Source organism: Cibotium barometz, chromosome 3 (genome assembly GCF_041138505.1).
Source record: "Cibotium barometz isolate CiBa-2024 chromosome 3, ASM4113850v1, whole genome shotgun sequence".
Taxonomy (NCBI): Eukaryota; Viridiplantae; Streptophyta; class Polypodiopsida; order Cyatheales; family Cibotiaceae; genus Cibotium; species Cibotium barometz.
The window spans coordinates 5,357,223-5,487,033 of NC_141048.1; the positions used below are offsets into that span (position 1 = coordinate 5,357,223).

The following is a 129,811-nucleotide window of genomic DNA, read 5'->3' on the forward strand; positions in this document are numbered from 1 at the left end:
TGTTTTGCCAGATTTGCATGTATTTCCACCATACATCAATGCTTTCAAGCTTTAATGGAAAGCTTCCAAAAACCAGAAATTTTCTTTGCTTTGAGTTGCCCTATTTTGCTTTGTTTTTGCCTGAATCACCTGCAATCTGCTCAAGGATGTTTAGAAAACCTTACCCGGTAGGCCAAGCTCTCAGATCTCATAGTAAGCTTCACAGCTTCTTCTCCCTCTTCTCTCACTCACTCATAAACCCTAATAGACAGCACAAGGTTCTGATACCACGTTGAAAAATAGGTAGAGGGAGAGGAGACACACACACAGGAGCAAACCCTAATGTATATTACAAACCCTAACCATAGAGGGAAGCCATCTCCCTTCCACACAATGCATTTAGCCATAATCCATAATACACACAACACACTATGAGTTGTGTCCACACACATCTAACCCTAGCTAATGTCCACACACTATGACCAGCTGGATGCGGTCATTTATGTCTCACACATGTTCCTACCTAACATGCCAGCACATAGCATAGCTGGCTCACACTGACATTAAGCTTGAATCTCAACAACTTTCACACAGGTGATTACATTCAGTTTACAATTCAGCTCCAAAGCAATCCACAAAACTAGCATATAACTGACTCCAAGATTCAGAGAAAACAAATACAGATATTCTCTTCGAAACCCCAAGCCATTCCCTCATTTTTTGTGCTTTTTGGCTTGCAGCCACCACACACCATCAACATGCTGAAACACGTCATCCGCCAACTCTGTGTAGTCACCTACCATGCAAAGGCTTCGAGTCCCTTTCACATGCACCACCTCATGCAATAGACCTCCTCTTCAGTCCCTGGAAGCCTCCACTCGCCATCTTCTCTCCACGGCAACTGTAGCAAGCCCACAGTCGTTCTCCTCTCCTATAGATGGCGCCCCTCCTATGGATTTCCCGACTTGCAGTAGCGACCTCTAAACCGGAGAGCTCTCCAAAAGCAACTGTCCAATAGTGAGAAGCGCTAGTAAAGGAATCTACGTCCAAGGCTTTAGTCTCCCAGCTAGCCTGTCGGATACTGCCTCCTCTCTCCCTCCTAGCCTGCAGCAGTCGACGCCACCTTCTCTCCACGGCAACTCTTTCCCAAGCTCCTCTCAGGGATTCTTTGCTCCTAATACAACAAGCTCACTCCTTTGAGGTCATGTGGTCCCTTCCAATTCTTTTGGCGCATGTGGTGAGGGTAGACTTGCCAAGATGCCTTTGGCGGCCGCCATTTTGATATTCTGGAAGCTTGAAGCTTCTAATTTCATATTAGATTTTTTATTATTTATGGCTGTTCATACTGCGCAGACCTTTCAGCCAAGTCCCCAAGCCACTTAAGCCTTCCCATTCCTTGTTCACATGCCATTAGCACCACCCTTTTTTGCCTCCTCATTAGCCTTAGGTCACACGCCACAAGTCATCCATGCTATATATATACAAAGGGCATGCTCAAATGCAAACAGTCAGCACTCATGCAGGCACTGACACACACACACACACATACCCGAAGACTTGCCAACAAAAACAACAAGATCACCACATCATGAGGATGCAAGGCCTGATGGTTATGCCTCTGCTCCTCCTGTACAACAGATTTAATCTCAACCAAAACTCAAAACTAACCCAAACTGATTACATATTTCCTGAAGCTCTTAGTACTCTACACAGTATGTACACATCATCGGTCTCTGTTTTTGTCCACACATATTTAGCAACCCCCTACTTTTGCTGAGACATTCATGTCTAGCAGAGCTGTACACACAGAGATGTAATATTCAGATCTTCCTCTGTACTCTTCACAACCTCCTGACATGCATCACAAGCTTCTCGATCTTTTTCTTTCAAGGCTAACATCAATTGAGCAAAATATTTCTTTAATCGCAGACCATTCACTCTTCTTTTATGCTTCTTTCCATTTAAACCAGTAAGCTGATAGCTTCCATTATCAAACTTTTTCTCAACTTTGTATGGACCTTCCCACTTTGTCTGGAATGCAGTATGAAATGTACTATCCAGCTTGCTATTATACCTGAGAACCAGATCACCTTCTTCGATTTCTTTTTGCTTCACCTCCTTATTCTCTTTCTCCTGTCTCTTCAATTGCATAGCGGCATAGTGATCAAAAGCTAGCTCTCTGTCTAATTGGACTGTTTGCAAGGCCAGCAATCTTTCTTTGTAACAATTGATAGGTTCATGTCCTTCTTCAATCAGAAACTTCAAAGCTGGAATTTCTACATCAATGGGCATGAGTGCTTCTTTCCCATAAACTAAATGAAATGATAAGAATTGTGTACCAACTTTCACCGCAACTCTGTATGCCCATAACACATGATTCATCTCTACATCCCAATTTTTGACATGACTTTCTGTCATTTTAGTCATCATCAGCTTAAATTCACCATTGAATTTTTCATTCAAACCATTGCATTGAGGGTGATAAGGAGTGGTATACTTGTGATTGATGTTTAGTCTTTTGCATAAGTGGTCAACTACCTCTCCTCGAAATTCAGGACCGTTATCTGACAATAACTCCAGAGGAATACCAAATCTACAGCATGTATGTTCATACACAAAATCAGCCACTTCCTTACTATCTACTCTCTTAACTGCCTTTACTTCTGCCCATTTTGATAGTTAATCCACTGCAGTAAGCATATAACACTTCCCTCTGGCCGTCCTGGGAAGTGGTCCAACTGCATCCACCCCCCACCTCTCAAAAATGTCATATACCATCCACTTCTCTTAACTTCCTTACTATCTACTCTCTTAATTGCCTTCACTTCTGCCCATTTTGATAGTTAATCCACTGCAGTAAGCATATAACACTTTCCTCTGGCCGTCCTGGGAAGTGGTCCAACTGCATCCACCCCCCCACCTCTCAAAAATGTCATATACCAGCATGATATTTCTCGGCTCCATTTTTTAAGATTCTCTTCCCCATTCTCTGGCACTCATGGCAAGACCTGCACCAGTGTTGAATATCCTTCTGGATGGAAGGCCATACATAACCCTCCAGAACCCTCCAGTAATATCTTCTGTAAGGTGATCTTAAATGCATAATGACCTCCACAAGCTCCCTCATGATTTGAAGATAGAATATGATATATTTCTTCCCTCTAGGGAATTCTTCTCAATACCTGATCAGCTCCTTACATGTACAATTCATCTCCAATCATGACATAATGCTTACTTTTCCTGATAAAATGATACTTTTGACCTTTTTTGAGCTCCTCAGGTAAGCGACCTGAGAGTAAGTAATCCACCACCTTAGATAGGTATTCTCTCCCTCTGTATAATGGCTCTTCAATTTTTGCAATTATTGGGTCCTGATCAATTACCTCCTGGGCTAACTCATGTGCAATATGATTGTCCTCCCGCTGCACATGTTGAATACTCCATGTTGTAAATTGATGCAGTAGCCTTCTAACATCAGCCAAATATCCTTTTAATCTCGGATTCTTCGCCCGCCAACTACCCAAGACCTGCTTTACTACTAACAGGGAATCTCCTTTTACAAATTAACTTCTGAATTTTCTGTTTTAGAGCAGCCTGCAGCCCCTTAAACAATGCTACATATTTAGCCTCATTATTTCTTTCGGCTTTCAGACGTATTCCATCTTTTAAAATCAGCCCGCCTTTTGAATCCTGGATTATATAACCCCCAGTGGCCTGATGTATACTCCTCTTATACGAACCATCAAAGAAAAAGACATGAGCTTCACTTTCTCAAGCACTTCCTCGCATTCTTCATTCCATTGCAATGGTTCTTTCTTCATGGCCTGTTGAAGAGGATAAAGCAATTGAGATACTAAATGAATAAATCTTGCCATATACTTTACCTTCTGGACAAAAGTCTGCAGAGCTGCCTGGATGTTGATGGTGCAGATAATAAGATAAGAGCTTTTATTTTCTCTGGATCAGGTTCAATTCCATTTTGAGATATCATATGGCCCAACAGCTTCACTTTTGAACATCCTAAATGACACTTTTTAGGATTCAACTATCCACCTACATCATCCATTTTAGAAAATACTTGCTCCAATTTATCGCCATGCTCCTTTTGAGAACTATATACACATATATCATCCAAAAAAGCTCTCACAAAAGAGGTGCAAGTACTCTATCAGTATTCCTCTGCTGATACCATGAGGGTGCAATTTTCAAACCAAAATGGTACTACTCGATAACAAAAGTAACCCCACGACATAATGATAGTGGTTTTAGTTTGGTCCTTCTCAGCAATTGAAATCTAAAAATACCCAGAGAAGCCATCGCATACACTATATCTCTTGTACCCAGCCACCCTATCTAAAATTTCATCAATGAATGGCAGAGGATAGTGATTACTTTTTGTTACAGCATTTAGAGGCTTGTAATCAATACAGACTCTCCACCCACCTGTATGCTTTGGAGTAATGACCATTGGATTTGCTCAATCTGAGTGATCTACTGGATAAATTAATCCTGCCTTTAACAATTTACCCAACTCTTCTCAATAGCTCTCTATTTATTCTTCTCAGCTTCTGAAACACTGGTTTCACACCCTCTTTCAATACTATAGGCATTGGTTCACATTTGAATCCTCGGATCTCTTCATATGAGGTAATGAACAAATCTGGAAATTTATGTCATACCTTCGTATATTCTTCTCTTTCCATTGGCTGCAAACTGGGATTCAACATACCCTGTAAAACAGTTTCTCTTTCTCTGCACTGGGTGATGGAGGCTGCATTAGACTGTCCATATCTTCAAGTCTACTCTCTTCTTCCTCCTTTAACATCTCTTCAGATTGCATTATATACTCATCTTTTTCTTTCACTAAAAATGATACCTGACCTTCATCTCATCAGAAGTAGAACTTTCTTCCTTAGTTTCACTATCTGTATATTCATCAACACTTGTTTCTTCAGGCTCACTCTTCATTTCCAGCTTGCTACTCATATTGAACTTCCTCGCTCTTGCTCTCTTATTATGTATAGTTATAGTACCCTCCTCCAATTTTGGATGGCACCCACCTGTGTCTGAGCCAAGGCGTACCTAAAATCAGCGGGATAAGCTCCCAAACCAGCCGACATAATATGGCAATTTATGGTGCAAATCACACCAAAAGCAGTCATCACTGGTACTCCTGTACATATACCCAGACACTTCACTTTTGCATGATTCGCTAATCGAAGTCTAAAATTTGAATTAGCATTCAGCTTTAACCCCAATCTCTCCATGCAGGACTGAGTCATTACACTAATTTGTGCACCGCCATCTACATATGCCTCTCCAACACTCACACCTCCACACCAAGCAGCATCAACCGATGGACAGATATCAGGAAGGTCTTCCACAGACATCAACTCCATTTCACCTTGCGTGGGCTCTTGCTCATTTGCTTTCCTCGGATTTACCATCCTCTTCCACTCTCTCTTGAGCTTCGGACACAATCCAAGCAATTGGGCGAAAGTTATATTGGCTACCCTTCCTTTCAAATCACCCATCAGGGTGTATTCTTCCTGACCTTGACCGATACGCAAATATGAAGTTTTATAGTGTCTTTTTGGCTTCCTTTTCTTCTTCTCGGGTTGAGGGCTGATGTCAAATTGGACATGTTTTCCTTTCTTAGAAGACGGTTCAGCTTCCACCATTGTACTTCTTGTCCTCTTGGCCACCAGAGGCACAGGCATGATCTTTGGAATGGTCTCCACTCCTATCAAGCTAAGAACCCCACTGGTAGAGGGCTGACTGGGATCTTTCACCTCAATACTGTGATCTCCTGATCTATCATTAGTTCTTTGCATCACGGGATACATTTTACCACCTACCTTGGGTGGTTTATCACATTGAGGGCTGATATGTCCCCGCTCCCCGCAATTCTAGCATTTGACATTGCTTAAATAATAGCCCCGTTCTCTCCCTAATCCCCCAATATTTCCTTCACATGGCATAATATCTCTCCTATTATTTAGAGTACCCTGGCTTCTTCCCCTTCCACCTTCTTCCACATCCAAAGACTTCATGAGTTCCACTGCATCATGAATGTCTCTCTTCAAAGTATCCTCTTGTTCAGGAACAACAGTAGCTTCTTTTTCAGGATGCATACTCTCAGTCTCTGGCATCTTCACAAACTTCTTTGGCTCTTCCTATATTCCCAACTACCTCAGTCGCTTCACCTTCCACTCCTTCTCTCGAGCAACTCTGACAGCTTCCTCAAAGCTATCCAGATTCTTCAGCTCCACCTTCAGACAGAGGGTTGGCTCCACCGGTCTCTCTTTATCATCTGTGGGGGTACTTCAGGAATCAAAGCCTCACACCATAGACTCCACAGTCTACCAAACTCAATCAAATATTGATCCACATCCTGTCCATCCTTCTGCTGAATTTTACACAACTCTTTCCACACATCATTCGGACTTCTTACACGGGCAAACTGTGCCAAAAATGCAGCTCTAGCTACACGGTACTCACGGTCCTGTTTTGATGAGCATTCTTGTGTGTAGTCACAAACATTTGTAGCCATGCTTTTGCATCACCCTGTAAAGCAATAAGTCAAAATCTGAGAGAGGATCTCTGGGGTTGCTCTGTCTTTCATCAAAGCTGTAAATTCCATCTTTTCCAGAAATTTGAACACACTTTCATGTGGTAATCCCCAATATTCTGGAAAGTCTTAAGCCATCTCTTCAATCCCCAATATTCTGGAAAGTCTTAAGCCATCTCTTCAATCTTTCTTCACACAAACCCTTGTCCTCTTAAGCCATCTCTTCAATCTTTCTTCACACAAACCCTTGTCCTCTTTCACAAACTGAAGGAAAGTGATGACACGGAAGCGGTATAGCTATATATGCCTTTATAGAGTGTCACACTTCCACACACTGATACAAACACACCGAGAACACCAAACCCAAGAGTATGAACCAAACTTTATTTCAATACACGTCTTCGTCTTTATAGAGTTGAACATCCATTACATCCTTAGAACCATCTTCATCTAACACCCATTCATTAATCAGCCCACTCCCCTTCATGGATATGAACTATGACTGACCAATACCCTGCATCACTCTCAGAATAAACAACCTCAAACATAGAACCATCTTCAAAGTATAGTTCTTCAATATCCGGACCAAACTCCAGGACAAGATACATATCTGAGGTGGGCTATCCTCAAGGCTTTTCTTCAAGTTTACAAAACTGTATTTTTCAGGACAGCAACTATTACAAGCATGCATACAAGAGCTCAGTTCCAGCTTTGACTCTTTACAGAAAACCTCATAGAAAACCCGTCTAGTATACTTTCACACAGGTGATTACTGTGAGAGCCATGTTCCCACCACACAACAGATTCGGGGTACTAGTAGCGGAAATAACACTTCTCGCGCGGGACAGGGGTCCCACATTCGGGGCCTCGCCCACGGATATCCGGACAAGAGACTAATCCGTCGGTTTGTCCAAAATCGAAACCGGAAAAACTCCCTTTACCCGGAAAGCACGGGCGATTCCACCAAGATAATTTTGTACTCTAACGTAGTCAAGATCATTACTGATCACGTTGATCGACTGCACCTATAAAGATACTCGATCGGATCAAGGAAGAAACTTGCACTTGGATCATTGGGATCAACGCTTTTTTCCCCATCAAGAGGCACAGCCGTTGATTCCTATCCATAGAACAAATTACTATCCGGGATTTACTTTATCTATCGTAATAACAGAATTTAAAATCTCGATTTACGGATCCATCAGTCCAGCCTAACCCCATCCGATCCCATGGGTTAGCCAACCGCCCAACCACTGTAGTGATGGGATCCAATTTGGAATTTGGTTAGGTTTTGTCCCGAGTACTAAGGAAAAGAGTTCCAAGGTCCCCTAGCCAGAAGTTCATGCAAACATAAAACTAGTCATACCACTTACACACCCAATATGAAATTGCCTTTTTCTTAGCATCAACTAGCTTTAAAACAATCCTTTAATAAAACCATTATGTCACTGATGACAATCCTCAAAGTCGCTGGTTGAATCCTTATTTCCAATCATTCTTTCATCGGTGTACTTATGGCATCATTGGCAACCAGAACGCTCACCACCTGTTCTCTCAGGGGCCTTTTCCATAGTTCCTAGCTCATAGTAACCGGCAATATATTCATATAATAGAATGGAATCTCCGTGGAAGATCAGCAAGATCAACCCACAAATCCATATAAAAGAGCCATGGACTCATCTGTTGAGGACCAGCAAGGTCAATCAACCAGATCCATGCCCGGTTTCAGAAAACAACTCTTACTCCTTGTTCCAATATCTTCCACGACGCACGTGTGGGTATCTTCGGCGACCCAGAGCCCGAGCACCGTATGGTCAGCACCCTCTAGGATCCTTCGCAGGTGACCTAGCGCTTCACTCATAGGCCGCTTCCTTGGTCCCTCATCCACCGTACCGGAAGCTCACCATTTAAATCGAACCGAGGCTGGTCAAGACCTCGGTCGACCTTGCTACGCGAGACGTCCTTGATTGACTCTCCGTCAGCAGTTGCAACTTTAACAGTTAGGTCTTCATGACCTTAATCCACAAGATGGTCAAAATGCTTCCCCAGCATTCTTGACATAAAACAGTCATTTACAAACAGTCATTTACAAACAGTCACAAAATACAGTTTCTAAATCGAACTCTCGTCTTTCCACATTATCTTTCCTTAGTCCACATTACTTATTCCACATTCCATTCATTCTCATCCATTTCCTCATATCGACGACACATTAATTCACATACACATTCACATTCACCTCCATACATCCACATTTACATGCATACATCCATTTTCACATCCTCATTTATACATCCACATCCCATATCCTCATTTATACATCCACATCCCATATCCTCATTCATACATACACATCCATATCCATATCCATACATCCACATCCACATCCACATTCACACCCATACATCCACATCTACATGCATACCTCCATTTTCACATCCTCATTTATACATCCACATCCCATATCTACATTCATACATACACATCCATATCCACATCCATACTTCCACATCCACATCCACATTCATATTCACATCCATATATCCACATCTACATGCATACATCCATTATCACGTCCTCATTCATACATCCACATCCACATACATACATACATCGACATCCACATTCCCATTCACATCTATACATCCACATCTACATCCACATACATATATACATCCACATCTACATCCACATACATATATACATCCACATCCACATTCATACAACCATATTACATTCATTCTCGTCCTAACACATCCCATATACATCTTAACACATCCTAACTCATCTTAACACATTCTATCACATCTCATACACATCTTATCACATCTTTTTACATCTCATACACCTCTTATCACATCCTATCACTTTCCATACGCATCTTATCAAATCTTATCACATCTCATACACCTCTTATCACATCTTATCACTTTCCATACGCATCTTATCAATTCTTATCACATCTCATACACCTCTTATCACATTCTATCACTTTCCATACGCATCTTATCAATTCTTATCACATCTCATACACCTCTTATCACATCCTATCACTTTCCATACGCATCTTATCAATTCTTATCACATCTCATACACCTCTTATCACATCCTATCACATTTCATATCTTTTTTTTAAAAGAGAATTCTTATATTTGATATAAGATTTCTCTACACATTTATTTATACATAAATTCCATTTAAGAATACTAACACTTTCGAAATTAAAATCAATCTTTTATGCATCTTCTTATGCATAAATTCAATTTGGTAGGAAATTACACTTTTAGAATAAAAGAATTTCTCTTATGCATCTAAGTTAAGCATAAAATCCATTTATGAGGAAAATCACACTTTTAGTATAAAAAGAATATCTTTTATGCATACCTATATGCATGAAATCCAATATGATAAAAGTAACACTCTTACAATAAAATAATCAACTTTTATGCATACCTCTATGCATGAAATTCAATTATGATAAAAGTCACACTTTTATAATAAAATAATCAACTTTTATGCATACCTCTATGCATGAAATCCAATATGATAAAAGTAACACTTTTGATATAAAAATTTTCTTTTATGCATACTTCTATGCATGAAAATTAAAAATGATAAAAGTAACACTTTTGATATAAAAAATTTTCCTTTATGCATACTTCTATGCATGAAAATTAAAAATGATAAAAATAACACTTTTGATATAAAAATTTATCCATTATGCATACTTCTATGCATGAAATAAAAATGGTAAAAATAACACTTTTGATATAAAAATTTATCCATTATGCATACTTCTATGCATGAAATAAAAATGGTAAAAATAACACTTTTGATATAAAAATTTATCCATTTATGCATACTTCTATGCATGAAATAAAAATGGTAAAAATAACACTTTTGATATAAAAACTTATCCTTTATGCATAATATTAAAATTCAATTTCTTTCATGATTGTAATGAAATTCTTTCAATTAATCTAGGATGATAATTCCTAGAATATGGTAGGAAGTCCTCTTGTTATGCTTTGAATGAGATTATTTTATGCATAATTTTTATAAAAATTTTGCCATAGCTCCGCTGCTGCTATGATTGATAAATCTCAATTTTTCTAAGGGATAATGCTTATCATTAAGGAAATAATTAAAATGATCTCTAATTGGATTATTAATCCATAATGGATTGAATCATCAATATACATAAACTAAAAGCATAGAAAAAAGCCATTAATTTGGCCTCAAGCGCATAGCTTAATCTTGGGTTAAGGAAAAGCTTTATGAAAAGCTTGATTTGGATTGAGAACGGGTCATGAGTATGACCATTTCTTGAGTGAGAGAGAGAATTTACATAAGAATCATTAGAATTTAAACATAAATGAAAATTAACTTCAATAGCATTTATTAAATTATGTAACTCTTCACTACTATTCAAACTTCAATAGCATTTAAAAAAAACCATACCAATTAAACTTCTCAAGCTTGAGAGGGGTTGAGAAGAGAGAAACCATACCAATTAAACTTCTCAAGCTTGAGAGGGGTTGAGAAGAGAGAAACATTGAGAAATTATAGAAAGATCAATATTCACTAATTACCTTACAACTTGCTTGATTCTTTGTTCACGGTAGAGGCCCTCAACCAATCAATTGGTTAAGTATGTTGATGGAGCCACTAATGGGGATTGAAGAAAGAGGGAAGCTCCAAAAACTAGTGAATTATTAAATGAATTCACAGTTCTTGGCTTAGGTGGAGTAGAGTAACGATGCATAAACACTATATATTTTTCAACAAGGGGGAGGCTTCTATTTATAGGAAAAATTGAGCTCCTAACCAAACAAACTGATTCTAGAATTTTCTAAATCAGTTTGGTCAATATTTATTTTAGGTCAGTTAAGCTAACTTTTTGGAACTAGACTTAAATGAGGAGAGAGGAGAGATGAAATATCTCAATTTTTATGAGTTTAAAACTCATTCAAGCATGTGAATTATGCACCTCCTTTAAAGAACTCCCTTTCCTTACATATGTGTCATAATGGAATCATTTTAATATTGCTCATAGTTTTTTTTTACTAATAAACCTTGTTCATTTTCAACTCTTCATCTTATGTGAAATATGCACCTCCTTTAAAGAACTCCCCTTCCTTACATATGTGTCATAATGGAATCATTTTAATATTGCTCATAGTTTTTTACTAATAAACCTTGTACATTTTCAACTCTTCATCTTATGTGAGCATTTACTCATTTTTGGATACCCAAAATATCTCATATTTTTAATATTGCTCATAGTTTTTTACTAATAAACCTTGTACATTTTCAACTCTTCATCTTATGTGAGCATTTACTCATTTTTGGGTATCTTCTTTTACAAATTGGATTTATCTCCTCCCTACACTTGGATTGATGCTATTGGCTCATAGGAACCTTAATTGGACCATAATCCAAAAATTTCTGAAAATCTAGACCCTTAGGCTAAGGTCCTTTATACCCATTTTCAATTAATTCCAATTGCACATTGGAAAATTCTTTTTGAATTTCTGTTTCAGGGGAATTTATCTTAATTATAAGAGATATTTTTCTATCCAAAAATATTCAAAATCTGAATATTCTCTCTCTAGAATATTTTCTCTCTCTAGGTTAAAACAGTTAGAAACAAGTCTTTATATTTCTGAAGAGGGATTGATTACAGGGGAAGATGCTGGACATTTTGAGACGCTGGGGAGGAATCTTACATTCTCTCCCACTTAAAAAACGCGAGATGCCCTCATCTCGCAAACTGGGGTAATTTCACAAGATGCACAAGTATGAGACTGAGAGAAAATTTTTTTAATTAAGATTAACCACCAATTAAAAAAATCTCAAGAGAGCAAGATTCAAGATAAGAACAAGATTTAAACTTTATTCATTCTCGAAACTTATACAGTAAAGATAGAAGAACTCTTTACACTTCCATAAGCCCGTCCATCATATGATCACAAAAGCAGCACTCACAAGCTGCACAAGTATAGGGTAACTCATCTATGGGAATGATTCTGCTGGTTATTGCCGCACCTATCTCAGTGGTATGAGGTGATCTAACAAAAGGACCTCTGAGAGGCAAGCCAAAAACGGGGTAAAGGCATATCTTCTCATGAGGAAGAAAACACGCCAGTAAGAAGACCCGCTCAGAAAACCCAGGATGCCTTGATCTCATGACGCAGTAGTATCGGGGACCCAAACCCAAAGCTTCAATAACCATGGCCAAGCGGACATTGTTACGGAAGTGCTGCTGACCCCAGGGTGTTACCCTAGTTATGTCTTGATAGGTCCGCCATTTTGTCTGCGCTACAGAAGTTCCCAAGTGAGGGAAAAGTGTCATATTGCTCTATAAAATCTTTCTTCACAGACTCCCTTGCGTCTTGAAGGTGAGAAATCATCATGGATAAAACTAATTCTTGTTGCCAAGCCATGAAGGAGATTAAGAAAGAAAGAAGATCGATGGAAGTAAGATTACTGTGAACGACAAGTAAAAGTTATGACTTATATAAAGGAAGGAGCTAGCGTAACTTAGAAGCCAACGGTAACTTGCCACTGAAGTTTTACCGTCTTTCCATGATTTGGGTTTGGCACATTTTTCTATAGAAGGCATTCAGAACTTTGAGATGAGGAGATAAAAGAAGTTCGTAAGCTAAATCGCCTACTTTCTTTGGTCCACAATATCTGGGAGATAACTTCTTATACTTCCCAAGAGATAAAGAACTTCTTTTGGGCCGTACTCGAGACCAAAACCTTGATATCCAAAACATCGATTCTCACTTCTGAACTCGTTGTGCTGAATCCTTAAAACAGGTGGGACTCTTAAGAAGTATTCAGGAAAAAGGTTCTTCCTTTTTTAAACAGAATCTTTCTTTTATTTTAGAGAGAGAATAATTATAAGATCAGAAAGGGACATTCTTACTCCTGTATACCTCTAAGGCTGGGGAAGGAATCTTACATTCTACCCCACTTAAAAGGTGCAAGATGTCCTCATCTCGCAAGTAGAGGACAACTCTTTTGCTTAAGATCCAATTTATTCTAGGGTTCCTTATATTCCGGTCAACCCAACAGAATATGGGGATAAATATCCCTTATAACAATTCATTCAGATCATATCATTCATATTTTTAACACGATAATGGTCCATTAGACCGAAAAATTTTCTTCTGAACATTCCTCCACAGGAATTTTAGTCAAGCAAGTTCTCAATTTGTCATCCCTTAACTTGATCCACCAAGTCAAGTATTAATAGTAGCAATCTGACAGCACAATCCACTAATCTCATAGTGATTTGCTGAAATCATTATCATCATTCCAGTTATGAATATCATCACAGGGACTCATCCCATTCATCCTCATTGAAGCTTATTACATTTCAACCAAATTTCAGGGATCATCATTTTTCAATCAGAATCCAATCAATTCATCAATTCTCAAACAAAATTAAAAATCATATCAACCACATTCGAAATCATCCTCGGGATAGCATTAACGCTTATAATTTCAAGTCTTAGATTTACTCGTATATACTGTCGGTAAAGAGCTGCAGTTATACCCTCGGTATATACGGATAGTCATGATACTCGAAACTATAAGGTAAATACCATCATGTCTAGGTCTCAAGCAAGTCAGGGTTCCATATAATTGCGGTACTTCCAATTGAAGACCCAATTACTAATTTACGAATTTCAATTTGAATTAACAATTTGTATGAATTATATCAAACAATTACAACCTTTTTGTGCGTCTTGATAAACTTTTGACATAATTTGCTCCTCAGTTGATCTTATTGGAGATCTATGACTTAAGTCTGATAAATAGATTTTTCTTTATCCGATCGTCCGTAAAAAAAACATTTGTATATTTATATACAAGTTGCAATAATTACATAGAGTGGCTCGGCTCCAAAATTCAAAATCTCTTCGAGAGACGCATAAGACGACGGTACTGGGCCATAGTCATGCCCTGTTACATAAGTTCTCTAACTGCGAAGGGAGTTATTATTTTCTCCTTAGGGATAAATCGACTAAGGAGTCTATAAATTCGACATGAAAGTCTAAAATTTCGAGGTGTCGAATGATATAGAATGACACCACGCACCATTTTCAGCTTTAACAGGATCATAGTCAATGAGAGATTCTGCCACAGCATTGTACGGCGGTTGCAATGGGCGTGGACATATTGCCCTGCAAACCACTTATGTTGTATTCTCTCCGCTGGGGTAGGAAAATATAAATCCGCGAAATGGCGTGTGAGTCTTGCTCGGCTTGTTTGAGTTGAAGCGGAAGAGATGAGATGCTCGAAGGCAAATGCAATCATATCTTGAGACTGGGTGAGGTCGGAAATACCAGATAAATGTGGAACTTCCATCTATAAAAACAATTTCTTTGATTAAAATTTCTCCATTAAAGAAGCTTATGGAATGAAAATACATTATGAAAATGCTGTTTTTGAATTCTTATTACCAATTTCAGATAAGAATTTAATTATCTTTATTAGCTTTCAAAACCGCTCTGATACCAACTGTGAGAGCCCTGTTCCCACCACGCAACAGATTCGGGGTACTAGCAGCGGAAATAACACTTCTCGCGCGGGACAGGGGTCCCACATTCGGGGCCTCGCCCACGGATATCCGGACAAGAGACTAATCCGTCGGTTTGTCCAAAATCGAAACCGGAAAAACTCCCTTTACCCGGAAAGCACGGGCGATTCCACCAAGATAATTTTGTACTCTAACGTAGTCAAGATCATTACTGATCACGCTGATCCGACTGCACCTATAAAGATACTCGGTCGGATCAAGGAAGAAACTTGCACTTGGATCATTGGGATCAACGCTTTTTTCCCCATCAAGAGGCACAGCCGTTGATTCCTATCCATAGAACAAATTACTATCCGAGATTTACTTTATCTATCGTAATAACAGAATTTAAAATCTCGATTTACGGATCCATCAGTCCAGCCTAACCCCATCCGATCCCATGGGTTAGCCAACCGCCCAACCACTGTAGTGATGGGATCCAATTTGGAATTTGGTTAGGTTTTGTCCCGGGTACCAAGGAAAAGAGTTCCAAGGCTCCCTAGCCGGAAGTTCATGCAAACATAAAACTAGTCATACCACTTACACACCCAATATGAAATTGCCTTTTTCTTAGCATCAACTAGCTTTAAAACAATCCTTTAATAAAACCATTATGTCACTGATGACAATCCTCAAAGTCACTGGTTGAATCCTTATTTCCAATCATTCTTTCATCGGTGTACTTATGGCATCATTGGCAACCAGAACGCTCACCACGTGTTCTCTCAGGGGCCTTTTCCATAGTTCCTAGCTCATAGTAACCGGCAATATATTCATATAATAGAATGGAATCTCCGTGGAAGATCAGCAAGATCAACCCACAGATCCATATAAAAGAGCCATGGACTCATCTGTTGAGGACCAGCAAGGTCAATCAACCAGATCCATGCCCGGTTTCAGAAAACAACTCTTACTCCTTGTTCCAATATCTTCCACGACGCACGTGTGGGTATCTTCGGCGACCCAGAGCCCGAGCACCGTATGGTCAGCACCCTCTAGGATCCTTCGCAGGTGACCTAGCGCTTCACTCATAGGCCGCTTCCTTGGTCCCTCATCCACCGTACCGGAAGCTCACCATTTAAATCGAACCTGGTCAAGACCTCGGTCGACCTTGCTACGCGAGACGTCCTCCATTGACTCTCCGTCAGTAGTTGCAACTTTAACAGTTAGGTCTTCATGACCTTAATCCACAAGACGGTCAAAATGCTTCCCCAGCATTCTTGACATAAAACAGTCATTTACAAACAGTCACAAAATACAGTTTCTAAATCGAACTCTCGTCTTTCCACATTATCTTTCCTTAGTCCACATTACTTATTCCACATTCCATTCATTCTCATCCATTTTCTCATATCGACGACACATTAATTCACATACACATTCACATTCACCTCCATACATCCACATTTACATGCATACATCCATTTTCACATCCTCATTTATACATCCACATCCCATATCCTCATTCATACATACACATCCATATCCATATCCATACATCCACATTCACATCCACATTCACACCCATACATCCACATCTACATGCATACCTCCATTTTCACATCCACATCCACATCCACATTCACACCCATACATCCACATCTACATGCATACCTCCATTTTCACATCCTCATTTATACATCCACATCCCATATCTACATTCATACATACACATCCATATCCACATCCATACTTCCACATCCACATCCACATTCATATTCACATCCATATATCCACATCTACATGCATACATCCATTATCACGTCCTCATTCATACATCCACATCCACATACATACATACATCCACATCCACATTCCCATTCACATCTATACATCCACATCTACATCCACATACATATATACATCCACATCCACATTCATACAACCATATTACATTCATTCTCGTCCTAACACATCCCATATACATCTTAACACATCCTAACTCATCTTAACACATTCTATCACATCTCATACACATCTTATCACATCTTTTTACATCTCATACACCTCTTATCACATCCTATCACTTTCCATACGCATCTTATCAAATCTTATCACATCTCATACACCTCTTATCACATCTTATCACTTTCCATACGCATCTTATCAATTCTTATCACATCTCATACACCTCTTATCACATCCTATCACTTTCCATACGCATCTTATCAATTCTTATCACATCTCATACACCTCTTATCACATCCTATCACTTTCCATACGCATCTTATCAATTCTTATCACATCTCATACACCTCTTATCACATCTTATCACATTTCATATCTTTTTTTTAAAAGTGAATTCTTATATTTGATATAAGATTTCTCTACACATTTATTTATACATAAATTCCATTTAAGAATACTAACACTTTCGAAATTAAAATCAATCTTTTATGCATCTTCTTATGCATAAATTCAATTTGGTAGGAAATTACACTTTTAGAATAAAAGAATTTCTCTTATGCATCTAAGTTAAGCATAAAATCCATTTATGAGGAAAATCACACTTTTAGTATAAAAAGAATATCTTTTATGCATACCTATATGCATGAAATCCAATATGATAAAAGTAACACTCTTACAATAAAATAATCAACTTTTATGCATACCTCTATGCATGAAATTCAATTATGATAAAAGTCACACTTTTATAATAAAATAATCAACTTTTATGCATACCTCTATGCATGAAATCCAATATGATAAAAGTAACACTTTTGATATAAAAATTTTCTTTTATGCATACTTCTATGCATGAAAATTAAAAATGATAAAAGTAACACTTTTGATATAAAAAATTTTCCTTTATGCATACTTCTATGCATGAAAATTAAAAATGATAAAAATAACACTTTTGATATAAAAATTTATCCATTATGCATACTTCTATGCATGAAATAAAAATGGTAAAAATAACACTTTTGATATAAAAATTTATCCATTATGCATACTTCTATGCATGAAATAAAAATGGTAAAAATAACACTTTTGATATAAAAGTTTATCCATTTATGCATACTTCTATGCATGAAATAAAAATGGTAAAAATAACACTTTTGATATAAAAACTTATCCTTTATGCATAATATTAAAATTCAATTTCTCCATGATTGTAATGAAATTCTTTCAATTAATCTAGGATGATAATTCCTAGAATATGGTAGGAAGTCCTCTTTTTATGCTTTGAATGAGATTATTTTATGCATAATTTTTATAAAAATTTTGCCATAGCTCCGCTGCTATGATTGATAAATCTCAATTTTTCTAAGGGATAATGCTTATCATTAAGGAAATAATTAAAATGATCTCTAATTGGATTATTAATCCATAATGGATTGAATCATCAATATACATAAACTAAAAGCATAGAAAAAAGCCATTAATTTGGCCTCAAGCATAGCTTAATCTTGGGTTAAGGAAAAGCTTTATGAAAAGCTTGATTTGGATTGAGAACGGGTCATGAGTATGACCATTTCTTGAGTGAGAGAGAGAATTTACATAAGAATCATTAGAATTTAAACATAAATGAAAATTAACTTCAATAGCATTTATTAAATTATGTAACTCTTCACTACTATTCAAACTTCAATAGCATTTAAAAAAAAACCATACCAATTAAACTTCTCAAGCTTGAGAGGGGTTGAGAAGAGAGAAACATTGAGAAATTATAGAAAGATCAATATTCACTAATTACCTTACAACTTGCTTGATTCTTTGTTCACGGTAGAGGCCCCCAACCAATCAATTGGTTAAGTATGTTGATGGAGCCACTAATGGGGATTGAAGAAAGAGGGAAGCTCCAAAAACTAGTGAATTATTAAATGAATTCACAGTTCTTGGCTTAGGTGGAGTAGAGTAACGATGCATAAACACTATATATTTTTCAACAAGGGGGAGGCTTCTATTTATAGGAAAAATTGAGCTCCTAACCAAACAAACTGATTCTAGAATTTTCTAAATCAGTTTGGTCAATATTTATTTTAGGTCAGTTAAGCTAACTTTTTGGAACTAGACTTAAATGAGGAGAGAGGAGAGATGAAATATCTCAATTTTTATGAGTTTAAAACTCATTCAAGCATGTGAATTATGCACCTCCTTTAAAGAACTCCCTTTCCTTACATATGTGTCATAATGGAATCATTTTAATATTGCTCATAGTTTTTTTTTACTAATAAACCTTGTACATTTTCAACTCTTCATCTTATGTGAAATATGCACCTCCTTTAAAGAACTCCCCTTCCTTACATATGTGTCATAATGGAATCATTTTAATATTGCTCATAGTTTTTTACTAATAAACCTTGTACATTTTCAACTCTTCATCTTATGTGAGCATTTACTCATTTTTGGATACCCAAAATATCTCATATTTTAAATATTGCTCATAGTTTTTTACTAATAAACCTTGTACATTTTCAACTCTTCATCTTATGTGAGCATTTACTCATTTTTGGGTATCTTCTTTTACAAATTGGATTTATCTCCTCCCTACACTTGGATTGATGCTATTGGCCCATAGGAACCTTAATTGGACCATAATCCAAAAATTTCTGAAAATCTAGACCCTTAGGCTAAGGTCCTTTATACCCATTTTCAATTAATTCCAATTGCACATTGGAAAATTCTTTTTGAATTTCTGTTTCAGGGGAATTTATCTTAATTATAAGAGATATTTTTCTATCCAAAAATATTCAAAATCTGAATATTCTCTCTCTAGGATATTTTCTCTCTCTAGGTTAAAACAGTTAGAAACAAGTCTTTATATTTCTGAAGAGGGATTGATTAAAGGGGAAGATGCTGGACATTTTGAGAGGCTGGGGAGGAATCTTACAATTACATTCAGTTTACGATTCAGCTCCAAAGCAATCCACAAAACTAGCATATAACTAACTCCAAGCTTCAAAGAAAACAAATATAGATGTTCTCTTCAAAACCCCAAGGCATTCCCTCATTTTTTGCGCTTTTTGGCTTGCAGCCGCCATCAACATGCTGAAACACGTCATCCGCCAACTCTGTGTAGTCACCTACCATGCAAAGGCTTCGAGTCCCTTTCACATGCACCACCTCATGCAATAGACCTCATCTTCAGTCCCTGGAAGCCTCCACTTGCCATCTTCTCTCCACGGCAACCGTAGCAAGCCCATAGTCGTTCTCCTCTCCTACAAATGGCGCCCCTCCTACGGATTTTCCGACTTGTAGTAGTGACCTCTGAACCCGAGAGCTCTCCAAAAGCAGTTGTCCACCAGTGTGAGAAGTGCCAGTAAAGGAAGCCTACGTCCAAGGCTTTAGTCTCCCAGCTAGCCCGTCGGATACTGCCTCCTCTCTCCCTCCTGGCCTACAGTCAATGCCACCTTCTCTCCATGGCGACTCTTTCCCAAGCTCCTCTGAGGGATTCTCTGCTCCTAATCTCTGCTCCCAATACAGCAAGCTCACTTCTTTGAGGCCATGTGGTCCCTTCCAATTCTTTTGGCACACGCGGTGAGGGTAGACCTACCAGGATGCCGTTGGCGGCCGCCATTTTGATTTTCTGGAAGCTTGAAGCTTCTAATTTCATATTAGATTTTTTAGTATTTATGGTTGTTCATACTGTGCAGCCCTTTCAACCAAGTCCCCAAGCCACTTAAGCCTTCCCATCCCTTCTTCACATGCCATTAGCACCACCCTTTTTTGCCTCCTCATTAGCCTAAGGTCACATGCCACAAGTCATCCATGCTATATATTTACAAAGGGCATGCTCAAATGCAAACAATCAGCACTCATGCAGGCACTAACACACACACACACACACACACCCGAAGACTTGCCAACAAAAACAACAATATCACCACATCATGAGGATGCAAGGCTTGATGGTTATGCCTCTGCTCCTCCTGTACAACAGAATTCTCTACCAAAACTTCCAGAAAACTGCCATACCCTACAGTGACGAAACGGGGCCTGTAACCCTCCTGAAACACGAATCTGGCTAAACAAAATTATGTTCAATAGGACAGTATACCTGCCTTGTAGCTCTTCTCCCAGTGACAGCTTCTCAATCAGAGGTGTGTAGCTCCCATAGCTACTGGAGGGGGTGCTATACCTAAGCCAAGAAGGGGAAAGAGATGATGGTTCTCTTACCCATGTAGTAACGCTTCCTTCTTACTTGTTCTTTCCTCTTGCTTGCCTCCTTAGCTCACACGAACTAGGCTCTGATACCATAAAGAGAATGTAGGGGAAAGGGAGAGCTTTAAACCCTAGCAAGCAAAAACACACACACAAGAGAGAGCAAGACACAAGAGAGATGGATATCTTAATTTTCTTCTATCTTCTTCTTCTCAGGCTCAACCAACATAACATAAAGATAAGAGTACACACTATATGGGTTAATACTTAACTATTACAACATACACAAGGGTTGGTCCATAATGTGAACCCGATTAAATGAGCTGGCACTATAACTATGCCAGTCTCTAGTAATCCAAAATGGGTGTCACACAGCCTATCATCCCACTGGCCGCATATCACCCATAATCTCACCACAACCATGCCAGTGGTGTAGATGCAGAAGCTATCATGCCAGGCGGATCATCAACGTCCGTCACATAGCACTAGTTGAGCTTGATATATCAACAAATGGTTGGATCTTTTATGGATCCACAATTGAGATGCACCCTCATAGTAGCCTTGTCCAGTGAAAAGTTTCTTTGGCACCTAGTGGCAAGAGAACTGACTTTGTGGACTTGTGTTTATATGGTTAGCAGTTTTACTGTGGTTAGTGTAGCAACTGTTATGGGCTACCACACCTCCAAGAGGGAACTCAATGCATTCACCTAAGGGAAGAGCAATAGAACACAACTGTCATAGGGCACTTACCTATGCTTCAAACTTGAGTCCCTTGAGGCCTCCAAGCTCAATTGTTAAGCTCCAAACCTCCAATTTCCACCTCCACGCTGTCACCGTAGAGTCGCTCGCACCATCACATAAGGCAATCACTCTCTCTCACTCTCCAACACCAGCATGCAACATACAAGCATAGAAGAGGCACAAGTGCTAGAATGCTCTCTGAAAGATCCGTGCCCCCTCCACGCAATGAATTTGGGGTTGCTAGCAGCGGAAGTAGCACTTCTTCCGCAGGGCATAGCCTCTCACTCGGGGCCTCTCACTCGGGGCCTCTCCCACGGATATCTAGACAAGAGACTAATCCCCCGCGGTTCTTGCAAAACCGAACCTAGAAAAACTTCCCTCACCTAGAAAGCACAGGCAATTCCTCCAGGGTATTTTTATTCTAACGTAGTCAAAGTCATCACTAACCAAACTGATTTGACCGAACCTGTAAGTCACATGGTCAGATCAAGAAAAAGACTTTCACTTGGATCATATAGAGACTAACTCTTTTTTCCTCATCGAGAGGCATAGCCGTTGATTCTTTTCTATAGAACAAGGACTGTGTGGGATTTACTTCATCTATCATACCATAACAGAATTGAGTCTCATTCTAGGGATCCATCAGTCCAGCCTAAGTCCCATGGGTTAGCCAACCGCCCGACCACTATAGTGATAGGATCCATTTAGGAATTTGGTTATGTTTTTTCTCAAGTGGTGCTAGGGAAAAGAGTTCCCAAGCCCCCTAGCCGGCGCTTCGTGCAAACTTCAAGATAGTCACACCACTTACACACCCAATATGAAGTTGCCTTTTTTAGAGATTCAGCTATCTTTAAAACAATCTTTTAATGAAACCATAGTATCACTGATCATAATCCTCCAAAATATTCGGTTGAATTCTAATTTCCAGTCATTCCTTCATCGGTGTACCTATGGCATCATTTGCAAGAACGCTCACACCACCTGTCCACTCAGGGGCCTTTTCAATAGTTCCTAGCTCATAGTACCCGGAAATATGTTCACTTATAAAAATCCAGATGGACTCTCCGTTGAAGATCAACAAGATCAACCAATAGATCCATATAAAAGATCCATGGACTCATTCGTTGAGAACCAGCACCAGCAAGGTCAATCAACCAGATCCATGCCCGAGTTCAGAAAACAACTCTAACACCTTGTTCCATTTTCTTTCTCGACACACGTGTGGGTATCTTCGACAACCCAGAGCCCAAGCACCGTATGGTCAACACCCTCTAGGATCCTTCGCAGGTCACCTAACACTTCACTCATAGGCCGCTTCCTTGGTCCCTCATCCACCGTACCGGGAAGCTCACCATTTAAATCGAACGGAGGCTGGTCGGCCGACCTTGCTACGCGAGACATCCTCCATTGACTCTTCGTCAACTACTGCAACTTTATCAGATAGGTCTCCACGACCTCATTCACAAGATGGTCAAAATGCTTCCCCAGCATTCTTGACATAAAACTGTCATTTAAAAACAGGTCATAAATACAGCTTCTATAACAAACTCTCGTCTTTCCACATTGTTTCACATCAATCTACATTTCTTAATCCACGTCCAATCATATGTATTCCCATCGTTGTGTGGACAAAAACAGAGACCGATGATGTGTACATACTGTGTAGAGTACTAAGAGCTTCAGGAAATATGTGATCAGTTTGGGTCAGTTTTGAGTTTTGGTTAAAGAAGAAAAGGCTTTAGGTGAGGATTCTTCTTCACAAAGCAAGAACACATCGGAAAAGGCCTTCTACTCTAATTCAGGTAGAGGCAGAGGTAGAGGCCGTGGACGAGGCCAAGGTGGTGGCCGGTAAGGAAATTAGAATTTTGGAAAACAACAGTCCAATGATTGACAGCAGCAATCATACACAGGTGGAAGAGGCCAGTCTAGAGGCAGGAGTCTAGAGGCAGGGGGAGCCAAAGAGGCCAAGGTGGTTGGCAAAGAAATCAAAATGTAAATAGCATAGAGTGCTATTACTGTGGCAAACCAAGACACATGGGAAAGGGCTGATATAAAAAGCACAATGACATTAAAAGTGGGAAGTTGCACAGCAAGGCAACTATGTATCATCTAGCAAACATGGAGTTGATGACAGAAGTGAGCAGTTGTTTGTGATGCAGCACATCTTAGTTCCATACCAGGGGATGTGTCAGGTGTTGAGATATCGAGCTCATCTAGTGAGGAAGTGGGCACTGATGACCCGCCTGGGGGATAGGCCCCACACTTACACCACTGGCATGGTTGGTGAGATCATGGTGGGTGATATGCAACCAGTGGGATGACCGGCTGTGTGTGACAGCCATTCTGGCATAGTTATAGCGCCAACTCATTTAGTTGGGTTCACACTATAGAGAACCCTAGTATGTATTTGGTTGAGTACCTTTTCATATGTGTGTACTCTTATCTTTGTATATGGTGTGTTGAGTGTTGTGTGAAGAAGAAGAAGATTTTCAGCCTCTCACCTTGTGTGTTCTCTTTTTTAGGGTTTTATGAGTGTGTTCTCTTTTTTAGGGTTTTATGAGTGTGTGTGTACTTGCAGGAGCTCAAGCTCTCTTCTCCCCTGCTTCTTTTCATGGTATCAGAGCCTGGTTCATGCAAAGGGTTGAGCTGCAAGCAAGAGAAGCACAGGAAGTGGTACGAGGGTAAGAGCTTCATCTACTCTTCCCTATTTGTGTTGGTGACTACACCCTTGTCGGGAGCTCTATGGGAGGAACTGGCAAACGATCTCTGATTGAGGAGCTTTCTTTGCGGGAGTAAAGCTATATTGGCATTTCAATAGATGATGATGATAAGGTGGAAGTCTGTCTATGTGGTCTCGGGCCACAATACAAGGCGTTCAAGATGTCTATTCAGACTCGGGAAAACATTCCCAATTTCACAGATTTGGTGTCTATGTTGATTATAGAAGAGAAGAGCTTGGGTGAAGACGCAGCCAAGGAGGTGGCCGAACAGGTAATCAGAATTATGGCCAGCAAAGCAGCACAACAACAACAGTCCCAACAACAACACGCAGGTGGAAGAGGCCAATTTAGAGGTAGGGGGAGTCAAAGAGGTCGTGGAAATTGGCAAAGGCAGTATAATGATACACGTGGATGCTTTTATTGTGGGGGGTAAGCTTGGACATGTGCAGGCAGATTGTTATAAGAAGTAGGCTGACATGCAAAATGGAAAATTGCAGCAAAACAACTATGTATCCTCGAGTAGAAACAATGAGGATAATGAAAGGTTGTATGCAGCATGTCGTTTATGCCATGTCTGAAAATGTTGAAGCAGCACATAAAGATGATGTATGGTACGTTGATTTAGGTGCTTCCAACCACATGACAAGTCATGGGGGGAGTGGTTCAAGGAGATGAAAAACCTTGAAAGACCAGGTTTTGTGGAAATAGGGGATGACACTGCTCATCCAATGGCCCATGTTGGAGATGTGCCATTGTCTATTCAGGATGACAAAGTGAAGTACCTTGCAGATGTACTTCATATTCCAAACATAACAAAGAATCTAGTTTCATTTGGCCAAATGATTGAGTAGGGTTTGCAGGCTCGGTTTAACCCTGATGGTTGTTATATTGAAGACTTCAAAGACAAGTGCAGGTTGGTTGCAAAAGGCAACAGAGTAGGCAGAATGTTTACATTGAATGTAAACATGTCTAAAGTGAGTGCTGCAATGTTTGCAAATGGTTCAGGAATTGTTGCAGACACAGACATTTGGCATAAAAAAATTGGACATGTGAATGTGTAGAGAATGAAGTCTATGCAGACTAAAGGAATTATGGCAGGGCTGCCAAAGTTTAAAGTTGAAGGTATGCAGAAAATATGTTAAGCATGCCAATTTGGAAAGCAAACAAAGCATGTATTTCCATGTGACAGAAATGTGAGCAAAAATGCACTAGATGTTGTGCATTCAGATGTATGGGGTCCTACGAAGACCATGTCTATGGGAGGCTGCAGGTATTATATGTGACATTTATTGATGACCACACAAGGAAAGTGTGGGTATACTTCGTGAAGGAGAAGAGTGAGGTGTTCATTCATTTTCAGAATTTCAGAGTTATGGTTGAAAAGCAAACAGGGAAACATGTAAAGTGCCTAAGGTCAAATGGAGGGAAACATGTAAAGTGCCTAAGGTCAAATGGAGGGGGAGAGTACTTCTCCAATGAGTTCTCTTAATTTTTGAAGAAGAATGGTATTCAAAGACAGTTTACATGCAGATACACTCCCCAGCAAAATGGAGTTGCTTAGTGGAAAAACAGGCACATTGCTGAAATTGCGCGAGCATTGATGGGAGAGAAGAATATGTCGCATAGCTATTGGGCTGAGGCTATTTTTATAGCAGTTTACATCATGAACATGAGTCCAACTGCAACCATACATGATGTAACTCCAGAGGAGAGGTTAACTGGCAGAAAACCTGATTTGTCTCATCTGAAAGTCTTTGCATGAATTGCATATGTGCATGTGCCAGATGAGCTGAGAACTAAGTTAGATCCTGTTGAAATTAGAGCATTGTGATGAGCTATGGTGGATCAAATACTAGAATCAACATCATTAATAAAGTAATTAATAAATAATTAAGACGTGATTAGTGAGTAATTAATAAAGTGATTAGTGAGTAATTAACAAATAGCTTAATGTAGGCATGGATAATCAAAAACTAGCAAATTCTCATTAGGCCAATGTCTCAATTCATAGAGTTTACATCCAAGCATCTAATCCCACTAATTTCTCATTAGGCCAATGCCTCAATTCATAGAGTTTACATCCAAGCATCTAATCCCACTAATTTCTCCTTGATTCACTCCACCTCTCCCAGAATATCTCCACCTCTTTTGCTTGATTCTCTCCACCTCTTCACTTTTCCCAGAATATCTCCACACTTCCTAAATCTTCTCATGCTACCCTTTATTCTCTCCCAATAGATTCTTCTCACCTTTTCACAAGTTCTTTCACATTTACTCATTCTCTTTTACAGCCTCTAACCAAGGGCTTGTTCAACCAAGGGCTTGTTCCTACACACACCCTATATATTTCAACACCTCCCCTCAAGTGAATACTCCTAGAACACCTAGACCCTATACCAAGTTTCCCTCCTCTTACTTGATAGTCCACGACCAGTGTCTAGCACTCCTCCCCTCAAGTTAACTTAGCACACCTGGACCCTGTACCAAGTTAACTTAGCACACCTGGACCCTATACCAAGTTTCTCTCTTACTTGATAGCCCGCAACCAGTGCCTCAAGTCCCTAAACTCATAGTCCTTGACACTCTCTCTCTCTCTCTCTATGTGTCCAAGGCTTACTATAGTTGCCCGCCGCGACCTTGACTAAAGTGCTCACACATACACTATCTACCACGTGGCCTACATCATCGGTGGCTCAGAGGTGGTTTTACTTTGTTGGGGCAGGTTACATTGGGTTGTGGGGTCTCTCCCTCTCTCTCTCTCAGAGATTTTCACATGGCTCCTCACTCTTTGGAGCCTCACATCTTCTCTTGTCTCTTCAATCTTCTTGTCATGGTGGCAGCTTCTCTTCACGCATCCATGTCTTCTTTCAATCTTCTTGGAGAAGCTTCTCTTCTCGTGTCCATGTCTTCCTTCAGCTTTTCTTCTTGGTGTGGATCTTCCTCTTGGAAGGAGATGTTCTTCTTCTTTCATGGTGGCTGGGGCCATGAGCTTGTCCGTCAGGTCTTCTCTTGCTCCATGTGAGCAACATGTTCAAATGTTTTGCTGACAGTTCCTTTGGTTTTTTGATGTTTATCTTGTATCATTATGCAATGCAAACCCAAATTTATGCGGGAGGTCTTACCTCTTGCCTTATTCTGGACAAGGGCAATGTCTGATCCCATATTTACACTGATGTAATGTGCCCAATACATAATGCGTATAGCATTCATTCTTATGCACATTCCCAAATACAACTCTAGCTGTGAATAATCTTGAATTTGAGTGAGATTTACAGGCATTAACCAATGGTTAAATGCAAAATAATGATTATCACAAATTTATCAGCACAATTTTACCAAAAATTACATTGAATCAAGGGTAACCAATTTGTACGGAATGGTTGGAGTATCAAACCAACTCCGAATTGCAATCTGAAGTTATAGGGGTCTGTATCAGATACCTAATGATTACTTTGACCCTCAATTGTACCAAAATATAGTGATTAGCACTGATTAGTAAATTAATCCACTATTTTGTGTGCAAAAAATAGAGTATGCGGGGAGTCCAGATCTGATGCCTTAGACTTCAAATGAGCTCAAATGCTTTCAAGGCCATCAATAGCAATGAGTCTAGTAGCGGATTAAGCCAAAAAACACAAGATTTGACCAAACATTGAGTGCTTAATCTTTGTTTTACCAAAGTCACCTGCAGATTTGATGAAGAGCTTGGATCTCACTGTAGACTTGATTAAATTGAATTCTGTCTTCACCAGCTTGTAGAGCATGCTTGAAAACCCATGGGGCTAAGAGGAATTAGGCTGATTTGATTTGAAGAAGTGAAGATCTCAATTTTTCTCAAAAAAAACCTGCGCTGGAAAAAATCGTAAATCCTCCTAGAGATGCGCCGACGGCGGTTTGCGCTTGTGATTGGCTTGGCTGGAGCTCCTATGCCATTAGCTATCTTGGGCTAGAAGGGTTTGGGAAATGGTTGAGTGTGCAAGGAGAGGGAGCTCCTCCGCTAGCTATGGGTACAGAGGTGAGTTGAAAAATAACTAAAATTTTGATTAATCTACTAATCCTAATTAGTTAGATAATGAGATTATAAACCTAATGGATTCTAGGCATGGCTCTGATACCATGTTGAAATTAGAGCATTGTGATGAGCTATGGTGGATCATTAATAAAGTGATTAGCAAATAATTAAGACATGATTAGTGAGTAAATAATAAATAGCTTAATGTAGGCATGGATAATCAAAAACCAGCAAATTCTCATTAGGCCAATGCCTCAATTTATAGAGTTTACATCCAAGCATCTAATCCCACTGATTTCTCCTTGATTCACTCCACCTCTCCCAAAATATCTCCACCTCTTTTGCTTGATTCTCTCCACCTCTTCACTTTTCCCAGAATATCTCCACACTTCCTAAATCTTTGCATGCTACCCTTTATTCTCTCCCAAGAAGAGATATTTAGAGAAATGACGCATTTTTGACACCTCATTGTAGGGGAATTCCCCTCATGAAGGAGGTGCCTATTTCACATGTGTGGTTGAGTTTTAAACTCACAAATAATGAGATATTTTCATCTCTCATGCTTCAACTAGATCCAAAAAGTAAGCTAAACTGACCTAAAAATGGTCAAAAATTGACCAAACTGATTTGGAAAATTCTAGAATCAATTTGCTTGGTTAGAGGCTCACTTTTTCCTATAAATGAAGCCTCCCCCTTTGTAAATGGATAATAGTGTTTTATGCATTGTCACTTTACTTCTCCCTAGAGCCAAAACCGTGAATTTATTAATAATTCATTAGTTTTTGACCATTCCCTCTTCTAAAGAATTGGTGGCCACTCTTATTGCAAACAAGAGTAGATCCCTCAAACCATCAAGCCAAAGGAGAGCTCCCAGACATTCATGTAAGTTAGAAATCCTACTTTTTCTTATTCCTTTTAATGGTTTTCTAATTTTTATTTTGTTTTGTTTTAAAATGTAAAATGATGCTATGCCTTGCTGGAAAGGCTTTCCTTCTCTCTTCTTCTTAAATTCAACCTTTCTTTATCCTAGATAAGTAATCTAATTGTTGGAATTAAACTTCTCATATTGTTTCTCTTTTAAAAGTGGAATTCGATTAGTTTAGAATTCTTTAAACCATTTGGGAATAATTTTTAAGTAGCTTAAGAATAGGAAAAATTGAAAAATGGTCAGCCATACAAAGGACGTTATGGCAAAATTTTCTTAAATTTTGTAAAATAAGTTTTATCTTTTATTATTCAAAAAGAGTAATCCCCATCGTTTGTGTATTCTAAAAGTGTTATTTTCATTCTACGCATAGAAAAATGCATAATAAAAATATTTTTATTATAAAAGTGTTATTTCTATTAAAACTAAATTCTATGCAAAGAAAGATGCATATTAAAAAAATTTTAATTATAAAAGCATTACTTTCATCAATTTTGATTTTATAAAGGAATTTCTTTTTATTTTACTTCGAAAGTGTTATTTTCCTTAAAATTGAATTTATGCATAAATAGATGTATAAAGGGATTTTTATAAAAGTGTTATTTCCACTGAATGTGATTTCTATAAAAGAATGAATGGATGGATAGATGTGATGTGAATCAGATAAATGTGAATGAATAGATGGATAGATGTGATGTGAATCACATAAATGTGAATGAATGGATGGATAGATGTGATGTGAATCAGATAAATGTGAATGAATGGATCAATGGATGTGGATGTATGTGAAGAATAGAAGTGGATGTATGTCAAAGGATAGATGTGGATGTGTATGTGATAAGTATGGATGTGGATGTATGTGAAGAATAGAAGTGGATGTATGTCAAAGGATAGATGTGGATGTGTATGTGATAAGTATGGATGTGGATGTATGTGAAAGGATAGATGTGTATGTGATAAGTATGGATGTGGATGTATGTGAAAGGATAGATGTGGATGTGGATGTGTATGTGATAACTTGTATGGATGTGGATGTATGTGGGAGAATACATGTGGATGTAAATGTGATGGATATAAACGAGAATTGAGGCGGTGAGATGTGATGTAAATTGGATAGATATGAATGATAAGGGATGTGAATGAATGTGATAGCATGTGAATCAAGATGTAAACATGTGAATCGGGATGTGAATGAATGATAATGGAAGTGAATGGATGTGATTGCATGTGAATCAAGATGTAAACATGTGAATCGGGATGTGAATGAAAGATATAGGATGTGAATGAATGTGTTAGCATGTGAATCGGGATGTGAATGAATGATATAGGATGTGAATGAATGTGTTAGTATGTGAATTGGGATGTGAATGAATGATAAGGGATGTGAATGGATGTGATGTGATGTAAATCGGGATGTGAATGAATGATAAGTGGTGAAGTGATGAGATGTATGGGTAGATGCAAGTGGATGAGACCTGATGAGGATAAATGAGGAAGTAAGTGATGAGATAGAAAAAGATGTGATTAGATGAGAATGGGAATACTTATGAAATGAATGTGGATTGATGTGGATTGATGTTGTGTGGGTAATGTGGATGGATGCATGGATTGATGTGGATGATGTGAATGGATGTGTGTGGATGATGTTGATGGATGTGTGGATAATGTGGATGGATGTGGATGGATGTATAGATGATGTGGATTGATGTGGATTGATGTGGATGGATGTATGGATGATGTGGATTGATGTATGGATGATGTGGATGGATGTATGGATGATGTGGATTGATGTGGTTAATGTGGATGGATGTATGGATGATGTGGATTGATGTGTGGATGATGGATGTGATTTGATGTGGGAATGATGTGATGTGGTAGGGATCGATGAAGAAAATAAAATTATGGAAAGATGAGAAAAGATGGGGACTAATGTGAGGGTGCGGAGTAATGAGAAAAGATGGAAATATTGTTGGAACTGTATTTGTATGTGAAATCTGTTTTTAAATGATTGTTTTATGTCAAGAATGCCGGGAAGGCATTTTGACCATCTTGTGATTGAGGTCGTGGTGGAGACCTATCTGTTAAAGTTGCAACTGCTATTGGAGAGTCAACGGAGGACGTCTCGCGTAGCAAGGTCAGCCTAGGTCTTGTTGACCAGCCTCGATTGATTTAAATGGTGAGCTTCCGGTACAGTGGATGAGCTTCTGGTATAGTGGATGAGGGACCAAGGAAGCGGCCTATGAGTGAAGCGCTAGGTGACTTGCAAAGGATCCTAGAGGGTGCTGACTATACAGTGAAAAGATGCAGGGGGGAAGAGAGCTTGAGCTCTTGCAAGCACACACACACACTCACAAAACCCTAATAGAGAACACACAAGGTGAGAGGCTGAAAATCTTCTTCTTCTCTAAACACCCAACACACCATATACAAGATAAGAGTACACATAATATGAAAGGTACTCAACCAATACATACACGGGTTCTCTATAGTGTGAACCCGACTAAATGAGCTGGCACTATAACTATGCCAGTCTCTAGAAAGGCTGTCTCACAGAGCCTGTCATCCCACTGGCCGCATATCACCCAAGATCTCACCAACCATGCCAGTGGTGTAAGTGTGGGGCCTATCCCCCAGGCGGGTCATTCATCAGTGGCCACCGCCTCACTAGACGAGCTCGATATCTCAACACTCCCCCTCGAGCTCAACTCCATCTCATGTACACCAAGCGAAGCCCTAAATCTGCGGAGCTTCTCTGTACCCAATGCTTTGGTGAAGATGTCAGCTACTTGATCCTCTGTGCTGACATAAACAAGGTCAAGGTCTCCAGCCAAGACCTTCTCTCTGACGAAGTGGTAGTGGACCTCTATGTGCTTCGTACGAGCATGAAAGACTGGGTTCCTGGCCAACTGTATACTGCTGCTAATGTTGTCACAGAAAATGACAACTTGTCTATCCACTGATAGACCCAAATCTGCAAGTAGCTTCCTCAACCAAGCTACCTCACATGCTGCCATAGCAGCGCCTCTATACTTGGCCTCTGTACTCGATAAAGCAACCGTAGGCTGCTTCTTGTGCTGCTCCAAGTCACAGCAGCACTCCCCAAAGAAAACATGAAGCCGCTGGTAGATCTTCTATCTGAGATACTACCAGCCCAATCAGCATCTGTGTACCCATGTACACATATCTCTGTTCCAGTCTCATAGAATAGTCCACAATGCAAAGTAGACCTCACATACCTCAGTATGCGTCTCACTGCATCCAAATGCGGTTTCCGTGGAACCTGCATAAAATGACTCACCAAATGCGGTTTCCGTGGAACCTGCATAAACTGACTCACCAACCCAACAGCATAGCTCAAATCTGGTCTGGTGATCGTCATGTAGATCAAGCTTCCTACTATGCTCCTATACATAGTAGGATCCTCCAAGATCTCTCCTGAATCTGCACTCAACTTGCCATTCTAATCTAATGGCACAGAAATAGGCTTACAGCCTGTCATACCATACTTGGACAACATGTCCAAGCCATACTGTCTCTGCAGTAATCCAATACCATGTGGTGACCTAATCACCTCAATGCCCAAGAAATATCTGAGCTCCCCCAGATCCTTCATCTCAAACTTCTATCTTAGCAAGATCTTTACATCAAAGATCTCTGCATCATGGTCCCCCGTAATGATCAAGTCATCTACATAGATGACAACAAGCACAACCCCTCTATCACCATGTCTCACATACAATGAGAAATCTGCATTGGCTACATGAAAGCCAATAGTGACAAGATATTCAGAAATCTTGTCACACCATGCTCTTGGTGCTTGCTTTAAGCCATACAAGGCTTTCTTCAACTTGCAAACATGCTCGGGGTGACTCACATCCTCATATCCAGGTGGCTGCAACATATACACCTCTTCTTGCAACTCCCCATGCAAGAATGCATTCTTTACATCCATCTGATGTAAAGACCATTGCTTTGATGCAGCCACTGCTATCACAACTCTCACCATTGCCATCTTGGCAACTGGGCTCAACTGGGCTGAAAGTTTCCTCATAATCAATCCCATATGTCTGCGCATATCCTTTGGCTACCAATCTAGCCTTGTACCTGTTTATGCTTCCATCACTGTTATGTTTAACTTTGTACACCCACTTGCATCCAATGGCTTTCTTGCCTTCAGGCAATTGCACTAAATCCCAAGTCTCATTTCCATATAGTGCATCCATCTCCTCATCCATAGCTTTCTCCCAACACACATTTCCCAACAGCCTCATCAATGCATGTGGGCTCTACAACCTGCACAACTTTTGCCATATATGCATAGTGATGTGCCACATAACCATCATATGTAAATCTCTGCACAGGGTTCTTCACTCTCCCTGATCTTCGCAGCTTTTCATTCATGGCTTCCAACCATAGCCTTCTTTACACCAGGTGTTCTCATAGCTGGGATCCCAAGCTCCTCATCAAGGCTCATATCTGAGCCACTAGACTCTTCATCAACGGGGGTGGTCAAAAAGCGAGCCAAGAGCAGCGAGCACAAAGCAATGAGTAGAGCTCATGTTCTTGTGAAAGTGAGCAAGTAGGGGCATGGTATGATGTTAAGCGAGCATGAAATGTTAAAGAGAAGAGTGGAACCACAGTGCAATTCTGTAGCAATCAAACAAAGAAGACATGAAATGTTCTAAAATGACCATTGCAATAAATTTTTTTTCGAACCAATGGTGCAGATACAAAAAATCACTATTAAACCCATATTGCTTGGCTCGCTAAAAAGATATTGAATCTATAGTATTCACAATGTTGGAGAGCCATTAGCAAACAAAAGACAATAGACAGGAAAATTTATAAATTAATCAAAACATTTCCAAAACAAGTACTACGGTTCAGCTGGTATGACATGACCCCCATACATATTTCAACTAAAGTGGGTTGCAGGTTCCTAAAGCTGTTGAGGATGACTTCTAATAGACTTAGTTAGCATGTCTTTTACAATTCTCTCAGAAATACAAACTTGATGAATATGCATATTGTTGTTCACATCCTGTCCAAGAATCATTAAGAACACAAAGTATATGTGCTTGCATGCAAGATATGGTCTTTTCTTGGCCACTCTATCTCTGAACTCCACACATGAACACATTGGATTCTTCTGAATAGTGACCTCTATCAGAGATGTGTCTTGGCTCCCATTGGTCAATGGATTAATACTAAATGTTTCCTTTACTCCTTCTATATGTATATGGCTGCCTACAACTTCTGCATGCATATCTAAGGCTGCAGTGATTTGACCAAATGCAGCCTTTGAAATTCCTCGTCGATATGGAAATTGTTTCACCTCCTTGTTTGTCTCGCTAGTGCCTTTTGCAAGCTCCTTTTCTAGAAAAAACTCAAGAGGAATACCAATGTCATATCCTGCTCTAATAAGCTTGCAGGCTTCTTTCACTTGTAACTTGGTACCTTTAGCAATGGGCCAAACACCAAGGACATCCTCTGGTGGATGTAATATTGTCTTTGTAATTTTCCAAGTGTGCCTAACATATGTATTACAAAAATAGCAATACTTCTCCTTTTTCCAGGAGGATAGTTGACAATCACTCCAAAAACAAGGACTGACATCACCCCCTCGCAACCTTGAGCTACACTTTTTCCCTGATGCCCAGTGGTTGCACTCAACTCGATTCACTGTTGGTATCCTCCGCAAGGCCCACTTTGTATCATGCACATCACTTTCAAGGCTCTCTAAAACTTTGCATTGCTCATCGACCTCTATTGCAGGCTCTAACCTCTCTCTTGTCACATAGTTAAACTCAGGCCTATGGCTAGAGTTGCCAAAGTTTTCTTCTGTCGAGTCGTGTAGTGGCCTTTTGGCTCGAATAGTTTTATTCTCACCCTTGAATTTTACCCTATTTGAAAACATAGGGGTCCCCGCCACTGCATCATCCACTGCTCGTGAGGTAGCTATTGGGGATGGACTTGCTTTCTGTCGAGAAAGAGCTCTCTCAACCAAAAGCTCCAATGTAGGCCCACAACCTGTGTATTTTCCTTCCAAGAAAGCCAGTTGTCTAGCACATTGGAAGTAAGCATTGATTAGATCTGTCACACAAGCATCATAAAGACTAATCTTTTGCCTATACCCCTCCCCTGCCAACCAGCTTGCATGCTTGGTCTCTGACATATTTGTCCTTGGGACAAGAGCATTGACAATAGGCTCTCCATCCTACAAGAGAGTGGTAGAAATTGATTAAAAACAATGCAGTGCACATAAGTAGGAGGCACACAATAATACAATGAATAATCTCTTACAAATATTACCTTTAAAATGAAATGACCCCATCGACTAACCCTATAGTGCCACCAACTCAACCAGCTAAGAAGCTTAGGGATGTTTCTATCAGCTGCCTTGCCAGTTGCCCACCATGCTCGTATCCTGCGAAATTGCTGAAGGGCACTTTCTTTGTTTGGGGCAGTCCTCCACTTCTCACACATCTCCCTGTGCTTTTCTTGATGTGGGCTATAGATGTACCTCTGCGTGTGGACACGAAGGTTGTCTTCCCAATGCCATAAACATGACCTTTCCCTTTCAATCATCTCCTTTCCGTCGTTGAAGACACGTCTCACTGCATTCCAGTTAGCGCCAGCCTCATCCGCCATAAACCCAAAAAAATTTGCTACCTTCCCTGTGTGCTCCACCATTACCAAATTCATATTTTCCCAAAACATGACTTGAGCATCCTCATCCTCTTCTCTAAATTCACAAGTTGCTATTGTCAATAGCTCACCAATCCTGCATGCCACAAATGGAAACAGAGTTATATTAAAGACACAAATTAAGCAATGCTCTCTACCGCTTGTAACTTACATGTGGTCATAAACATGTGCTCCCATTGTATGCCATCCAGTATCCACTCGATGCACATGATCAAAGCAGACCCATGCTTGATTAAGATCCCCATTACCATCCTTGTCCATTCGCCGAACAATGTCAATCCCAGAACCAGGTCCAGTAGTAGACATCTTAAAGATAAAGCAACGCTCAGTAGTAGTGGTGGCTTGCAATGGAAATCGAGAACCATGGAAGAACTCAAAATGGCATGTTCTTTTTAGATTAAGAATGGCTTCATATCCTTCACCCAGAGGCCGTGTTGTTTTTCGTGTTTGCATTACCATCTGCTTCACCCTGCATTCATAAAGCATACTTAGTGTATTAAAGATGATAATTGCATACTATTCTTTGCTAAATTGCACTTCCTACGTACTTTTTGACATTTATCAAACTTTGCAACTCTTGCGACATCTCCTGTAGCTCCCTCTCTGTCATGAATTCTCCCTGTGCCTTGTCATCATCAGTGAATGCTCTTAGAACCACCTCCCTTGCCACAATCATTTGTACCTTTCTGGGCCCAGCGTTGTGGTCGATGCCCACTGCACGTGCTACAAAGGCCTTGATATTTCGTATCGATGCTCGGCACATTCCCTTGGAAACCATGTGTGTATGTTTGCCATAATGAATAAATAGTCTGCTATGCATTGATTCTTTTGGCATAAAATAATAGACACAGGCAGGACATTCTTTAAGACACATTGGCACATGCTTGCAGAAAAAACACTCAAGGTTCCCGAAGCTCCCAATTGCTAAATTCCCATATTTTGGAGATTTTATCAGCTGCCCATTCCAATGGAGTTTGTTTGGTTGATTCATACGTGTCCTAAAGGAGCAGTGCTCATTCATGCACTTCCTAAGAACAAAAGTTTTATTGGCCCTAGTTTGCGTTTGTGGCTTTGTCCAAATGTTGCCCTCGTATTTTTGCTCCATCCCTTCCATACCTTTCCCACCTTCAAGCTCATATGTACTGAACTCTGGGTACACCTTGGGAAGCTCTTTTACCTTGCCTTTGTAATCACAATCATGGATTAAAGTGTGCAAGACATCAGTAGGAGGTAACATGCGGATTATTTGAAAGCAAGAGACCGCAATATCAAACTGAACATCTTCCTCTTCCAAATGTTGAAAGCACTTTTCCACAGGAGAGACCTCTATCTCCTCTTGCAATGACCCATGTGCTTGGACATTGATTTCTTCTATCTCTTCAGTGTCCAAGTCACTGTAAAGCACAATGCTCTCTAATTCAATGCGCAATGCAAAATAGAAAATGTCAAAGTCAAAGTTAATGCCACTTACATTGGAGTACTCTTTCGAGAACCGGGAGGAAATATAGTTGAGGGGCCTTGTTCTGGGGTCTCAAAATAATTCTCTGATTTGGCAATATATACAGAGGACAATGAATGCTCCAAGATAAAATATGCCTCGTCTCCAATCCCTGCATACAAGTGTAAAGGACAAATGGGCTCATACTCTCCTCCAATTTCAAGTAAGGCCTCCACATTTATCCCACCAATAGTTCCAAGCTTCCCCCGGATCATGTTGATTGACACAAGACATTTGCCATTCAAGAAGGGGACTCGGATGCATGCACCCATTGTAGAATGGAGGAAAACACGAGCCTCCCTGCATAATGCAATCACAACAACAATTAAGGAATTTACATTGAATATTAGCCAAAAATATTTTAATACTAGATGTTCTTGCTCTAATCAATAGCATATACTAGCCATAATACAATTTTACCAGGCTCATTTTAAGACTATGGGTAGAAGTAAATAAAAATATGTATTGCAAAAATAGTCATAATGAAGGGTATATCATCATCCATGAATTTGTGCTATTTTGCCTGAATGAATTTGTGCGCTCAGCGCACAAAATAATAGGATGTTTTGCTGCCGCCACACTCCACACACAGTAGTATGAGATGTGCAGCGTTACTTCTTGCTATTTTTCTTGAATGAATTTGTGCGCTCAGCGCACAAAATAATAGGATGTTTTGCTGCTGCCACACTCCACACACAGTATGAGATGTGCGGCGTTACCTCTTGCTATTTTTCTTGAATTAATTTGTGCGCTCAGCGCACAAAATAATAGGATGTTTTGCTGCCGAGCATTGACAAAATCATCACGATTTTGAGTTCGTTTCAAGCTTCGGGGGCGCTGCCGCCGGCCCCCCTTGGATCCCCCCGGCGGCAGAAATTTGGAGAGAGGAGTGTAAGAACATGCTATCTATATGGTGCTGTCTCAAACACATTGCATAGACTGTCTCTCTTACTACTGTCTATATTATGCAGACTTTGTGTATACAAGAAGCTCAAAAAACTCACATTTGATGTCTTCTTGGTTGAGAAACGGCTCACACAGTCGAGAGAGGAGACCAGCAAACATGTGCATCTAAAGAACAATAGCACAAAAAGAAAAAAGTTTGTCCTTTTAAAAGTGTTGGATTGCGAAATATCACTTCTAAAGTTTATTAGTACTCAATATTGAATGCCTTCAGATTTGGGCTACCGAATCTTTATATATTTTCCAATAAATTTGAATGCCTTGAATTGAACACCTGAAAAGGGCTCCGTAAATATTTTCCAATGGAGATTTTTTTAATATATTCAATACGGCTTTGAATGCCTTGGAATTTGGGCCAAAGCACTCCATATGATAATCTCAAAGATCTTTTGTTCATTATAATGAGTTGGCCGTTTTGTTGGATAGTGAATGTGCCACCTTTGTTTGATGATTGTGTTGCAGTACTGAATTTAATCTCTTTAGTGAATGTGCCACCTTTTCTTTAAGTTTGTGTCGTATTACTGAATTTGCTGTTAAAATAATCAATTAATTATACAATACGAGTACAATCCTATTTGAAGATTTGTTCTTGTATTTTTGCATGGCTATCTGGTTTTCAAATGAGTTCGAGTCATTTCACTAGAGCATCTTGCTTGAAAGGTTCTTGTTGTGCAAAAATGGATGAGTTACCTCTTGCTAAGCGGAAAAAGAGTGTGCAGGTTGGCCCAGGTGAGAGCTCATCGAGACACACAAGGAGGCAAGCTGATTTTTCTAGCACTTTGGAGCAAGCCGCCTCCTCAAACCCTACTACTACAGAGCATGCGGTACATATCATAGATGACACTAACCTGGAGGTGGATATGGATAGGCAGCATCTACATAGTGATGAGAGGAATGAGGAGGATGGACAAAATGTAGTGGGGGCAATTGAGGAAAATGAAGGTGATCAAAATGAGGGTGAGAATACTCAAGGTGGTGATAATGAGGATGAAGGTGAGAATACTGAGGATACTGGGAGAGAGATAGAGGGGGAAGAGAACACACATCCACTAGAGGATCAAGAAGAAACAGTTGTCACAACCCAAACTGAAGGAAGCAAGCAGAAAAAAAATAAGGTTGATATTTTTGGGAAGATTCTAGAGACATCTACTCCACAAGCCTTTTTAGATAGGATAGGAGTCAAATTTAGGTCTCCACCTCCACGTGTTCCTCTCTGTAGGATGATCCAGACGGAGGCAATCCGAAAGGTTTCTCCCTCAACAGATAAATCTCTTACTCGAAGCTTCAAAAAACTAGGTGGGTACATTGAGAGCATGGGAGCTTTCATAGTATCAATTATGGACTTGGAAGGGGAGGAGACACCATTGACACAAGAGAGGGAGGAATCTTGGGATGAGCATTGGAGGACTGTGAATCAACAATTTGAGGAAACTCTTGCACTTGACCCGGAGTTGGGTCCGTACTTGAGCCGAAAAATGGTGCATATTCTTGATGGTAATAATCGACACAATGCTTGGATGGACTGCATTTCTACAGGTGAGTTCTCATTGGGATGTTATAGTTTCTTATGCTTCTTTGTCCTTCCTAATTTTGTGTTTTATTACAGGATTTCAAGGGGATTTGTCCATGCATTGTTGTGTTCTCTGTAAATTTTATGTGTTCGAGCGGAGGGATGTGGGTGAGCTTTTGTTTTCATTGTCCAGGTTGAACAAGTAAGTTAATTTGTTATCAGAGTCTCCTTCTATGTCAAGTAAGTTGTTTGTACTCAAGAATATTAACATATTTCTTCTTTGTTTTGTAGGACGCATGATTATGCATTTGTGCCAACCACATTTGGTGATCGTCTATTTCAACTAAGAAGATTGGGAGAGTCCGACCTAACAACTCTCATGGCACATTTGGACAATGAGGACAAGCTATGGGTTGAGAGAGAGATGCAGAGTGCATCTGCCAGAGGAAGGCCTAGTTGGCTTCATTTGCCAATCCAGATTATGACTTGGCTCTTGTTCAAGGATGAGATGGAGCAAAAAATTGATGAGGCATCAAATGGACCACTTGCCGAGTCTGCTAGGGAGAATGTGACTCGAAAGGTAGAAGTTCTCTACAGAGGAAAAACATCAAAATATGCAAGGATTGCTGATCCCTCCAACGGTGAGGCCTTTTGGTGTGCAGTGCTCTCCCTCCCATGGCACGCGTCAAGCAATCATGTGGCCACAGAGGAAAAGCTCAATATGATAGGTTCTGCTTGCATCAGAGATACAGATAAGGCTCACATTGTCAAGCTATTGGACAACTCTCAGGCTGCAGTGCGATCACTTGAGGGTATGCCAAATGATAAGACAAAGGTTAGGGAATGGCTGCACATGTACTCCTACTGGCTTCAGATCACTGAGATGGGTTTGAGAATCCAAAATGATATTAAAAATGCCGATCGAGTCAGGTTGCCAGGTGAGAGCCGATTCACCTCTTTTGTTGTTCTATGCAGAAGAAAGTACTTCAAAAGGGCTTTCAAAGTGCACGAAGGAGGCATAAAATTTAGCCATGATATTGACCATCAACCAGGCCTACAGAGTGCTGCACGGCGAGTCGTTTATAGGTTTTCCTCCAACATAACCCAGATATTCCTTGTTAAAAAACATGCATGCTTCTTTCTGTGTGTTGTTTTATCATTTGTGCTTTGGCTTGCAGATGGTTGCTTTCTGAAATTGAGGAACACCAATTGGATATTTTACCCCCTCTCGCTAGTGTGTGGCTTTGTGTTGACAATCAATCTTATATGTATGCCGATTTGAAGCTTGGAAGAGTAAGTGATTGAATTTGTCATTTTGAATCCATGATTGAGAAACATGTTCATATTGAGGGTGAGTTGTGTTTACCCATGTTTGTCATTGAACAGGCCATGTCAAGCATAGAGTCTCGTTTCTGCCCGTGGTGGTTGGACCTTGAAAGAAACCATGTGCCTGAGGAGGAGCTTGATCTGTATCGCCAACATAAGTCTATATTGGAGCTTCGTAGCCAGCAAATTGATCATAATGAGGCCACATCCACATCACATGCAACATCAATTGCATCGGCTTCTTTTCATAAGTCATTGCCAGTGAATTTAGGGAGGGAAATAGTGAATCGTGCATTGGAGGTGAATCGAGCAATGGAAGCAAATAGGGAGCAGAGTCAACAACAGACATCCAATAGTAGTGCAGGCGGGATACAACCAACTGACATCATAACCAAGACATTGCAAGCTCCAGGTATGTGAGCTTCCTACCTCATCTCTATCGTGATCCGATTGTTTTGACTTGAGACTATGTGTGTTAAATGTCAAAAACCTGTCTATAGGAACCATTTATGCCTTCAATGTCAGTATTAAGGACCTTGCAGCTACGTTTGTGAACATGGAGGATGCATCCTCATTGGGAAAGCAAGTGCTTGATGCCATGAATGTTATTTGCACAGTAGGGAATGTCAAGAGTAGAGGGTCCGATTACTGTGTGGAGTTGATATTTGCAGACTTCCCCTCAAATATCATCATTGGAGGTTGTGTTGCAAACAAGGTTCCATATTGGAATAAGATTGGGGATGGCATGTATGACTCTACTTTTAAAGTTGTTGATTCTTGTCTCTCGGATCGAGGCTTCTTTACATGCCTTTACACTATGGAAGAAGGAGTGACCATTGAGCAGGTTGCACAGAGCGTTGGGTTTGGCATTTATCATAGACAGGTTGTGAGGTGTACTCCACCTATTGGGAAGAAGATGGGGCAAATGATTACTACCCAGGTATTGGTGTTGTTCTCTTTGGGGCTGTCATTTGTGCAAATCTTCTTTGTCCCATTTAAGGTGAAAATGCATGAACAACCAATGTGTCTTTGCTTGTAGGTCACTTGTCTAATATTGGCTGTTTTTGTTCGCTCAACATCTCCTGCTACAAGCTTTGTGATGCATGGGGATCAACTAAGGGATTTGGCACTAGGTGATGATCTTGATGTAGGGCAAGATCTTATCTTTGACATGTATGTATGCATTCAAATCAAGATAGAATTTAAAATGATTTTCGGTGATCTTTATGGCATATGGTTAATGGTTTGTGTGCGTTTTCAAGAGTGCCATCGGAGGATCTGGTGAAGAGAAAGGGTAGACCATGGCGGGGCGGTTGTCAGAGAGGTCAGCGGCTTAGCAAATACATCGTCTCCGTCTTCAGTCGTCCTGGGGACACGATTTTGGATTTGTTTGCTGGCACTGGAACTCTTGGGCTAGTGGCAGCATTTATGGATCGCAATGTCATAATGTTAGACAAGGATGAGCGGATCTACGATCACCTGTTAGAACCATACTCAGCAAAGGTATGCATGTTGAAAAGATAAATATGTTAGTAGAGAATAATTTTGTATTGATAAAGCTTATTTTCTTTTCTTTGTGTCTCTTGCAGTTATGAGGATCACATGTCTACATCAGAATGCCATTAGAGATAGTCTTTTTTTTAATTGAGACAATCATTTTTTTGGGACTATTGGAAGTAATGTTTTGATGGATGTTATGCTTCTGAATGTTTTTTACAATAGCATGTAGCTGATTGTTGGACAATTTTTATTTGGATTATAAAATTTTTAAATCCTATGGTTATGGTTTCTAAAGAGTATTATATTGTTGTGTCAGTGGTATGGCTATTAAAATTGATGTGCATCTTAATGGCTTGATTTCTATGCTCTCTGGTTTGCTGTGGTTTCCATGTGGTTGCAAACAATAGTTTGTTTCTATTAGTAGCTCAATGACCAATTCAACGTCTTTTTAGCGAGCCAAGTAGTATGAGTTTTGTAGTGATTTTTTATATCCGCACCATTCATTTGAAAATGCTTTATTTGCAATAGTCATTTTTAAACTTTTTTAGTCTTCTTTGTTCTATTCATTATAGTTGCACTATGGTTTCACTCTTCTCTTTAACATTATATGCTCGCTTAACATCATACCATGCCCCTACTTGCTCACTTTCACAAGGACTTTATTTCTACTCACTGCTCTGTGCTCACTGCTCTTGGCTCGCTAAATAGACGCACCCTTCATCAACATGAGAATGCCCTGCAGAGATGTCAGGCATACCAAGGGGCTCAACCACTTTCTCTTTTCCTTTACGTGATGTAGTAATCACATTTGCAGGACTGGTATTATGACGCAGCCTGCCACTCCATGGTCTATCAACAGACCCACTAGATGAGGACTCTCCTCGTTCACTCAAAGACTGTGATTGCTGACCTGCATTCTGTGCAACCACACTTCCAGTCACATCAGCCCCAACAGCTTCTTTTTCAGCAACATACCAGCACTCATCTCATCAAAGACAACATCCCTGCTTACCCTCAACTCACGTGTAGTAGGGTTATAACACTTGTATCCCTTTTTCTCAAGGGAGTATCCAATAAACACACATTTTTCAGCTTTTGGATCCAGCTTAGTTCTCAGCTCATCTGGCACATGCACATATGCAATGCATCCCCAAAAACTTTCAGATGAGACAAATCTGGTTTTCTGCCAGTAAACCTCTCCTCTGGAGTTATATCATGTATGGCTGCAGTTGGAGTCCTGTTCATGATGTATACTGCTGTAGAAACAGCCTCAGCCCAATAGTAATGCGGCATATTCTTCTCTTCCATCAATGCTCTCGCAATCTCAGCAATGTGCCTGTTTTTTCGCTCAGCAACTCCATTTTGCTGCAGAGTATATCTGCATGTAAACTGTCTCCGAATACCATTCTTCTTCAAAAATTCAGAGAACTCATTGGAGAAGTATTCTCCCCCTCCATCTGACCTCAGGCACTTTACATATTTCCCTGTTTGCTTTTCAACCAAAACTCTGAAATTCTGAAAGTGAGTGAACACCTCACTCTTCTCCTTCATGAAATATACCCACACTTTCCTTGTGTGGTCATCAATGAAAGTCACATAATACCTGCAGCCTCCCATAGATATGGTCTTCGTAGGACCCCATACATCTGAATGCACAAGATCTAGTGCATTTCTGCTCACATATCTGTTACGTGGAAACACATGCTTTGTTTGCTTCCCAAATTGGCATGCTTCACATATTTTCTGCATACCTTCAACTTTAAATTTTGGCAGCCCTATCACAATTCCTTTAGTCTGCATAGACTTCAATCTCTGCACATTTACATGTCCAATTCTTTTATGCCAAATGTCTGTGTCTGCAACAACTCTTGAGTCATTTGCAAACATCGCAGCACTCATTTCAGGCATGTCTACATTCAATGTAAACATTCTGCCCACTCTGTTGCCTTTTGCAACCAACCTTGTCTTTAAAATCTTCAACATAACACCCATCAGAGGGTTAAACCGAACCTGCAAACCCTGCTCAATCATCTGGCCAACTGAAACCAGATTCTTTGTTATGTTCGGTACATGAAGTACATCTGCAAGGTACTTCACTTTGCCATCTTGCATAGACAATGGCACATCTCCAATGTGGGCAATTGGATGAGCAGTGTCATCCCCTGTTTCCACAAAACCTGGTCTTTCTGGGTTTTTCATTTCCTTGAACCACTCACCATTACTTGTCATGTGGTTCGAAGCGCCTAAATCCACATACCATACATTATCTTTTTGTGCTGCATCAACATTTTCAGACATGGCATTCACGACATGCTGCATAACAAACAACCTTTCATTATCCTCATTATTTCTGCTTGAGGATGCATAGTTGTTTTGCTGCACTTTCCCATTTTGCATGTCAGTCTGCTTCTTATAGCATTCTGCTTGTACATGTCCAGGCTTACCACAATAATAGCATTCACGTGCATCATTATATTGCCTTTGCCAATTTCCACGGCCTCTTTGACTCCCCCTGCCTCTGAATTTGCCTCTTCCACCTGCGTGTTGTTGTTGTTGTTGATTCTGGGACTGTTGTTGTTGTTGCTGCTGCTGCTGGCCATAATTCTGATTACCTGTTCGGCCACCTCCTTGACCGCGTCCACGGCCTCCTCTACCTCGTCCCCTTCCTGAACTCGTGTAGAAGGCCTGTTGCTCTGAACTGTTTTTGCTTTGTGAAGACTGTTGGTCTTCACCCAAGTTCTTCTATTCGATAATCAGCATAGACACCAAATCTGTAAAGTTGGGAATGTTTTCCCGAGTCTGAATAGACGTCTTGAATGCCTTGTATTGTGGCCCGAGACCACGTAGACAGACTTCCACCTTATCATCATCATCTACTGACACACCAATAGATGCAAGGGATTCCACAATACCCTTTATCTTCAATGCATAGTCATGCACAGACATGCTCTTTTTTTCCACAGTATGAAGCTCATTCTTCAACTGTATCTTACGTGCCTTGGTATTTGTTTCATAAAGCTTTACCAAGGTGTCCCACGCCTCCTTGGGGGACTTGGCATCCTGAATGTGCCCAATCATGGTGTCCTGTATACTAATGGAGAGCCAATACATGACTTTCCTCGCTCCTTGGTTCCAGTCTTTAAACTCTTTCACATCTGCACAGCAGTCGGATTTATATCCGGTATCTCCGGTGCCTCTTCATGCTCACCTTCTATGTAGTCCCAATAGCCTTTCCCATCAGGAAATTCGTCAACCTGAACCTCCAAGCATGGAAGTTATTCTTATCCAGCTTCTCAGCCACAATCTGGGTTATCCCATCATTTGACATCTTGCTAAAAACACAATTTTACCAGAAATTGCACTCTGCTTTTTCTGCACAAACTGCTGTATTTTCTGCACAGCGGTACTGTCGTACTCTCAAATGTCACAACCAGTGACTTCAATGTGCTTACATACACCCAATGGCAGCTGTAGACCTCTTTGCAGCACCCACAGTGTCTGCATAGTCAATATGTCTTCCTGCAGTTCTTAAAACAGAGTTCTGCAGAGAATCGATGACTTACCCGCAGTGCTCGAAATCGCCTGCTTTCTGAAAAACGGAGGTCCAGACGCGCCCAAAACGCGTTTTAGGCCCGAAAATTTCATAGTTGCCCTATAGCTTTACTCCCGCGCGAAGAAAGCTCCTCAATCAGAGATCGTTTGCCGGTGCCTCCCGTAGAGCTCCCGACAAGGGTGTAGTCACCAACACAATAGGGAAGAGTAGTTGAAGCTCTTACCCTCGTACCGCTTCCTGTGGTTCTCTTGCTTGCAGCTCAGCCCTTAGCACAAACCAGGCTCTGATACCATGAAAAGATGCAGGGGGGAAGAGAGCTTGAGCTCTTGCAAGCACACACACACACTCACAAAACCCTAAATTTAGAGAACACACAAGGTGAGAGGCTGAAAATCTTCTTCTTCTCTACTCAACACCCAACACACCATATACAAGATAAGAGTACACATAATATGAAAGGTACTCAACCAATACATACACGGGTTCTCTATAGTGTGAACCCGACTAAATGAGCTGGCGCTATAACTATGCCAGTCTCTAGAAAGGCTGTCACACAGCCTGTCATCCCACTGGCCGCATATCACCCAAGATCTCACCAACCATGCCAGTGGTGTAAGTGTGGGGTCTATCCCCCAGGCGGGTCATCAGTGGCCACCGCCTCACTAGACGAGCTCGATATCTCAACATACAATGCTCAGGCTCTAGGTCACCGAAGATACCCACAAGTACGTCGGGGAAGATATTGGAACAAGGAGTAAGAGTCATTTTCTGAATTCGGGCATGGATCTGGTTGATTGACCTTGCTGGTCCTCAACGGAGTCCATGGCTCTGTTGGTTGATCTTGCTTATCTTCAACGTAGAATCCATCTGGATATTTTTATGTGATCGGGTACTATAAGCTAGGAAGAACTATTGAAAAGGCCCTGAGTGAACAGGTGGTGAGCGTTCTAATTGTGCCAATGATGCCATAGGTACACCGATGAAGAAATGAATTAGAAATTAGGATTCAACTGGATAATTCGAGGATTATGATCAGTAACACTATGTTTTCATTAAATGATTGTTTTAAAGATTGTTGAATCTGTGAAAAATAAAAGTTTATATTGGGTGTGTAAGTGGTGTGACTAGTTTTATGTTTGCATGAATATCTGGCTAGGGGGCCTGGGAACTCTTTTCCCTCGTACCCGGGAAAAAACCTAACCAAATTCCTTATTGGATCCCATCACTACAGTGGTTGGCTAACCCATGGGAGACTGATGGATCCATAAATCGAGACTTAATTTCTGTATAGTATGATAGATGAGGTAAATCCTGGATAAAAATTGTTCTATGGAAAAGAATCAACGGCTATGCCTCTCAATGAGGAAAAAAGCGTTGGTCTCTATGATCCAGGTACAATCTTTTCCTTGATCTAACTATGGGACTTATGGGTTCTGTCAGATCAGTTCAGTTAGTTCAGGCTTTTGACTACGTTAGAGAAAAGTTATCCTTGTTGAAATTTGAGCATTGTGATGAGCAATGGTGGATCAAACACTAGAATCAACATCATTAACAAAGTGATTAACAAATAATTAAGACATAATTAGTGGGTAATTAGCAAATAGATTAATGTAAGCATGGATACTCAAAAACTAGCAAATTATCATTAGGGCAATGCCTCAATTTATAGAGTTTACATCAGGCATCAAATTCCACTGATTTCTCCATGATTCACTCCACCTCTTTTCCCTGATTCTCTCCACCTCTTCACTTTTCCCAGAATATCTCCACACTTCCCAGAATATCTCCACACTTCCTAAATCTTCTCATGCTACCCTTTAATCTCTCCCAGTAGATTATTCTCACCTTTCACAGGTTCTTTCACATTTACTCATCCTCTTTTATAGCCTCTAACCAAGGGCTTGTTCCTGCACACACCCTATTCACTTGTATTTTCAACACCTCCCCTCAAGTGAATACTCCTAGTACACCTAGACCCTATACCAAGTTTGCCTCCCCTTACTTGATAGTCCGCGACTAGTGCCTACACCTCCCTTCAAGTTATCTTAGCACACCTAGACCCTATATCAAGTTTCTCTCTTACTTGATAGCCTGCGAGACGACTAGTGCCTCGAGTCCCTAAACTCATAGTCCTTGACACTCTCTCTCCCTATGTGTCCAAGGCTTACTATAGTTGCCCGCGACCTTGACTAAAGTGCTCACACATACATCTCTCTACCACGTGGCCTATATCATCGGTGGCTCAGAGGTGGTTTTACTTTGTTGGGGAAGGTTACATTGGGTTGTGGGGTCTCTCTCTCTCTCTCTCTCTCTCTCTCTCTCTCTCTCTACCACGTGGCCTATATCATCGGTGGCTCAGAGGTGGTTTTACTTTGTTGGGGAAGGTTACATTGGGTTGTGGGGTCTCTCTCTCTCTCTCTCTCTCTCTCTCTCTCTCTCTCTCTCTCTAGATATTTTCACATGGCTCCTCACTCTTTGGAGCCTCACATCTTCTCTTGTCTTCAGTCTTCTTGTCGTGGCACCTTCTCTCCACGCGTCTGTGTCTTTCTCTTCTTTCAGTCTTCTTGGGGCATCTTCTCTTCTTGTGTCCATGTCTTCCTTCAATGCTTCCTTTAGATCTTCTTGGTGTGGATCTTCCTCTTGGATGGAGATGTTCTTCTTCTTTCATGGCTGGGGCCATGAGCTCGTCCGTCAGGTCTTTTTGCTCCATGTGAGTAACATGTTTCAATGTTTTGCTGACAATTCCTTTAGGATTTTGATGTTCATCTTGTGTCATTATGCAATGCAAACCCAAATTTATGCGAGAGGTCTTACCTCTTGCCTTATTCTGGACAAGGGCAGTGTGTGATCCCATTTTTACACTGATGTAATGTGCCCAATACATAATGCGTATAGCATTCATTCTCATGCACATTCCAAATGCAACTCTGGCTGTGAACAATCTTGAATTTGAGTGAGATTTATAGGCATTAACCAAGGGTTAAATGCAAAATGATGATTATCACAATTTTATCAGCACAATTCTACCAGAAATTACATTAAATCAAGGGTAACCAATTTGTATGGAATGGTTGGAGTATCAAACCAACTCTGAATTGCAATCTGAAGTTATAGGGATCTATATCAGATACCTAATGGTTAATTTGAACTCTCAATTGCACCAAAATATAATGATTAGCACTGATTAATCTCACTGATTTTAGCAAATTAATCCACTATTTTGTGTGCAAAAAACAGAGTATGCGGGGAGTCCAGATCTAGTGCCTTAGACTTCAAATGAGCTCAAATGCTTTCAAAGGCATCAATAGCAATGAGTCTAGTAGAGTATTAAGCCAAGAAACACAAGATTTGACCAAATATTGAAAGCTTAATCTCTGTTTTACCAAAGTCACCTCTGCAGATCTGATGAAGAGTTTGGATCTCACTATAGACTTGATGAAACTGAATTCTGTCTTCACCAGCTTGTAGAGCATGCTTGAAAACCCCCAGGGCTAAGAGGAATTAGAGCAATTTGATTTGATGAAGTGGAAATTACTAATTTTTTGCAGAAAAACGTAGCTTGATAAAAACGCGATTTCTCTTCATCCGGTTGGCGGTTTGCGCTTTTGATTCGACTGGCTGGAGTAGCAAGGAGTTGGCTATATATGGCTAGAAGGGTTTGGGCTAATTTTATGTGTGCAAGGAGTGGGAGCTCCTCCACTGGCTGGGGGTACAGAGACGAGTTGAAAAAAGAGGGAAAATTATAATTTTCTACTAATTCTAATTAGCAAAATAATTAGCAAGATAATGAGCTCACAAAATGATGGATTCTAGGCATGGCTCTGATACCATGTTGAAATTTGAGCATTGTGATGAGCTATGGTGGATCAAACACTAGAATCAACATCATTAACAAAATTAGCAAATAGATTAATGTAGGCATGGATACTCAAAAACCAGTAAATTCTCATTAGGGCAATGCCTCAATTTATAGAGTTTACATCAAGCATCAAATCCCACTGATTTCTCCATGATTCACTCCACCTCTTTTCCCTGATTCTCTCCACCTCTTCACTTTTCCTAGAATATCTCCTAGAATATCTCCACACTTCCCAGAATATCTCCACACTTCCTAAATCTTTTCATGCTACCCTTTATTCTCTCCCAGTAGATTCTTCTCACCTTTTCATTCACATTTACTCATCCTCTTTTACAGCCTCTAACCAAGGGCTTGTTCCCCCACACACCCTATTCACTTGTATTTTCAACAATCCTGGAGGAATCGCCCGTGCTTTTTGGGCAAGGGAAGTTTTTTCGAGTTTGGTTTTGGAAGAACCAATGGATTAGTCTCTTGTCTGGATATCCATGAGCGAGGCCCCGAGTGTGGGACCCTGCCCTACGCCCTGCGTAAGAAGTGCTACTTCCGCTACTAGCACTGCAGACAGTTGGTATGAGAGCAAATTGGCTAATGAAGATCAACGGAGAAGCCAAAAATGTCAAAATTTTTTGAAGAAGCAATAAAGGGTTGTAATTGTGTGATAAAATTCATACAAATTGATATTCAAACTAAAATTCATAAATTGGTCATTGAGTCTCCAGATGGAAGTACCACAATTATATGGAATCCCTGACTTGCTTGAGGCCTAGACATGATGGTATTTACCTTATAGTTCCAAGGACCGTGACTACCCGTATATACGAGTAAATCTAAGATCTTGAAATTACAAGCTAAAATGCTGTCCAGATGATGATTTTGAATGTGGTTGATATGATTTTAAAATTCTGGTTATGAACTGATGAGTTGAATTGGATTCTGATTGAAAAATATTGATTCTTGAATTTTGATTGAAATGTATTAAACTAAGCAAAACCACAATGAGGATGAATGGGACGAGTCTGTAATAATGTTCATAGTAGCTGGAATGATGTTAATGACTTCAGCAAATCACTATGAAATTAGTGAATTGTGATGGCAGATTGCTGCTATTAACACTTAACCTAGTGGATCAAGTTAAGGGGTGTCAAATTAAAAATTTGTAAAATTGAAAATTTCCATGAAGGATTGTTCAAATAGAAATTTCGGTCTAATGGACCATTATTGTGATAAGGGTTTTAATTTTATGATCTGATTGAATTGTTATCTAATGATGAGTTTTATATAAGGGATCTTTATCCCAGGATTCTGTTGGGTTCTCCAGACTATAAGGAACCCCTGAATCAGTTGGATCTTAAGGAAATGAATTGTCCTCTAATGTTACGAGGTGAGGACATCTCGTGTTTTTTAAGAGAGGTAGAATGTAAGATTCCTCCCTCCAGCTTTTGAGGTGTGCAGGTGTAAGAACCTCCCCTTCTAATCTTATAATTATTCCCCTCTCTAAAATAAAAGAAAGATCATGTTTTATTCTGTTTTGGTCTAGAGAGAAAAAATATTCTAGAGAGAGGTTATTCAATTTTTAGATATTTTTGGATGGAAAAATATCTCTTCTTATTAAAATAAATTCCCCCGAAATAGAAGTTCAAAAAGATTTTCAAAAGGTGCATTAGAAATCAATTATAATCTATTCAAAAGGCAAGGGTCCAGATTTTTGAAAAAATTTAGATTAAGGTTCTAAGGGGCCAATTAGATTAATCCAAATGTAGGGAGGAGATAAATTGAAAAAATAAAGAAAATCCCCCAAAAAATGAGTAAATACTCACATAAGATGAAGAGTTGACTAAGGACAAGGATATTAGTTAAAAAAGAAGAGATATTTAGAGAAATGATGCATTTTTGACACCTCAGTGTGGGGGAATTCCCCTCATGAAGGAGGCACCTATTTCACATGTGTGGTTGAGTTTTAAACTCACAAATAAAGAGATATTTTCATCTCTCCTCTCTCCTGCTTCAACTAGATCCAAAAAGTAAGCTAAATTGACCTAAAAATGTTCAAAAATTGACCAAACTGATCTGGAAAATTCTAGAATCAGTTTGCTTGGTTAGAGGCTCAGGTTTTCCTATAAATGAAGCCTCCCCCTTTGTAAATGAATAATAGTGTTTTATGCACTGTTACTCTACTTCTCCCCAGAGTCAAAAACTGTGAATTTATTAATAATTCATTAGTTTTTGACCATTCCCTCTTCTAAAGAATTGGTGGCCACTCTTATTGCAAACAAGAGTAGATCCCTCAAACCATCAAGCCAAAGGAAAGCTCCCAGAAATTCATGTAAGTTAGAAATCCTACTTTTTCTTATTCCTTTCTAATGTAAAATGATGCTATGCCATGCTGGAAAGGCTTTCCCCCTCTCTTCTTCTTAAATTCAGCCTTTCTTTATCCTAGATAAGTAATCTAATTGTTGGAATTAAACTTTTCATATTGTTTCTCTTTTAAAAGTGGATTTTGATTAGTTTAGAATGCTTTAAACCATTTGGGGATAATTTTTAAGTAACTTAAGAATAGGAAAATTTAAAAAATGGTTAGCCATACAAAGGAGGTTATGGCAAAATTTTCTTAAATTTTGTAAAATAAGTTTTATCTTTTATTATTCCAAAAGAGTAATCCCCATCGTTTGTGTATTCTTAAAGTGTTATTTTCATTCTACGCATAGAAAAATGCATAGTATAAATATTTTTATTATAAAAGTGTTATTTCTATTAAAATTAAATTCTATGCATAGAAAGATGCATATTGAATTTTTTGTAATTATAAAAGCATTACTTTCATCAATTTTGATTTTATAAAGGAATTTATTTTTATTTTACTTCGAAAGTGTTATTTTTCTTAAAATTAAATTTATGCATAAATAGATGTATAAAGGGATTTTTATAAAAGTGTTATTCCCACTGAAGTTGATTTTTATAAAAGAATGAATGGATGGATAGATGTGATGTGAATCAGATAAATGTGAATGAATAGATGGATAGATGTGATGTGAATCAGATAAATGTGAATGAATGGATGGATAGATGTGATGTGAATCAGATAAATGTGAATGAATGGATCGATGGATGTGGATGTATGTGAAGAATAGAAGTGGATGTATGTCAAAGGATAGATGTGGATGTGTATGTGATAAGTATGGATGTGGATGTATGTGAAAGGATAGATGTGGATGTGTATGTGATAAGTATGGATGTGGATGTATATGGGAGAATACATGTGGATGTAAATGTGATGGATATGAACGAGAATTGAGGCGATGAGATGTGGATAGATATGAATGATAAGGGATGTGAATGAATGATAAGGAATGTGAATGAATGTGATAGTATGTGAATCAGGATGTAAACATGTGAATCGGGATGTGAATGAATGATAAGGGATGTGAATGAATGTGATAGCATGTGAATCAAGATGTACACATGTGAATCGGGATGTGAATGAATGATATAGGATGTGAATGAATGTGTTAGCATGTGAATCAAGATGTGAATGAATAATATAGGATGTGAATGAATGATATAGGATGTGAATGAATGTGTTAGTATGTCAATCGGGATGTGAATGAATGATAAGGGATGTGAATGGATGGGATGTGATGTGAATCGGGATGTGAATGAACGATAAGTGGTGAAGTGATGAGATGTATGGGTAGATGCAAGTGGATGAGACCTGATGAGGATAAATGAGGAAGTAAGTGATGAGATAGAAAAAGATGTGATTAGATGAGAATGGGAATACTTGTGATTAGATGAGAATGGGAATACTTGTGATTAGATGTGATTAGATGATAATGGGAATACTTATGAAATGAATGTGGATTGATGTGTGGGTAATGTGGATTGATGTGGATGGATGTATGGATGAATGTGGATTAATGTGGATGGATGTATGGATGATGTGGATTGATGTGGATGATGTGAATGGATGTGTGGATGATGTGGATGATGTGAATGGATGTGTGGATGATGTGGATGGATGTGTGGATAATGTGGATGATGTGGATAATGTGAATGGATATGTGGATAATGTGGATGATGTGGATGGATGTGTGGATAATGTGGATTGATGTGGATGGATGTATGGATGATGTGGATTGATGTGGATGGATGTATGGATGATGTGGATTGATGTGGTCGATGTGGATGGATATATGGATGATGTGGATTGATGTAAGGATGATGCGATTGGATGTGATTTGATCTGGGAATGATGTGCTGTGATAGGGATCGATGAAGAAAATATAATTGTGGTAAGATGAGAAAAGATGGGGACTAATGTGAAAGGATGCAGAGTAATGAGAAAAGATGGAAATATTGTTGGAATTGTATTTGTATGTTAAATCTGTTTTTAAATGACTGTTTTATGTCAAGAATGCTGGGAAGGCATTTTGACCATCTTGTGATTGAGGTTGTGGAGACTTATCTCTGTTAAAGTTGCAATTGCTATAACGGAGAGTCAACGGAGGACGTCTCGCGTAGCAAGGTCGGCCTAGGTCTTGTTGACCAGCCTCGATTTGATTTAAATGGTGAGCTTCTAGTGTAGTGGATGAGGGACCAAGGAAGCGGCCTATGAGTGAAGCGCTAGGTGACTTGCGAAGGATCCTTGAGGGTGCTGACCATACGGTGTTTGGGCTCTGGGTCGCTGAAGATACCCACAAGTATGTTGGGGAAGATATTGGAACAAGGAGTAAGAGTCGTTTTCTGAATTCGGGCATGGATCTGGTTGATTGACCTTGCTGGTCCTAAACGGATGAGTCCATGGCTCTTTTATATAGATCTGTTGGTTAATCTTGGCTGATCTTCAACGAAGATTCCATCTGGATATTTTTATGTGATTATACTATGAGCTAGGAACTATTGAAAAGGCCCCTGAGTGAACAGGTGGTGAGCATTCTTGGTTGTGCCAATGATGCCATAGGTACACCGATTAAGAAATGAATTGGAAATTAGGATTTAACTGGATAATTAGAGGATTATGATCAGTAACACTATGGTTTCATTAAATGATTGTTTTAAAGATTATTGAAATCGTGAAAAAGGCAAGTTCATATTGGGTGCGTAAGTGGTGTGCCTAGTTTTATGTTTGCATGAATATCCGGCTAGGGGGCCTGGGAACTCTTTTCCCTCGTACCTAGGACAAAACCTAACCAAATTCCTAATTGGATCCCATCACTACAGTGGTTGGGCAGTTGGCTAACCCATGGGACTGGATGGGGTTAGCTAGACTGATGGATCCGTAAATTGAGACTTACTTTCTGTATAGTACGATAGATGAGGTAAATCCTGGATGAAAATTATTCTATGGAAAAGAATCAACGGTTGTGCCTCTCAACAATGAGGAAAAAAGCGTTCGTCTCTATGATCCAAGTACAATCTTTTCCTTGATCTGACTATGGGACTTACGGGTTCGGTCAGATCAGTTCAGTTATAGCCTTAGGCTTTTGACTACATTAGAGAAAAGTTATCTCGGAGGAATTGCCCATGCTTTCCGGGCAAGGGAAGTTTTTTCAAGTTTGGCTTTGGAAGAACCGATGGATTAGTCTCTTGTCTGGATATCCATGGGGGGCGAGGCCCCGAGTGTGGGATCTTGCCCCGTGCAAGAAGTGCTACTTCCACTGCTAACACCCCCAAATTCGTTGCACAGTGTGGTCAGGGATCTTACAGCTGGTATGAGAGCAAATTGGCTGATGAGGATCAACCGAGAAGCCAAAAATGTTAAAAATGTTTGACGAAGTAGTTAAAGGTTGTAATTGTGTAATAAAATTCATACAAATTGATATTCAAACTGAAATACGTAAATTGGTAATTGGGTCTCTAGATGGAAGTACCGCAATTGTATGGAATCCCTGACTTGCTTGAGGCCTAGACATGATGGTATTTACGTTATAGTTCCAAGGACCGTGACTACCCGTATATATGAGTAAATCTAAGATCTTGAAATTATAAGCTAAAATGCTGTCTAGATGATGATTTCGAATGAGGTTGATATGATTTTAAAATTTTGGTTGAGAATTGATGAGTTGAATTGGATTCTGATTGAAAAATAATGATTCTTGAATTTTGATTGAAATATATTAAATTGAGCAAAACCACAATGAGGATGAATGGGACGAGTTCCTGTGATGATGTTCGTAGTAGCTGGAATGACATTAATGACTTTAGCAAATCACTATGAGATTAGTGGATTGTGCTGGCAGATTACTACTATTAACACTTAACCCAGTGGATCAAGTTAAGGGGTGTCGAATTAAAAATCTATAAAATTGAAAATTTCCATGAAGAAGGACTGTTCAGATAGAAATTTCGGTCTAATGGACCATTATTGTGATAAGGGTTTGAATGTTATGATCTGATTGAATTGTTATCTAATGATGAGTTTTATATAAGGGATCTTTATCCCAAGATTCTGTTGGGTTCTCCAGACTATAAGGAACTTGGATCTTAAGGAAATGAATTGTCCTCTAATGTTGCGAGATGAGAACATCTCGCGTTTTTTAAGTGGGGTAGGATGTAAGATTCCTCCCTCTGGCTTTTAATGTGCAGGTGTAAGAACCTCCCCTTCTGATCTTATAATTATTCCCCTCTCTGAAATAAAAGAAAGATCTTGTTTTACCCTGTTTAGGCCTAGAGAGAGAAAATATTCTAGAGAGAGGTTATTCAATTTTTAGATATTTTTGGATGGAAAAATATCTCTTATTATTAAAATAAATTCCCCCAAAACAGAAGTTCAAAAAGATTTTCAGAAGGTGCATTAGAAATCAATTATAATCTGTTCAAAAGGCCTTATCCTAAGGGTCTAGATTTTTGAAAAATTTTAGATTAAGCATCTGAGGAGCCAATTAGATTAATCCAAATGTAGGGAGGAGATAAATTGAAAAAATAAAGAAAATCCCCCAAAAATGAGTAAATACTCACATAAGATGAAGAGTTGACTAAGGACAACGATATTAGTTAAAAAAGAAGAGATATTTAGAGAAATGATGCATTTTTGACACCTCAGTGTGAGGGAATTACCCTCATGAAGGAGGCACCTATTTCACATGTGTGGTTGAGTTTTAAACTCACAAATAAAGAGATATTTTCATCTCTCCTCTCTCCTGCTTCAACTAGATCCAAAAAGTAAGCTAAACTGACCTTAAAATGGTCATGAAAAATTGACCAAACTAATCCAAAAAATTCTAGAATCAGTTTGCTTGGTTAGAGGCTGACTTTTTCATATAAATGAAGCCTCCTCCTTTGTAAATGGATAATAGTGTTTTGTGCACTGTTACTCTACTTCTCCCCAGAGTCAAAAACTTTGAATTTATTAATAATTTATTAGTTTTTGACCATTCCCTCTTCTAAAGAACTGGTGGCCACTCTTGTTGTAAACAAGAGTAGATCCCTCAAACCATCAAGACAAAGGAAAGCTCCCAGAAATTCATGTAAGTTAGAAATCCTACTTTTTCTTATTCCTTGTAATGGTTTTCTAATTTTTATTTTGTTTTAAAATGTAAAATGATGCTATGCCTTGCTGGAAAGGCTTTCCCCCTCTCTTCTTCTTAAATTCAGCCTTTCTTTATCCTAGATAAGTAATCTAATTGTTGGAATTATACTTTTCATATTGTTTCTCTTCTAAAAGTGGAATTTGATTAGTTTAGAATGCTTTAAACCATTTGGGGATAATTTTTAAGTAACTTAAGAATAGGAAAAATTAAAAAATGGTCAGCCATACAAAGGAGGTTATGGAAAAATTTTCTAAAATTTTGTGAAATAAGTTTTATCTTTTATTATTCAAAAAGAGTAATCCCCATCGTTTGTGTGTTCTAAAAGTGTTATTTTCATTCTATGCATAGAAAAATGCATACTAGAAATATTTTTATTATAAAAGTGTTATTTCTACTAAAATTAAACTCTATGCATAGAAGGATGCATATTGAATTTTTTTAATTATAAAAGCGTTACTTTCATCAATTTTGATTTTTTGCATAGAAAGATGCATAAAGAATTTATTTTCATTTCAAAAGAGTTATTCTCATCAGTTTTGATTTTATGCATAGAAAGATGCATTAAAAAATTATTTTTATTTCAAAAGAGTTATTCTCATCAATTTTGATTTTATGCATAGAAAGATACATAAAGAATTTATTTTTATTTCAAAAGAGTTATTCTCATCAATTTTGATTTTATGCATAGAAAGATGCATAAAGAATTTATTTTTATTTCAAATTGAATTTATGCATAAATAGATGTATAAAGGGATTTTTATAAAAGTGTTCTTCCCATTGAAGTTGATTTTTATAAAAGAATAAATGGATGGATAGATGTGATGTGAATCAGATAAATGTGAACGAATAGATGGATAAATGTGATGTGAATCAGATAAATGTGAATGAATAAATGTGATGTGAATCAGATAAATGTGAATGAATGGATGGATAGATGTGATGTGAATCAGATAAATGTGAATGAATGGATGGATGGATATGGATGTATGTGAAAGGATAGATGTGGATGTGTATGTGATAAGTATCGATGTGGATATATATGGGAGAATACATGTGGATGTAAAGATGAGATGTGATATAATTGGATAGATATGAATTGAGGCGATGAGATGTGATATAATTGGATAGATATGAATGATAAGGGATGTGAATGAATGATAAGGGATGTGAATGAATGTGATAGCATGTGAATCAGGATGTAAACATGTGAATCGAGATGTGAATGAATGTGATAGCATGTGAATCAGGATGTAAACATGTGAATTGGGATATGAATGAATGATATAGGATGTGAATGAATGTGTTAGCATGTGAATCGAAATGTGAATGAATGATATAGGATGTGAATGAATGTGTTAGTATGTGAATCGGGATGTGAATGAATGATAAGGGATGTGAATGGATGTGATGTGATGTGAATCGGGATGTGAATGAATGATAAGTGGTGAAGTGATGAGATGTATGGGTAGATGCAAGTGGATGAGACCTGATGAGGATAAATGAGGAAGTAAGTGATGAGATAGAAAAAAATGTGATTAGATGAGAATGGGAATACTTATGAAATGAATGTGGATTGATGTGGATTGATGTGTGGGTAATGTGGATTGATGTGGATGGATGTATGGATGATGTGGATTGATGTGGATGATGTGAATGGATGTAAGGATAATGTGGATGATGTGGATAGATGTGTGGATAATGTGGATTGATGTGGATGGATGTGTGGATGATGTGGATGGATGTATGGATAATGTGGATTGATATGGATGGATGTGTGGATAATGTGGATTGATGTGGATGGATGTATGGATGATGTGGATGGATGTGGATGGATGTGTGGATGATGGGATTGATGTGGATTGATGTGGATGGATGTGTGGATAATGTGGATTGATGTGGATGGATGTATGGATGATGTGGATTGATGTGGATTGATATGGATGGATGTATGGATGATGTCCATTGATGTGGTTGATGTGGATGGATGTATGGATGATGTGGATTGATGTGTGGATGATGCGATTGGATGTGATTTGATGTGAAAATGATGTGATGTGATAGGGATCGATGAAGAGAATAAAATTGTGGTAAGATGAGAAAAGATGGGGACTCATGTGAAAGGATAGGGACTAATGTGAAAGATGGGGACTAATGTGAAAGGATGCGGAGTAATGAGAAAAGATGGAAATATTGTTGGAACTGTATTTGTATGTGAAATCTGTTTTTAAATGACTGTTTTATGTTGAGAATCCTAGGAAGGCATTTTGACCGTCTTGTGATTGAGGTCGTGGAGACCTATCTGTTAAAGTTGCAACTGTTAAAACTGTAAGATTCCTCCCCAACCTTCGAGGTATACAGGAGTAAGAATCTCCCTTTCTGATCTTATAATTATTCCCTCTCTAAAATAAAAGAAAGTTTCTGTTTAAAAAAGGAAGACCCTTTTCCTAGAATACTTCTCAAGAGTCACGCCTATTTTAAGGATTCAGAACAATGAGTTCAGAAGTGAAAATCGGTGTTTTGGATACCAAGGTTTTGGTTTTCATTCGAGTACGGCCCAAAAGAAGTTCTTTATCTATTGGGGAGTTTAAGAAGTTATCCCCCAGATATTGTGAGCCTTATATCTGAATTCAATGAAAGTAGGTGACTTAGCCTACAAGCTTCTTTTATCTCTTCATCTCAAAATTCTTAATGCCTTCTATAGAAAAATGTGTCAAACCCAAATCATGGAAAGACGGTAAAACTTCAGTGGCAAGTTACCGTTGGCTTCTAAGTTACGCTAGCTCCTTCCTTTATATAAGTCGTAACTTTTACTTGTCGCTCACAGTAATCTTACTTCCATCGATCTCCTTTCTTTCTTAATCTCCTTCATGGCTTGGCAACAAGAACTAGTTTTATCCATAATGATTCCTCACCTTCAAGACGCAAGTGAATCTGTGAAGAAGGATTTTATAGAGCAGTATGAGCGCTCACTTTTCCCTCACTTGGGAACTTCTGTAGCGCAAACCAAATGGCGGACCTATCAAAACATAACTAGGGTAACACCCTGGGGTCAGGAGCACTTTCGTAACAATGTCCGCTTGGCCATGGTTATTGAAGCTTTGGGTTTGGGTCCCCGATACTACTGCGTCATGAGATCAAGGCATCCTGGGTTTTCTGAGCGGGTCTTCTTACTGGCGTGTTTTCTTCCTCATGAGAAGATATGCCTTTACCCCGTTTTTGGCTTGCCTCTCAGAGGTCCTTTTGTTAGAACACCTCATACCACTGAGATAGGCGCAGCAATAACCCACAGAATCATTCCCATAGATGAGTTACCTTATACTTGTGCAGCTTGTGAGGACTGCTTTTGTGACCATATGATGGACGGGCTTATGGAAGTGTAAAGAGTTCCTCTATCTTTACTGTATAAGTTCCGAGAATGAATAAAGTTTAAATCTTGTTCGTATTTTGAATCTTGCTCTCTTTAAGACTTATCTTGGTGGTTAATCTTGATTAAATTTTTTTCTAAGTCTCATATTCGTGAATCTTGCGAAATTATCACAAGTTGCGAGATGAGGACATCTCGCGTTTTTTAAGTGGGGTAGAATGTAAGATTCCTCCCCCAACCCCTTTTTGATGTCTAGTATCTTCCCCTGTAATCAACCCTCTTCAGAAATATAAAGACCCTGTTGCTAACTATTTTAGCCTAGAGAGAGAAAAATTATTCTAGAGAGAGAATATTCAGATTTTGAATATTTTTGGATAGAAAAATATCTCTTATAATTCAGATGAGTTCCCCTGAAACAGAAATTCAAAAAGAATTTTCCAATGTGCAATTGGAATTAATTGGAAATAGGTATAAAGAACCTTAGTCTAAGGGTCTAGATTTTCAGAAATCTTTAGACTATGGTCCAATTAAGGTTCCTATGGACCAATAGCATCAATCCATGTGTAGGGAGGAGATAAATCCAACTTGTAAAAAGAAAATACCCAAAAATGAGTAAATGCTCACATGAGGTGAAGAGTTGAAAATGTACAAGGATTATTAGTAAAAAACTATGAGCAATATTAAAAATATGACATATGTAAGGAAGGGGAATTCTTTAAAGGAGGTGCATATTTCACATAAGATGAAGAGTTGAAAATGTACAAGGATTATTAGAAAAAAAAAACTATGAGCAATATTAAAAATATGACATATGTAAGGAAGGGGAATTCTTTAAAGGAGGTGCATATTTCACATAAGATGAAGAGTTGAAAATGTACAAGGTTTATTAGTAAAAAAATTATGAGCAATATTAAAAGTATGACATATGTAAGGAAGGGGAGTTCTTTAAAGGAGGTGCATATTTCACATAAGATGAAGAGTTGAAAATGTACAAGGTTTATTAGTAAAAAAATTATGAGCAATATTAAAAGTATGACATATGTAAGGAAGGGGAGTTTTTTAAAGGAGGTGCATATTTCACATGCTTGAATGAGTTTTAAACTCATAAAAATTGAGATATTTCATCTCTCCTCTCTCCTCATTTAAGTCTAGTTCCAAAAAGTTAGCTTAACTGACCTAAAAATGGTCAAATATTGACCAAACTGATTTAGAAAATTCTAGAATCAGTTTGTTTGGTTAGGAGCTCAATTTTTCCTATAAATAGAAGCCTCCCCCTTGTTGAAAAATAGATAGTGTTTATGCATCGTTACTCTACTCCACCTAAGCCAAGAACTGTGAATTCATTTAATAATTCACTAGTTTTTGGAGCTTCCCTCTTTCTTCAATTCCCATTAGTGGCTCCATCAACATACTTAACCAATTGATTGGTTGGGGGCCTCTACCGTGAACAAAGAATCAAGCAAGTTGTAAGGTAATTAGTGAATATTGATCTTTCTATAATTTCTCAATGTTTCTCTCTTCTCAACCCCTCTCAAGCTTGAGAAGTTTAATTGGTATGGTTTTTTTTTAAAATGCTATTGAAGTTTGAATAGTAGTGAAGAGTTACATGATTTAATAAATGCTATTGAAGTTAATTTTCATTTATGTTTAAATTCTAATGATTCTTATGTAAATTCTCTCTCTAACTCAAGAAATGGTCATACTCATGACCCATTCTCAATCCAAATCAAGCTTTTCATAAAGCTTTTCCTTAACCCAAGATTAAGCTATGCTTGAGGCCAAATTAATGGCTTTTTCTTATGCTTTTAGTTTATGTATATTAATGATTCAATCCATTATGGATTGATAATCCAATTAGAGATTATTTTAATTATTTTCTTAATGATAAGCATTATCCCTTAGAAAAATTGAGATTTATCAGTCATAGCAGCGGAGCTATGGCAAAATTTTTATAAAAATTATGCATAAAATAATCTCATTCAAAGCATAAAAAGAGGACTTCCTACCATATTCTAGGAATTATCATCCTAGATGAATTGAAAGAATTTCATTACAATCATGAAGAAATTGAATTTTAATATTAGGCATAATGGATAAATTTTTATATCAAAAGTGTTATTTTTACCATTTTTATTTCATGCATAGAAGTATGCATAATGGATAAATTTTTATATCAAAAGTGTTATTTTTACCATTTTTATTTCATGCATAGAAGTATGCATAATGGAAAAATTTTTATATCAAAAGTGTTACTTTTATCATATTGGATTTCATGCATAGAGGTATGCATAAAAGTTGATTATTTTATTATAAAAGTGTGACTTTTATCATAATTGAATTTCATGCATATAGGTATGCATAAAAGATATTCTTTTTATACTAAAAGTGTGATTTTCCTCATAAATGGATTTTATGCTTAACTTAGATGCATAAGAGAAATTTTTTTATTCTAAAAGTGTAATTCCTACCAAATTGAATTTATGCATAAGAAGATGCATAAAAGATTGATTTTTTTAATTCAAAAGTGTCATTCTCATCTAAATTGAATTTATGTATAGAAAAATGCATAAAAGATTAAAATTTAATTCAAAAGTGTCATTTTCATTAAAAATGAATTTATGCATAGGAAGACGCATAAAAGATTGATTTTTAGTTTGAAAGTATTAATCTCCTTAAATAGAATTTATTCATAAATAAATGTGTAAAGAAATCTTATATCAAATGTAAGAATTCTCTTGTATTCTATAAATAGATAAGAGATGTGATAAGATGTGATAAGAGGTGTGATAAGATGCTTATGAAATAAGTTAGGAGGTGATAAGAGATGTGATAAGAGGTGTGATAAGAGGTGATAAGATGCTTATGAAATAAGCTAGGAGGTGATAAGATGAATTAAGATGTGTATGGGGGGATGAGGTAAGAAGTGTATGTGATAGGATAAGATGTATATGGGTTGTGATAGGGCGAGAATGGATGTGATGTAAAAGATTAGATGTGAAGGTATATGGGGTTATATAAATGGGAATGTGGAAATGGATGTATGTATGTGGATGTGTGGATGTGGAGATGGAGTGTGGATGTATGAACGTGAAAATGGATATATGCATGAAGATATATAGGCATAGATGTGAATGTGGATGTAGATGTGGATGTATAGATGTGAATGGATGTGGATGTATAGATGTGAATGGGAATGTGGATGTGGATGTATGTGAATGTGGATGTAGATGTGGATGTATAGATGTGAATGTTGAATGTGGATGTGGATGTATGTGAATGTGAATGTAGATGTGGATGTATGTGAATGTGAATGTAGATGTGGATGTATAGATGTGAATGGATGTGGATGTATAGATGTGAATGTGGATGTAGATGTGGATGTATAGATGTGAATGGATGTGGATGTATAGATGTGAATGGGAATGTGGATGTGGATGAATGTGAATGTGGATGTAGATGTGGATGTATAGATGTGAATGTGGAATGTGGATGTGGATGTATGTATGTATGTGGATGTAGATGTGGATGTATAGATGTGAATGGGAATGGGGATGTGGATGTATGTGAATGTGAATGTAGATGTGGATGTATAGATGTGAATGTGGAATGTGGATGTATAGATGTGGATGTATGGGAATGTGGATGTGGATGTATGTGAATGTGAATGTGGATGTGGATGTATGTATGTATGTGGATGTAGATGTGGATGTATGTATGTATGTGGATGTAGATGTGGATGTATGGATGTGTATGTATGAATGTGGATATGGGATGAGGATGTATAAATGAGGATGTGAAAATGGAGGTAAGCATGTAGATGTGGATGTATGGATGTGAATGTGGATGTGGATGTGGATGTATGGATGTGGATATGGATGTGTATGTATGAATGTGGATATGGGATGTGGATGTATAAATGAAGATGTGAAAATGGAGATAAGCATGTAGATGTGGATGTATGGATGTGAATGTGGATATGGATGTGGATGTATGGATGTGGATATGGATGTGAATATATGATATGTGATGTGAAGGAATTTGAAGTGAAGAGATGGAAAATGAGGTGATTGGATGAGTACACATATAAATGGAATGTGGAATAAGTAATGTGGTTTAATGAGGAACAATGTGGAAAAATGAGAGTTAATATAGAAACTGTATTTGTAACCTGTTTGTAAATGCTGTTTGTAAATGGCTGTTTTATGTCAAGAATGCTGGGGAAGCATTTTGACCATCTTGTGATTAAGGTCGTGGAGACCTAACTGATAAAGTTGCAACTGCTGACGGAGAGTCAATGGAGGACGTCTCGCGTAGCAAAGTCGGCCGAGGTCTTGACCAGCCTCGGTTCGATTAAAATGGTGAGCTTCCGGTACGGTGGATGAGGGACCAAGGAAGCGGCCTATGAGTGAAGCGCTAGGTCACCTGCGAAGGATCCTAGAGGGTGCTGACCATACGGTGCTCGGGCTCTGGGTCGCCTAGGATACCCACGCGTGCGTCGAGGAAGATATTGGAACAAGGAGTAAGAGTTGTTTTGTGAAACCGGGCATGGATCTGGTTGACTGACCTTGCTGGTCCTCAACGGATGAGTCCATGGCTCTTTTATATGGATCTGTTGGTTGATCTTGCTGATCTTCAACGAGAGTCCATCTTGATAAGTGATTATATTGCCGAGTATTATGGGCTAGGAACTATGGAAACGGCCTCTGTGTGGACAGGTGGTGAGCGTTCTAGTTGCCAATGATGCCATAGATACTCTGATGAAGGAATGATGGGAAATTATGAATCAACTGGATAAATTGGAAGATTGTGATCAGTGGTACTATGGTTTCATTAAAGGATTGTTTTAAAGTTAGCTGATGCTAAGAAAAAGGCAATTTTCATATTGGGTGTGTAAGTGGTGTGGCTAGTTTTATGTTTGCATGAACTTCCGGCTAGGGGGCCTTGGAACTCTTTTCCTTGGTACCCGGGACAAAACCTAACCAAATTCCAAATTGGATCCCATCACTACAGTGGTTGGGCGGTTGGCTAACCCATGGGATCGGATGGGGTTAGGCTGGACTGATGGATCCGTAAATCGAGATTTAATTTCTATTATTACGATAGATGAAGTAAATCCCGGATAGAAATTGTTCTATGGATAGGAATCAACGGCTGTGCCTCTTGATGGGGAAAAAAGCGTTGATCCCAATGATCCAAGTGCAAGTTCTTCCTTGATTTGACCAAGTACCGTTAAAGGTGCAGTCAGATCAGTTTGATCAGTAATGATCTTGACTACGTTAGAGTAAAGAGTTATCCTGGTGGAATCGCCCGTGCTTTCCGAGTAAAGGAAGTTTTTCCGGTTTCGGTTTTGGACAAACCGACGGATTAGTCTCTTGTCCGGATATCCGTGGGCGAGGCCCCGAGTGTGGGACCCCTGTCCCGCGCGAGAAGTGCTACTTCCGCTGCTAGTACCCCGAATCCGTTGCTCGGTGGGAACAGGGATCTCACAGTTGGTATCAGAGCATTTGGTTAATAAAGATCAACTGAGAAGACAAATATATCAAAAATTTATGAAGAAACACAAAAAGGTTATAATTGTGTGAGATAATTCATACAATTTGATATTCAAACTGAAATTCGTAATTTGGTAGTTGGGTCTTCAGATGGAAGTACCGCAATTATATAGAATCCTTGACTTTCTTGAGGCCTAGACATGATAGTAGTTACCTTATAATTCCAAGGGCCTTGACTACCCGTATATACCGAGAGTATACTGCAGCTCTTTACTGACAGTATATACGAGTAAATCTAAGACTTGAAATTATAAGCGTTAATGCTATCTAGATGATGATTTCGAATGTGATTGATATGATTTTTAATTCTGTTTGAGAATGGATGAATTGATTTGGATTCTGATTGAAAATTCTGATTGAAAAATGATGATTTTTAAAAATTAGTTGAAATATAATGAAACCACAATGAGGGGGAATGGGACGAGTCCCTGTGATGATATTCATAACTAGAATGATGATAATGAATTCAGCAAATCACTATGAGATTAGTGGGTTGTGCTGTCAGATTGCTGCTGTTAATACTTGATCGGTAGATCAAGTTAAGGGATGTCAAATTGAGGACTTGCTTGACTGAATTTCCGTGGAGGAATGTTCCGAAGGAAACTTTTCGGTCTAATGGACCATTATCATGTTAAAGATATGAATGATATAATCTGAATGAATTGTTATTTAATGATGAGTTCTATATAAGGGATATTTATCCTAGTGTTCTGTTGGGTTGACCAGAATATAAGGAACCCCAGAATAAAATTGGATCTTAAGAAAAAGAGCTGTCCTCTACCTTGCGAGATGAGGACATCTCGCACTTTTTAAGTGGGGTAGAATGTAAGATTCCTCCCCAACCTTCGAGGTATACAGGAGTAAGAATCTCCCTTTCTGATCTTATAATTATTCCCTCTCTAAAATAAAAGAAAGTTTCTGTTTAAAAAAGGAAGACCCTTTTCCTAGAATACTTCTCAAGAGTCACGCCTATTTTAAGGATTCAGAACAATGAGTTCAGAAGTGAAAATCGGTGTTTTGGATACCAAGGTTTTGGTTTTCATTCGAGTACGGCCCAAAAGAAGTTCTTTATCTATTGGGGAGTTTAAGAAGTTATCCCCCAGATATTGTGAGCCTTATATCTGAATTCAATGAAAGTAGGTGACTTAGCCTACAAGCTTCTTTTATCTCTTCATCTCAAAATTCTTAATGCCTTCTATAGAAAAATGTGTCAAACCCAAATCATGGAAAGACGGTAAAACTTCAGTGGCAAGTTACCGTTGGCTTCTAAGTTACGCTAGCTCCTTCCTTTATATAAGTCGTAACTTTTACTTGTCGCTCACAGTAATCTTACTTCCATCGATCTCCTTTCTTTCTTAATCTCCTTCATGGCTTGGCAATAAGAACTAGTTTTATCCATAATGATTCCTCACCTTCAAGACGCAAGTGAATCTGTGAAGAAGGATTTTATAGAGCAGTATGAGCGCTCACTTTTCCCTCACTTGGGAACTTCTGTAGCGCAAACCAAATGGCGGACCTATCAAAACATAACTAGGGTAACACCCTGGGGTCAGGAGCACTTTCGTAACAATGTCCGCTTGGCCATGGTTATTGAAGCTTTGGGTTTGGGTCCCCGATACTACTGCGTCATGAGATCAAGGCATCCTGGGTTTTCTGAGCGGGTCTTCTTACTGGCGTGTTTTCTTCCTCATGAGAAGATATGCCTTTACCCCGTTTTTGGCTTGCCTCTCAGAGGTCCTTTTGTTAGAACACCTCATACCACTGAGATAGGCGCAGCAATAACCCACAGAATCATTCCCATAGATGAGTTACCTTATACTTGTGCAGCTTGTGAGGACTGCTTTTGTGACCATATGATGGACGGGCTTATGGAAGTGTAAAGAGTTCCTCTATCTTTACTGTATAAGTTCCGAGAATGAATAAAGTTTAAATCTTGTTCGTATTTTGAATCTTGCTCTCTTTAAGACTTATCTTGGTGGTTAATCTTGATTAAATTTTTTTCTAAGTCTCATATTCGTGAATCTTGCGAAATTATCACAAGTTGCGAGATGAGGACATCTCGCGTTTTTTAAGTGGGGTAGAATGTAAGATTCCTCCCCCAACCCCTTTTTGATGTCTAGTATCTTCCCCTGTAATCAACCCTCTTCAGAAATATAAAGACCCTGTTGCTAACTATTTTAGCCTAGAGAGAGAAAAATTATTCTAGAGAGAGAATATTCAGATTTTGAATATTTTTGGATAGAAAAATATCTCTTATAATTCAGATGAGTTCCCCTGAAACAGAAATTCAAAAAGAATTTTCCAATGTGCAATTGGAATTAATTGGAAATAGGTATAAAGAACCTTAGTCTAAGGGTCTAGATTTTCAGAAATCTTTAGACTATGGTCCAATTAAGGTTCCTATGGACCAATAGCATCAATCCATGTGTAGGGAGGAGATAAATCCAACTTGTAAAAAGAAAATACCCAAAAATGAGTAAATGCTCACATGAGGTGAAGAGTTGAAAATGTACAAGGATTATTAGTAAAAAACTATGAGCAATATTAAAAATATGACATATGTAAGGAAGGGGAATTCTTTAAAGGAGGTGCATATTTCACATAAGATGAAGAGTTGAAAATGTACAAGGATTATTAGAAAAAAAAAACTATGAGCAATATTAAAAATATGACATATGTAAGGAAGGGGAATTCTTTAAAGGAGGTGCATATTTCACATAAGATGAAGAGTTGAAAATGTACAAGGTTTATTAGTAAAAAAATTATGAGCAATATTAAAAGTATGACATATGTAAGGAAGGGGAGTTCTTTAAAGGAGGTGCATATTTCACATAAGATGAAGAGTTGAAAATGTACAAGGTTTATTAGTAAAAAAATTATGAGCAATATTAAAAGTATGACATATGTAAGGAAGGGGAGTTTTTTAAAGGAGGTGCATATTTCACATGCTTGAATGAGTTTTAAACTCATAAAAATTGAGATATTTCATCTCTCCTCTCTCCTCATTTAAGTCTAGTTCCAAAAAGTTAGCTTAACTGACCTAAAAATGGTCAAATATTGACCAAACTGATTTAGAAAATTCTAGAATCAGTTTGTTTGGTTAGGAGCTCAATTTTTCCTATAAATAGAAGCCTCCCCCTTGTTGAAAAATAGATAGTGTTTATGCATCGTTACTCTACTCCACCTAAGCCAAGAACTGTGAATTCATTTAATAATTCACTAGTTTTTGGAGCTTCCCTCTTTCTTCAATTCCCATTAGTGGCTCCATCAACATACTTAACCAATTGATTGGTTGGGGGCCTCTACCGTGAACAAAGAGTCAAGCAAGTTGTAAGGTAATTAGTGAATATTGATCTTTCTATAATTTCTCAATGTTTCTCTCTTCTCAACCCCTCTCAAGCTTGAGAAGTTTAATTGGTATGGTTTTTTTTTAAAATGCTATTGAAGTTTGAATAGTAGTGAAGAGTTACATGATTTAATAAATGCTATTGAAGTTAATTTTCATTTATGTTTAAATTCTAATGATTCTTATGTAAATTCTCTCTCTAACTCAAGAAATGGTCATACTCATGACCCATTCTCAATCCAAATCAAGCTTTTCATAAAGCTTTTCCTTAACCCAAGATTAAGCTATGCTTGAGGCCAAATTAATGGCTTTTTCTTATGCTTTTAGTTTATGTATATTAATGATTCAATCCATTATGGATTGATAATCCAATTAGAGATTATTTTAATTATTTTCTTAATGATAAGCATTATCCCTTAGAAAAATTGAGATTTATCAGTCATAGCAGCGGAGCTATGGCAAAATTTTTATAAAAATTATGCATAAAATAATCTCATTCAAAGCATAAAAAGAGGACTTCCTACCATATTCTAGGAATTATCATCCTAGATGAATTGAAAGAATTTCATTACAATCATGAAGAAATTGAATTTTAATATTAGGCATAATGGATAAATTTTTATATCAAAAGTGTTATTTTTACCATTTTTATTTCATGCATAGAAGTATGCATAATGGATAAATTTTTATATCAAAAGTGTTATTTTTACCATTTTTATTTCATGCATAGAAGTATGCATAATGGAAAAATTTTTATATCAAAAGTGTTACTTTTATCATATTGGATTTCATGCATAGAGGTATGCATAAAAGTTGATTATTTTATTATAAAAGTGTGACTTTTATCATAATTGAATTTCATGCATATAGGTATGCATAAAAGATATTCTTTTTATACTAAAAGTGTGATTTTCCTCATAAATGGATTTTATGCTTAACTTAGATGCATAAGAGAAATTTTTTTATTCTAAAAGTGTAATTCCTACCAAATTGAATTTATGCATAAGAAGATGCATAAAAGATTGATTTTTTTAATTCAAAAGTGTCATTCTCATCTAAATTGAATTTATGTATAGAAAAATGCATAAAAGATTAAAATTTAATTCAAAAGTGTCATTTTCATTAAAAATGAATTTATGCATAGGAAGACGCATAAAAGATTGATTTTTAGTTTGAAAGTATTAATCTCCTTAAATAGAATTTATTCATAAATAAATGTGTAAAGAAATCTTATATCAAATGTAAGAATTCTCTTGTATTCTATAAATAGATAAGAGATGTGATAAGATGTGATAAGAGGTGTGATAAGATGCTTATGAAATAAGTTAGGAGGTGATAAGAGATGTGATAAGAGGTGTGATAAGAGGTGATAAGATGCTTATGAAATAAGCTAGGAGGTGATAAGATGAATTAAGATGTGTATGGGGGGATGAGGTAAGAAGTGTATGTGATAGGATAAGATGTATATGGGTTGTGATAGGGCGAGAATGGATGTGATGTAAAAGATTAGATGTGAAGGTATATGGGGTTATATAAATGGGAATGTGGAAATGGATGTATGTATGTGGATGTGTGGATGTGGAGATGGAGTGTGGATGTATGAACGTGAAAATGGATATATGCATGAAGATATATAGGCATAGATGTGAATGTGGATGTAGATGTGGATGTATAGATGTGAATGGATGTGGATGTATAGATGTGAATGGGAATGTGGATGTGGATGTATGTGAATGTGGATGTAGATGTGGATGTATAGATGTGAATGTGGAATGTGGATGTGGATGTATGTGAATGTGAATGTAGATGTGGATGTATGTGAATGTGAATGTAGATGTGGATGTATAGATGTGAATGGATGTGGATGTATAGATGTGAATGTGGATGTAGATGTGGATGTATAGATGTGAATGGATGTGGATGTATAGATGTGAATGGGAATGTGGATGTGGATGAATGTGAATGTGGATGTAGATGTGGATGTATAGATGTGAATGTGGAATGTGGATGTGGATGTATGTATGTATGTGGATGTAGATGTGGATGTATAGATGTGAATGGGAATGGGGATGTGGATGTATGTGAATGTGAATGTAGATGTGGATGTATAGATGTGAATGTGGAATGTGGATGTATAGATGTGGATGTATGGGAATGTGGATGTGGATGTATGTGAATGTGAATGTGGATGTGGATGTATGTATGTATGTGGATGTAGATGTGGATGTATGTATGTATGTGGATGTAGATGTGGATGTATGGATGTGTATGTATGAATGTGGATATGGGATGAGGATGTATAAATGAGGATGTGAAAATGGAGGTAAGCATGTAGATGTGGATGTATGGATGTGAATGTGGATGTGGATGTGGATGTATGGATGTGGATATGGATGTGTATGTATGAATGTGGATATGGGATGTGGATGTATAAATGAAGATGTGAAAATGGAGATAAGCATGTAGATGTGGATGTATGGATGTGAATGTGGATATGGATGTGGATGTATGGATGTGGATATGGATGTGAATATATGATATGTGATGTGAAGGAATTTGAAGTGAAGAGATGGAAAATGAGGTGATTGGATGAGTACACATATAAATGGAATGTGGAATAAGTAATGTGGTTTAATGAGGAACAATGTGGAAAAATGAGAGTTAATATAGAAACTGTATTTGTAAACTGTTTGTAAATGCTGTTTGTAAATGGCTGTTTTATGTCAAGAATGCTGGGGAAGCATTTTGACCATCTTGTGATTAAGGTCGTGGAGACCTAACTGATAAAGTTGCAACTGCTGACGGAGAGTCAATGGAGGACGTCTCGCGTAGCAAAGTCGGCCGAGGTCTTGACCAGCCTCGGTTCGATTAAAATGGTGAGCTTCCGGTACGGTGGATGAGGGACCAAGGAAGCGGCCTATGAGTGAAGCGCTAGGTCACCTGCGAAGGATCCTAGAGGGTGCTGACCATACGGTGCTCGGGCTCTGGGTCGCCTAGGATACCCACGCGTGCGTCGAGGAAGATATTGGAACAAGGAGTAAGAGTTGTTTTGTGAAACCGGGCATGGATCTGGTTGACTGACCTTGCTGGTCCTCAACGGATGAGTCCATGGCTCTTTTATATGGATCTGTTGGTTGATCTTGCTGATCTTCAACGAGAGTCCATCTTGATAAGTGATTATATTGCCGAGTATTATGGGCTAGGAACTATGGAAACGGCCTCTGTGTGGACAGGTGGTGAGCGTTCTAGTTGCCAATGATGCCATAGATACTCTGATGAAGGAATGATGGGAAATTATGAATCAACTGGATAAATTGGAAGATTGTGATCAGTGGTACTATGGTTTCATTAAAGGATTGTTTTAAAGTTAGCTGATGCTAAGAAAAAGGCAATTTTCATATTGGGTGTGTAAGTGGTGTGGCTAGTTTTATGTTTGCATGAACTTCCGGCTAGGGGGCCTTGGAACTCTTTTCCTTGGTACCCGGGACAAAACCTAACCAAATTCCAAATTGGATCCCATCACTACAGTGGTTGGGCGGTTGGCTAACCCATGGGATCGGATGGGGTTAGGCTGGACTGATGGATCCGTAAATCGAGATTTAATTTCTATTATTACGATAGATGAAGTAAATCCCGGATAGAAATTGTTCTATGGATAGGAATCAACGGCTGTGCCTCTTGATGGGGAAAAAAGCGTTGATCCCAATGATCCAAGTGCAAGTTCTTCCTTGATTTGACCAAGTACCGTTAAAGGTGCAGTCAGATCAGTTTGATCAGTAATGATCTTGACTACGTTAGAGTAAAGAGTTATCCTGGTGGAATCGCCCGTGCTTTCCGGGTAAAGGAAGTTTTTCCGGTTTCGGTTTTGGACAAACCGACGGATTAGTCTCTTGTCCGGATATCCGTGGGCGAGGCCCCGAGTGTGGGACCCCTGTCCCGCGCGAGAAGTGCTACTTCCGCTGCTAGTACCCCGAATCCGTTGCTCGGTGGGAACAGGGATCTCACAAAAACGGAGAGTCAACGGAGGATGTCTTGCGTAGCAAGACATCCTAGGCCGACCTATCTGTTAAAGTTGCAACTGCTAAAATGGAGAGTCAATGGAGGATGTCTTGCGTAGCAAGGTCGGCCTAGGTCTTGACAAGCCTTGGTTTGATTTAAATGGTGAGCTTCCAGTATAGTGGATGAGGGACCAAGGAAGTGGCCTATGAGTGAAGCGCTAGGTGACCTGTGAAGGATCCTAGAGGGTGCTGACCATATGCTTGGGCTCTGGGTCACCGAAGATACCCACAAGTACATCGGGGAAGATATTGGAACAAGAGGTAAGAGTCATTTTCTGAATTTGGGCATGGATCTGGTTGATTGACCTTGTTGGTCCTCAACGGATGAGTCCATGGCTCTTTTATATGGATCTGTTGGTTGATCTTGCTGATCTTCAACAGAGATTCCAGCTGGATATTTTTATGTGATTATATTGTTGGGTACTATGAGCTAGGAACTATTGAAAAGGCCCCTGAGTTGAGTGAATAGGTGGTGAGCGTTCTGGTTGCCAATGATGCCATAGGTACACCGATGAAGGAATGAATTGGAAATTAGGATTCAATTGGATTATTAGAGGATTATGATCAGTAACACTATGGTTTCATTAAATGATTGTTTTAAAGATTATTGAATCTGTGAAAAAGGCAAGTTCATATTGGGTGTGTAAGTGGTGTGACTAGTTTTATGTTTGCATGAATATCTAGCTAGGGGGCTTGGGAACTCTTTTCCCTCGTACTCAGGAGGACTAAACCTAACCAAATTCCTTATTGGATCCCATCACTACAGTGGTTGGTTGGCTATGGGGCTAGGCTCAACTGATGGATCCGTAAGTCGAGACCCAATTTTTTGTATAGTACGATAGATGAGGTAAATCCTGGATAAAAATTGTTCTATGGAAAAGAATCAAATGGTTGTGCCTCTCAATGAGGAAAAAAGAATTGGTCTCTATGATCCAAGTACGATCTTTTCCCTGATCTGACTATGGGACTTACGGGTTTGATCAGATCAGCTCAGTTAGTTCAGGCTTTTGACTACGTTAGAGAAAAGTTATCACGGGGAGGAACCCGTGCTTTCCGAGCAAGGGAAGTTTTCCGAGTTTGGTTTTGGAAGAACCGATGGATTAGCCTCTTGTGTGGATATTCGTGGGCGAGGCCCCGAGTGTGGGACCCTGTCTCGTGCAAGAAGTGCTACTTCCGCTGCTAGCACCCCCAAATTCGTTGCGCAGTGGGATCAGGGATCTTACAGACCAAGACTGCAACAATTGCAGGTACTATTTTATATTCATTGATGACGTTAGGAAAGTCTGGGTTTATTTCATGAAGGAGAAAGGTGAGGTGTTTGCTCAGTTTCAGAGATTTAAAGCCTTGGCTGAGAAGGAAAAAGGCATGCAAATAAAATGCCTAATATCAAATGGTGGGGGAGAAAATTTCTCCAATGAGTTCGGTGATTTTCTGAGAAAGCAGGGAATCAAGAGACAGTTTAGGCACGGGTACACTCCGCAATAGAATGGTGTTGCAACAAAATGGCAATATAGGCTCTGTATATCTTCCCCCATTGTCTATCACACAACACATCCCGAGAGAACTTCTGCCAGGTCTTCGAAACTACTGGGTTGCAAAGAAGAGGGAACAAAGAAGCATTGAGAAGAGGATGGCACCTACGCACGAGGATGGTGACATTGATGAGCAAGAGGCAAAGAAAATCTGCAGAGCAGTTTCTTAGTGCTGGCGCAAACAAACAAACGGGCTTTCCGAGAGCCTTCAAACAAAGATTCTACAACAGCTCCTTTGTCATCCAATGTTCTCAGTGTTGTAGCACACGTCAGAGACAATTGAGAGACTCATTTTCTCTAACATTTGTCATACATTATCTGAGGTGAAGACACCCCATTCAAATAACGAGTTGTTTTGAAAGCGAGCTACTATCGTGGCATGACTCAATGGCGCATCTGGTGTTGACAATCAAAGGAGTGGTAGAGAAGTTGCCAAGGCTTTAGAAGTTCATCGAAGGAATGTCATTGCCACCAATTTTTGGCAGCAACATGAAGCGGAGGAAGGGTCACTTCCCTTGGATTCTTGTCACCGTCAATTGCATAGGGCAAGCACCATCACCAATGAAATCAGAGAAATCGTGTTTTAGTTTTGGTCGGTGGAAACTCGCATCTCCCCAAACAAGAAAGATGTTGTTCGAAAGAGGATAGGCAAGAGTGCGCATGTACTGCATCCAGTGCATCTACTCGATTTGCCTCAGGTATATCACTGTGTTGAGAGTGTGTTGTAAGAGCTACACAGTTGCTCGCATATGATTGATAGTGTATTCGAATATGCTCTTCTATACGATACTGATTTCTAAATGTCAGTGGTTTAGAGTGCGACAGTACTAAAATTTTGTATGATAGGGCATTAGAGTGCTTTACCATGCTTCCAAATGTTTGCAAGTGCCTCAGACTGTGCACTGCAATGCTTAACCATGCACTATAGTGCTTTACGAGGCTTTACAATTGATTTCAGATGCTTCTAAGTGCTTCATGGTGATTCCAAGAAATTCCAAGTCATGAGTGTATCTTAGTGCTTCTGACCATTTTCAGACCACTTCTAAGTGCCTGACAGTGCACTATATTGCTTAACCATGCTTTATAGTGCTTGACATACTTCTTCAAGTGATCACAAGTGCTTCTAAGTGGTTCAAAGTGGTTCCAAGTAATTTTATATCATTCCAAGTGCATCTAAATGTTCCTGTGTGCTTCTAAGTGCCTTTTGTTACTTCTGAGTGCTTAATAGTGCTTCAAAAAGCTGCCAGGTGGTTCAAAGTGGTTCCAAGTAATTTTATGTCATTCCAAGTGCATCTAAATGTTTCTGTGTGCTTCTAAGTGCCTTTTGTTGCTTCTGAGTGCTTAATAGTGCTTCAAAAAGCTGCCAGGTGCCTTAGAGTTCTTCCAAATGCTTCCAAGTGCTTATGCTCGTAATGGCTTAACAGAACTTCAAAAGTGATAACAGGAGCTTCTAACTGCTTCCAAGTGCTTCCAAGTGCTTGTAAGTGCTTGTAAGTGCTTCCAAGTGCTTGTAAGTGCTTCCAAGTGCTTCCAAGTGCTTGTAAGTGCTTCCAAGTGCTTGTAAGTGCTTGTAAGTGCTTCCAAGTGCATCTAAATGTTTCTGTGTGCTTCTAAGTGCCTTTTGTTGCTTCTGAGTGGGTAAGAACGGAAAAAAAGGGTAAGAACGGAAAAAGGGTAAGAACGGAAAAAAGGGTAAGAATGGAAAAAAGGTGTGGAAATGAATATTGGGAAGGATGGTGAACCGACTCACAATCAGTTCATATGGGATAGCAAACCAATGGTTAGGGTGGATCCAAAGTGGGATCCTATACTTGACATTCCTTTAACACAAATCCAAAGTGGGATCCTATACTTGACATTCCTTTAACACAAATCCATCCTTGTACACTACATGCCATCTATAGAATTAAAGAAAAATTGTTTTATGAATATATATGTTTTGCATATAAGATGCAACCAACGTTAGAGGCCCAAGAAGTGTGTAAGAGAGTGGAGGAGGTTCTTTCATGCATGATGGCTCTACACAAAAGGCAAAGTGGAAATCAAGAAAGATGAGAAGAGGTCAGGTGCAAGTGGAAATATGCCATGCAAACCAAGTATTAGTGGAGCTAAGGTTAGAAACTTTTTGTCACCACCAAGGAACCATGAAGGCCATTTAATAGTTCTTTAACCATGGAAGTATGAGGCATGGAGGAAGTTACATGTGGTTGTCCAGATCGTAGTAATAATTGGCGAGACTAGAAATTCAAAGGTTAATGTATGGATTGCCTTTGATAAGGTTTCTACACTTCAACAAAGAAGATGCTAACAACTTTAAAGAAGCTATGACTACGTTTTATAAGTACATGGTGGAAGCATGGACATCAAGTAGCATAACACCTTATATGGTAAGATCCCTAGTTTTGTATGTTCCTATGTTGTTTAGTGATTCTTATTGAAAACAACCAATGTGTGTATGTTGGCCGTGGAACCGCCAGATTGCCACACAACTCACCACCATCCTGCTGTCTTCACATGCCCAATGTCAGAGCCCACTAGATGTCAGTCGGTGTACTTTATCATAGAGCCGATGCTCCCTTAACACCCAGTCGATGAATTTATCATTGAGGAAGCATAGTACCAATGTATACTACAACGGATACTATAATCAGACAATATAAAAGGATGTAACCTAGTTGCCAATTGTATTATAGGTTCTCCTTGGAATAAAGCAAGACTGTCTCTTTTTGTTCTCTCTGTATATGTGTCATTCCATTTTGTCTCTGTATATTCATTCTTGTTCACGTATTACATCTATTGGAGTTACCTCCAGTGTTTTCTTCTTCTTATTTGAGCGGTCAGGATTGCTTGCAAGAGTGGATCAGTCCTACACAGTCGAATCCTTCAAGTAGTTATCTATAGCCTGTGGGCTGGTTCTATGTTGCGTATGTTCTATATCCGCTTAGTTTATGCTACACGCATAACTAGAGACTCTCAGCAGGTTGCTCGGGCACAGCGGTCACTCGACAACAGCATATACTGTTGTCATTTTTATGCTAGCACATTTTGGAGGCTCATGATCCCTACTTTGAAAATTAAGGAAGCTAAGCTATTTGGTCAACCCAAGGCATGGAGCACTCACATTGGCAAGCTCATTGTGGGTTTTAAAAGGTCCCCTTGCATGATGGTGGAATTAATGAAGTAAGTGCATTGAGGCAATTACTCCTATGGTGGTATCAGTGGATTGAAGTTAGGATAGAGGAGAAAGAAGACAAAGCCGATGGAACACATTGATTTCACGGGGATTAATGGTTTGGATATTGAAAATTTGATTCTTCAAGAAACTTCACAATTATAAATCAGAGACTTGAATAAATTTTTGATTCATTTCAATTTATGCTTCACTATATTCACCACCTCCCATGGATACTTTCAAACTTTTAGACATTAAAAACATGGATATAACAATAGAGCCAAATCAAAAAGCCCATACTTAAGAAGTGTCATTGTATTCATTAAAAAACTAAATTTTTATAATGGATGGGAGTCTACTGCTACTCTTGATCTTGCCAACTAGCATCCTCTGGTGCGTGAATCTTTGCCCTCTTTGCAGATGGCTCGACATCATCTTGCAATCTTAAAACTGGCAAAACTCTCTTTCTTTTGAATCTAACAAGCTCCCTTTTGCCTATGATTCACTTAACATTTTCGGATCCCTAATCCCACATGTTAATCCATATGTGGTGTAGGCTAAGTAATATTTGCTTGCTCCTTAGAGCATACACTCCGAGCTCCTGCTCACAGATCTGCTCAGCTGCTTCTCCAGAAGCATGATTTTCTCTCCATTCTACCTGATGGTGTATCCCCCAAGACATCTAGATAATGTTTTGAAAAAACAGGCACATTGCTGAGATTGCGCGAGCATTGATGGGAGAGAAGAATATGCCGCATAGCTATTGGACTGAGGTTGTTTCTACAGCACTTTACATCATGAACAGCACTCCAACTGCAACCATACATGATGTAACTCCAGAGAAGAGGTTTATTGGCAGAAAACCTGATTTGTCTCATCTGAAAGTCTTTGGATGAATTGCATATGTGCATGTGCCAGATGAGCTGAGAACTAAGCTGGATCCAAAAGCTAAAAAATGTGTGTTTATTAGATATTCCCTTGAGCAAAAGGGATATAGGTGTTATAACTCTGCTACACGTGAGTTGAGGGTAAGCATGGATGTTGTTTTTGATGAGATGAGCAGCTGGTATGCTGCTGAAAAAGAAGCTGTTGGGGCTGATGTGAGTGGAGATGTGGTTACACAGAATGCAAGTCAGCAATCACAGTCTTTGAGTGGACCAGGAGAGTCCTCATCTAGTGGTTCAGTGATAGACCATGGAGTGGCAGGCTGCATCATAATACCAGTCCTACAAATGTGATTAGTACATCACATAAAGACAAAGAGAAAGTGGTTGAGCCCCTCAGTATGCCTGACATTTCTACAGGGCATTCTCATGTTGATGGTGGAGAGTCTAGTGGCTCAAAGATGAGCCTTGATGAGGATCTTGGGATACCAGCTATGAGAACACCTCGCGTAAAGAAGGCTATGGAAGCCATGAATGCAAAGCTATGAAGATCTGGGAGAGTGAAGAATCCTATGCAGAGGTTTACCTATGATGGTTATGTGGCACATCACTATGCATACATGGCAAAAGTTGTACAGGTTGTAGAGCCCACATGCATTGATGAGGCTGTTGGAAATGTGTGTTGGGAGAAAGCTATGGATGAGGAGATGGATGCACTTTATGGAAATGAGACATGGGATTTAGTGCAATTGCCTGAAGGTAAGAAAGCCATTGGATGCAAGTGGGTGTACAAAGTAAAACATAACAGTGATGGAAGCATAAGCAGGTACAAGGCTAGATTGGTAGCCAAAGGATATGCGCAGACATATGGCATTGATTATGAGAAAACTTTCAGCCCAGTTGGTGCCAAGATCGCAACAGTAAGAGTTGTGATAGCAGTGGCTATATCAAAGCAATGGTCTTTACATAAGATGGATGTAAAGAATGCATTCTTGCATGGGGATTTGCAAGAAGAGGTGTATATGTTGTAGCCACCTGGTTTATGAGGATGTGAGTCACCCGGAGCATGTTTGCAAGTTGAAAAAAGCCTTGTATGGCTTAAAAAGCCTTGTATGGCTTAAAACAAGCACCAAGAGCATGTTTGCAAGTTGAAAAAAGCCTTGTATGGCTTAAAACAAGCACCAAGAGCATGGTCTGACAAGATTTTTGAATATCTTATCATTATTGGCTTTCATGTAGCCAATGCAGATTTCTCATTGTATGTGAGACACAGTGGTATGTTGAAATATACAAGTGAATAGGGTGTGTGTGAGAACAAGCCCTTGGTTAGAGGCTATAAAAGAGAATGTGTAAATGTGAGAGAACCTGTGAAAAGGTGAGAAGAATCTACTGGGAGAGAATAAAGGGTAGCATGAGAAGATTTAGGAAGTGTGGAGATATTCTGGGAGAGGTGGAGAGAAAGCAAAAGAGGTAGAGTGAATCAAGGAGAAATCAGTGGGATTAGATGCTTGGATGTAAACTCTATAAATTGAGGCATTGGCCTAATGAGAATTTGTTGGTTTTTGATTATCCATGCCTACATTAAGCTATTAGTTAATTACTCACTAATCATGTCTTAATTATCATCTAATCACTTTGTTAATGATGTTGATTCTATTATTTGATCCACCATAGCTCATCACATTGTTGTAATTTTAACATGTTATTAGAGCCCAGCCTAGAATCCATCAATTTGTGAGCCCATTATCTTTTTAATTACTTTCCTAATTAGGATTAGTAGAAAATTAATATTTTTTCCTCTTTTTCAACTAACCCTCTGTACCCCCAGCTGGTGGAGGAGCTCTATCTCCTTACACACATCAAATTAGCCCCATTGCTTCTAGCCATACATAGCCATCTCAATGGTGCTCCAGCCCATCAAATCAGAAGTGCAAACTACCGATGCATCTAGAAGAAGTCACGTTTTTTTTCTACGCAGGTTTTTCTGAGAAAATCACAGATCTTGTCTACTCAAAATCAAACTACAAGCTGGTGAAGTCAGAATTTGATTTGATCAAGTCTATAGTGAGATCCAAGCTCTTCATCAAATCTACAGGTGACTTTGGTAAAACAGAGATTAAACATTTAATGTTTGGTCAAATCTTATATTTCTTGGCTTAATCCTCTACTAGATTAATTGTTATTGATGGCCTTGAAAGGATTTGAGCTCATTTGAACTCTAAGGCCTCAGATCTAGGCTCCCCGCATACTCTGTTTTCTGCACACAAAATAGAGGATTAATTTGCTAATTAGAGATTAATCAATGCTAATCACTATATTTTGGTGCAATTGAGAGTTCAAATTAACCATTAGGTATCTGATATAGATCCCTATAGCTTCAGACTGCAATTCGGAGTTGGTTTGATACCCGAACCATTCCGTACAAATTGGTTACTTAATGTAATTTCTGGTAAAATTATGCTAATAAATTTGTGGTAATTATTATTTTGCATTTAACCCTTGGTTAATGCCTGCAAATCACACTCAAATTCAAGATTATTCATAGCCAAAGTTACATTTGGGAATGTGCATAAGAATGAATGCTATATGCATTATGTATTAGGCACATTACATCAGTGTAAAAATGGGATCAGACACTACCCTTGTCCAGAATAAGGCAAGAGGTAAGACCTCTCGCATAGATTTGGGTTTGCATTGCATAATGATAGAAGATTAACATCAAAAGCTCAAAAGAATTGTCAACAAAACATTTTAACATGTTGCTCACATGGAGCAAGAAGAACTGATAGACAAGCTCATGGCCCCAACCATGAGCCATGAAAGAAGAAGAACATCTCTTTCCAAGAGGAAGATCCACACCAAGAAGAAAATCTAGAGGAAGCATTGAAGGAAGACATGGGGGACACGAGAAGAGAAGCTGCCACAACAAGAAGACTGAAAGAAGAGGAAGACACGGACGCGTGAAGAGAAGCTGCCACAACAAGAAGACTGAAAGAAGAGGAAGACACGGACGCGTGAAGAGAAGCTACCTCGACAAGAAGACTGAAGACAAGAGAAGATGTGAGGCTCCAAAGAGTGAGGAGCCATGTGAAAATCTCTAAGAGAGAGAGAGAGGAAGAGAGAGAAACCCCACAACCCAATGTAACTTGCCCCAACAGAGTAAAACCACCTCTGAGCCACCCGATGATGTAGGCCACGTGGTAGATGTATGTGTGAGCACTTTAGTCAAGGTCACGGGCACTTGTAATAGCCTTGGACACATAGAGAGAGAGAGTGTCAAGGACTATAAGTTTAGGGACTTGAGGCGCTGGTTGCGGACTATCAAGTAAGAGAGAAACTTGGTACAGGATCTAGTTGTGCTAAGTTCACTTGAGGGGAGGTGTGCTAGGCACTAGTCGCGGACTATCAAGTAAGTGGGAAACTTGGTATAAGGTCTAGGTGTGCTAGGAGTATTCACTTGAGGGGAGGTGTTGAAATATACAAGTGAATAGGGTGTGTGCGGGAACAAGCCCTTGGTTAGAGGTTGTAAAAGAGAATGTGTAAATGTGAGAGAACCTGTGAAAAGGTGAGAAGCATCGACTGGGAGAGAGAACAAAGGGTAGCATGAGAAGATTTAGGAAGTGTGGAGATATTCTGGGAGAGGTGGAGAGAATCAAGCAAAAGAGGTGGAGTGAATCAAGGAGAAATCAGTGGGATTAGATGCTTGGATATAAACTCTATAAATTGAGGCATTGGCCTAATGAGAATTTGTTGGTTTTTGATTATCCATGCCTACATTAAGCTATTAGTTAATTACTCACTAATCACATCTTAATTTCACTTTGTTAATGATGTTGATTCTAGCATTTGATCTACCATCGCTCATCACATTGGTGTAATTTTAACATGATAGAGGGGTTGTGCTGTTGTCATCTATGTAGATGACCATCACGGGGGACCATGATGCAGAGATCTTTGATGTAAAGATCTTGATTAGACAGAAGTTTGAGATAAAGGATCTGGGGGAGCTCAGATATTTCTTGGGCATTGAGGTGATTAGGTCACCACACATGGTATTGGATTAGTGCAGAGACAGTATGGCTTGGACATGTTGTCTAAGTATGGTATGACATGCTGTAAGCCTATCTCAGTGCCATTGGATCAGAATGGCAAGTTGAATGCAGATTCAGGAGAGATTTTGGAGGACCCTACTATGTATAGATGCATAGTAGGAAGCTTGATCTAACATGACGATCACTAGGCCAGATTTGAGCTATGCTGTTGGGTTGGTGAGTCACTTTATGCAGGTTCCTCGGACGCCACATTCAGATGCATTGAGATGGATACTGAGGTATCTGAGTTCTACTATGCGCATTGTGGACTATTTTATGAAACTGGGACAGAGATATGTGTACATGGGTACACAAATGCTGATTGGGCTGGTAGTATCTCAGATAGAAGATCTACTAGTGGCTTCATGTTTTCTTTGGGGAATGCTGCTATGACTTGGAGTAGCAAGAAGCAGCCTAAGGTTTCTCTATCCAGTACAGAGGAGGCCGAGTACAGAGGTGCTGCTATGGCAGCATGTGAGGTAGCTTGGTTGAGAAAGATACTTGCACATTTGGGTCTATCAGTGATAGACAAGAAGTTATTTTCTATGACAACATTAGTAGTATACAGTTGGCCAAGAACGCAGTTTTTCATGCTCACACGAAGCATATAGAGGTCCACTACCATTTTGTCAGAGAGAAGGTTTTGGCAGGAGACGTTGACCTTGTTTATGTCAGCACACAGGATCAGGTCGCTGATATCTTCACCAAAGCATTGGGTACAGAGAAGCTCCACAGATTTAGGGCTTCGCTTGGTATACATGAGATGGAGTTGAGCTCGAGGGGCAAGGCTTCGCTTGGTATACATGAGATGGAGTTGAGCTCGAGGGGGAGTGTTGAGATATCGAGCTCATCTAGTGAGGTGGTGTGAAAAGATACAGGGGAAAAGATGCAGGGGAGAAGAGAGCTTGAGCTCTTGCAAGCACACTTCACAAAACCCTAATAGACAACACACAAGGTGAGAGGCTGAAATCTTCATCATCTTCACTCAACACTTAACACACCATATACAAAGATAAGAGTACTCAACCAAATACATAATAGGGTTCTCTATAGTGTGAACCCAACTAAATGAACTGGCGGTATAACTATGCCAGTCTCTAGAATGGCTGTCACACACATCCTGTCATCCCACTGGCCGCATATCACCCATGATCTCACCAACCATGCTAGTGGTGTAAGTGTGCCGCTAGGCAGGTCATCAGTGTCCACCACCTCACTAGATGAGCTCGATATCTCAACACTCCCCCTCGAGCTCAACTCCATCTCATGTACACCAAGCGAAGCCCTGAATTTGTGGAGCTTCTCTATACCCAATGCTTTGGTGAAGATGTTAGCTACCTGATCCTGTGTGCTGACATACACAAGGTTAACATCTCCTGCCACCAAGACCTTCTTTCTGACAAAATGGTAGTGGACCTCTATATGCTTCGTGTGAGTATGAAAAATTGGGTTCCTGGCCAACTGTATACTGCTAATGTCATCACAGAAAATGACAACTTGTTGATAGACCCAAATTTCCAAGTAGCTTTTTTAACTGAGCTACCTCATGCTACCATAGCGGCACCTCTGTACTCGGCCTGTGTAACTGGATAGAGCAACCGTAGGCTGCTTCTTGCTCCTCCAAGTCATAGCAGCACTCCCCAAAGAAAACATGAAGCCACTAGTAGATCTTCTATCTGAGATACTACCAGCCCAATCAGCATCTGTGTACCCATGTATACATATCTCTATCCCATTTTCATAAAATAGTCTACAATGCAAATTAGACCTCACATATCTCTATCCCATTTTCATAAAATAGTCTACAATGCAAATTAGACCTCGCATATCTCAGTATGCGTCTCAATGCATCCAAATGCAGCTTCCGTGGAACCTGCATAAACTGACTCACCAACCCAACAGCATAGCTCAAATCTGGTTTGGTGATCGTCATGTAGATCAAGCTTCCTACTATGCGCCTATACATAGTAGGATCCTTTAAAATCTCTCCTAAATCTGCACTCAACTTGCCATTCTGATCCAATGGCACTGAGATAGGCTTACAGCCTGTCATACCATACTTGGACAACATGTCCAAGCCATACTGTCTTTGCAGTAATCCAATACCATGTGGAGACCTAGTCACCTCAATGTCCAAGAAATATCTGAGCTCCCCCAAATCCTTCATCTCAAACTTTTGTCTAAGCAAGATCTTTACATCAAATATCTCTGCATCATGGTCCCCCGTAATGATCAAGTCATCTACATAGATGACAACAAGCACAACCCCTCTATGACTGTCTCACATACAGCGAGAAATCTGCATTGGCTACACATGAAAGCCAATCGTGACAAGATATTCAGAAATCTTGTCAGACCATGCTCGTGGTGCTTGTTTTAAACCATACAAGGCTTTCTTCAACCTGCAAACATGCTCGGGGTAACTCACATCCCCATAACTAGGTGGCTGCAACATATACACTTCTTCCTGCAAATCCCCATGCAAGAATGCATTCTTTACATCTATTTCATGTAAAGACCATTGCTTTGATGCAACCACTGCTATCACAACTCTCATTGTTGCCATCTTGGCAACTAGGCTGAAAGTTTCCTCATAATGAATGCCATATGTCTGCGCATATCCTTTGGCTACCGATCTAGCCTTGTACCTGCTTATGTTTCCATCACTGTTATGTTTTACTTTGTACACCCACTTGCATCCAATGGCTTTCAGGCAATTGCACTAAATCCCACTGCTATCACAACTCTCATTGTTGCCATCTTGGCAACTGGGCTGAAAGTTTCCTCATAATCAATGCCATATGTCTGCGCATATCCTTTGGTTACCGATCTAGCCTTGTACGTGCTTATGCTTCCATCACTGTTATGTTTTACTTTGTACACCCACTTGCATCCAATGGCTTTCTTGCCTTCAGGCAATTGCACTAAATCCCATGTCTCATTTCCATATAGTGCATCCATCTCCTCATCCTCCATAGCTTTCTCTTAACACACATTTCCAACAGCCTCATCAATGCATGTGGGCTCTACAACGTGTACAACTTTTGTCATGTATGCATAGTGATGTGCCACATAACCATCATAGGTAAACCTCTGTACAATACCATGTGGTGACCTAATCACCTCAATGCCCAAGAAATATCTGAGCTCCCCCAGATCCTTCATCTCGAACTTCTGTCTAAGCAAGATCTTTACATCAAAGATCTCTGCATCATGGTCCCCCATAATGATCAAGTCATCTACATAGATGACAACAAGCACAACCCCTCTATCACCATGTCTCACATACAACGAGAAATCTGCATTGGCTACATGAAAGCCAATAGTGACAAGATATTCAGAAATCTTGTCAGACCATGCTCTTGGTGATTGCTTTAAGCCATACAAGGCTTTCTTCAACTTGCAAACATGCTCGGGGTGACTCACATCCTCATAACCAGGTGGCTGCAACATATACACCTCTTCTTGCAAATCCCCATGCAAGAATGCATTCTTTACATCCATCTGATGTAAAGACCATTGCTTTGATGCAACCACTGCTATCACAACTCTCACTATTGCCATCTTGGCAACTGGGCTGAAAGTTTCCTCATAATCAATGCCATATGTCTACCCATATCCTTTGGCTACCAATCTAGCCTTATACCTGTTTATGCTTCCATCACTGTTACGTTTAACTTTGTATGCCCACTTGCATCCAATGGCTTTCTTGCCTTCAGGCAATTGCACTAAATCCCAAGTTTCATTTCCATATAGTGCATTCATCTCCTCATCCATAGCTTTCTCCCAACACACATTTCCAACAGCCTCATCAATGCATGTGGGCTCTGTTGAAAGAACGGTAGAGGAGGAGGAGACACACACACAGGAGCAAACCCTAATGTATATTGCAAACCCTAACCATAGAGGGAAGCCATGTCCACTCTCACACAAAGCATAATGCACTAATCCATAATCCACACAACACACAATGAGTTGTGTCCACACTCTACAAACCCTAGCTAATGTCCACAAAATATGACCAGCTGGACACGCGGTCATTTATGTCTCACACATGTTCCTACCTAGTCTGCCAGCACATAGCATAGATGAGCTTGGGATATCAAGACTCTCAACACTCCCCCTCAAGCTCATCCCATGTACTCCCAACATAGATGAGCTTGGGATATCAAGACTCTCAACACTCCCCCTCAAGCTCATCCCATGTACTCCCAACATAGTCCGGAAGTACTCAAACTTCTCCCTGCTAAGTGGCTTTGTGAAGATATCAGCCACCTGCTCATCAGTCTTCACATAGTGAAGATCAACTGTACCATCCAGCACCTTTTCTCTGACAAAGTGATAATGGACCTCTATGTGTTTGGTCCTCGCATGAAACACTGGATTCTTTGCCAACTGTATACTGCTCATGTTGTCACAATGAATGACAACTTTGCCATCAATAGGCTCACATAAATCTGCCAAGAGACTCTTTAACCATATAGCCTCGCAAGTAGCAATGGTTGCACCCCTGTACTCAGCCTCTGTACTGGATAAAGCAACTGTAGGTTGCTTTTTGCTACTCCAACTCACCACAGCACTTCCAAGTGTAAAAGCATATCCACTAGTAGACCTCCTGTCATATGCGCTACCTGCCCAATCAGCATCTGTGTAGCCATGTATGTCCAAGCTTTTACCACTCTCATAAAATAGACCATAATGTGCTGTGGTCTTCACATATCTCATGATGCGTCTCACTGCATCCAAATGTGGTTTCCTGGGGCTCTGCATAAATTGACTGACTAGCCCCACAACATAACTCAAATCCGGGCGTGTGATAGTCATATATATGAGACTACCAACCATCTTCCTATACATGGAAGGATCATCCACCAATTCCTCGCCATAATCAGCCCGCAACTTCACATTTTGCTCCAATGGTGTACTCATAGGTTTACACCCTGTCATGCCATACTTTGCCAACATATCCAATGCATATTGGCGCTGTACTAACCAAGTACCTGCATGATCTTTCACCACTTCAATGCCAAGGAAGTATCTCAACTCACCAAGATCTTTCATGTCAAATTTCCCACTTAAAGCTTTCTTGACATGCATCACATCTGCACCATGATCACCTGTGATAATCAAGTCATCCACATAGATGACTAGTAACACAATCCCATGCTGTGTCTTCTTCACATACAGTGAAGAATCCGCTGTAGAAATCTGGAAACCAAGTGAGATAAGATATCTGCTCATCTTATCACTCCAAGCACGAGGTGCTTGCTTTAGACTATACAATGCCTTTTTCAACCTGCATACGTGAGTGGGATATCTAGGGTGTACATACCCTTCTGGCTGTGCCATGTACACTTCCTCTTGTAGATCTCCATTCAGAAATGCATTCTTGACATCCATCTGATGCATTTCCCAGCCATTAGCTGCAGCCATAGCAACAATGACTGCTCTCACTGTGCCCATCTTAGCCACTGGACGTCTCATCATAATCCAATCCATGGGTTTGTGCATAACCCTTTGCTACCAATCTTGCTTTATGTCTTTCAATAGAACCATCATTTGCACTTCACTTTGTAAACCTATTTACATCCAATAACATTCTTGTCCTTTGGTAGTGCAACCAAGTCCCATGTATCATTATGGACCAATGCGTCCATCTCCACATCCATTGCTTTTTCCCATACATGCTCTCCAATAGCCTCTGTATAGCATGTAGGTTCCACATGCTTCACCATAGATGTCATATATGCATAGTGCATAGCAAAATCTCTATATGTCAATCTGTCAACAGGATATCTGACTCTGGGATCTCCGTAATGCCTGCAGGTCACTCTGTACACCTGTAACTCTAGCATGTGGTGGCATATATCTATCCTGTCTAGCACCAGGTGTGCGTAAAACAGGTATGCCAAGCTCCTCATCCAAACTCTCGGAACTAGATGACTCATAACCTGTGATTCCAATTCCTTCGACTTTCTTCTTTCCTTTGTCCATAGCACTACTCCCAGTGCTCACGCTCTCATGCCTCAAATGTCCTGACCATGGACGTACACTGCTACTCTCAGCTTCTGCTGAGACTGCTGGCCCAGACATAGTAGTAGAGATAGAACTTGCTTGTGGTGGCAAGTTCACAGGCACATCAGCCTCAAGTGACTCAATGACTCCCTCATCTTTTGCTTTGTACCAACTAGCAAGCTCATCAAACACCACATCACGTGAGATGACCACTTGTCTAGTTTGTGGATTATAACACTTGTAGGCCTTTCGATCCTGTGCATATCCAACAAATATACATTTCTCTGCCTTAGGATCCAACTTCCTTCTTCTTTCATCAGGCACATGAACATAAGCTATGCATCCAAAAACTTTAAGATGTCCAATGTCTGGCCTGTAACCTGTGAGCCGCATCTCTGGCGTGCTTCCATGAATGGCTGCTGTAGGTATTTTGTTCAGTATATACACTGCAGTAGCACATGCTTCTGCACAATAGTAATCTGGCATGCTCTTTTCATTGAGCATCACCCTTGCCACTTCACATATAACTCTATTCTTTCTCTCATCCACACCATTCTGCTGAGGTGTATACCTGCAAGTCAATTGTCTTCTTATTCCATGCTTCCTCAAGAAATGCTCAAAAGCCTTTGAGGTGTATTCACCACCTCCATCTGTCCTCAGACATTTAATCCAATAGCCATATTGCTTTTTTGCAAAAGCTTTAAAATCCATGAACTTTTCCAACACTTCACTCTTTTCTTTGAGAAAGTATATCCAGATCATCCTGCTAAAATCATCTATGAATGTAACATAGTATAAACTGCCTTTGATAGATGGGTTTTGTGCAGGACCCCATACATCACTGTGTACTATCTCAAGTGGCCTGTTACTCATATTTCCTTCTCTAGGAAATCTCAACCTTGCCTGCTTCCCAAACTGACACGCTTCACACACATGCATATGTCCATCATATTTGAACCTAGGCAATCCATTGACAATGCCTCTTGTTTGCATGTTCTTTAATCTCTGTATATTGACATGGCCAATCCTCTTGTGCCACATATCAATGTCCTGTACCACATTCCTGCTCTTTGAGAACATGGCTGATTTTAGCTCAGGAATTCCAGCATCCAGTTTAAACAATCTTCCTTCTTTCTTGCCTTTAGCAATCACTCTACATCCATGTTTGAAGTCCTCAACGAAGCATCCATGCTCGTTGAACCTAACCTGTAATCCCTGTTCCACCATTTGACCCAACTGAGGCCAAGCTTTTAGTGATCGAAGGCACATACAGCACATCTGACATAGACTTTGTCTGACCATTATGCATGACCAATGGTACACTTCCAACATGTGTAATGACATGCTGGGTATCATCACCTGTTTCCACATAGCCTTTGACATCCATAGGCTTCATGTGCTCAAACCATTCACCATGACATGTCATATGGTTTGATGCTCCTGAGTCCATATACCATGTATCATCATTCTCAGCATTTGTTGTCATAGAACCCACAACATGCTTCATGGCAAACAAATGATTTGCAGTTCCATCATTGCTACTTGATGCATAGTTACCACCATGTTGTGCATAGTTTCCACCATAATGACCACCACGCTGTGCTCTTCCCCCTCTCAAATCATTCTGTTTGCGAAAACAATCTCTCGCCATATGACCAAATTTGCCACAATAATGGCATTCCACATCTTGCATAGAATTTTGTTGGCCTTGCCAACGTCCTCGACCACGGGGGGTACCTCTGCCTCGCTGAGGTGCATATCCACGACCACCTCGAGCACCATATGAAGGCTGAAAATTTTGTTGTGGAGGTCTATCCTACCATCCACGACCATTACCACCACGTCCACGTGATGCGAATCTCCCCCTGCCTCTAAAACCTCTCTGCGAGTAAAAGGCCTGATTTCTGCCATCATCATGGCTAGTAGATGCATCCAGAAATGAATCACTGAGCTTGATTTCCTCAACCAACAAGAGGGAAACCAACTCATCGAAGTCGGGTAGACCTGTACTCCTCACTGAGATAGATGTATCAAAGGATTTGTATTCCTTGCCAAGACCACGCAAGGTAATATCCACCAAATCATCATCAGGCATGGGGGCATTTATTGTGGCCAATGCATCTGCAAACTTCTTGATTTCTTGCACATAATCATGTATGCTCCTTTTATTCCTTTTCACATTGTGTATCTGCTGTCGCAATTGAGACTTGCGAGCACTCGTATCTGTGTCAAACATCTTGACCAAAGTATCCCATGCATCTTTGGGATTCTCAGCATCCTGAATGTGTATGAGCATAGCATCAGAAATACATATAGACAAATAATGCAGCACTTTGAATGCTCTCTCTGTTATGAGCAATAAGCTGCTAACTACTGTGTAGGTTGTCGAGGTAGCTCAGGCTCTGGCTCAGTACCTATAATGAGATTCCAAAATCCTTTTCCTTTCAAGAAACTCTTTATCATGTACTTCCATGCCTGGAAGTTCTTCCTATCCAGCTTCTCACCAACAATCTGAACTGGATTGTCCGACATATCTGCTCAATGTGCACCTTCCGCACTAGTCCAAATCTGAAACCGAGCCTTCCTCAACTCAATCACACTCCAATTAATGTTCCAGATACTCCAAGATAGCCAACAAACTCCAAAATTGATGTATAAAATCAACCTGTAATCATCCAAGATGAACTGACTCACTCAGTGCGGGATACCCTGAATTTACACGTTTTCCAAGGCTCCAAATCACAATGTAATGGTGCAATCAAGTATGGGCAACTTGCATTGACACCTAATGAACCTCAATGTTGAGTATCAACACCATCTGACATGTGTACATATCGATTTTTGAAAACCCCTTTCTCTGTTTTTGGAAAAACCAGAAAAACCAGAAAAACCAGTAGTAATTTTGCTCTAATTCCTTCAATATTTGTCCAAATTGAGCAACTAGGCATTCATTAGCTTAGCAATAGTGTCCATCAACTCCATGTAAGAGGAATTTGTCTAATTGTAGAACACCAAGGATTAATTGCTCGATTAAAAATGCTCTGTTTCTCTGCAACCAGTGGACAGACTGTTTTAATCAGCTCATTCCTAGCTCAATTAGGCATTATTGACCAAACAAATCACATAGCCCTCTTCTCCAAGGTGTAAAGCATCCAATTGCTAAGGAAGTTGTGGAAGATATCAAGTACCGGATGAGAATTTGATCTCCTCGTAGTTAAAAAACCAGAATTCTGCCCTGTTTCCTCTGTATGGGCTGCGCCGCCTGCTGTAGAGCTCTTTGGGAGTGGTTGTAATGCTATTTGATGATGTAATCAAGTCCCTAACACTCCTAGGTAGGTGTGTGACCCATCAATGCTTTGATTTTTACCAAATACATGCTCCAATTCGATCAATTTTTGACTTCTTTTTCACTGTTTTGTGAGAGCTCAAAAACCAAAGATTTTCACACTTTGAAATGCATTCAAATTGCTCCAAAAACACAATAGGGCTTGCATAAGAGTTGCCATTACATCCCTCATTGTCAAATACATATGTCTTTTGCCAAAATCACTCGTATTTCCACCATACATCAATGTTCCCAAGCTTTAATGGAAAGCTTCAAAAACCAGAATTTTGCTTTGCTTTGATTTGCTTTGATTGCTTTGTTTTTGCCTGTATCACCTGCAATCCGCTCAAGGATGTTTAGAAGACCTTACCCGATAGGCCAAGCTCTCAGATCTGATTGTATTTGTTGGTGTGCTCCAAGCTTCACAACTCCAATGGCAGTTTCACAGCTTCTTCTTCTCCCTCTTCACTCACTCACTCATAAACCCTAATAAACAGCTTCTTTTCACAGCTTCTTCTTCTCCCTCTTCACTCACTCACTATAAACCCTAATAAACAGCACAAGGCTCTGATACCATGTTGAAAGAATGGTAGAGGAGGAGGAGACACACACACAGGAGCAAACCCTAATGTATATTGCAAACCCTAACCATAGAGGGAAGCCATGTCCACTCTCACACAAAGCATAATGCACTAATCCATAATCCACACAACACACAATGAGTTGTGTCCACACTCTACAAACCCTAGCTAATGTCCACACACTATGACCAGCTGGACACGCGCTCATTTATGTCTCACACATGTTCCTACCTAATCTGCCAGCACATAGCATAGCTGGCTCACACTGACATATCGAGCTTGAATCTCAACAGGCTCAACAACCTGCACAACCTTTGCCATATATGCATAGTGATGTGCCACATAACCATCATAGGTAAATCTCTGCACAGGATTTTTCACTCTCCCAGATCTTCGCACCTTTTCATTCATGGCTTCCATAGCCTTCTTTACACCAGGTGTTCTCATAGCTGGGATCCCAAGCTCCTCATCAAGGCTCATATCTGAGCCACTAGACTCTCCATCAACATGAGAATGCCCTGCAGAAATGTCAGGCATACCAAGGGGCTCAACCACTTTCTCTTTTCCTTTACGTGATGTACTAATCACATTTGCAGGACTGGTATTATGACGCAGCCTGCCACTCCATGGTCTATCAACAGACCCACTGGATGAGGACTCTCCTGGTCCACTCCTCAAAGACTGTGATTGTTGACCTGCATTCTGTGCAACCACACTTCCAGTCACATCAGCCCCAACAGCTTCTTTTTCAGTAGCATACCAGCTGCTCATCTCATAAAAAACAACATCCCTGCTTACTCTCAACTCACGTGTAGCAGGGTTATAACACCTGTATCCCTTTTGCTCAAGGGAATATCCAATAAACACACATTTTTCAGCTTTTGGATCCAACTTAGTTCTCAGCTCATCTGGCACATGCACATATGCAATGCATCCAAAGACTTTCAGATGAGACAAATCTGGTTTTCTGCCAGTAAACCTCTCCTCTGGAGTTACATCATGTATGGCTGCAGTTGGAGTCCTGTTCATGATGTATACTACTGTAGAAACAGCCTCAGCCCAATAGCTATGCGGCATATTCTTCTCTTCCATCAATGCTCACGCAATCTCAGCAATGTGCCTATTTTTCCGCTCAGCAACTCCATTTTGCTGCGGAGTGTATCTGCATGTAAACTGTCTCCGAATACCATTCTTCTTCAAAAATTCAGAGAACTCATTGGAGAAGTACTCTCCCCCTCCATCTGACCTTAGGCACTTTACATATTTTCCTGTTTGCTTTTCAACCAAAAACCTGAAATTTTGAAAGTGAGTGAACACCTCACTCTTCTCCTTCATGAAATATACCCACACTTTCCTTGTGTGGTCATCAATAAACGTCACATAATACCTGCATGTGGACCTAGATGATGAGTATGCTCCTCTCTATAAGAGAACAGAGGCTTATAAGATCAACCCTTATATAATGCAATATGCTAAGGAATTAGGAAGAAAGCATGTTGATATATGGGTGGAAGGATCACTTGACCCAACAACCGCCTAAACTTTTAGACCTAACTTCTTTGATAAAATATTTTTGTGAGAGGGCAATGGTGGCTTGCTTGGTTACACAACAAGGGTTGCTTGTGAGATCCCACTACCCCCTCTGTGCACCGGATTCCCAGTTGCTAGCAGCGGAAGTAACTTCTTCTTGCGTAGGGTAGGGTTTCCCACTCGGGGCCTTGCCCTCGATGTCCGGACGCGAGACTAATCTGGTGGTCATTCCGAAACCAAAATCGATTGCTAGCAGCGGAAGTAACTTCTTCTTGCGTAGGGTAGGGTTTCCCACTCGGGGCCTCGCCCTCGAATGTCCGGACGCGAGACTAATTTGGTGGTCATTCCGAAACCAAAATGGAGAAAATTTCCCTTGCCCAAAAAACAAGGACGATTCCACCTTTTTGATTTCCTTAACGAATTTTCTAAACTGGGTCAAGAGACTAAACTAACCTTCACCTGATTAAACCAGATAGAAGGAAAACTATTACAGACTTAACTTGAAGAAATCAACACTTTTTTCCTAAGTGAATCAGGCACAGCTCTTGATCTATTTATTTGAGAAGTCTTCAGGTTATTATTTAACTATTCGAGTTCTAAGCATATTCCTATTATTCAATTTCATTATTAAAACTCTAGTGATTCAAGCCTACCCCATCCGGCCCATGGGTTATAGCCACCGCCCAACCACTGGAATTGGTAGAACCAGACAATTACTCACCCACCCATAATTGAATGCCTTTCTTAACTTTTGCTTTCGAATACAGATACGCACACACTCCTCTTTAAACTTTAACTTATAAAACAATACATTAACAAACAGTTATTGATTTACAGATGTCATAACTCAAAATTTCCATCCAATCCTTGTTTCTAAAAAAACAACAGTATCACTCTGGACTCTCCGTTGAGACCAGCTGGTCAGCAAACAACAATGAGATCCAGTAACAGATTAAAATAATCATTGGTCCATCATACAATATCTTCCACGACATACGCATGGGTGTCCTGTTACCATATTATAGTAGTGATGTGTGTGAACACACTTAGGACCGCCGGGGCACTTTTTCCCTCACTAGGAGGTTTTCTCCCCCGTGCATTGTATATACGCCCATTATCTTCTAGGGCTTGTTCATCTTTCATTTTTGGCACTCATAATATACTACTGTGTTGTGCTCAAGCTTCCTCATCTTCTTGAAGTTGTGTGTGCATTCCTGCAACCCTAATTCCAACAATTGGTATCAGAGCAGGCTTCCTCCTCCCGGGCAGCATCACCGGCACCTGCCGCTTCATCTCCTCCGATTGCGACGAGGTTTCACGAGCGTCTGCAGGTTAGTATATGCCGTGGGAAAGCCCGTAGGGCATGTTCATTTCAGAATTTTGATCTGAAGTCATTTCGCCCTCCGTTTTTGCATTCCAAGTACTGCGCACGCAAAATCGTCCTACTGTGCAGATTTTCTGTCAAGATTAAAATCTGCAGGACAGGTGCCCATTCGTCTGTTTTGGGCTGTGCTACATAGCACAGGTCGATTTTATACAGGTTTACCTCTTACAGACAGCATTTACATCTAGTAGTACAGTCATTGGCCATGGCTGACAACAATGATGTATTCCGCATGTTGGCTGCTGAGGATAAGTTGGATGGCACCAACTATCCATTGTGGGCATATATGATGCGACATGTATTGGTAGCAAAGGGGTTATGGAACATTGTGCAGGGTATTGATGCACGTCCTATTGTGGCTGGGAATGCTGCAAACACATCAGAAACAAGTACTGTTGATGATGGTGCAGGCACAAGTGCTGTAGCAGCTGTTCGAGAACCACCACTTTCAGCAGAGCAGATTCGTTGGGATGGTAGAGATGCGCAGGCTCATGCCTTGATTGCGCTGTCTGTCAAACGTACCATTATCCCACATATTCGCTCCTGCAGGACTTCTAAGGATGCTTGGGATGTACTTGCCACATTGTATCAGGCAAGAAATGAGGCTCGTGTTGCTTACCTCCGAAAACAGTTGGAGAGTGAGCATATGAACGAAGGTGATTCAATGGATAGCTTTTTGACAAAGATCAAGGATTTCAAAGAGCAGCTCATTTCTGCAGATGAAATCCTGTCAGACAGTTCACTTGTGCAGACTGTTTTGAATGGTCTACCAGATTCTTATCAGGGTTTTGCTTCCACTCTTTGCTTGATGATGAAAGGCAATCCCAATGCCTTATCATTTGAGGAGTTAGTTTCTGTTTTGCTGCAAGAAGACCAGTCAAGGCAAAACAGGAATATTATGCGTGTCGCAGATCAAGCTTTCGTTGCTAGTCAGAGAAGCGGGAAAGGTAAAGCTGGCTTTTCTTCTAGTAAGCAGAAATCTGCAAATGCTGCGCAACCAAAGAAGGAAGACAAAGATGAGAAGAAGGGTGACAAACAGAAGACATTTTGCAAGTACTGTAAGGGAAATGATCATGTCATCAAAGCGTGTCCTAAGCTGGCTGCGAAAGAGGCTAAGAAGAAAGAGGCTGGTATGGCTGTTGCAGATGCCTCTCCTTCTAACAATGAATCTGCTAATGTTGTTCAAGATACAGAATGGGCATTCAATGCGCAATGCAGTTATGACCCATCTTTGCATGACACATGTATGTCTGCAGTAGATTCAGATGTATGGTACTTTGACAGTGGTGCCACTAAGCATATCACCTCGCAGCGCAGTTTATTCACTTTCCTTGAGTCTGCTCCCACAGGGAATACTGTCACTTGTGCCAATAACTCCTCTTATCCCGTTAAAGGAGTTGGACAGATTGTGCTGAATGTTGCAAATTGCAACACCTTTACACTTTTTGATGCATTGTATGTGCCAGGGATCAAAAAGAATCTGCTGTCAGTCTCCGCATTTGCCAAAACAGGTTTGGTTGTAAAATTTGTGGATGACAGATGTACTGTTCATGATCTCTCTTGTGGTGACATCATTGTAGCATCTGGTTCACTATGTCGAGGGCTGTATAAGCTCAATATGGATGGCAAATGTGTAGAGGATTCAGCATGTGCTATTATGGATACGCAGGCTATTTCAAATGCAAAACTGTGGCATGCACGTTTTGGTCATCTGAATTTTGCAAGTTTGCTGCGCCTGCAGAAATCTGAAATGGTGTCTTCTTTGCCTAAGCTTGAGGCACCTGTCAAGCATGTTTGTGAGGGCTGCATATTGGGTAAAATGCAGCGTGCTTCCTTTCCCAAAGATGGATCAGTGAGAGCTGAACGCAGATTGCAGCTTGTTCACAGTGATGTTTGTGGTCCCATGCAAACTCCATCATTTGGAAACTACCTTTACTTCGTGACTTTCATTGATGATTTTACCAGGCATGCATGGGTATATCCTTTGAAGGCAAAGTCCGAAGTGTTTTTGTGCTTCAAACAGTTTTTGGTTATGGCTGAAAATGTGTCAGAAAGTAAGATGGGCACCCTCCGTTCAGATCGAGGGGGGGAGTATATGTCTTCAGAATTTAATGCATTTCTGGCTGAGCGTGGGATAAAACACCAATGTACAGTGCCGTATACACCACAGCAAAATGGTGTGGCTGAGAGAAAAAACAGGTCTCTCATGGAAATGGCAAGATGTATGGTTAAGAGTCAAAGTCTACCACATGGTTTTTGGCTTGAGGCTGTCATGTGTGCCACTTATGTACTAAACAGGTGTCCCACCAAAGCATTACAGGTTGTCACTCCATATGAGGCTTGGCATAGCCGCAAGCCATCTGTTGGCCATTTACGTGTTTTTGGTTGCCTGGCATATGCATTAGTGCCTGTGCAACATCGCAGAAAATTGGATGACAAAGCTGTCAAATGTATTTTTGTTGGATATAGTGCTGAGAGCAAAGGCTATCGTTTGTATCATCCACAGACAAAGCGCATTTTGGTTAGCCGTGATGTTGTATTTGTGGAAGATGCAGTTCAGCCCTTGGTTTCATGTACTAAGGAGACAAATATCAGCTCACGTGATGTCTATGATACATTGTTGCCTCTTTTCAGTGGTGCACAGTCAAGTGCAATACCTCATGAGGCAGTTTTTCAGCCTATGCAGGTTTTAAATGATGGCACAGATCAGCCTATATCTGATGCAGATGTGCATGATGCACTTGAGGATGAGAGACAAGAGATTGAGGGCTCTAGAAACATGCCTAGATGGCTGGTGCAGACTTTGCGTGACAGCAAGTTGGATGCCCCTTTGTCTAGTCGCACTCGTTCTGGCTCTCATGGTGCCTCTTATGCGTCAGATTGTTATGCATTGGCTGTTTCTAGTATGTGCGATGAAAGTGAGCCTGTTTCATTTGATGATGCACAAAGTTCAGAAAATTGGATGGCTGCTATGCAAGCAGAATACGATGCTATTATGAAGAATAGTACATGGTCTTTATGTGACTTGCCCCCTGGCAAGAAGGCCATTGGCACTAAGTGGGTATACAAATTGAAGCGTAAGCCTGATGGCACAGTGGATCGCCATAAGGCTAGGCTTGTTGCAAAAGGTTATGCTCAAGAGAAGGGCATTGATTTTGATGAGACTTTTGCTCCCACATGTCGTATGACCACTGTTCGTAGCATCTGTGCATTAGCAGCTCATAATGGTTGGAATGTACATCAGCTGGACATAAAGACTGCGTTCTTAAATGGAGATTTGCATGAGGAGGTGTATGTATCGCAGCCTCGTGGTTTTGTTCAAAGAGGGCAGGAAAACAAAGTGTGCAGGTTAAAAAAGGCTTTATATGGTTTAAAGCAAGCTCCACGAGCTTGGTATGAAAAAATACATGCATATTTGACTGCACATGGGTTTCAGAATAGTCCAACAGAAAGCACTTTGTATGTTAAACGTGTGGATGGTGTACATCTAATCATTGCTCTCTATGTCGATGACATGCTGCTCACAGGACCAAATGAGAGTCATATTGCTGATTTTAAGGCTGATTTGAATGCCTCTTTTGAGATGTCAGATTTGGGGCATTTGCATCATTATTTGGGGATACAATTTAAGCAGTGTGATGGAGGTATTGCTTTGTGTCAGACAAAGTATATTGAAACATTGTTGCGGAGATTTGGCCTTGAAGACTGCAAGCCTATTGCTACTCCAATGGAGACAGGTTTGAAGTTGAGTCTTCATGATGCTGGAGATCACTTTGATGTCACACTCTATCAGACAGCTGTTGGTTGCCTCATTTATGTATGCATTACGAGGCCAGACATTCAGTTTGCAGTCTCACAGGTGAGCAGATTTATGCATAGCCCAGGCATTAAGCATTGGCAGGCAGTGAAGCGTATCTTTCGCTATTTGAGTGGTACTCGGCATCTTGGGTTGTTTTATCCCAAGGGGGGATCATTGCCGCCAGATTTACATGTTTTTTCAGATTCTGACTGGGCTGGTTGTTATGACACACGCGTGTCCACGAGTGGTTTTTGCTTCATTCTTGGAAGCTCATGCATATCATGGTTGAGCAAGAAGCAGCCTACTGTGGCCACTTCTAGTTGTGAAGCTGAGTACAGGGCAGCTTTCACAGCTACGGTTGAGTGTGTGTGGCTCAGACGCCTTATGGCTGATTTGGGTGTTGGGCAGCCATCTGCCACCACCATCTTCACTGACAGTCAGAGCGCATTGGCAGTTGCGCGGAACCCAGTGTTCCATGCTCGTACGAAGCACATTGAGGTGCACTACCATTATGTCAGGGAGAGACTCTCTGCAGGAGAGATCAGTTTGGCTTATGTGCCAACACAGGATAACCTTGCAGACCTTTTCACAAAGGCTCTGCCTCGTGAGAAGTTCGAAGCTTTTCGCAAAGCTTTGGGCTTACTCCCTTTTGTGGATTCGTCCACATAGCTAGACACTTCCCTATACATGAGTGCTAGCTCTTGTTCACTGCATCACTCCAGGGGGGATTTGTTACCATATTATAGTAGTGATGTGTGTGAACACACTTAGGACCGCCGGGGCACTTTTTCCCTCACTAGGAGGTTTTCTCCCCCGTGCATTGTATATACGCCCATTATCTTCTAGGGCTTGTTCATCTTTCATTTTTGGCACTCATAATATACTACTGTGTTGTGCTCAAGCTTCCTCATCTTCTTGAAGTTGTGTGTGCATTCCTGCAACCCTAATTCCAACATGTCCTAGGCACCGCGAGCTCGTGCATCGCCTGGTTAGAACTCTCCAAGATCCTCCTTACGTGTCCTGGCACTTCACTCAGGGACCGCTTTGTCGACCCTCATCCATCGTACCACCGGAAGTGCACCATTTTACCCGTACCGACGCTAGTCAAGACCTGGGCAGGCTTTGCCGCGTGAGCTCTCCCTTGCACACTCCCCACCGCCAAGTGTTGCAACCGAGCTTCCCTTAGAAAAACACATACCAAATGCTCCCTCCAGCATTATGGCATAAGATAGTCCTTTAAGTAAACAGGGTTTCTATGCAAGTTTTCAGTTTGATTTTCTTTTTAGTACAATGAGTATATCTTAAATCAGTATCCCCAAAACTTCATAATCGTAATACTGAATTTCAAAAAACAGAATTCCTCGAATTCCGTAACCTTGATCCTCAAATCAAGTTGAAGGGTCTTATCTTAGTTTCAGATTTAGTGGGAGATTTGAGTGTATTTTCTTGAACTGGTCACATCTTCTTTCCTCAAAACTGACGAAAGAGTTTTTGGTCTTGGTCATAGTTTGATTTAGGGTTCGAGTCTGATAAGGTTCTTCTTGAACTATTTTTCTAAAAAAGGGGTGATATTTTAGTTACTATTTTACTGAATTTAATTCATTGAATATTCATTTAACTGATTTCTAAATTAATCACGAATTTCGATGAGGAATAAATTAATCATTTATCTGAATATTTTGACTTTGATAGATTTCTTGAATTTTCTCTTTACAATGCGAGTGAATATAAAACGATAGAAATTTCTCTCTCAGAGTATCTACTTATTCATTTATCAAATACTCGTAGAAGTTAAACATAGAATTAAAGAGAAATCTAATTTTGATATAAAAATTCGTTATGCATCTATTTATGCATAAAATCCAACTTGAATGAAAATAACTCTTTTATATAAAAGAAAATCCTTTTATGCATAAAATCAATTTAATAGGAATAACACTTTTAAAATAAAAAGAATTTCTTTATGCATCTTTCCATGCATAGAAATTAAATTCAATGAAAATAACACTTTTATAATTAAAAAAATTCCTATTATGCATCTTTCCATGCATAGAAATTAAATTCAATGAAAATAAAACTTTTATAAAAAAATTTCTATTATGGATCTTTCCATGCATAGAAATTGAATTCAATGAAAATAACACTTTTATAATAAAAAATATCTATTATGCATCTTTCCATGCATAGAATTTAAATTCAATGCAAACAACACTTTTATAATAAAAAAATTTCCAATATGCATCTTTCTATTTATAGAATTTAAATTCAATAAAAACAACACTTTTATAATAAAAAAAATCTAATATGCATCTTTCTATGCATAGAATTTAAATTCAATGGAAACAACACTTTTATAATTAAAAAAATCTAATATGCATCCTTTTATGAATAGAATTTAAATTCAATGAAAACAACACTTTTATAATAAAAAATTTTCAATATGCATCTTTCTATGCATAGAATTTAAATTCAAAGGAAACAACACTTTTATAAAGAAAAATCTAATATGCATCTTTCTATGCATAGAATTTAAATTCAATGGAAACAACACTTTTATAAAAATTAAAAAAAAATTCTAATATGCATATTTTTATGCGTAGAGTTTAAATTCAATGAAAACAACACTTTTATAATAAAACATTTCCAATATGCATCTTTCTATGCATAGAAATAAATTTCAATAATTAATATCAATGATATCCATGCATATTCATAAATGAATATGTACATGGAGTAAATAAAAATATTTCTTTTAGAATGCACAAACGGTGGGAATTACTCTTTTAGAATAACATAAAAATAAACTTTATTTTCCATAAAATTCAATTAAATTTTGCCATAACCTCCTTTGTATGGCTGACCATTTCTCAATTTTTACATTCTAATATCAATTTAAAATTAATCCCAATTTGAAGTAAAGTACTCTAATCTGCTCAATTTTTACTTTCTAAAGAGTAAACAATAAGAAAGTTTAAATCAATTTATTTGTTACTCATTTTAGGATAAAGAAAGGCTGAATTTTAAAGGAAGAGAAGGGGGTGGCCTTTTCATCAAGGAATAACATCAAGATTCACTTTAATCAACTAAAAAAGCAAAGAAATCAGAAAACCATAGATTAGAAATTAAAAACAAGAATTTTTTTTGCTTACATGGAGTTTTGTGAGCTTTCCTTTGGCTTGAGGGATTGACGATTCTACTCTTGTTTGGATCAAGAGTGGCTACCAATTCTTCTGGAGAGGATTTAGTGAAAAACAATTGAATTATCAAGTGAATTCAATGTATTTGGCTTTGGGGAGGAGTAGAGTAACAATGCATAAACACTATTAAGCTTTTACAAGGGGGGAGGCTTCTATTTATAGAAAAAAGTGAGCCTCAAACCAAGCAAACTGATTCTAGAATTTTCGAGATCAGTTTAGTCAATTATTTTTAGATCAAATCACCTTACTTTTTGGAACTAGACTTGAAATAGGAGAGAGGAGAGATGAAAAATCTCATTTTATTGATTTAAAATGGGAAGCAATGATGAGAAAAAAGGTGCCTCCTTCATGAGGGGAATCCCCATTCTGAGGTATCAAAAATTCATTTTTTTAATGTTTCCCTTGGTCCTTAGTCCACTCTTCATCGTATGTGAGTATTTACTCATTTTTGGGGGGTTTTTCTTTATTTCTTCAATTTATCTCCTCCTCTCCCCCCCTACATTTGGATTAATCTTATTGGTCCCTTAGAACCTTAATCTAAAATTTTTAAAAAATCTGGACCCTTAGGCTAAGGTCTGTTCAGCAGATTATAATTTATTTCTAATGCACCTTAGGAAATTCTTTTTAATTCGAGGGAATTGAGTTTAATAAGAAAGGATGTTTTTCCATCCAAAGATATCTAAAAACTGAGTTATCTCTCTCTAGAATATTTTCTCTCTCTAGGCCAAAATAGGTAGAAACAAGATCTTTTATTATTATGAAAAGGGGGTTGATTACAGGGGAAGAAACTGGACATCTTGAGGGGCTAGGGAGGAATCTAACATTCTCTCCCACTTGAAAAACGTGAGATGTCCTCATCTCGCAAACTGGGAGTAATCCCGCATCAGTTCGGCTTCATTCTTCGAGGTGGCGTCTTCAAAAGGATATAACTTCCATTTGACTAATAATTCTCTTAGAATTCTATTTCCCTGAGAACCTTCTCTCAAACATCAAGGATTTCTTCAGGTTGGAGTTCCATCAGCCCTTGGGTTGAAGAAGTTAAGAGTTCATCATCATTAAGCACATGATTCGGGCTCGGTACATACTTTTTAAGTAGGCTGACATGAAATACATTATGTAATTTGAGATGAGGGGTGAAGGTCGATGATGTATGTTCAAGAATGTGCTAGCATACTGAAATTTGTACTAAAACTTGATGAGAGTGAAATTGTAAAGAATCAAAAGATAGAAAGAGTAAGTTTGATATTGATGATTAGGGCATTGGATCCTTCCATAAACCTAGGTGATCCTCAGTACTTCAGTGTTCAATTTGAAAACAAAATTTGGTGGCTTAAATGCCCCCATGCCTGATGATGATTTGGTGGATATTACCTTGCGTGGTCTTGGCAAGGAATACAAATCCTTTGATACATCTATCTCAGTGAGGAGTACAGGTCTACCCGACTCGATGCCTGATGATGATTTGGTGGATATTACCTTGCGTGGTCTTGGCAAGGAATACAAATCCTTTGATACATCTATCTCAGTGAAGGAGTACAGGTCTACCCTTCGATGAGTTGGTTTCCCTCTTGTTAGTTGAGGAAATCAAGCTCAGTGATTCATTTCTGGATGCATCTACTAGCCATGATCATGGCAGAAATCAGGCATTTTACTCGCAGAGAGGTTTTAGAGGCAGGGGGAGATTCGCATCACGTGGACGTGGTGGTAATGGTCGTGGATGGCAGGATAGACCTCCACAACAGAATTTTCAGCCTTCATATGGTGCTCGAGGTGGTCGTGGATATGCACCTCAGCGAGGCAGAGGTACCCCCCGCCGTGGTCGAGGACGTTGGCAAGGCCAACAAAATTCTATGCAAGATGTGGAATGCCATTATTGTGGCAAATTCGGTCATATGGCGAGAGATTGTTTTCGCAAACAGAATGATTTGAGAGGGGGAAGAGCACAGCGTGGTGGTCATTATGGTGGAAACTATGCACAACATGGTGGCAACTATGCATCAAGTAGCAATGATGGAACTGCAAATCATTTGTTTGCCATGAAGCATGTTGTGGGTTCTATGACAACAAATGCTGAGAATGATGATACATGGTATATGGACTCAGGAGCATCAAACCACATGACATGTCATGGTGAATGGTTTGAGCACATGAAGCCTATGGATGTAAAAGGCTATGTGGAAACAGGTGATGATACCCAGCATGTCATTACACATGTTGGAAGTGTACCATTGGTCATGCATAATGGTCAGACAAAGTCTATGTCAGATGTGCTGTATATGCCTTCGATCACTAAAAGCTTGGCCTCAGCAGTTGGTCAAATGGTGGAATAGGGATTATAGGTTAGGTTCAACGAGCATGGATGCTTCGTTGAGGACTTCAAACAGGGATGTAGAGTGATTGCTAAAGGCAAGAAAGAAGGAAGATTGTTTAAGCTGGATGCTGGAATTCCTGAGCTTAAATCAGCTATGTTCTCAAAGAGCAGGAATGTGGTACAGGATATTGATATGTGGCATAAGAGGATTGGACATGTCAATATACAGAGATTAAAGAACATGCAAAGAAGAGGCATTGTCAATGGATTGCCTAGGTTCAAATATGATGGACATATGCATGTGTGTGAAGCCTGTCAGTTTGGGAAGCAGGCAAGGTTGAGGAGGTTTCCTAGAGAAGGAAATATGAGTAACAGGCCACTTGAGATAGTACACAGTGATGTATGGGGTCCTGCACAAAACCCATCTATCAAAGGCAGTTTATACTATGTTACATTCATAGATGATTTCAGCAGGATGACATGGATATACTTTTTGAGAGAAAAGAGTGAAGTGTTGGAAAAGTTCATGGATTTTAAAGCTTTTGCAAAAAGCAGTATGGCTGTTGGATTAAATGTCTGAGGACAGATGGAGGTGGTGAATACACCTCAAAAGCTTTTGAGCATTTCTTGAGGAAGCATGGAATAAGAAGACAATTGACTTGCAGGTATACACCTCAGTAGAATGGTGTGGCTGAGAGAAAGAATAGAGTCATATGTGAAGTGGCAAGGGCAATGCTTAATGAAAAGAGCATGCCAGATTACTATTGGGCAGAAGCATGTGCTACTGCAGTGTATATACTAAACAAAACACCTACAACAGCCATTCATGGAAGCACGCCAGAGATGCGGCTCACAGGTTACAGGCCAGACATTGGACATCTTAAAGTTTTTGGATGCATAGCTTATGTTCATGTGCCTGATGAAAGAAGAAGGAAGTTGGATCCTAAGGCAGAGAAATGTATATTTGTTGGATATGCACAGGATCCAAAGGCCTACAAGTGTTATAATCCACAAACTAGACAAGTGATCATCTCACGTGATGTGGTGTTTGATGAGCTTGCTAGTTGGTATAAAGCAAAAGATGAGGGTGTTATTGAGTCACTTGAGGCTGATGTACATGTGAACTTGCCACCACAAGCAAGTTCTAGTTCTACTACTATGTCTGGGCCAGCAGAAGCTGAGAGTAGTAGTGTACGTCCATGGTCAAGACATTTGAGGCATGAGAGTATGAGCACTGGGAGTAGTGCTATGGACAAAGGAAAGAAGAAAGTCGAAGGAATTGGAATCACAGGTTATGAGTCATCTAGTTCCGAGAGTTTGGATGAGGAGCTTGGCATACCTATTTTTAGTGCTAGACAGGATAGATATGTGCCACCACATGCTAGAGTTATAGGTGTACAGAGTGACCCGCAGGCATTGCGAAGATCCCAGAGAGTCAGATATCCTGTTGACAGATTGACATATAGAGATTTTGCTATGCACTATGCATATATGACATCTATGGTGAAGCATGTGGAACCTACATGCTATACAGAGGCTATTGGAGAGCATGTATGGGAAAAAGCAATGGATGTGGAGATGGACGCATTGGTCCATAATGATACATGGGACTTGGTTGCACTACCAAAGGACAAGAATGTTATTGGATGTAAATGGGTTTACAAAGTGAAGTGCAAATCTGATGGTTCTATTGAAAGACATAAAGCAAGATTGGTAGCAAAGGGTTATGCACAGACCCAAGGTTTGGATTATAATGAGACGTTTAGTCCAGTGGCTAAGATGGGCACAGTGAGAGCAATCATTGCTATGGCTGCAGCTAATGGCTGGGAAATGCATCAGATGGATGTTAAGAATGCATTTCTGAATGGAGATCTACAAGAGAAAGTGTACATGGCACAGCCAGAAGGATATGTACACCCTAGATATCCCACTCACGTATGCAGGTTGAAAAAGGCATTGTATGGTCTAAAGCAAGCACCTCGTGCCTGGAGTGATAAGATGAGCAGATATCTTATCTCACTTGGTTTCCAGATTTCTACAGCAGATTCTTCACTGTATGTGAAGAAGACACAGCATGGGATTGTGTTACTAGTCATCTATGTGGATGACTTGATTATCACAGGTGATCATGGTGCAGATGTGATGCATGTCAAGAAAGCTTTAAGTGGGAAATTTGACATGAAAGATCTTGGTGAGTTGAGATACTTCCTTGGCATTGAAGTGGTGAAAGATCATGCAGGTACTTGGTTAGTACAGCGCCAATATGCATTGGATATGTTGGCAAAGTATGGCATGACAGGGTGTAAACCTATGAGTACACCATTGGAGCAAAATGTGAAGTTGCGGGCTGATTATGGCGAGGAATTGGATGATCCTTCCATGTACAGGAAGATGGTTGGTAGTCTCATATATATGACTATCACACGCCCGGATTTGAGTTATGCTGTGGGGCTAGTCAGTCAGTTTATGCAGAGCCCCAGGAAACCACATTTGGATGCAGTGAGACGCATCATGAGATATGTGAAGACCACAGCACATTATGGTCTATTTCATGAGAGTGGTAAAAGCTTGGACATACATGGCTACACAGATGCTGATTGGGCAGGTAGCGCATATGACAGGAGGTCTACTAGTGGATATGCTTTTACACTTGGAAGTGCTGTGGTGAGTTGGAGTAGCAAGAAGCAACCTACAGTTGCTTTATCCAGTACCGAGAGGCTGAGTACAGGGGTGCAGCCATTGCTACTTGCGAGGCTATATGGTTAAAGAGTCTCTTGGCAGATCTATGTGAGCCTCTTGGCAAAGTTGTCATTCATTGTGACAACATGAGCAGTATACAGCTGGCAAAGAATCTAGTGTTTCATCCGAGGACCAAACACATAGATGTCCATTATCACTTTGTCAGAGAATAGGTGCTGGATGGTACAATTGATCTTCAGTATGTGAAGACTGATGAGCAGGTGGCAGACATCTTTACGAAGCCACTTAGCAGGGAGAAGTTTGAGTACTTCTGGACTATGTTGGGAGTACATGGGATGAGCTTGAGGGGGAGTGTTGAGAGTCTTGATATCCCAAGCTCATCTACATCTTCATCTTCATCTTCATCTACATCTACATCTACATCTACATCTTCATCGGCAGTACATCATGAGCTTGAGAGGGGCTGTTGAGATTCAAGCTCGATGTGTGTGTGAGCTATGTGCTGGCAGATTAGGTAGGAACATGTGTGAGACATAAATGACCACGTGTCTAGCTGGTCATAGTGTGTGGACATTAGCTAGGGTTAGTAGAGTGTGGACACAACTCATTGTGTGTTGTGTGGATTATGGATTAGTGCATTATGCTTTGTGTGAGAGGGAACATGGCTTCCCTCTATGGTTAGGGTTTGCAATATACATTAGGGTTTGCTCCTGTGTGTGTGTGTGTCTCCTCTTCCTCTACCGTTCTTTCAACTCATACTACTCTTGCTACAAGTGAGAGAGTTTTCCGTCTCTCCATTGGCGCCGCCTGCTGCCGGGGGAGAAGACTCAAATCCAGTTGAGAGTGTGTGGAAACCACCACTATTTTCTCTTTTGGTTACAAAACCATTGAGTGATTAGGTTAAGTGCGGGTGTGCGATCCCGGTGTGAGTGGATAAGGTTAGGATAAGAAAAACCCATTGAGCGGATAAGGTTAGGATAAGAAAAACCCATTGAGCGGTTGCGGTTGAGGTTTCTCCCGCATTGTTTTTTATGTTTTATTGCTTTTTTTTTTCAAGTACCGTTCATTATGCTTACCTTCATTGTTTTTTTTCGTCATTTCATGTTTTCATGCTTTTCGCTAAAGAAAAACCCATTGAGCGGTTGAGGTTTCTCCCGCATTGTTTTTTATGTTTTATTGCTTTTTTTTTTCAAGTACCGTTCATTATGCTTACCTTCATTGTTTTTTTTCGTCATTTCATGTTTTCATGCTTTTCGCTAACATGTAATTAGTAGAAAATAATAAAAAAGAAGCCAAAGGCCTCGCCGGTGTGAAGTGGCCGAAAGCATAAAAGTGAGGGACTGGCTGCGTGGAGGTGACTCATCACTTCATTGGGTGGCACATTGGAGTGAAGAAGGTGGTGTCAAATCTGTCCGCTTAAGGCCACGAAAGCAAAGGCCACCAATGGTGGCCGTCGAAGAGGAGAGAAGGGAGGTGTGGGAGGCCCAGGCGAGAGGTGGTCGAAGGCTGCCCGTAGAAGTAGGTGAGGAAGCGAAAAAAAAAGCCGAGCGAGCTGGAGGCGGGGCAGCAAAAGGCTGTTGGAGGTGGCGTGAAGGCGCCTGGCTGTGAAGGAGCGAAGGCAAAGGTTGACTGTGGCTGTGAAGGTGCCTGGCTGTGAAGGCACCTGGCTGTGAAGGCGCCTGGCTGTGAAGGAGCGAAGGCAAAGGTTGGCTGGCTATGAAGGAGCGAAGGCAAAGGTTGGCTGTCAGCTGGCTAGCGAAGAGCGCATGCAGACAAGCGAAGGCAAAGGTTGGTTGTCGGCTGCTGTAGCGAAGAGCGCAAGCAGACAAGCGAAGGCAGCTAAGAGGAAGGAGACAAAGGAGCCAAGGCCTGTCTGCTCTGCAGCTTAGAGCGAAGAAGGCGGCTATTGGCCGAAGGCTGGCCGCAAGTCAAGCGTGGAGGCAGCAAAAGAAGGAGAGTGGCGCTGCTGTGGCCAACGCAGGCGGCCGTGTGGAGAGTGGCCGACATAGGAGACTGGCCGGTGTAGGAGACAAAGGCGGAAGGTGTGGAGAGAGGTGGTTGCGAGGAAGGGCTGTAGGCGGTGGTTGCAGTAGTAGAGCAGACTTGGAGAAGGCGGCTGTAGCTGGGAGGTGACTGTAAGCGGCAGAGCAGACTTGGAGAAGGCGGCTGAAAGCAGAGAAGGCGGTGACATCTGAGGAGGCCGCGCCGGTGGGAGAAAAAGAAGGCAAAGCACGTGAAGGCGAGTGAAGCCGAGCGCACGATCCGGAGGAGATAACGATAAGGAAGAAGAAAAAAAAGAGGTTAGTATTTTTTCTTCTTTTTTAATTTGTTAATTTGTTAATTTGTTATTTTTTGTTGGCGATTTTTATGTTGTTGCATTTTTAAAAAAAAATAAAATAAAGAGAAAAAACCATAAATAATAAATTTTTAAAAAAAAGAAAGAAAAAAAAAGAGAAGAAAAGAAAAGAAAAGAAATAGAAATAGAAAAATTCTGTAAAAATTGTGTTTTTTTTAGGAATCCATATTCTTTGCCTATTCTGTAATTTTTTATTTTTTTAAATTTTTGTAATTTTTTGCATAATTAGTGTAACTTGCATCTTTTAAAAATTTTTGTAATTTTGTGCATAATTAGTATTTTTTAGCATAATTCATATTTTTGTGTAATTAGAAAAAAAAATAAAAAAATAAAAAAAAGGATAGATAGTTACACACATATTTATTTTAGTTGCATTTAGTGGTTAGGTAGGGTTAAATATATATATATATATATATACATAAATAAATAAATAAATATATATATATATATAACAAAAATAAAAACAAAACAAAAAGAAAAAAACAAAAAAAAACCAAAAAAATTTGACCTTATGCACTTGCGGTCGGGATGTCACATAGACACTGCCATAGGGCCTAGGGCACCTTCTAGAGTACCTACGCAGGAAAGTGGGACCCAATCGGTAGGAAATTTGGCAGATGTTGCTGAAATCTTTTTCGAATCCCAATCTGATACCCTTTCCAGAACAACTAGCTCATTGTCCATGGACAATCTAGGGCCATCAAATAGTCATCCCTTAGCCCCAAATAGGACACCCACAAGATCTTTTAATCCATTTGAAGCCGACACTATGGGGTTAACACTCAATGTGAGACTCCAATATGTCTACACGAATGCTCAAGGAGCTGAGATCTTTAGGGATCCACAACAACGGTATCTTGTTAAGATCGCTGACTTTTTCTCAGAACTTGATAGAGCACCTCTAGTCAATGACCAGGGTAACATGTACATGGGTGGAGATGGTGTTCGCTACGAAGTCACCTATCATCCAGAGAATGTAGACAAATTAGGGGAGCTCTCTAAAAGCGAGTTCTTAGACTTATCAAAGCTTTCCAGAGCAAGGGAGCCTAGAGATGATTGGCTTATTGAGCCGGACATGCTTGGACCATCCACCAATGCCCAGTCCTCAAAGCCATCCATAGATGATTTACTTCTTGTAGATCTAAATTTGGAAAGGGATAGGAAAGGCAAGAGCAAAACGGATCAGGGGCTGAGAACCAATGGGAGTTTGTACAACAAATTCCAGTGACAAAGGTCTTACAGGACGACCCACTTCAAGAGGTCTATAAGGACTCTTTAGAGGGATATTATGCCACAACTAGATTGCCAGAGCTAGATCTTCCTCTAGCACTTGTGGTGGTAGTTGAGAAGCTTGCAGGACACATGAACCGAATCGTTGATAAATGGGCCAATGAATACCGAACCTTAGATTGGAAGGAGATTTGGGAGCTCACGTGGAAAGGACAACCATTATTCATGGAAGTGTTCTCAACAAATACAGCTAAACCAGGAGAGACAGCCTTTCTTGGAGAAACTGTTGCTCCTCCCCTACGAGAGTTCATTAGAGAGGGACCCTCAACATCAAAGTGGACCACTGCAAGTAGCCCAACTTTAGCACCGAGATATTGTCCTACACCAAAAGTGCAACCACAGATCACACCACAACAACGTTTTTCTCACTATGACAATCAGAGGGTAGGGGAGCCAACTCGGCCTCCCATAAATGCACCTCCTGAAATGCGGGTAAGAAGATCTTTGGAGGGGGTTGGTGAGGCAGGTAATAGGGGACCCACACCAATTTGGGATGCATGTGGACCATCTTACCAAAGAGAGGAACAATTCCCACTGAGAGTGAGAGGCCGTAGGCCCTATGATGAGTATTCAAGACAAGTAAGGCCATCAACTCTTTAGAAATCGGTAAAGAAGTAGGAAGAAGGGTCGGGAGATCCATATGACCATGTAGCAGCATTTAGGCAAGCAGTTCGAGCTGAGCAAGTGACAAGCATACTCAAATTGAAGGATTTGGGCTCACTCTTGAGGGAAAGGCCCTTGCTTGGTTTCAGGCACTAGAGGCTTCAGACAAATCTTCTTTACGAGTTTTGGAAGAGAGATTCATTGCTGCTTTTTCCTTGATGGGGATTCAACATGACACGGTAGCAAACATCTACTCTTTCAAGCAAGGCGAGATTGAGAGTGTTAGAGATTGTGTAAATAGGATGAAGTAGTACATTAATCGTTACCTAGAAGATGAGAAGCCCACCCAGAGTTGATTAATTTCTCTCTTCTTAAAAGGACTCAAAAATTCAACACTGCATACACATCTCTATGCAAAGAAGCATACAAATTTCAATGAGTGTTGCCATGATGCTATGAAGTTCACCGCCGATAACTTTAAATTCCAAGATGGTACTGGCCCTGAGGTGAAACCTAGAGATCAGCGGGGTAATGACCAAAGATCAGGGTCTAGTGCGCTAGTAAATCCAGACCAAATAGCTAACCTAGTACTAAGGAGATTGGGACAAACCTATCGCCCACCCATGCAGCCACAACAACAGCAGCAGTGAATGAGGAGTGTACTACCTACAGGTCCTTATCTTTGTGGAGCATGTGGCGGTAACCATAAAACCGAAGAATGTAATACCTTTTCTCCTCTAGTCTCGAACCAACCCACAAAGAAGTGGTGCCAAGCCTGTGCTTGGAACTTTACCCACACCACACAGGAATGTACTCGCATTGCAAGAATGAGACAGGAGCGTGAGCAGCAAAGGGGTGGAGTGGCTCCACAAATGCATCAACAGTATACTAATTTTGAACGTAAGCCACCGATGGCACAAGAGCAAGCACGACCTGTTCTTGGTGCTCAACCTCCTACTCCTAGGACTGCTCCTGTGAGGGTTGTTTACTACGACAATTCAAATATGTGTAGAGACTTGGTAAACCTAGGCTATGTGGAGGAGGAATATGCATCATATTCATCCAAGGAAAATCTCTTTTAAAGTCCCGCATACCCAAGCCAAGCACTGGTGGAGGCTTAACGAGGGGAACAAAATTCTTTGATGTTGCTAGGTGGCTACCAACCTAGGACTCCAGGCCCCTCATGCCAATGGCAGCAAAGGAAAGTAGAAGCCAAACTAATGGGCCCCTGTTATGAGTGTGGAGAACCCCATTGGGCTCGTGATTGTCCACATCGCTCAAGGCAAGCAGCTCGATCGAATACAACAGTACCACAGTTTCCACCAATTGAAAGATATTGTCTAGGGTGTTATGTAGAACACTTCCCAAAGGATTGTTTGCTGAAACCACATGAGGAAGGCACCTCTCAACCCAAGGTCTCACTCAACCTTGTAGGGGCAGTTCCATCACCACCTTCATTAGAGAATGAGGATGTCGTGCCACTTAGAGTCATGACTAGATCACAGACACGAAATGTCGAAATGTAGACTGATGAGACACCTCGAACTAGGGATGCAAAGGTAAATCTAGTGGACAAGACCCTACATTCCAATAGAAAAAGGACCACTAGGAGGAAAAGGAACCGCAACAAGCGAACTAAAAGTGCATCCACTAGTTCTCAAGAAACCTCTAAACAAAACATGAGGGATCAAGCTTTTACATCCCAAGAAGTGCATGAGGAGCATCAACCTCAACCTGGGCCTAGTGCTAAACAAGATGAGGCTAGTACGACCGAGGATAGTTCTGGGGGGTTCTACTTTTGTGGATAAGGTGAATGAGACACTAGATGCCATCATTGATGCTCATAGAAGTCGCATTGCAGCTTAATGTGAGCTACCCAAGAAGCTTCAAGAATACCCAAACCCTCGTGAGGAGAAGATCAATCTAGTTGTACATCAGCAACTCATTAGGGAAGCTCAATCAATACTTGAGGGACCACCTCCACCTATTCCTCGGGGCCCAACCTCTCTTAAGCCAACATTAGAAACCATACCAGAAGTGTCATCAAGTCAGGAAATGAAAAGTGAGCTCATCTCACAATCTCATAGTGAGAAGTCTGCAACAATTGCCACCCCATTGAAAGAAGGTATTCTGCCACCACCTAGCCTTGTCTTCCCATGCAATGATGAAGTTATTGATGCTAATGAGGACATGGCAAATGAGATGTGGGCAGCAGTTCATGAGAAAGTTAATGAGAACATGTCCTCTATTATTTCACCTCCATTCTCTGAGGTAGATTTTACCAGGGGCACAGAAAACAACTTTAGACACCCAAGCATCCAGGAGGAAGTTCAAACAAATGTTTCTCCCAAAAGTAAGCATACAATGAAAACCTTACCATCATATTTGGGAGAATATGAGAACTGTTCTCAAACCTTGAGGATACCCTCCATGCATAAAAGGTTGACAAAAGAGATGGATATGGGTATCGTGCAAGCTATTTTGTCAGCACCGGTGGCTTGTACCTTACCTTTGCTTGATTTGATAAAGCTTCGACCTGAGTTGTGGAATGATATTGCCACATGTTTGTCAGAGCAGGTATTGCTACAAAAGGGTCACCATCATTGTACTATACACCTTGAGACAAAGCATGTTATGCCAGTTCCTATCAACAAAGTAGGAAATGCTACCCTCCCATTAGAAGTGCGAAAAGTAGCTTCAACTGCAATACTTGATAGTGGTGCAGGAGTGGGCATTGTGACAAGGTCCATTTGGGAAAAGTGGGGCAAACCAGCTATTAGGAGTACCAGGATGCACTTTTGCAACTAGCAGATGGAAGCTTAGAACATCCCCTTGGGCTGCTTGAGAACATATTGGTCACCACATGTGGGATTGAATATGAGCACACCTTTGCAGTAGTGGATTTTGGAAAACATCCAAACTATGAAGTGATATTGGGTAGACCATTCATGCGACAATTTCAAATGATTCAAGATTGGGAATACAATTATTTGTATCTCCGACATGATTCTGTCATCACAAGGGTCAACCTAAAGAATCACTCATATCGTGATGTAACAAGGTCTCCAATAGATGAGTTTGATTCTGCTTCATCTGAGGGCTCAAGAGTTACATTGTCAGATGGGCGAGAAGATCTGTGTGGATGTGTGGAGCCTCATGTAGGGATTTCAACACTGAGAGACGTAAGGGTAATCGAAGTGCATCATACATTCCACAACTTCCCTGAGCACTTAATTGATCCCCTAGAATGGAGTCATGTCCTTGCAACATTATCGACATGTGCTTTACCTAAACCAATTCAATTTTGTGACTCAGATGGATATGACATTATTCCTATATGAATGGTACAACCACGTGATCTTCTAGATGTTTTGTACTGTGGGGATGCGTCCACAACACAACACTGCATGTAGAGGAAGTCTCAGTGGAGGATTTAACACTCGAATCTGCTAATGATGCTGATAAGGAAGATGGATGGGACTCTGATTTTGATAATGAAGGAAGATGGATGGGACTCTGATTTTGATAATGATGTGATAATCCTTGAGGAAGAGTTAGGAAAGGCACGCCTACTCTTGAGAGGAAGGGAGGTTCAAGTAGAGATCCCTCGAAGCCGACCTAAACGTAAATGCTGTAAGAGCCATAAGAGAATCCGTAAACAAGATGAGAGGGAACGACGTGAGAGACTACAAAAAGAAAAGGAGGAGTTTAAGAATGAACACTCTCGACCACCACCTCACTTCTCAGGAAAGAACGGATATCTATACTATGTCCAAGCACAAGATATTATCAAAGACCAAGTAAAATGATCAGATGGATTCCAAGCAGGAGAAAAGCTAAAAACTGTTAGCAAAAATCGTAAAAAAACGAAGAAACAAAAGCCAAAACTCAAGTCTAAAACCGATTCAAAAGAGAGTGTTGGAAGTGTAAAGATAACGGTTGAACAAAAAAATCTGATGCAAGATAGCAAAGGAGAGCTCAAAACCGCCTGGTCTTCAATAAGTGAAGACTTAAGTGGACAAGAACAAGGTCTCAATGTTCCCCCCAACTTCACACAATACACTCTTCAAGATCGGAAGATTGTTCTTCAACAGCCCATGCGACATAAGCCAAGCATGCCAGGGGTTTCATATGATGGTCCAGAAGATGCAAAAAAGATTGATATTGCTAAGCCAGGAGAAGAGCCTCGCTATGTGTGGATTGCCACAGACTTGTCCTTAGATGAGGAGAGGTTATTAATTCAAACAATAAAGGAGTATCGTGATGTTTTTGCTTGGAGTTATAAAGACCTCAAAGGAGTTGATCCAAGCATATGTCAGCATACAATTCCATTGCGAGAGGATGCAAAGCCTTCCAAGCATATGTCAGCATACAATTCCATTGCGAGAGGATGCAAAGCCTTCCAAGCAACGTCCTTATACTTACAATGAGAATTTTGCACGAAAGATAAAAGAAGAAATAGACAAGCTCTTAGAGGCAGAATTTATCTATGAGATTGAACACACTGAATGGGTCTCCCCTATTGTAGTGGTGCCCAAGAAAAATGGAAAACTTCGAGTATGTGTAAACCTCAAGAAGGTAAATGCAGCTACTGTACGTGATCATTACCCACTTTCAATCACTCACGGATCATGTGTTAGAACGAGTTGCAGGGAAAAAGGCATATAGTTTCTTGGATGGATTCTCCGATTACAATCAAGTGTCAATTGATCCAAAGGATCAACACAAGACCGCCTTTGCTACTGAAGATGGCATCTTTGCCTATCGTGTTATGCCATTTGGTCTAACAAATGCACCAGCAACCTTTCAGCGGTTAATGAGTCATGTATTCAAGGAGTACCTTAGGCAATTTCTTGAGATCTTCATGGATGATTTATGTGTTCACTCACAAGAGCGTGATGATCACATAGAATACCTCAGACTTGTGTTTCAAAAGTGTCAAGTTTATCGTATATGCTTGAATCTTGACAAGTGCAAATTCATGGTAAGACAAGGGAGAATTTTGGGCCATATTGTTTCTCGCAATGGGATTTCAACAGATATGGATAAAATTGATGTCATTGTCTCATTACCTCAGCCTATCAACCCTAAAGGGGTACAAACATTCATGGAACATTGTGGCTATTATCGTCGATTCATCTACATGTACGCTATCCTAGCTAGACCATTATATGCTCTTCTTGTAAAGTTTAATTGGACTGATGAGTGTGAGGAATCCTTTGAAAAGTTGAAGCAAGCATTAGTGACTGCACCTATCTTACGGGCACCAGATTGGAACCAAATCTTTCATGTCCATATTGATGCTTCAAACTTTATAATTGGATGTCTTTTGGCTCAATCGGGAGAACATAATAAGGATTTCTCAATCTCATATGCTAGTCGACAGTTGAACAATGTTGAGAAGAATTATACCACAATAGAAAGAGAAGGTTTGTCCATGATATATGCAGTGAAAAGTTTCGCCATTACCTTTTGGCAAACAGATTCATATTTTTTGTGGACCATCAAGCACTGCTATATTTGGTGAATAAGCCTTGTGCAACCGGAAGGATTGTGAGGTGGTTTATCATCCTTCTTGAGTTTGATTTTGAAGTGGCAGTCCGAAAAGGAACAACTCATCTTAGGGCAGATCATTTGTCTTGAATCACCTCTGGCAAAGCTCCTATGGTGGGTGTGGATGATGATATGTTAGATTCAATACTTTTCCTTACAGAGACAGCTCCTAAATGGTCTGAATCCATCTTAGAAATTTTGACAAGTGGGCAGATACAACTAGCGGGTCCTAATGTGGACCTATGGCGACCATTCAAGTTAATCTCAGGGAGATTATATCGTCAAGGTAATGATGGAGTGTTGCGGCTTATACCTAACCCTGACCAATATGAGGAGATCTTAGAATGGGCACATGCGGGTATCGGTGGAATCCATGCATCAGCTACTACTTGTGTGCGACGTATATCTCAGGATGGGCACTGGTGGCCTACCATTCATGCATGCGGATGCTGAAAAATTTGTTCGTAACTGTGCTTCATGTCAAATTCAACAGCCAATTCATAATGTCGCATTATTCCAAATTTCAACTACACCAAGTTGGAGTAAGTATATTGTGGACTATCTTCAGCATGGTCATACTGATCAAAAAATTGCTAAACATCAAAAGCGTGCTATTGAAGTTGAAGCGGCTAACTATATGCTGATAGAGAACCAAGGGGCAAGGATGGCAACTTACACATGTGTGTATGTGAAGCTGACTACTTGAAAATCTTGACTCATGCACATGCAGGTGTTGGGGGTGGTCACTTTTCGGGCAATACCACAGCTAAGTTGATTAGGTGGTCTGGGCTTTGGTGGCCAACCTTACAAATGGATGCCGAAGAATATGTAAAACGTTGTGATGATTGTCAAAGGACCAAACCTCCCATCACAAAAGACAATATGCCATTGCGGCCTATGTTAAGCCCATGTGCTTTTGCAAAATGGGGTATTGATTTTGTCGGTCCCATTAAACCTCCAGCTCGTCACACGCATGCCGAATATATTATAGTCACAACTGACTATTTGACCAAATGGGTAGAGGCAAAGGCTACAGTCAAAAATGATGCCAGAACCACAGCCAAGTTCTTATATGAGTACGTGTTTACACGCTATGGCTTACCTATTGAAATCGTTAGTGATCAAGGTGTGCACTTTGTGAATGAGGTCATAGAGTTTTTGCTTCAAGAATTTATGGTAATTCACAAGCGTTCTGCACCCTATCATCCCCAGACCAATGGACAAGCTGAGAGTACTAACAAGATTCTCTGCACAGCACTCACAAAGATTGTTGAGGGACATAGGACTGATTGGGAGCAAAAGTTGCACTCAGTTCTTTGGGCATATAGGACAGCCTATAAAACATCTGTGGGCACAACCCCATTTGAGCCCACTTTTGGGCTAGATGCAATTCTTCCCATTGAATTTCTTGTACCTACTCTACGGGTTGCTAAACAATTGGACTGGACTAGTCATGAGCTTTCACAACGCATTGATGAATTGGAAAAGCTTGATGAAACCTGCTTATTGGCGGTAAGCTCAAGCTCTCTTCCCCCCTGCATCTTTTCAGATACTTGGCAAGATACATGTCCACCATGCATTGACCCTGATAGTACTCAACCTGGACATCGCGGGGGTTATAGTGCTCCTCCTTTTCAAACTCATTCTAGGTACTTTTATGCTCCCTTAGGTGAAAATTGTTGTGGGCATCACTTTGTCATGTTATTCTATCAACAACATCACCCATTTCCACAATGTCAAGAGTGTGCACGACTCGTATTAGGAGAAGCTTCACACATTTGTTGGATATGCCGCTCTTACTTTAGACGATATGGCACGGGCTTAATGAAACAAATTGTGGAAATTACACCCCAACGCCATAACCTTCTTAATGTGAGAATACCAGAGAGAGGACCAAATCAACGTAGATTACCTGAGGAGGTTCAAGCACAACAATGGAGGGATACATGCATAAATGACTTGTAACCACCTATCTTGCAAGCCCTCCTTCCCCAAGCCTCAACATGTCAATTTTGGATCACTATGCGTACCTACATTGAGCAGTTCCAAAATCGGAATTGTTTGCTTAACCTTCCCATAGAACCAATGCCATATTTTAGTGAGGAAGCACTCCTTCCTCTACCACCTTCTCCAGAGGCCGGTTTTTGTGCAGGGTTGTCCTTGCATCCTGAGGTCATTGATACCATTTTTGATACAAAACAGAAGCAGGATGTAACACACACAAGAGAAGCAAACCCTAATCCATAATCATCAACCATAAAGAAGGAGAGAAGCCATAGTCACCATCTCTCTCACACACACAAAGGAGAACACAACATAGTGTTATGTCCACACTACAAAGTAAACCTAATGTAATGTCCACACCACACATGACCAGCTGGACGCGGTCATAAACACACCACACGATATCTATCTACCATACTGTCACTCTGTCAGCACCCATGTGCTATCCTCCAGCTGTATACGAGCTTGATATTTCAACACTCCCCCTCAAGCTCGACATGTCCATCTCTAGGACTCCCAATCGAGTACGGAAATACTCGAACTTATCCTTACCAAGTGCTTTGGTAAAGATATCTGCAACCTGCTCATCTGTCTGCACATATGTCAAATCAACATGCCCATCTAGCACCTTCTTTCTGATGAAATGATAATGGACCTCAATATGTTTGGTCCTGGCATGATAAACTGGGTTGCTAGCAAGCTGAATACTACTCATGTTGTCACAATGAATGACAACACTCATATCACTCTGTAGCCTGACATCATCTAGCAACTTCTTCAACCACATAGCCTCACATGCAGCTATGGCTGCTCCACGATACTCTGCCTCTGTGGTAGATAAAGCAACTGTAGGTTGCTTTTTACTGCTCCAACTCACAGCTCCACTACCAAGGCTGAAAACATAGCCACTGGTAGATCTCCTGTCATATGCACTACCGGCCCAATCTGCATCTGTATATCCATAGACATGCATGTCTTTTCCTGCCTCATAGAAAAGACCATAATGCGCGGTAGTTTTGACATATCTCAGAATCCGTCTCATAGCATCCAAGTGAGGTTTACGAGGACTCTGCATAAACTGACTCACCAAACCAACTGCATAACTGAGATCTGGCCTCGTAATGGTCATGTAGATAAGGCTACCAACCATTTTCCTGTACATGGTGATATCATCAAGCTCATCACCCAAATCAGCCCTAAGCTTCATGTTTTGCTCTAATGGTGTCAACATTGGTTTGCATGCTGTCATACCATACTTTGCCAGCATGTCAAGTGCATATTGCCTTTGCACCAACCATATACCCTTGCCTGTTCTAATCACCTCAATGCCAAGAAAGAACCTCAAATCACCAAGGTCTTTCATATCAAACTCATTGCATAAAGAGGCCTTAACCTCATCAATGCCTTTCCCACAATCACTTGTGATAATCAGATCATCAACATAAATGACTATCATCACGATACCATCATGTGTCTTCTTCACATAAAGTGAAGAGTCTGCATTTCCAACCACAAATCCAATACTGACAAGATATCTGCTGATCTTGTCACTCCAAGCACGAGGTGCTTGTTTCAAACCATAGAGTGCTTTCTTTAACCTGCAAACAAAAGTCGGATATTTTGGATGTACATAACCTTCTGGCTGTTCCATGTACACCTCTTCTTGTAGATCACCATTCAAGAAGGCATTTTTGACATCCATTTGATGTAAAGCCCAACCTTTTTGTGCTGCTAATGCAATGATAGACCTCACTGTAGCCATTTTAGCCACTGGGCTGAAAGTTTCATCATAATCAAGACCATAAGTTTGTGCATATCCTTTAGCGACCAGCCTTGCCTTATGTCTCTCTAGGCTGCCATCTGACTTGCACTTTACCTTATACACCCATTTGCATCCAATTGCATTCTTTCCTTTAGGTAACTCAGCCAATTCCCATGTATCATTTTTGTCCAAAGCATCCATCTCTTCATCCATGGCTTTCTGCCATACATGCTCTCCAATAGCCTCTGAATAGCATGTAGGTTCCACATGCTTTACCATAGATGTCATGTATGCATAATGCATAGCAAAATCTCTATATGTCAATCTTTCCACTGGATATCTGACTCTCTGGGATCTCCGCAATGCATGCGGGTCACTCTGTACACCTGTAACTCGAGCATGTGGTGGCACATATCTGTCCTGCCTAACACCAGGTGTGCGTACAACAGGTATCCCGAGCTCCTCATCCAAACTCTCTGAGCTAGAAGACTCATAACCTGTGATCCCAATTCCTTCAACTTTCTTCTTGCCTTTATCCATAGCACTACTGCCAGTGCTAACACTCTCATGTCTCAGACGTCCTGACCATGGACGGACACTGCTACTACTCTCAGCTTCTGCTGCTGGCCCAGACATAGTAGTAGAACTAGAACTTGCTTGTGAAGGCAAGTTCACAGGCACATTAGCCTCAAGTGTGTCAATGACTCCCTCATCTTTGGCTTTATACCAACTAGCAAGCTCATCGAATACCACATCTCGTGAGATGACTACTTGTCTAGTTTGAGGGTTATAGCATTTGTAAGCCTTTCGATCCTGTGCATATTCAACAAATACACATTTCTCTGCCTTAGGATCCAACTTCCGTCTTCTTTCATCAGGCACATGAACATAAGCTACACATCCAAAGACTTTCAGATGTCCAATATCTGGCCTGTAACCTGTAAGCCGCATCTCAGGCGTGCTTCCATGAATGGCTGCTGTAGGTGATTTGTTCAGGATATACACTGCAGTAGCACATGCTTCTGCCCAATAGTAATCTGGCATGCTCTTTTCATTGAGCATTGCCCTTCCCACTTCACATATGACACGATTCTTTCTCTCAGCCACACCATTCTGCTGAGGTGTATACCTGCATGTCAACTGTCTTCTTATCCCATGCTTCCGCAAGAAATGCTCAAATGCTTTTGAGGTGTATTCACCACCTCCATCCGTTCTCAGGCACTTAATCCAACAGCCATATTGTTTTTCTACAAGAGCTTTGAAATCCATGAATTTTTCCAGCACTTCACTCTTCTCTCTCAAGAAATATATCCATGTCATCCTGCTGAAGTCATCTATAAATGTCACATAGTATAGATTTCCTTTGATAGATGGATTTTGTGCTGGGCCCCATACATCACTGTGCACTATCTCAAGTGGTCTATTACTCATGTTTCCTTCTCTAGGAAACCTCAACCTTGCCTGCTTTCCAAACTGACAGGCTTCACAAACATGCATATGTCCATCATATTTAAATCGAGGCAACCCACTGACAATGCCTCTTGTTTGCATGTTCTTTAATCTCTGTATATTGACATGTCCAATCCTCTTGTGCCACATGTCAATGTCCTGCACAATCCCATTGCTCTTTGAAAACATGGCTGAGCTCAATTCTGGTATGCCTGCATCCAATTTGAACAACCTTCCTTCCTTCTTGCCCTTGGCAACCAATCTACAGCCATGCTTAAAATCTTCCACAAAACAGCCTTTCTCATTGAATCTGACTTGTAGTCCCTGCTCAACCATTTGTCCTACTGATGCCAAACTCTTTGTGATGGATGGTACATATAACACTTCTGACATATTTTTCACATTTCCATCATGCATCTTCAAAGGCACACTGCCAACATGTGTTATAAGATGCTGAGTATCATCTCCTGTGACCACATAACCATTTGTATCCAATGGTTGCATCTTCTCAAACCACTCACCATGACATGTCATGTGGTTTGAGGCACCTGAATCCATATACCATGACTCATCTCGAGCATTCTGAGACTCCATTGTCCCCATAACATGCTTCATTGCAAAAAGATGGTTTGAACTCCCATCATTGTTACTGGTAGATGCATAATTTCCCTGTTGTTGTCTTCCATTCCTCGCATCATTCTGCTTTTTGTAACAATCTTTTGCCAAATGTCCAAGTTTGCCACAATAGTAACATTCAATCCCATTCAAATTTTGTTGAGGACCTTGCCATCGTCCTCTACCACGAGCACTTGTTCCAAATCTCCCCCTATGGGATTGAAATCCACGACCTCCACGTGAACCAAATGATGACTGTGAATTCTGAAAATTCTGATTTGATTGTGGTTGAGTAGACCTGTCATTCCAACCACGTCCTCCACGGCCTCGAGGGGTAAATCTCCCCCTGCCTCGAGAGCCTCTAGATGAGTAAAAAGCCTGATTTCTTGCATGTTCATCATTGCTTGACGAGGATGCACCACCTGTAACACTCATACCACCAAGGCCAAGCTTCAATTCTTCCACAATGAGCAATGACACAAGCTCATTAAAGTCTGGCATTCCTCCCAATCTTACTGAGATGGAAGTGTCAAAAGATTTGTATTCTTTGCCTAAACCACGCAATGTGAGTGCAACCAAATCATCATCATCCATCGGGGCATGGATTGATGACAAGGAATCAGCATAACCCTTGATTTCCTGAACATACTCATGTATGCTCCTATTCCTTCGTGTTACACTGTGAATCTGTTGCTTAAGTTGTATTTTCCTTGCACCAGTGTCTGTCTCATACATTCGGCACAATATACCCCATGCTTCTTTCGGTGTATCTGCATCTTGGATGTGAATAAGCAAGGCATCTGTTACACATATTGAAAAATAATGCAACACCTTCGAAGACCGCTCTACCCATTGCTTGTGAGCCAGTAACTGAGCATTATTTGGTTGAGGAGGTAAGTATGGCTCCGGATCTTCCTTCGAGACAAGACTCCATAAACCTTTGCCTTTCAAAAAACTCTTCATTCGAAACTTCCACACTTGAAAGTTAGTGCGATCAAGCTTCTCGCCAACAATCTGTATCGGACCATCTCCCATTGTTGCAAAAAAAAAATAGAGTAGATGTACCCTTTCGATTACAATGTATGAAGTACCTGTAATGCTCCAAATCTCTCCAAATCACATCAAATACTTGCAAATTATGTGCATTAACATCCCACAATGATTCACCAACAATGTATACTGGATCAAAGTTGAAACCTTCAAAAAAAAAAAAATTTGGTTTTTTTTTCGCCAGAAAATTCTCGCCAGTAACCAGTCAAGATTATGCTCTAAATCCTTCAAATCTTGTCCAAATTCAATGATTCAACTTGCATTGGCTTCCCAACACATTGCTCCAACATATCCTAGAAGGGTTTGATCCAATTCTTCAAGGGGAATGAGAACCATCAATTTTTGTAACCTCTGGTTTGAATTTTTCTGCACCTGTCAGGTACCACCTCTCACTAAAAATGCTCTATCTCCTTCAAATCTTCTCCAAATCCAAAACTTTTTGATTCAAAAGTTTAGCAACTCATAGGACTCTACTTGTACCAGAGGAATTAGTCCAATTTGATATAGACAAAGATTAATGCCTTGATTAAAAATGCTCTGTTTTTGGACAGAATTTCTGCAAACCTGCACACCTCTGATAAATCACTTAAATGAGCTCCAAATACATGAAATGAGCTGCAACCAAGCATCACAAGTCCTTAGCAATGACTTTGCTAAACTCTCCAAGCTTTAAAGCATTCAATTTGGTGTCCAAATGAGTGAATTAGGATGAAATCTTTGAAAACTGTCCAGAATTCTGCATCTTCATGCACCGCTTGCTCTCCAGAGGGCTGTAGAGAGAGGGGAAATCACAATTGAATAGATAGGCCTCTTAGCAATGACCTAATCTACCTTGGGTATGAAGGGTTTAGCTCAATTTTGCCTCTAGCTCATGCAATTGATCCTCCACGGGGGGTATGTTTTCTGTTTTTGTGAAAAACCAGAAATTTTTGCATAAACTCACTTTCACTTGATTTTGCTCAAATCTGTATGCATCAATTTGCTTCAAGATCCTGTATGTTGTTTGTGTCCACTTTGTTAATACATTTGCAAGCCCGAATACATGTGCCTTTGTGTATACATTTGCCAAGAGTATACATTCACTTCAAGCTTTCCATGGAAGCTTTGAGAAAAAACCAGAATTTTTCACTTGCTCTATGCACTTCAATCTTCACTGAACTTGCTCTTTGATACCTGCAATCCGCAGAGGGGGTCTTGCTACACTCACCAATGGTCCTTAGCTCTCAGATCTGATGCCGATGTGTGCTCCACAGCTTCTCCTTTGCTCCAAGCTCCAATGGCTTCCTTCACAGCTTTTTCTTCTTCTTCCCTCTTCTCTCACTCACTCACACAACACAGCTAATGAGCTCTTGGCTCTGATACCATGATAAAAAACAGAAGCAGGATGTAACACACACAAGAGAAGCAAACCCTAATCCATAATCATCAACCATAAAGAAGGAGAGAAGCCATAGTCACCATCTCTCTCACACACACAAAGGAGAACACAACATAGTGTTATGTCCACACTACAAAGCAAACCTAATGTAATGTCCACACCACACATGACCAGCTGGACGCGGTCATAAACACACCACACGATATCTATCTACCATACTGTCACTCTGTCAGCACCCATGTGCTATCCTCCAGCTGTATACGAGCTTGATATTTCAACAATTTTTCCAGTAGAAGTGGACACGGATCCACCACCAGTGCAAGGGTAAGCTCAGTGACTCCACAATAAGATCAACAAGCCAGGGCACTTTTCTCCCACTGGGTTTTTCCCCTCGGCTATATTCGGTGATTGGCACCAATAACAAATTTTATTCCTTTCTTTTCTTTTCTTGTTTGTTAATAAACATTTTGCAGAGATCTCAGCTAAACAAGAGCATACAACCACGCCCCAATAGTCCACCTACCGTGCACACAAATTAGGAAGGGGGGAGACATGCAATGCCTACAAAGAGCAAAGGGAAGCAATCTGCACAACATCAGCAATGCATCAATGCAAACGAACAACATCAATGAGCACTACAACAGGTGTATTAAAATCATAATCTTTTGTTCTTTATGTGCTTTTAACTTTTGGATACATTGTTTGCATGTTCACACACAGTTGGTTGGTTTAAGTTTTAAATTAGTTGTTAAAATGTGGTGAGTGATTTCTGGATTCTTAGAGGACTTAGTAGAAGGTATTTCTATCTGAAGACAATGTAGGATATATACCAATGGAGTATGCCAATTTCTTATGCTCTCAAAGTATATTAGTTATCCCTAGTGGTAGCTACCTCTTAGGTATGGGCTAGGTGCTAGGATTAATAAAAAACTTTTATGAAAATCATAAAAAATATATACAAGTGAATCGAGACATGATGTGTCTACAGCCATGTGGAATGCTTGGTAGGACCTGGGGTTGTCTTAGCACCTTGGGGCCGATGCCTTGGTTTCCATGGGGTGAACACTGACGTCTAGGAGATTAAGAAAAAAACCTTCAAGGACTCTATCGCCTTGATAGATGTTGGTAGGATTCTGGGGTACATTATGGGCCCTTGAGACCGATGCCCTCATCTTCATGGGGTACTCCTTATGACAAAAAGAAAGAAAAGGGTCTATCGCCCTTGAGATACTTAGCAGCCTTTAGATTCTCTTGGTGGAGGTCTCTTGGCCATTGCTTGGGTCTCATTGGGATGGAACCTTCCTCTTTATTCATCTTTTATATACATACCAAAAGAAGAAGAAGAAGAAGAAGAAGAAGAAGAAGAGGTCCAATCACCATTGCTCATATTTAGTAGTGGGTTTGCCACTTATTAGGAATAACTTAAATACTTGTAGGACATTGAGACTGCGGTCATAACTTGTGGTGTGCAAGCACACTTGCCTTTGCATAGCACTATCTACCACTTAGTCTCACTTTGACTAGTCTTTACTCACCTCTTTTAGCACTCTTTAAAACTCTAATCAGCCTTTCACTTGTATGCTCACGTGAGAGATTGTCATTGCTGGTTTTTTTTAATAAAAAGCTTTACTTGTATCCATTGTTTTTTGCAGCTTTTGCTTCTACCGCGCTCGAGGACGTGCGCAAAATAGGAAGGGGGGAGTGTTGCGTGATGAGTGGACGAGTGGACGAGTGAACGAGTGAAGATCAATGCAAGGATGCAACAAAAAGATGCTTAGGGCTCTTGTAAAGAGTTCCAAGTTGTAGATGAGTGTGGGAGTGGGCTTGACAATAATCCCACATGGGAACTTTTGGGAGTTTTAGAGTTTTTGTATAAAAAGTAACTCATTTGAGAGCTTAGGGACACATTGGGCTAAACTCATGTTTGAGCTCTCTTGAGACTAGCTCTCCCTCTTTTCCCATAGAGGTGCAAGCTCTTCTCTCTCCCCATCTACATTATTGTAAGTTCTTTTTTTTAATTCAATGCAATGAGTGATGTTTGTCTCTCTTCTCATGTCTATTCTCTAGTGTGCATGTTTCTTGTTGATAGCTTCAAGGTTTGTGTGCATGCTAGGGAAATGAGTGTTTAAGAATGAAGAATGCTTTGACCTTGTGTATGCAATAGCTTAGCTTTCTTCTTGTTTTGGATGCATGAATGAGTGGGATGATGAGTGAGTGAGCAATAGCAAGATTGAGTTTGTGTGTGTGTTATGTCTAGTCAATAGTAGTAGTATTCTTAGCATTCTCTCCATCAAATGGATAAAGTTTTGTGCACCGGTACGGGTTGAATCCCTAGCTCCGAAAGGGATGCAAATCCCATTGGATTGAGCTACATGTGGATCATACTACTCTTGCTACAAGTGAGAGAGTTTTCCGTCTCTCCAATATGACAGGTTGTAAGCCTATCTTAGTGCCATTGGATCAGAATGGCAAGTTGAGTGCAGATTCAGGAGACATTTTGGAGGATCCTACTATGTGTAGGCGCATAGTAGGAAGATTGATCTACATGACGATCACCAGGCCAAATTTGAGCTATGCCGTTGGGTTGGTGAGTCAGTTTATGCAGATTCGTCGAAAGTCGCATTTGGGTGCATTGAGACGCATACTGAGGTATGTGAGGTCTACTTTGCATTGTGGACTATTTTATGAAACTGGGACAGAGATATGTGTACATGGGTACACAGATGCTGATTGGGCTGGTAGTATCTCAGATAGAAGATCTACTAGTGGCTTCATGTTTTCTTTGGGGAGTGCTGCTGTGACTTGGAGCAGCAAGAAGCAG

The 129,811-nt window shown here is 40.0% G+C and overlaps 2 protein-coding genes across 2 annotated transcripts; one reads left to right on the plus strand and one right to left on the minus strand.

Moving 5' to 3' along the window:
* Positions 1-20,999: 20,999 nt before the first annotated feature.
* On the minus strand, positions 21,000-37,145 carry LOC147639635 (uncharacterized). The gene is made up of 4 exons (XM_086821905.1): positions 36,903-37,145; positions 36,506-36,823; positions 36,062-36,430; positions 21,000-21,225 (listed from the first exon to the last, which is right to left on the minus strand). The coding sequence occupies exons 1-4, from the start codon at positions 37,130-37,132 to the stop codon at positions 21,000-21,002; spliced, it is 1,143 nt and encodes a 380-aa protein (XP_086678031.1). The 5' UTR covers positions 37,133-37,145.
* A 3,130-nt stretch (positions 37,146-40,275) lies between these two features.
* LOC147639636 (uncharacterized) lies at positions 40,276-110,819 on the plus strand. Its single transcript, XM_086821911.1, has 5 exons — positions 40,276-40,351; positions 40,422-40,527; positions 40,617-41,212; positions 110,324-110,513; positions 110,606-110,819. The coding sequence occupies exons 1-5, from the start codon at positions 40,291-40,293 to the stop codon at positions 110,817-110,819; spliced, it is 1,167 nt and encodes a 388-aa protein (XP_086678037.1). The 5' UTR covers positions 40,276-40,290.
* The last annotated feature ends 18,992 nt before the right edge of the window (positions 110,820-129,811 follow it).

Bases quoted from the DNA above. Each gene is read 5' to 3' on its own strand.
- LOC147639635 (XM_086821905.1), bottom strand. From the start codon at position 37,132: ATGGTTTCCAAGGGAATGTGCCGAGCATCGATACGAAATATCAAGGCC. The intron at 36,824-36,902 runs GTACGTAGGAAG...TTATGAATGCAG, and splicing joins AGTTTGATAAATGTCAAAAA to GGTGAAGCAGATGGTAATGC. The intron at 36,431-36,505 runs GTAAGTTACAAG...TGTGGCATGCAG, and splicing joins GCACATGTTTATGACCACAT to GATTGGTGAGCTATTGACAA.
- LOC147639636 (XM_086821911.1), top strand. From the start codon at position 40,291: ATGGTGCATATTCTTGATGGTAATAATCGACACAATGCTTGGATGGAC. The intron at 40,352-40,421 runs GTGAGTTCTCAT...GTTTTATTACAG, and splicing joins GATGGACTGCATTTCTACAG to GATTTCAAGGGGATTTGTCC. The intron at 110,514-110,605 runs GTGGCGTGAAGG...CTGGCTGTGAAG, and splicing joins GCAGCAAAAGGCTGTTGGAG to GCGCCTGGCTGTGAAGGAGC.